This window comes from Symphalangus syndactylus, chromosome 2 (genome assembly GCF_028878055.3).
Source record: "Symphalangus syndactylus isolate Jambi chromosome 2, NHGRI_mSymSyn1-v2.1_pri, whole genome shotgun sequence".
Classification (NCBI taxonomy): domain Eukaryota; kingdom Metazoa; phylum Chordata; class Mammalia; order Primates; family Hylobatidae; genus Symphalangus; species Symphalangus syndactylus.
The window spans coordinates 47,031,490-47,154,758 of record NC_072424.2 but is presented as its reverse complement, the minus strand read 5'-3'; the positions used below and the strand labels follow the sequence as shown (position 1 = coordinate 47,154,758).

General features: G+C 42.6%; 1 protein-coding gene and 1 long non-coding RNA gene across 2 annotated transcripts; both read right to left on the bottom strand.

The window, feature by feature from the left end:
* Positions 1–9,369: 9,369 nt before the first annotated feature.
* LOC129469309 (uncharacterized) lies at positions 9,370–101,082 on the bottom strand. Its single transcript, XR_008653001.2, has 3 exons — positions 100,900–101,082; positions 24,601–24,794; positions 9,370–10,137 (listed from the first exon to the last, which is right to left on the bottom strand). It is a non-coding gene; the product is annotated as an uncharacterized lncRNA (long non-coding RNA).
* Positions 101,083–117,944: 16,862 nt separating this feature from the next.
* Positions 117,945–122,599, bottom strand: PPP1R3C (protein phosphatase 1 regulatory subunit 3C). The gene is made up of 2 exons (XM_055255746.2): positions 122,457–122,599; positions 117,945–120,363 (listed from the first exon to the last, which is right to left on the bottom strand). Exons 1-2 carry the CDS (start codon positions 122,468–122,470, stop codon positions 119,424–119,426), a joined length of 954 nt encoding a protein of 317 aa, XP_055111721.1. The 5' UTR covers positions 122,471–122,599; the 3' UTR covers positions 117,945–119,423.
* Positions 122,600–123,269: the final 670 nt, after the last annotated feature.

The following is a 123,269-nucleotide window of genomic DNA, read 5'->3' as shown; positions in this document are numbered from 1 at the left end:
GTTTATCCAATATTTGAAAGATCACACAGCTATTCCACCAAAGGAATGTATAATACCATTTGGAGTACACCCAGAAGTGAACCAAGTGTAACATTTCATTGGCCGTAGATAGATAACTTCAGCTCTTAAGTAAGTATTCCTCTCCAAAACCATTCATTTGGCCCTTTTCCCCTTGTCCACATATCTCATGCTTAAGGAAGGAAGAGTGGAGATTATAAGAATGTAAGAGAGAATGTTATGGGTGATTAATGCAAGAAAATATGTAGCTGGATGGAAAAAAGACCAGGATGGGTTTTCGCAGGAGGGGACACAAGATCAATTCACCCAGCTGGCCGCAAATCCTTTAGTCTAGGGCCTAGGTTTTGGAGCCAGACTGCCTGGGTTCACCATTTACTAGCTGGGCAAGTTAACTTCCTCATTCCTCAAATGTACAATGGAAATAATTTGTAAAATGGAAATAACCTACCTACCTCATAGAGTTGTAGGGAAGATTAAATGAATTAATGTGTAAAGCACTTATACAGTGCTTGGCACATGATAAGCAATAAAAAGTGATGCAAGACAAATTATGGTACGATGTAGAAACATCTTACAACCACTGCTTCTGACGCCTTCCGGAGGCTTTTGACTCAAATGCTGGGTTCAACCACAGATTAAAGAATACAAAGTGCTTTTGAAGCCTTGAAATTGTGTTGGGAGAATCTTTCTTATTCTAGAAACAGTACTTTAGGATTATAGATGTCTCATGATGCAAGGGTTTTAAATACTATTTTATAGCTGTATAACAAGATACAATTTTATTTTTAATGAAATAGTTCAAGTAAACAGAAAAATTTCAGGATTAACGTAATGAAATACCATGATCCCACACTCAGACCTAAAAAATGATAATGTGTTAATATTACGTTTTTAAAAAATAATTTTGCAAATGGGATTGAAGGCCCTTTTGTGCCCATCTCCAATCCCCCTCTACTCCCTCTCTGTTCTCTGTTAACCTGTAGTTCGTGTGAATCTTTCCCATGCTGTCTTTACAAATTTGTATGACATATGTACCTATGTGTAAACACTATGTAATATTGTTACAGTTGCATACATCTCATGCTATACATATCTTTCCAACCTTTTTTCACTCAATAATGTCTTTTTTAGATTTATTTACATTTCGATATAATGCATTTTTAACTGCAGAATAGAATCATGAAATGAATGTACCACTTTGTGGATCCATCCTCCCACACACTAACATTGAGTTGTTTTCCAGTGTGAACCAGGCTCTCTAGACTATAGCCCAGATGTAGACTTCCTGGATCACAGGGTGTACATCTCTGGCTTTACCAGATATTGTCCACTTGCTCTCCAGAGTAGTGGTTCCGGCATTAATTTCCATCCGCATTATAAAGAGTTGTCATTTGTCCACATTCTCCCCAACACTTGGTTTTAGCAGACCTTTCTTGGCTTATTTAACTAGTGTGATTTAATTTCTATTTCCATAATTGTTAATGGCATTGAACACCTTTGTGTATATTTACAGACTATTCAGATTTCTTCTGTGAATGGCCAGTTCAATATTCTTAGCCTGTTTTTTTCTATTTTTTTTTTCCTCATTGGTGTTCAGGAGTTTTTTCCTTATTCTGGTTGTTGATCCTTTGTTAACAGGAGCTACATTGCTTCAGTTGAATTCCAGATCTGCCAATGACTAAGTGACTTGGAACAAATTACTTCAAATTACTTAATGTTTCTTTGTCTCAGTTTACTCATCTAGAAAATAAAGAAAATAATACTTAGCTCACAGGGTTGTTAAATAAGTTTACATACAAGTATATTTGTATATATGTACATATGTATGTATATGTGTATATTATATATAAGTTTATATGTGTATCAGATATATGCATATGTATAGACTTACATACTTATAAACTTACAGAACATATATATGAAGGGCTTACATTTATGCCTGACCCGTAAGTGTTCTCTAAATGTTTGGTATTATTACTATTGTTATTACCTGTATTCTAACTCTTATTGTGCTTGCATTACAAATATTTTCTAATATGTGGCCTAATTTTTAACTTTATCTACCTCATCTTTTATACTATGAATTTTTAATGTTAATATAATCCATAAAATAAGGTGTCATTATTATCATTTTATGTAGATAATGTTTGGATTTAACCACACATTTACAATTTCTTCAAACACCATTCCCTCTTCTATGGTCCTTCACCTACCTTTGGAATCAAATTTCCTCCTCATAAAGAACAGCTATTGGAAATTATTTTAATGAGGGTTGGTTGGTAGCAAATTATTTTAAATAACTGTCACCTTTATTCATGAAAGATTTATTAAGCATACATTTGTAGGTTGATAATTGTTTTATAGTTTTTAATATATTAATCCATTACCTTTGATTTCGTTGTTGACATAAAGTTAGCTATTAGTATAATTGTATGCGTTGGTAATCTCTTTTCTCTGGCTACTTTTAAGATTTTTTTTTTTTTTTTTCAAAAAGTGGTAGAACATCAAAGACAACATGTGTATGTGTATTTTTTCTCTCACTTGAGATTCATTGTGGTTCTTCAATCTATAGATTTGTATCTTTCATCAATTATGGAAAAATTCTTAAGCTGTTTCCTCTTTGGCTATTGCTTTTTCCTGTTCTAATTTTTCCTGTAGAACATATGTTGGACCATCTCATTCAACCATTCCATCTCTTTCTCTGTACCTAATGTGTTGTTTAGCCAACCTAGATTAAAAACTCAGGTTTAATCAGTGGCTTCATTTTTTAATTTCTAGAAACTTCTTTGGCTTCTTTTCAAATTCACATGCTCTTTTTCCATACCATTTCTTCATATGGTTTTCTTTAATAATTTTGGCATACTTGTTTAATGTTCTCTTTTAAATTGTTCTACTCTCTTTAGTCCTTAAAGCGCTCATTTTTCTATTTGTTCATCCATTGTCTCACAGTGGTTTATTTCCTTATGTGATCTGTAATTTTTGATTTTGCATTTCTACTTAAAGGATGATCTTTTCCACTGGACACCCTGTGTGTCCTGAATACTGTAAGTAGCCTAGCAAAGCAGTTTTATGTTGTTCTTAACCAAGAACTTAGGGGTTTCCTACAGATTTTTATGTTAACTTCTTCGATTGGAGTTCCTTCTCCACCTGTGTAAATTTGGACTCCACACTTACAGTGGCACAGTTGGGATTTATGAGTGGGGTTCTTCTATCTTCTTTTCATAGAGCAACTCTTTTAAGGTCTAGGATTTATGCAAGAGAATTCGTTTTGGCTCCTCACCTTGAAGAGGCCTACAGCATGTCTGTTGAGCTCATGTGGACATTAACATCCATTAGAGAGCTCATCCTCATGAGTCACCCTAATATCAGCACCTGCTTCCTACTTCCGGCTTTTCATTTCTTCCTTATTTCCTATATCTAATTATTTCCCTTCCTTTCAAGCTTGGATATATATTTTTTATAGATATATGTTGTCCAAAATTTATAAAAGTTTATAGTACAAGATGACCTCTTCCATTTCAGCTTGGTCTATAGAAGCATACCCATTGCACTAATGTTTGTGAATTTGTTCAACACTTGTTTATTGAGTCCCCATTATATTTCAGCAGGAGGCTAATCCTCAGCTTCATACTCACTTATTCTTTATAAACATAAGCAGCAAATGTAATTCTGAATATCTTATGAAACCTTAAATGTGTATCATAGCAAGAAAATTTCTTAAGGGTTTTCATGACAATTATGCAACTCAATGTTTTCATGCCCTTTAGAGATTATGACTGAACACGTGGGCATACATACAGAAGCATTAGTCGCCACTGAGTTAAGCTCGTAGGTTTTTGTGATTTGTTTTTTTGTTTTTTTTTTTCTTTAGACAGAGTCTCGCTGTGTTGCCCAGGCTGGAATGTAGTGGCGTGATCTTGGCTCACTGCAAGCTCCACCTCTCAGGTTCACACCATCCTCTTGCCTCAGCCTCCCGAGTAACTGGGACTACAGGTGCCCGCCACCACGCCCGGCTAATTTTTTTGTATTTTTAGTAGAGACAGGGTTTCACCATGTTAGCCAGGATGGTCTCAATCTCCTGACCTTGTGATCTGCCTGCCTCGGCCTCCCAAAGTGCTGGGATTACACACATGAGCCACCGTGTCCGGCCACTGGTAGGTTTTTCCGTAACCAGACTAGTTTTTCTATGTGTACTTGCACACACACAAATTCCAATGAAAAAATACAGAATTATTTCAGGAGTTTCTCAAGCACAGTCTTGTACTGTGTTTCCAATCATATAGGCCACCTCCACTTACAAGACTTTCAATATGGCTGCCTTGTCTATTTCTGTCACTGGCAATCTTATTCTTCTGATTTCCTTGGCTTGTAAACGTTAGTCTCATTGTGACTTTACTTTCTCTTTAACGTCCATGTCAGCAAGCTTTATCTTTACATTGTCCTTCTGCTCAATTTCTACAGCCTCCTCCATGGTTTAGATAGACATCAACCCTTCATAACTAACTTACTTCCTTGTCTGTAGACTTACTCTTTTCCCTGTTTTCCTAAGGCCCCTACAGCTAATCTTTATAAAATTCTGTTTTTATTCTGTGCCTCCTTATTACAAATCAAAGATGTATCTGGTGCTTATTTGGCCACCTTCTAACTGCAAAGCATAGCATAAGTTCCACTTTTATTTTGCATAATTTATTTTTGTTCCCTAATACCAACTTCCAAAAGGATAGGTCCTTTACTGTCTCCTTAACACACCCTGCTCAGTCCTATCTCTGCCTGCTCAGCCTAGTGCCTTCTGTGGTCTTTCCGTTCCTTTCTTCTCCCTGTCTATCCCAACTTAGCTGAGTCTCCTGCCCTCCACAACCTCCCAAAACAAGAATTTTCTCTCCCCTGCCAAACCTTATCCTGAACCATCACCAACCCCTGAAACAAAAAAAATCCAGCTGAAAAGCAAATCTTTTTTTTTATACCCCTCACACAAATCTTCATTTCTCAGATGTCAGTATTTTCACACTGGTCTGTGGTTAAATGTGTGCATATCAGCAGCTCAAGAGCAGAGGTATTTCTTATGTCCCTGCCTAGCACCTGGCACAGTGCTGGGACAGTAAACTCAGGTAAAATCCTGCCTGACTTCTTAACTTGACTGGGCAGGTGAAACACCTACCAAATCAGTGTAGTGAACCAGAGACCTGCATGGGTAAGTAGTTTCATCTTGAATTCATAGCCTGTTTCCCTGACTCACACAAACCTGCTCACACCCCGACTGTCAACCTCCAGGAAACGCCTCCGAACCCCCACCCCAGGTCCTGTGTTCCCATCAGTCTTGGGCTGCCTTTCCACTCCAAACTACACAGAGCCTCAGCCTGCCCATCTCCCATTACCAAGTTGCTCATTCACCGAAGGAAGCAGCAGTGAGTGGCAGTGGCCACTGTACATTAACTGAGAAGGGAAAAAACAAAAAACAGGTTACAGGGTAGCTTTATGGTACAATCCAAATTTTGAGTGTGTGTGCGTGAGAGCGTGCATGTATGAATGTGTGTATACATGTGTATGTTCTAAAAGATATTGCACTTTGTTAACCATTGTTATCACTGAGATTATGCATGCTTTTACTTTAATTTTTATCCAGTACCTTGGGCATCTATAGGATATTAATTAAAGGAACAGAGATAAATATTTACGGATCACTTATGATGTATGTGGCATTCTATGCACACAATTTTACATTTCATTTAATCTTTACAACAGCAGCATAAAATTCATGTTATTTTCTCCATATTACAGACAAGGAAGTTGAAACTCAGGCCTAGAGCCTGTCCAAGGTCACACAGCTGTCAAGGAGCCAAGGCAGAAGTTGAAGTCACATCTGTCTGACTTAAAACATGATTTTCCATTTCACATGCCCCCACCAGCTAGTGAGGCTTTCCAGAAACTCCCAAGCTTGAACCATTCCGAAGTGGAGAAAACATTTTCTTGCTGATTAGACTAGAAGTCATTCAAGCTGGATTCTAGTCCTAAATATGACACTTAAAGATTGTGTAACCTTGCATAATATACTTCCCTTTGCTTCCCTTTCTGCCTTCCAAAAACAAATTATGTATATTCATGGAATTTTAAAATATACAAAATAATTTCTTCTGGGTCAAGAGAGAAATTATGTCTATAATAATGACTACTTATAAAACCATGACAGTGAGTGCCTATATATCCGACTACCTGGGATATAGGCAAAGCAGTTTTTGTGGGGACATTTATAGCTCGAAATGTTTTTATTACCAAAAGATAAAATTAATGGATCAACAAAAAAATTAAAAATTCAAGGGAAGGGGTAGCAAAGAAAAATAAAGAGAAAAAGAGATAAAAGCATCAATAAATAATTAAATGAGGAAACATAAAAACAGTATAATTGAGACATAAGCCCAAGAGCAGTTTTCTGAAAAGACTGAAAAATCAATACATTTCCAGCAAACATCACGAAAAAGAGAGAACACACAAAAGTGGAATCAAATGCAGTTGCAAACAGCAGAGGGAAGCCATGGAGCCCAGGATTCTCCTGCTCTTCAGGGGCTGCAATTTTGTCACTTCCTAGAAGAAAACAAGTTTGGTAGGGCAGAATTTCAGAGGCTGATTTCACAATGCCTTCTAGAAAATGACTAAGGATTTCCCTTTAGAAAGAATCTATACTGGACATATTCAACACACTTAGGGACTATTTCCAATTCTACTCTGTCCCTCACCCTAACCTCTTCTCTGAACTCCAGTTCCAGATTTCAGCAGCCTCTGGGCAGCTCCACCAGCTCCCCCAAAATGCAGCCACTCAGATCTCACATTCTCCCATTCTATTCTCCTCCCCCTCCCCATGCTGTTCCCCTTTTCTCTTCCTCATCTACTCTTTCTCTGGCTCTACAAATGACACCACCTACCTGCTCACCCCAGGTTAACCCAAGGCATTGTTGTTTAACAACTCCGTCTCTTTTGTCTGTGTCCCTTTTTTACCCAAGCAGTTGCTAAGTCCCATCAATTCTGTATCCACAGTGTACCTGTACATAAAGTGCCACATACACCTGTTTACAGGCCTTGACCACCTAATCACTGCAGTAGTTCTAATCTGGTCTCTCTGTGACAGGTCTCTTCCGCCTCAAATTCATCTACATACAACCCACCACCACATTGCTCAGAAACTCTCAATGATCTGACAAAGGTCTCATATCCAGAGTCTACAAGGAACTCCAACAAATTTACAAGAAAAAAACAACCCCATTAAAAAGTGGGCAAAGGACATGAACAGACACTTCTCAAAAGAAAACATTCATGCAGCCAACAAATATATGAAAAAAACTCAACATCACTGATCATTAGAGAAATGCAAATCAAAACCACAATGAGCCCAGGTGCAGTGGCTCACACCTGTAATCCCAGCACTTTGGGAGGCCGAGGCAAGTGGATCACCAGAGGTCAGGAGTTCACGACCAGCCTGCCCAACATGGTGAAACCCCATCTCTACTAAAAATACAAAAAAAAATAGCCAGGCATGGTGGCAGACACCTGTAACCCCAGGTACTTAGGAGGGTGAGGCAGGAGAATTGCTTGAACCTGGGAGGTGGAGGCTGTAGTAAGCCAAGATCATGCCACTGCACTCCATCCTGGGAGACAGAGCAAGACTCCGTCTCAAAAAAAAAAAAAAAAAAAAAAAAACCACAAGCGATGCCATCTCACACACACCAGTCAGAATGGCTATTATTAAAAAGTCAAGACACGACAGATGCTGGTGAGGTTTCAGAGAAAAAGGAACGTTTTTACAATGTTGGTGGGAATGTAAATTAGTTCGATCATTGTGGAAAACAGTGTGGCGATTCCTCAAAGATCTAGAAGCAGAAATAACATTTGACCCACCAATCCCATTACTAGGTATGTACCCAAAGGAATATAAATCATTCTTTTATAAAGACACATGCATGTGTATGTTCATTGTAGCACTATTCACAATAGCAAAGACATGAAATCAATCCAAATGCCCATCAATGATAGACTGGACAAAGAAAATATGGTACATATATACCATGGAATACTATCCAGCCATAAAAAGGAATGAGATTATGTCCTTTTCAGGGACAAGGATGGAGCTGGAAGCTGTTATCCTCAACAAACTAACGCAGGAACAGAAAACCAAATGTCACATATTCTCACTTATAAGTGGAAGCCGAACGATGAAAACATATGGACATGTGGAAGGAACAACACACACTTGGTTCTGTCAAGGCGAGGGGCGTAGGGAGGGAGAGCATCAGGAAGAATAGCTAATGGATGCTAGGCTTAATACCTAAGTGATGGGTTAATCTGTGCAGCAAATCACCATGGCATATGTTTACCTACGTAACAAACCTACACATCCTGCACATGTACCCTGGAACTTAAAGTTGATGAAAAAATAATATGAAAAGAAAAGAAACTCTCAATGGCTGTCTATTGCCAACAACAGCAAGTCAAAACACATTGGCCAGGGATTAAAGGCTTTCAATTGTTCAACCCAATTTGTTCAACCTTAGTTCTCATGCATTTCCTTCAGATATTCCATAATTTTCCCAAACTGCACAAAAACTTGTCATAAACCCATGACAAGAGTTCTGAGAAAAGGGGTTACTAAGAAATTGTGCACCAACCTGAGTTGTCCTTCAAACAAAGAAGTAAAAAATATGTTTGAACATGCATGAATTTAGAGAATGCAGCCCTTAAATGCCCACCTAAAACAAACAAACGAACAAACAAAACCTACTAGATGACAAAATTCAAGCTACAAGTTGATGAATTCTTAACATAATAAAATAGAACAAAAGCAAACAAAACATCATGTCAGGCAAATGAAACCCTGTGCATGGAGCAAAGGAAACTCGTTCTTTGCCATCCTCAACAGAAGAAAGGATGTGGAGCTGGGTTTTCATACCCCCCCAACTTTTTTTTTTTTTTTTTTGAGACGGAGTCTGGCTCTGTAGCCCAGGCTGGGGTGCAGTGGTGCAATCTAAGCTCACTGCAACCTCCGCCTCCCAGGTTCAAGCAATTCTCCTGCTTCAGCCTCCCAAGTAGCTGGGATTACAGACGTGTGCCACCACACCTAGCTAATTTTTTTGTATTTTTAGTAGAGATGGGGTTTCAGCATGTTGGCCAGGCTAGTCTCAAACTCCTGACCTCAAATGGTCCACCCGCCTCGGCCTCCCAAAGTGCTGGGATTACAGGAGTGAGCCACCACTCCCAGCCTGAATCCCATGTCTGAGTCAAACTAGACCTAAAGTTGAACCCTCTTCTGTCACATGCTAGTTATATGACCATAAGAACCTACCTCAATAACTCTGAGCCTCGATTTCCTACCTACTTACCTATCTAGCTACCAACCTATCATCTCTCTACATATCAACCTATCATTTATCTGTCTCTATCATCCTTATCTGTCTACCGTCTCTATTACCTAGGTATAATCTATCTATTGATATATACCATCTATCCATCCACATTATGTATCTCTTTATAAATTGTTGAAAGAATTGAATTTTCCCATTGTTGGGGAAATGGCTCCTCTTGCTGCATACCAACCTTGCTACAGAAAACACAGGACTTTTATTTTCCTCTCCCTCAAGGAGAGTTAGAATGAGAACTTATTTTCTCTCCACTCTGACTGCTGCCCCCAAGGGAGAGCAGTTGCTTCTTTATTGAGGAGAGCCTGGTAGCAATTGGCCACATTTTGAAGTATGGATCTCTGCACAGAAAAGGCACCTCAAGCCTTCTTCTTCTCTCTTGTTCTCTGGGAATCTCTGGCCTGCTTGAGCCTAGGTACAGTGGGTACTTGAGCTTCCAGGCAGTTCTGATCAATGCCCCATCCCCACCCCGAAAGACCTGCCATTGCATCTGGAGAGGTAAGTGAGGAGAGGAGAGAAGTTTCAGTAGACCAACTAAAGTAACAGATGCCCAAATTTCAGCAGCTTTGTATAGTAGAAGTTCATTTCTAACTCACTTAACAGTTCTGGAAAGATGTTCAGGTCAGCGAGGCATCTCTCCTTCTCAGGATCACCAGGCTACTTCCATCTGGTGGCTCCACCATCCCCTAGGGCACCACTGGAGTCCATATTCAGCGGGCTGAAGGAGAAAGCAAGATGGATTCACTCCAAGTATTAGGAGGCAATATTTGTGAATGGAAATGGAGAAGAAACAGAATTGGTCAGAAGGAGAAGTCAAGCCGTGACACAGTCCTGACAAACCAACGGCCAACCCAGTGGGGACCTCTACAGTGGATGTTACCCATTGGAGGTGTCCTTTATTGGGCCAAAATAGCTGTGCCTCATGTGGTCCCCAGAGATGGGAGGCTCCTGGAAGGGTGTGACATTGGGCAAAGTGGATGAGGCTCTGTAGCTGAGGCCGGCCCTGACGGAGGTGATGGCAGGAGACTGTCTACTGACTGCACTTGCTGCAGCAAGGCCCGTCTGGAGGCATACCTGCATGTCTACATACACAGCCACACCTCACTGTGAAGGAGTCTGGAAAATTAGTCCAGCTGTGTATCTAAGAGGAGGAGAAAGAGATTTGAGTGACAGCTAGCAGTCAGGCAATATCTTCTCCAAACTGATTTGACAAAAGAGCCCTGTACTTGGGAGTTGAATGCTACAGAAGACAGTTTGTTCTTCAGTTAGCCTTGTGTTGACTCCATCTATTAGAACCCTGCGCAGAGCAGGGGTGATGGATGCCAGGTACCTAACCCTAGCAACACTGCCTGTGAAGTGCCTAGACAGAAGGTGCATGATCAACGTGGCTTCTGTCTCCAGATTTTGTTGCCAAATTGGGCTTCTTTGAGAGTATGAACAGCCCCAACCAGAGCCCACCTAATCAGTGCTCAGTGATTTATTAAGTAAAAGTTACACAACTGCCCTTGTTTATTATGCATTGACCTCTGAGGTGCCGAGAGCCTACGATCACTCTCCTGGTCCAAGGAGATCTAAGAATAAATCCCCCACTTTGTACCAAGTGGCCTACTTTTCTTTCTCAACTGTCACCTCTGAGGTTCCAGTGGTCAAATGAAAAGTTGGGAAGCTCTCTGTGCACATCACAGCTGAGGATGCAGCTGCCAAGCTCTCCCTGCTCTGACCCTTCAAAGGAGGGCATTGGGAAATTCAAACCAAAATCGTGGCCACCCAGGGAGACTGCCTGGGTTATCACTCTGTTATCTAGAACCACAGGGACCAAGATTGGGGTACCAAACCCACACTGGTGATTCTGAGCAGGGAGCTTGGCAGGCTGCCAGCTGAGCTGGATAAGGAGCAAGCAGGTTGCAAAAGAAGTCCCCCCAGGATAGGCAAATCTCGGCCCACCCATCTTCTGCCTGCCACCCCTCAGTGGAAGCGTGGCAGAGAGTGGATGGCTGACAGAAGACGCTGATGGCCCTGTGGCAAGCCCCAGCATGTTCCCGTTAAAGAGCAAAGGAACCATCACAGGACTGGAGAGAGAAGACCATCTTTTGCTCAGGCCCTAGCTCACTCTGTGACCTTGGACAAGTGACCTCACAGAGCCTCCATGATTCATCCATTAAGTAGGGTGAGTATATCTAGTCTACCTCCTTTATGGCACTTTAAATCCTTGAGTCCATGGGCTTCCAGGGTCTGTGTACATCCTCCTGGAAGTCAATAGCTTTTCCTGTCATTTTTCTTTTTGATTTCAATAACCTAAAAAGATTTCCACACACCAACTTTTGTTCCCCCAGAGGACCATGTTATATGGAGAACTGGGTTAGTTAGTTCCTAGTCACCCAGAATCACAAGATGTGTCGTGGTTTCACGGTTTCAGACCCAGCATTTGTAAGCATGCCAAACGAATGAAGGTGGGCTTGTTTCCTACGGCTGCTATACAAATTACCATACAGATTTATTTCAGAGGCTTAAAACCATACAAATTTATTATCCCACAGTTCTGGAGATGAAAAGTGCAAAATAGGTCTTACTGGGCTAAAATCAAGGTGTCAGAAGGGCTGCGTCCCTTTTGGATGCTCTAGGGGAGAAACAGCTTCCTGCCTTTTCCAGCTTCCAGATGCTGCCCACTGGCCTTGGCTGGTGACCCCTTTCCTCATCTTCAAAGCCACAGAGTGTCATCAACTCTCCTGCCTCCCTCTTTCACTCACAAGGGCCTCTGTGATTACCTGGGGCCCACTCAGATAATCCAGAATAATTTACCCATCTCAAAATCCTTCATTCAATCATATCGGCAAAGTCCCACTTGCCACGTAAGGTAACATTCACAGCTTCCTGAGACTGGGGCATGAACATCTTTGGGGGCCAGTATTTTGCCTACCACAGAAAGTTATTATCTGAATAGTTGAATTGAAGACAAAGTGGACATAATAATAAGGAATGGTCAGAATGGCATACTGAGTCTTTCCCATGTATTCACTGATTTTCTACAACAGTACAACTATCATTCCTGTGATTTTTAAAATGTAAATGCTATTTAAAGTATTTGAAAACAATTTCAGATGTTCTGCTCTTCCCAATACAGAAATAATATTTAAAATGAAAGAAAAGCTTTATATGCTTCATGGTTTCTTCCTTTTTCTAGATTTCCCAATGCATTAAGATGTCTTATTAAAAGGAATAAAATAGATCACATGTACAGACATGGACAAATGTCAAAAATACACAGTTAAGTATAAAAAGCAACCTGCAAATCAGCATGTGTACTGTGATCTCATCTTCATAAGATAATAGATTTATATGTTTGTTTCTATGGAGAAAATACCCACAAGAATATAAGCCAAACTGTTAACCACGTTATCCCGGGGGCTGAGGAAGCAGGGGGAAGGCAGCAGTAGGCTTCCTAGTCCATCATGCCTGCAATGTAATATATAGAATAAGCTCATATTATTTTTTATAACTAGGAAAATATTAGGACAGTGCTTCTCTGTGTTTAAAGACTTAGTGGATCTTCCAAAATCCCCTTTACATTGATGGAGAATAGCATCAACCAGAATTTCACAATTCTGCCCAACCAATACAAGCCTTAGGGCCTCACCTCTGAGTGCTTCCTATTAGCTCCTTTCCAGTTCCTCCTTAGAAATGTGCAGATATGACACCTGCCATTGCAATCACAGGGAATGTAGGTCAGGTAATTAGTAACCAGACTTTGTTTTGGAAAACACTCAGTACATGCCGGTAAAATAGGTCAGTTCCTACTCCTCGGGGCAGAACCCCTGAGCTTTCAAGAGGGAGGGACCCTGGAGGTCCCTGAACATAAGCCCCTGTTGTCATACCCTGAGGCCCCGAACTAGGTCACCAGCTAGCAAGCAGCAGAGCTTGGATTCACGGCAGATGCGTGGGACTCCCAAAGTCACATTCTTCCCACTCGGCTATTCTGTGGTCAACTACTGAATAAGATCCTTCCTGGGATTCCAATCTGGACTCCTCAGAGTTTGCTGGGCCCAGATGTGCAGTAATGGCCCGCTCATGCCTCTCTTCACCTTGGGCTGGGACACTGGGGATTGTGAGGAGTGATGGGGAGCATTTAGCGGTTAGCTCAGAGATGCATGTGTAACAAATGGATCAAAAGCTTGAGGGGCTGGGCTGTTCCCATTGCAAAGCCACACCATCTGTGTTAAAGCTGTAGTCTTGACAATTTCTTAGGGAGCCTTGGTTCCCTGAAGTTTTACAGCCAGGCCTTTCTCTTGACAGAACTGAATGTGATATGATTCATGGACCTCAGAATGGTTCTGGCCAATGAGAACATGGGTGCAGACAAATCACTGAGGTTGTTTACTTCACCCACCCAGCACCAGGTGAGCTGGAAGGGTCACATAAAAAGCCCGAGATCCACCCAGAGTCTCAGGATAGGGCATTTGCCTGGGGCTCACAAAGACCTGGAGTCTGTACAGAAAGGCAGTCCAGGTGGTAACCAGCCTGGAGGCACCACCTGGCACTTTCTTATTGTACCCTTTGCTGGTGTTAGTGCAGCCACCATACTCTCCCCCAACCATGAAAGAGCATCCAGCACAGGATGATGGGGACATAGAGCATTAGTGAGCAGCACAGTACTGATTGTGTGTGACACCCCAAGGGGCCAGAAAAAAACAGGCTTTCACTACCTATGAATAAAGTCTGTCCCCAGGAAGTCATCAAGCTTTGTCTCCAATGAACTCGAATCCCAGTGACACCATATGGATCCAGCCACTGCACTGCTTCATTCTCTTGAAAGCTGGAAGCATGTGCTTTCTTCTACAGGGGTGAAATGAATAAGAACCAGAGCACCTATTCAGATTCAGCCTCCTCTCACAACCAAAGCACCTCCTCCAGAGCTGTCTAGAGTTTTGCTCTCATCAGTTCCAACTTTCAAGGACACAACGACGGGGGAAACAATCAGATCATCTCTGTCACAAATGGCTGATCCTTCTATCTCACCCAAGAGCACAGAGAAGGCCTTGGAAAAGGAGGCCTCCCACTCCCTCACTGGCTAAAAAGCCAGTTTTGATAAACGGGGAGACAATCCCCACCCAGGTCTTCTACCTAAAATCCCATTAGCGATGGCAGTGTTGGAGTGTTGGGAGGATACAAGACCAGGTCTGGGACTTCAGGAGGTGTTATTTTCCAATGGAAGGATCATGTTCCTTCTGAGCTTCTATATGCAGATGCAAAGGGGCTATGGTGAAGTCATTTTTGTGCCACTGAAAGTTGATTTGTTGAAGGCCTTCTCTTTCTTGCCTATTACTGTGGCTGGCTTTGAGAAAGGATGGAACCCATAGAACCAGAGACCCTCTAGGCTAAGTTAGAACTCAGGGACCACCCAGGAGGGAACATTCACACCACCGGAAACTTTGTAAACAAGATTGCAAAGGAGATGGATGATCTTAGGGCAAATAAAGCCCATAGAGATCTGGTCACCTTTTCAGGAGAGTAACTGCTTTTGCTGCACCGGATTTTCCATTTAGCCATCCAGGATATGCGAGAAAACACAAAAAGGCAAGTGGTTCCCTGGGTCCCCAGCCACCTGGCCAGCCTTCCCCCTCCCTCTCCAGCCCTGGAGTGGGATGAAGCATCGCAGCATTCCCTTCCCTTCCCTTCCCAAGGTTTGAAGATGACCTGGTCTAGGGGAGTGGACTACGGGGTGAACTAGTCCAGGGCCCTGAGTAGGTGCAGAGAAGGGTGTGTAGAAGAGAAGTGGAAGCCTGGGGAACACTGCTTGACTGACTCACCTGAGGCATCCCAATGCACTGGCAGACAGGCCCCATGCTGATGGAACTGCCCTCAAATGAGGCCTCTAGACAAAGAGCTTTTCATTCCTTTCTGTAGTCTGAATTTTCTTTTCTTTTTTTTTTTTTTGAGATGGAGTTTTGCTCTTGTTGCCCAGGCTGGAATGCAATGGTATAATCTTGGTTCACTGCAACCTCTGCCTCCCAGATTCAAGTGATTCTTCTGTATCAGCCTCCCGAGTAGCTGGGATTATAAGCACGGGCCACCATGCCCAGCTGATTTTTATATTTTTAATGGAGATGGGGTTTCACCATGTTGGCCAGGCTGGTCTCAAACTCCTGACCTCAAGTGATCTGCCCACCGCAGCCTCCCAAAGTGCTGGGATTACAGGCGTGAGCCACTGTACCTGGCTGAACTTTCTAAAACATCACTGTGAGCCTACAGTAGAGAACTGAGTGAATTTTCCTTGTGATTTTGTGTGCACATGCACTATCCACAGAGGGAGAAGAGAGAGGAAGATTGCTCAGTCCTCATGTCAGTTTTATGGATGGCATAGGCAGGAAGAAAGAGTCTTTCTGGAACCGTGATCAGCTAAGCACAGAAAGCAGGTGGGAGAGGAGCTGCTTCATTGAAATGAGGGTGAGGGTTTCAGGGCTCCTACCACCCAGCTTCTCTCTCTCATGGCCTCTTTGCAGAACTTCAGAGCTTCTAGAACCCTAATAAGTAGAAAAAGTCCCCCATCTAATCCAGCTCCTCAGTGTGAGGCTGCAGGAGGAGCCTAAGGGGAGGAGAGCATGACCTGTCCCATCACGCACCTGGCAAGGGCCGCACTAGGCTCCACCCTGTTTCCCCAGGAAGCTTGACCTTTACAAAGCTGCTCTTCCTCGAATGGAACCAAGTTGGAAAACACTCTGCAGGATATTATCCAGGAGAACTTCCCCAACCTAGCAAGGCAGGCCAACATTCAAATTCAGGAAATACAGAGAACACCACAAAGATAGTCCTCGAGAAGAGCAACTCCAAGACATATAATTGTCAGATTCACCAAAGTGGAAATGAAGGAAAAAATGTTAAGGGCAGCCAGAGAGAAAGGTCGGGTTACCCACAAAGGGAAGCCCATCAGACTAACAGCTGATCTCTCGGCAGAAATTCTACAAGCCAGAAGAGAGTGGGGGCCAATATTCAACTTTCTTAAAGAAAAGAATTTTCAACCCAGAATTTCATATCCAGCCAAACTAAGCTTCATAAGTGAAGGAGAAATAAAATACTTTACAGACAAGCAAATGCTGAGAGATTTTGTCACCACCAGGACTGCCCTACAAGAGCTCCTGAAGGAAGCACTAAACATGAAAAGGAACAATCGGTACCAGCCACCGCAAAAACATGCCAAATTGTAAAGACCATCAATGCTAGGAAGAAACTGCATCAACTAACGAGCAAAATAACCAGCTAACATCATAATGACAGGATCAAATTCACACATAACAATATTAACTTTAAATGTAAATGGGCTAAGTGCTCCAAATAAAAGACACAGACTGGCAAATTGGATAAAGAGTCAACACCCATCAGTGTGCTGTATTCAGGAAACACATCTCACATGCAGAGACACACATAGGCTCAAAACAAAGGGATGGAGGAAGATCTACCAAGCAAATGGAAAACAAAAAAAAGGCAGAGGTTGCAATCCTAGTCTCTGATAAAACAGACTTTAAACCAACAAACATCAAAAGAGACAAAGAAGGCCATTACCTAATGGTAAAGGGATCAATTCAACAAGAAGAGCTAACTATCCTAAATATATATGCACCCAATACAGGAGCACCCAGATTCATAAAGCAAGTCCTCAGAGACCTACAAAGAGATTAGACTCCCACACAATAATAATGGGAGACTTTAACACCCCACCGTCAACATTAGACAGATCAACAAGACAGAAAGTTAACAAGGATATCCAGGAATTGAGTTCAGCTCTGCACCAAGCAGACCTAATAAACATCTACAGAACTCTCCACCCCAAATCAACAAAATATACATTCTTCTCAGCACCACACTGCACCTATTCCAAAACTGACCACATAGTTGGAAGTAAAGTACTCCTCAGCAAATGTAAAAGAACAGAAATTATAACAAACTGTCTCTCAGACCACAGTGCAACCAAACTAGAACTCAGGATCAAGAAACTCACTCAAAACCACTGAAATACATGGAAACTGAACAACCTGCTCCTGAATGACTACTGGGTACATAATGAAATGAAGGCAGAAATAAAGATGTTCTTTGAAGCCAATGAAAACAAAGACACAACATACCAGAATCTCTGGGACACATTTAAAGCAATGTGTAGAGGGAAATTTATAGCACTAAATGCCCACAAGAGAAAGCAGGAAAGATCTAAAATTGACACCCTAACATCACAATTAAAAGAACTAGAGAAGCAAGAGCAAACACATTCAAAAGCTAGCAGAAGGCAAGAAATAACTAAGATCAGAGCAGAACTGAAGGAGATAGAGACACAAAAAACCTTTCAAAATATCAATGAATCCAGGAGCTGGTTTTTTGAAAAGATCAACAAAACTGATAGACCACTAGCAACACTAATAAAGAATAAAAGAGAGAAGAATCAAATAGACACAATAAAAAATGATAAAGGGGATATCACCACCGATCCCACAGAAATACAAACTACCATCAGAGAATACTATAAACACCTCTACACAAATAAACTAGAAAATCTAGAAGAAATGGATAAATTCCTCGACACATACACCCTCCCAAGACTAAGCCAGGAAGAAGTTGAATCTCTGAATAGACCAATAACAGGCTCTGAAATTGAAGCAATAATTAATAGCTTACCAACCAAAAAAAGTCCAGGACCAGACGGATTCACAGCCGAATTCTACCACAGGTACAAGGAGGAGCTGGTACCATTCCTTCTGAAACTATTCCAATCAATAGGAAAAGAGGGAATCTTCCCTAACTCATTTTATGAGGCCAGCATCATCCTGATACCAAAGCCTGGCAGAGACACAACAAAAAAAGAGAATTTTAGACCAATATCCCTGATGAACATCGATGCAAAAATCCTCAATAAAATACTGGCAAACCGAATCCAGCAGCACATCAAAAAGCTTATCCACCATGATCAAGTGGGCTTTATCCCTGGGATGCAAGGCTGCTTCAACATACGAAAATCAATAAATGTAATCCAGCATATAAACAGAACCAAAGACAAAAACCACATGATTATCTCAATAGATGCAGAAAAGGCCTTTGACAAAATTCAACAACCCTTCATGCTAAAAACTCTCAATAAATTAGGTATTGATGGGATGTATCTCAAAATAATAAGAGCTATCTATGACAAATCCACAGCCAATATCATACTGAATGGGCAAAAACTGGAAGCATTCCCTTTGAAAACTAGCACAAGACGGGGATGCACTCTCTCACCACTCCTATTCAACATAGTGTTGGAAGTTCTGGCCAGGGCAATCAGGCAGGAGAAAGAAATAAAGAGTATTCAATTAGGAAAAGAGGAAGTCAAATTGTCCCTGTTTGCAGATGACATGATTGTGTATTTAGAAAACCCCATCGTCTCAGCCCAAAATCTCATTAAGCTGATAAGCAATTTCAGCAAAGTCTCAGGATACAAAATCAATGTGCAAAAATCACAAGCATTCTTATACACAAATAACAGACAAACAGAGAGCCAAATCATGAGGGAACTCCCATTCACAATGGCTTCAAAGAGAAAAAAATACCTAGGAATCCAACTTACAAGGGATGTGAAGGACCTCTTCAAGGAGAACTAAAAACCACTGCTCAATGAAATAAAAGAGGACACAAAGAAATGCAAGAACATTCCATGCTCATGGATAGGAAGAGTCAATATCATGAAAATGGCCATACTGCCCAAGGCAATTTATAGATTCAATGCCATCCCATCAAGCTACCAATGACTTTCTTCACAGAATTGGAAAAAACCACTTTAAAGTTCATATGGAACCAAAAAAGAGCCCACATTGCCAAGTCAATCCTAAGCCAAAAGAACAAAGCTGGAGGCATCATGCTACCTGACTTCAAACTATACTACAAGGCTACAGTAACCAAAGCAGCATGGTACTGGTACCAGAACAGAGATATAGACCAATGGAACAGAACAGAGCCCTCAGAAATAATACCACACATCTACAACCATCTGATCTTTGACAAACCTGACAAAAAAAAAGAAATGGGGAAAGGATTCCCTATTTAACAAATGTTGCTGGGAAAAGTGGCTAGCCATATGTAGAAAGCTGAAACTGGATCCCTTCCTTACACCTTATACTAAAATTAATTCAAGGTGGATTAGAGACTTAAATGTTAGACTTAAAACCATAAAAACCCTAGAAGAAAACCTAGGCAATACCATTCAGGACATAGGCATGGGCAAGGACTTCATGGTAAAAACACCAAAAGCAATGGCAACAAAAAGCCAAAATTGACAAATGGGATCTAATTAAACTAAAGAGCTTCTGCACAGCAAAAGAAACTACCATCAGAGTGAACAGGCAACCTACACAATGGGAGAACATTTTTACAACCTACTCATCTGACAAAGGGCTCATTTCCAGAATCTACAATGAACTCAAACACATTTACAAGAAAAAAACAAGCAACCCCATCAATAAGTGGGTGAAGGACATGAACAGACACTTCTCAAAAGAAGACATTTATGCAGCCAACAGACACATGAAAAAATGCTCATCATCACTGGCCATCAGAGACATGCAAATCAAAACCACAATGAGATATCATCTCACACCAGTTAGAATGGTGATCATTAAAAAGTCAGGAAACAACAGGTGCTGGAGAGGATGTGGAGAAATAGGAACACTTTTACACTGTTGGTGGGACTGTAAACTAGTTCAACCATTGTGGAAGACAGTGTGGCGATCCCTCAGGTCTAGAACTAGAAATACCATTTGACTCAGCCATCCCATTACTGGGTATATACCCAAAGGAATATAAATTATGCTGCTATAAAGACACATGCACACATATGTTTATTGTGGCACTATTCACAATAGCAAAGACTTGGAACCAACCCAAATGTCCAACAATGATAGACTGGATTAAGAAAATGTGGCACATATACACCATGGAATACTATGCAGCCACAAAAAAGGATGAGTTCATGTCCTTTGTAGGGACATGGATGAAGCTGGAAACCATCATTCTCGGCAAACTATCACAAGGACAAAAAACCAAACACCACATGTTCTCACTCATAGGTGGGAACTGAACAATGAGAACACATGGACACAGGAAGGGGAACATCACACACTGGGGCCTGTTGTGCGGTGGGGGGAGGGGGCAGGGATAGCATTAGGAGATATACCTAATGTAAATGACGAGTTAATGGGTGCAGCACACCAACATGGCACATGTATACATATGTAACAAACCTGCACGTTGTGCACATGTACCCTAGAACTTAAAGTATAATAAAAAACATATATATAAATAAAAAAAGATGTTAAGGACATGAGCAAATCCTTAACCAATGTAAGTATGCTTTATGCTCCTCTAGTAATGTATAAGGTGTATTTAACCTCACGATTCTTAAAGTTTTATTTTTAAGTGATAAATGATAATTGTATATATTAATGGGGTATAATATTACATTTTGATACATGTATACATTGTGAATTGATCATATCAGGGTAATTAGCATATCCATCATCTCAAATATTTGTCATTTCTTTGTAGTGAGAACATTTAAAATCCTCTCTTTTTTAGCTGTTTTGAAATATATATAATAATAGCCAATCGGAGAGTTGTGATGTGATGTCTCATTGTGGTTTTGATTTGCATTTCTATGATGATTAAATTTGTTGAGTATTTAAAAAATAAAAATGAATAAAAAAAACAAAGCTGCTTTTCCTCTTTTCAAGATCTCTTGGAGCCATGTCAACTTGCAACAGCTTGGCCTGCAGTTGTATCATTACTGGCCCTAGACAGTTTGCCAGATGGCTTTGCAGCCCTGGCTCCTCACTGTGGGGCGGCCAGCGCTGCATCACGTGATTAGGATGGCCTCTGCCTTTTCTTTCTCCGTGATCCACCTTCTGCCTCTGCTCAGTATGCCTGAAGCCTCCAGCCAAGCCCCTGCACAGCACTGAGGGAAAACCATGTGGACAGAGGAGTGACAGTGGGGTGAAGCCACGGTTTTCCTGTTGTCTCTGAAAGGGCAGTCCAAAGAGAAAAGAATGTGAGAGTGATGGGTCTCTATGAAGCACCTCACACTATGACTATTGGTTGGCATCAACTGTTCGAGCCTCTTCCATGTCTTTTCCCTGCACCCCCATCCCTACTACTTTTACCTATTTCTTCCAAAGTACTTGTCCAGGCAGTTAATCCCCAAAGCACTAGAATTCCTACTACCCTCCCTCCAACAGAGATCTTTGTCCCAATTCACTACCCTCTGCCAATAAGATCTCAGGATCCTTCTTGGTAGTCTCAACCCCCAAAATTCTTCCCAATAACTCTACGATCAGGTTCTCTACAGTCCAGCTCTGAATCTCATGCAACTTAGCCTGTTTTCTCTGCTCCCTTGGCCTGGGGACAAAGAAAACACAAAGATGAAATAACCCTAGCCTTACCCTTTCAAAGCTCTCCACCTAGTAGGAAGATAGGATTTATATGCACTGGTTCACATACAGTTCATGGCTGTATGCCCTGTAGGAGAGACTAAAAGAGCCACAGAGCCCAAGAAGGGAGGAATCATTTCTGAGTGAATGCTCAGAGAGGATCAGGAGGGCAGAGGGATGAAGAGCAAGGACTCTTGGGCTAGGCCAAGCAGATTTAAAATGTTCACTTCCTGTGACTTTTTTTTTTTTTTTTTGAGACGGAGTCTCGCTCTGTCACCCAGGCTGGAGTGCAGTGGCGCAATCTCGGCTCACTGCAAGCTCCGCCTCCTGGGTTCATGCCATTCTCCTGCCTCAGCCTCTCCGAGTAGCTGGGACTACAGGCGCCCGCCACCACGCCTGGCTAATTTTTTTTTTGTATTTTTAGTAGAGACAGGGTTTCACAGTGGTCTCGATCTCCTGACCTGGTGATCCGCCCGCCTCGGCCTCCCAAAGTGCTGGGATTACAAGCGTGAGCCACAGCGCCCGGCCTGTGACTTTGTACTTGTTAACATCTCTGGACTCGTTTCACCTATAAAGCAAGGATAACAATACCCACCTGAACCTCACAGGGCCTGAAGATCTAGGATTGTGCATTTGGTGCTTGCCTCCTTGTGGTTGCTCAGTAGGCATTATTTCCACGGTGGAGGCAACAGTGTAAACTCTCTGAGGCCAAGGGCTACAGGAGGATCTAGGACATGAGCTGTGGAGTTAGAAGATGTGGATTCAAATCTTAGCAAAGTATGTGTCCTTTCTGAACTTCAGTTTCTTCACCTATACAATGGGAATGATAATAGGACCCAACTCAGAGGGCCATTAGCAGGGCTAAATGGAACAAGCTTGTAAGACATTAGCATAGGCCCTGACATTTAGTAAGCACTTAATAAACATTGGCAACTGTCACTGCATGGGAGCTCTCACAGCCTGGGCTGACTGGCAGGTGTCACTCACTGGCCAAATCCCAAATGTTCTATGTGGGGGTCACAAGATAAGGGTCTCATAGGGACCACAGACAGGATAGCCACAACCATCTGCTCCCTTTCATCGGGAGAACATTTTGCCCAATGTTGCAAAGGCTTTGTGGAAATTTCTGTTTGCTGAACTGATTTCAACGCCCATCTCCATCCCATGAATTCCAGCCTGTTTGTCTAAAACTTTCTTCCCAAAAGACTGTTTACAAGTTCAAGTAATCAATGGTATCATCAATAGTACACCCACTCCTCAACTCAATCATGCTAAAGACAAGTTAGACTATGACCTTGCCTTAGAGCTGCTATGGTAACACAATAACAAATCATCTCTGTCCAGTTTACACAGCATCTTTGCTGTAGACTGTCACACTGGTTCCTCACAACAACCTCGTGTGACTGATGGGCAAGAGTAAATGGACCTTCAGTGACCACTCTAGGTCTTCTAAATTGGTGTTGCTTAGGGTCAGTGATCTGGAAGGGGAATTGTCTTGATGCGTGGTATGCATGACAAGCACGCTGCTGTGGGTTGATTTGGGGTTGTTTTAGGGAACTGATAGCTGCCCTGGAGACCACCAGATCTTTGATGTCATCTAACTCAACTCTCTCACTTTACAAATGTTAGAAAATGAGGCCCAAAGAAGGGAAGCAACTTGCCCAAGGTCATGAGATGGTCAGTGCAGAGCTGAGAACAGGACTCTGGTCTCTAATTTTCACTTCTGAGATTTTCTCACTAAATCTATATCACCCAGAACATTTTTGTTTGGTAAATTTTTAATAAAGTTTAAGTAATCTGCACCCATATCAAGAAACAGAACATCACCCTAGAAGCACCACTATACCTCCTTGCAGATGCTAGACCCCGAAGATAACGACCGTCCTTATTTCTCACGTCTCAAATTGAGGTATTTTTCTGTGTTTAGATCTTTATAAAAATGGAATCATGTAGTATTAATATTTGTACCTTTTTTTCTCAATACCGTGTCTGTGAGATTCTTCCAGTGATCTTGCATATAATTGTAGCTCATAGCTTTTTCATTGTTACATAGCATTTCACTGTCTGAATATAGTACAACATATTTATCCATTCACAGTAAATGGACATTCAGGTAATTTCCAGTCTGGTGTTATTACAAAAGTGCTGCTCTGCACATTCTTGTAGGTGTCTTTTGGAATTTCTGAGTCATAGGGTGTGCAGATGCTTAGCTTTACGACGTAATACCACACTATTTTCAAAAGTTAAACTAATCCATCATCTGTGTGTCAAAGTCCTGCCCCAGCACTATTTTAAGCTGAGGAAAACTGAGGCCCAGTGAGGGCAGGTGACTTGCCCTGGGTCAACACCCAGGAAGGGGCAAAGTTGGACAAGTATCCAGGTATCCTGGGCCGGATTTGTGTTCTTTCTCCTGCCCGGTTACTCCAGCCCCATGTATCAGCTTGAGCCTTAAAGCTCAGCTCCAGGTGTGCCCTGCAGACCCTCCTCTCACTCCGCCATATTGTTTGTATGTGTGGCAGTCTCCCTGGTTGCCTGTTTCCCTGGAAAACCAAGGCCCCTTGATGGGGATGAACCCAGCTGTGACAGAGCATAGCGAGGCTGCAGCTCCTGCTCGGAGGAGGCAGGGAAAGTGCTCTGGGGCCTGAGGAGTAGGGTTGGGAGGATGTGAAGCAGATGGAATTAAGCACCTTCCACTCCACAATTTCCTTTCCTTAGGTGTCTTGTCTTCACAAAATGGTCCCACTTACTTGGTGAGACTTTGCGAAGGTAGGCTATTCGAAGAAGAGTGGCATTTGTGGATCTTTCCTCAGTCTAGGCATGTGGTGCTATAGAAGATGCAGGCTAGGTTTCTCATACCTGGGTCAGTGGGGTACATGAGGCAAGTGAGAGTGGAGAAAGAATACAGAGGAGGAAACTGCAGCTTTCTGTTCATTGTGAAGGCCTGGGGAAGAATGAAGGGGTGATTTCCTAAAAAAAACAAGCCAGAACAGCCTAATAATGCTAATAAGAGCTACCATTTATTGGGCATCTTTTACAAGTGACGTTATTCTAAAGAGACATTCAAATCACAACTTACAGATGAAGAAATCAAGGCCCAGAAAGCCCCAATTCATCAGCGATCATGCCAGGGGTGTAAATAAATATTTTGTTGACCACCCAGTAGGTGGCCAAATTAAATAAAATTGAAAGATTTCTTTACTGCCAGAATTCTTAGAGTCTTTATGATAATAATGTGCATTAATTTCTAAGGGGAAAGTATCATTTATAAAACTTTTCCAAACTTTTTACCCTTTGTCCCCAAGGTGCATGTATTAGTCTGTTTTCACACTGCTGATAAAGACATACCCAAGACTGGGCAATTTACAAAAGAAAGAGATTTAATGGACTTATAGTTTCAAGTGGCTGGGGAGGGCTCACAATCATGGTGGAAGTCAAGGAGTAGCAAGTCACGTCTTACATGGATAGTGGCAGGCAAAGACAGAGCTTGTGCAGGGAAACTCCCATTTTTAAAACCACCAGATCTTGTGAGACTCATTCACCATCACAAGAACAGCGCAAGAAAGACCCGCGCCCATAAGGCAATCACCTCCCACTGGGTTCCTCCCACAACACATGGGAATTGTGGAGTTACAATTCAAGATGAGATTTGGGTGGGGACACAGCCAAACCATATCAATACATTTATTAAAGTCTTAGTAAATAACACAGGTGGGAAATATTGGTTTCATCTTGCCTACGTATTTGCATTAAAAACATCATTTTCTAAGCCAAAATCAATCATGATTAAGAAGAAAAAGACAGGGACTCTTTCTTGAAAAGAAAAACATAACCCTCCCCACACCCCACAGAGATTCAGAATGAGCCTGGCATTACCCTGACTGCAGGTGATTTAGGTGATTTGAATGTCTCATCCCCCAGTGTCCGACACATAGAAGTTGGTTACCCACCTATCAGCAGGTGAAGCTTGAGAGAGTGGGCCAGATTGTATTTTCCAAAGATGGCTACAAAAATATCATCCATCCCACATTCTCTTCTACAATGTGACCTTGCCAGGACCCCATCAGGAGGCAGTGTCAATTTCCCTTCCCTTTGAATCTCAGTGGCCCTGGAACTGCTTTGACTAATAGAGTATGGCAGGAAATGACCAGTGTGACATCTGGGGCTGAGTCATAAAAAGTGAAGCAGCTTCTACCTTGCTACTGGAACAGTTCCAACCATGTAAGAAGTCCAGCTACCCTGAGGCTGCCATGCTATGAGGAAGCCCAAGCCACACAGAGAGGTCACACATAGGTACTCCCGTCAGCAGTCCTGGTCTTCAAGTCATAGCAGCCTAGAAGCCTCAGGATGATTCCAGCCCCACCTGTCGAGTCACCTAAGCCTTTGAGTCTTCCCAGCTGAGGTCCCGGATATCATGCAGCAGAGGCATGCCACACCCTTTGTGCTCTGTCTAAATCCCTGACCCATAGAATCTATGACCATAATAAAAAAAAAGGTTGTTGTTTTAAGCCACTAAGTTTTGGGGTGGTTTGTTATGCAGCAACATTAGCTGGAACAGGGTATGTGTGTAATATGGGCATGGGTGAGTGTATTTAAGTGAAGGGTTTAGGTTGATACTAGTGTTCTTTTTTACATCAATGGGTGATTCTTTTTCACACGTTTTGATTAGTATACAACCTTTTGATCAGGAACTCATTAATTCAAGAATATATATTAAGATCCAGCTATTTTCCCCCAAAGAGACAAAGCCCCATGTGGCACCACCTCCATGGAGCTTATATTCTATGTGGACACTTAATCAAATGCTAGTATCACACAACTGAAAATAATCAACAGGAAGGAGCAGCCGGGGGAGGAAAAAGGCATAGAAACCCCTGGCAACGAGGAGACAAATGAAATTCTGGGTGCTTGAAGCCATGGAGACAGTAACTCAAATGGTTTGAAGCCGGAAATGATTTCCTAACCAGCTGTAAATTTGAAAATCCCATATGTGGTACAACATTAAGCTGCTATTTTGGAAATTCTTTCATCTTTTTCGGAGGCATCTCAGGAGCCCTTCCTTCCTCTTGGAAGGCAGCCAGTTCTCTGCAGAAATCACTTCATCAGCAGGAGCTGAGGCATTTCGCATGCAACTATAGAATTCTGCAAACGTGGCTTAAAAAATATTTTCTCCTGGGTAGAAAAAGAAACATCTCAGAGCAGTGTTTCTGTAAGCACCAGCTGGGCAGCTTTGAATGCACTTTTTTTTCTTTTTCCCCTTTGAAATGGCAGGATCCTGGCACCTGCATTTGAATGTAATGCAGCATTTATTTATTTATAAGATGGAGTTTCACTCTGTCACCCAGGCTGGAGTGCAGTGGTGCGGCTCACCGCAACCTCCACCTCGCAAGTTCAAGCCATTCTCCTGCGTCAGCCTTCCAAATAGCTGAGATTACAGGTGCCCACAACCACACCCAGCTAATTTTTGTATTTTTAATAGAGATGGGGTTTCACTGTATTGGCCAGGCTGGTCTCGAACTCCCGACCTCAGGTGATCCACCCTCCTTGGCCTCCCAAAGTGCTGGGATTACAGGGGTGAGCCACCACGCCCAGCCTAATGCAGCATTATTGATTTCATTAAAAGAGTGACGAGTCCATTTCTGAGTTACTGGGATTTTCTCATTACCATCAGTGTCCATGGCACCAGTGGGCAGTCACAGCATTCTTTTAGATGTTCAATTCCATTTATAATTACTTATTGAGTATTTGTGCCAGATGCTGTATCAGGAGTTGGAGAGTCATAAACAAGACAGTAACAGTCTTGTTGAACAGTCCCTCCCTCACAGAGCTCACACACTAGCAGAGGAAGCAGACATTAGACAAAAACTGGAAGTGTTGTAAGTGCTGCACCGGGAGAGGAAAGTACAGGGAACACGGAGAGTGGACGTTCTCCTGAAGCAGACACTTGAAGGGGTAGTGGGAGGTGGCCGGAGGAAAGAAGGGCTGGTGGGAGACAGCACAACCACCAGCCCCTGGTCTGGTCTGGCCACTAGAGAGAACCCGGGACACTGGAGCAAAAGGAAAATCAGTATGGATGGCAAGAGCAAGAGAGAGCCCTGATGAGATGAAGATGCGGAGCAGGCAGGGCTGGACTCAGGCAGAGGCTTCCTTGAGAGCACATTGAGGGTTTGGGCTCTCATCTAAAGGACACTTGGGTACCACTGATTTTATTTTATTTTATTTATTTATTTATTTTTTGCGACAGAGTCACATTCTGTCACCCAGGCTGGAGTGCAGTGGCATGATCTCGGCTCACTACAACCTCCACTTCCCAGGTTCAAACAATTCTTCTGCCTGAGCCTCCTGAGTACCTGAGATTACAGGCGCCTGCCATCATGTCCAGCTAACTTTTGTATTTTTAGTAGAGATGGGGTTTCACCATGTTGGCCAGGCTGGTCTCAAACTCCTAACCTCAAGTGATCCTCCCTCCTCAACCTCCCAAAGTGCTGGGATTACAGGCGTGAGCCACTGCACCCAGCCCCACTGATGCATTTTTAGCAGGGAAGTGGTGTGATGACATGATCGTCTTGGAAAGAACGCTCTGGCTGGAGAGTATGGGCTGAAGAAAGCCAAGCATGGCATCCGGGAGGCAGGTATAAGGCCACTGCAATGGGCCAGGTGAACAATTGTGCTGGCCTGGAACAGGACGGTAGCAGAGCAATAGAGGATATAGAAATGGGAGTTTGGGGAAGTGAGGAACTCTGACTTAAACAAAACACTCTGATGAGTCCTTTCACAGCAGTAAGAAGTCGTAGAGCTTGGTGCTGAGGCAAAGTAGTCAGACTTAAGGAACTAGGTTCCTTGTCTAATGATGTAAGACGTTGAAGTTTCCATGGGCAATCCCGGAGGAAGGCAACAAGGAGCACAGGAATGGGGAGACATTGCTGCAAGGGGAAGATGGGGGACCCGACAAGATGGCAAGAGGCCAGGATTCCTAGGCATAGCAAAGAGCAGTGAAAAGTCTCAAGTGACAGAGTGTTAGAGGGACATTTAAGAAGCAGGATGTGGCTGGGTGATGGTGGCTCATACCTTAATTCCAGCACTTTGGGAGGCCAAATGGGAGAACTGCTTGAGGCCAGGTGTTTGACACTAGCCTGGGCAACCTAGCAAGACCCCAACTCACAACATAGTGAGACTCCAACTCTACAAAATTTCTTTAAAAATTAGCTGGGCATGGTGACGTGAACCGTAGTCCCAGCTACCCTGGAGGCTGAGGCAGGAGGATCGCTTGAGGCCAGGAGATCAAGGCTGCAATGAGTTATGATCGTGCCACTGCACTCCAGCCTGGGTGACAGAGCAAGACCCTGTCCCAAATAATAATAATAAAGAACCACAATGTGTTTGTGTGCTGCATGTTGCTACAGTTCAATGAGTTCTCTGCCCATACCACCCCTGCTTCCAATTTCCCCTAAATGCCCTGAGAGCCCCGTACAAGTAGTGGTTTGAGAAATGAAGGGATATAGGACAGGAAGGAAGGAAGGAAGGAAGGAAGGAAGGAAGGAAGGAAGGAAGGAAGGGAGGGAGGGAGGGAGGGAGGGAGGGAGGGAGGGAGGGAATAAAAACTTTGATTCCTTCGTACCAACCAAATTATTTTTCAGTTAAAAAGCTAATAGTCAAGTGATTTTGAACATGTAAAAACAGGAAATATTGTTCTCATGAGCCCTCTTGAGGAACATAGTGGAGGACTAACTTATGTGAATCACACAGTGAGCACAAAAATTGTATAAAAGGACTGGCAGTGAATGTAGTAGATTTCACTTAACCACAGGTCTATGAAGAAAACCCACGTGGGGATTAAGCTGACAGCAAAGAAGGCAAACACTATATGTTCCAACAATGTAGAAAAGATATAACTAACCAAAGGAGAGAAAAGGGAAAGCAATGTGGTAGGTAATAGAGAAATACACGGATGCCCTTTTCTTTACAATACAATGAGTTAAAGGATGTCATTAAAAGCTGACAAGCCAAGTAAGAGAGAGAGGTAAAGCACATTTCACAACACAAAGATTAAAAACTAAGAATAATAATATTATTGACTAAAATTAGGTGGTAAAAGAGGATGAGAAGTTTATAAAGGAAAAGGAATACATTGAAATACACTGATGTTATTATTGCTCATATTTGGAAATGAATAGGGACTATAATGGAGGATTAAGAATTAAGAATAGAAAACTGTAAGTGGAAGATTAAGACATTAAACTAAGTTATAAAAGTAAACTGGGACAGGCACAGTGGCTCACGCCTGTAATTCCAGCATTTCGGGAGACCAAGGAGGGCAGATCAGGAGTTTGAGGCCAGCCTGGCCAACACGGCAAAACCCCATCTCTACTAAAAACATACAAAAATTAACTGGGCCCAGTGGTGCATGCCTGTAATCCCAGATATTCGGGAGGCTGAGGCAGGAGAATCACTTGAACCAAGGAGGCAGAGGTTGCAGTGAGTTGAGATCACACCACTGCACTCCAGCCTGGGCGACAGAATGAGACTCCATCTAAAAAAAAGGAAAAAAAAAATCATAAATGTGGAAAACACACATAAACATTTCATTAATGAAAGAAGAAAATCACCATGATGTAACTTCTAATTAAATGATCTAGAGAACAATCTTCAGCAACTGAATGTTTTTTATGAACTTTAAACAAAGAGATCAGGTTGGCAATATCTGAACCCACTAATCAAGCACCAAAAATAAAACAACCAGATATTATGTGCCTGCTGATATAACTCAGCACTACCTTTGAAGTATTTTCACACAAAAAATTAATCAAGAATATGAATCTAATGGATCAATTTGCAGAAGATGGAGAAGATAGAGGATAAATTACACAATGCCGTGGGAAAGCAATCAGCCCATTCCAGAAGGGAGGAATTTTATAGGACAAATGATTCATGGAAAAAGATCAGAGAAAAGGAGATAATCATCGATTGAAAGCGAATTGGGGAAAAATATAAAATAGATACAATGTGTGGACTTGGTTTTGATTCTGATTTGAAAATTAACTATAAAAAGTAATTGAGCTTTCAAGCTATGATGATGTCTCCATGAGAACAAGGCTCTTGAAAAAGATCGCCTTCATCCCTCTCAGGTAGAGAAGAAGGAACCGAAGAAGCAACCAGGGTTAAGCCCCAATTCCTACTGCATAGATGTGAAATGCCCAGGATGCAACACAGTCACCTTGGTCTTCAGCCACGCACACACTGTGGTTTTGGGTGTTGAGTGCTCTGCTGCTCTTAGCCAGTTTGCAGAAGGAAAAGCAAGGCTCACAGAAGGCTGCTCCTCTGACAGAGCAGCACTGACGGCACCCTGAATCAACAAGAGTGGGAAACCATCCCAATAAACATGTTTTGGATACAAAAAATTGAGACAGACAGGGAAATTTGAATAAGGACTTGATATTAGTGGTATTTAGGAATTATTAATTATATATGTAATAATGGCATTCTTTATTGGTGGGTTTTGCTTTTTTTCTTTTCTATTACAGGCATATATTGAAATGTTTGCCATATACAGGCATATATTGCATATATTATGAGTGAAAGAAGATGCTGTCTGGGATCTGACTTTAAATGTCCAGGAAAAACCTACCCACCCATTCTCTCACACACACATACAAAGGCCCTACACCCAGATGGCTTCCCAGGAGTATTCTACCAACCCTTGAATTTAATGTAATGGGTAATCACAATGCTATTGAATGTGTTCCAGAATACTTGGAATGCATTCACTCAATCCTCATGCCAACCCTCTGAGGCAGGGATCATCCTCACTTTACATATAAGGCCACTGGGTAACAGGCTCAGTGAAGAATCTAGCCTACGGTCACACAGTTGGAGGTGGTGGAGACTAATTGTAAACCAGGAAATGCAATCTCAGAGCAAGTGCCCCTCACTTAGCGCTGCTCTGTACCATCCTTGTGAACCACACCCCTGGCGTTGTGCAGAACACACAGAACAACCTTGAAGAATGTACATGTGGGTCTACCTTAAAAACTATGTAATTCAGTCTTTCACAAATAAATTAATGGATTAATATATAATAAATGAATGAATTTTCTTCATTTAGCCTTACGAGTTTCACCCTCAGCAAACGGACTCCCTAAATCTTGCCTTGTTCTCAAAAAGGCTGAATGCAGAGGTAGCCATGCCAAGACCACACTGACTGAGTTCCAGCAACCTCATTGCTAACTCTGCTTTACTGGTTGGGAACAAATCAGTTGTCAAAATTGCTTGATAGGAAATGAAGTGACATTGGCCTAGTTCCTTTTGGCTACTCTGGCTTTCTCCAGCCGAGAGGGACAGCGGTCGGCCTCCCTGTCAGAAACTCTGGCCTGAGATAAAGAAAAAAGCCACCAACACAGCAAGATGTAAAAGAAGCCAGAGGCCCACCTGCCCCAAATCATTCATCTCCCTGGACTGCTTCTGTGTGTGAAACTCCTGCCATTGGCTTCTCTTCCCTGGATTAAAGACCAGTTAAAATATGGATCTGTAAACTCAAGGTAAGAGCACAAAGGGAACTCTTGATAACACTTTTCACATGAACACAAGATTCCTTTATCAGTGAGCTAAAAGAAAGTAGGACCAAGAGGAATTTGGGTCCAGATGGGAATGTTGAGGGCAGAAAGGAATCATAAAAAGGCTCAAATGTGGAGCTATTTGTTGAGAAAAATCTGTCTTTGTCTGGTGCCATTTTGAAGGAAGGGATGGCTTGGGAAGATGGAGCCAGGTGGCATGTGGGCATTGGGTGACCAGCAGAGGAGGATCTGGGAGACCAGGAGCTGTAAGAGAAAAGACTGAGAGAGGCTGTGATTCTTTGGGGAGTTCCTCTCCGTTTCATATGTTACCTGGTGAGGCTGTCAGTCACAGGGTTAGACCACATGTTCCAGGCTAACCAATTAGACTCTTTCCTGAGATTGATACATGGATGGTAAGAGACAGAGGTCTGCCGTCAACACCTTTTTAAAATAAATTTAAATTTAAAATAATTCAACCATGAAGGCCGGGCACAGTGGCTCATGCCTGTAATCCCAGCACTTTGGGAGGCTCAGGCAGGCAGATCACTTGAGGTCAGGAGTTTGAGACCAGCCTGGCCAACATGGTGAAACCCTGCCTCTACTAAAAAAAAAAAAATACAAAAATTAGTTGGGCATGGTGGCGGTGCCTGTAATCCCAGCTATTCGGGAGGCTGAGGCAGGATAATCACTTAAACTGAGGAGGCAGAGGTTGCAGTGAGTTGAGATCATGCCACTGCACTCCAGTCTGGGTGACAGAGTGAGACTCCATCTCAAAAAATAAATTTATTTATTTATTTTTATTTTTTTATATTTATTTATATTTTTATATTTATTTATTTATATTATTTATATTTAAATATATTTATTTATATTCAACCATGAAAAAGTAGCAATAATCATATAATGATTTTAGTATGCCCTTCACCTAGATTAACACTTGGCTATATTTGCTTTATCAATCACTTTCTCTCTCTCACCTTCTCTGTTCATATTACTTTATTACATTATGTAATACAGGATTTTTGTTGTCATGACTGAGCTATTTGAGAGCACATTGTAGACATTATGATCCTTTATCCTTAAATACTTTGCATTTACCTCTTAGGAAAAAGAATATTCTTTTACGTAATCACAATACAATGACAAAATTCAGGAAATTTGACATTGAAACAATCTTCTTATCTAATACACAGTGCATTTTAAAGTTCTACTAATTGTCTTAATAATGTCTGTTATAATGAATTTTTCCCATCTATCTCATCTAGGATCCAGGATGGCATATTGCATTTAGTTTTCATATCTCTTTAGTCTTATTTAATTTGAAGAGCACTTTAGCCTTTCTATGTCTTTTACGACATTGACTTTTTTAAAAAAAGATAGGCCAGTTGTTTTGTAAAATGTTTCTTGGTGTAGGTTTGTTGGTTCTTCCTCATGGTTAGGTTCCATTTACACACTTTTGGCAGGAGTACCAGCAGCTTTCTTGACAGTCATGGAGGGAGAGCCAGTCAAAGGAGTGAAGCCATATAGAGAAAAGACGAACAGAGAGGCAGAGGAAGAAAACCAACCCGGATGATCCCCTTGATCCAGTGAAACTCGACTTGCTAGTTACATAAGCCAATAAATTCCTCTTTTTCGTTTCAATTAATCTGAGTTGGTTTTGTGGCTACTCTGCCTCACTCACACTTTAGCCAACATGTGGGACCAGACAGTGTCCTTCCAAAAGCCCCAAATTAGTAGGACCAACTCAGGTCTGACCAGAAGGACATATCCAAGGCAGCCCACACGAAATTGGCCATCTTCCCTAGTAATGAGTCAGAAGCCACACAGCAGTAACTGCTTTCACTTGATTCTCACCTTAGAACCGTGCCTCCACAGAAAGCCCATAACCTGCTGTGGCTTATCCAAGCCCCAGTGACACAAAGAGAAATCTGATTTATCAACATTTCCAGGAATACAGACTTTTTCTTCTCTCTGCCTTTGTCCCTTCACTAGGGCCTCCCCCTTCTCTCTTTTGTGCATTAACTATGGTCACCAGATATCCTATCTCCATTTACCATTTACCTCAAGCTTGTCCAGTCCACAGCCTGCGGGCTGCATGCAGCCCGGGATGGCTTTGAATGTAAACTTTCTGAAAACATTAAGAGATATTTTTGACAATACATTTTTTTTTAGCTCATCAGCTATCGTTAGTGTATTTCATGTGTGTCCCAAGACAATTCTTTTTCCAATGTGGCTCAGGGAAACCGAAAGACTGGACACCCCTGAACCTGCTGCCTCTTTACTATCTCATTATAATTAGTACAGTTGTGTAGAAGCTTTAGCCTCTGGAAGATGAGAGATTGAGTGGGTGCAGCTGGCTCTCCTCTGGGGGCATTTGGCCAGTCCATTCTCTTGGCTCCCCTACCTGGATCCTTTTCTTGCCCGGGTGTTGTATGTGACCACCAGATCTGACCATTTCATGTATGTTTCCACTTTTGTCAGTTATAATTTGCTATGTTTGCTCTTTCCATATCTACACATGGAGAGCACATTAGGTTGCTAGAACTGACAAAATAAAATGCCACAAACTGGGTGTCTTAAACAACAGAAGCTGATTTTCTTACAGTTCTGGAGGTGAGAAGTCTAAGACGAAGGTGCTGGCAGGTTTGGTTTTTAATGAGTCTCTTGCCTTGGCTTGTAGATGGCCTCCTTCTTGCTGTGCCCTCACAGGATCTTTGCTCTGAGCATGCACATGTGTGGCTCCCAATTTTCTTTCCTTATATGGACGCTAGTCAGATTGGAGTAGAGCTCTACCCCGACAGCCTCATTTTAACTCCTGATCTCCAAATACAGTCACATTCAGAGATATTGGAAGTTAGGGCTTCAACATACCAATTTCAGGGGCAGGGGCCACAAGGCAGCCCATAACAGAGAGGAACACATTATGTCAGGAGTGCATCTGACCTGCATTCAACTTAACCCCACTCAAAATTACTCAAGCAATAAATACATTTAATTATCTCACATAACAACAACAACAAAAAGTGTGACAATATTTTATCCCTGGAATGGTGCATTGACTTAAAGATATTACCAAAGACTCCATTTCTTTTCACCTTTCCATATGCTGCCTTTGATATATTGGGGTTTTGTCCTTGTACTTGTCATAAGATGACTGCCAGGATTCCAGATACTATCACAACCCTTTCCCCTTGGAATTTATTGGCTATGGTTGAGTCATGTGGCCACTCATAGCTGCAAGGGAGGCTGAGTAAGCAAGTGCCAGACATAAAATTGATTGTATGCAGGCTGGGCGCTGGGATTACACCTGTAATCCCAGGACTTTGGGAGGTCAAGGTGGGTGAATCACTTGAGGTCAGGAGTTCAAGACCAGCCTAGCCAACATGGCGAAACCCATCTCTACAAAAAAAACACAAAAATTGGACAAGCATGGTGGCACATGCCTGTAATCCCAGCTACTTAGGAGGCTGAGGCACAAGAATCGGTTGAACCTGGGAGGCGGAGGTGGCAGTGAGCCAAGATCATGCCACTGAACTCCAGGCTGGGCAACAGAGCAAGACTCTGTATCAAAAAAAAAAAAAAAAAAAAAGCATTGACTGTATGCAGAAAAGAGTTAACATAATAGGCCTGAGACAGCTATTCTTAGGAAGGCCTGATTACAAGGTTGGCCCTTGGTTGGCATCTGGGAACTTGGATTTTGGGAGGGGTCCCACCATTGTCAAAACTGATAACCATGGTTCACTGTGCTGAAACTGTGCATGCAAACAATATGGTACATGCTGACCTGCTTGTTTTTTCTGGAGGTCTGGAATGTTGGTATATACTAGGCAAAGGGTGCCTGTGTGACCAGTCCCCATTAGAAACCCTGGGCAATGAGTCTCTAATGAGCTTCACTGAGAGACAACATTTCACATGTACTGTCACAACTCCCTGGAGAAATGAAGCATGGCCTGCATGACTCCAATAGGAGAGAACTCTTAGAAGCTTGTGTCTGATTTCCTGTAGACCTTGCTCCATGCACATTTCCCCTTTGCTGATTTTGCTTTGAGTGTATCATTTTATTGTAATAAATCTTAGCCATGAGTGTGACTATACGCTGAGTCCTGTGAGTCTTCCTAGCAAATCACTGGCCTGGGGGTGATCTTGGGGACCCTAACAAAGATAGTCACCATGGTCTTAGACCAAGCATGATTCATCTTCTGGGGACTGGTCATCTTGGGGTTCTGTCAGTGGAGAGGAAGAGTGGTATGGCTGTGGGAAGTGACACACTGTCTGCCACACAAACTGGTATTTCACTGAAAGATGTACTTACCAGAACAATGAGGACACCTAAAGACATCTGTAGGGGTTTTGTCACTTGCAACCAGATTCTCTGACTCATTGTGATAAAGATGCTTATTACAATTTGAACAGAAATCTAAATGGTAAAACATTTTACTGATAATCTCATTCAAATCTACCCTCCTTGACCTCTTATCTTGTGGGAATAAGAGACTGTAATGCCATGGAGAGAAAGTATGGGGAGGACAATTCCAAATGCCCGTGGCAGGATGGCCAGCATGATGCCCCCGGCCGGCAAGCTTGCCCCCGAAGAAGGGTGAATGCTCCTGTGTTTGTAAATACTGGAGGCTCAGTGGATTGTCTTGAGAGGAGGGAGTCCTGATCAATTTAGTGACTGGTTCTTTTTGTTTGTTTCATTTTGAGACAAAGTCTCACTCTGTTGTCACCCAGGCTGGAGCACAGTGGTGCAATCTCAGTGCACTCCAACCTCCGCCTACCAGGTTCAAGTGATTCTCCCATCCTCCCACCACAGTCTCTTGAGTAGCTGGGACTACAGACACACACCACCACGCCCAGTTAATTTTTGTATTTTTAGTAGAGACGGGGTTTCACCATGTTGCCCAGGCTGGTCTCAAACTCCTGACCTTAGTGATCCATCCACCTTTGCCTCCCAAAGTGCTGGGATTACAGGCATGAGCCATAGTGCCCAGCCTCAAGTGATTTATTCTTACATTAGAAAATGAGCAGGAGAGCTGAGCCCCAAATCCATTTCCATGCTGATGTTTTCCCATCCTGAATAATCTGCCTGCATGTGGAAAGGGAAAATGCAAACGGCTCCATGCAACTGAACACCCAAGGGTTTGCCATAGTATTGGCAAAACACAGCGTGGCCAAACGTGGAAAATAGCCCCAGAGAATGCCATTTTGCTCAAGAAGACCTTGGAGGAATATCTGGCCTATTCAAGCACTTTCCCTACCCTGAATCTCTTTGGCTATAATTTGCCCATTTTTAATCAATCAATCATCACATTTCTGGGTTCTGGGGCTGAGGCAGAGATTGAAGAAAGTGAAAGGCATGGTTCATGCCCTTATAGAGCCTACATATAGCTAGACCAAAAACAATGAGAAGCAAAACTGTGGGTGCTCTGAACTGTACATGCAGTGGGAATTAAGGAATGATGTAGTCAGGCTGAAGTGACCAGGGACGTTTCCTAGGGACAGGACTTGAAGATGAGTTGGCTTTAGACTAATGCTGGGGAGTGGGAACTGACCTGGGCAGCAAAGCAAGGCACAGAGGCAGAGATGAACTCTGAATGTTCAGGGCTCACCAGGGAGACTGGCTGGGGGCTTCCATGGGGAAAGAGAGCGAAGCCTGGTCGGAGAATAAGACAAGATCAGGGAGAGAAGATCTTGAGAACAGATGAAGGGCAGAGCAAGGAGTTTGAATTTGATGAGGACTGCCATCTACTGGCAGCTGGCGCAGGCTCTTGGGCAGTAGTGTGGCCTTGGTCCCGCTGAGGTGGGCAGGGGGAGCTAGAGACAAGGAGAATCTCTAGGGACCCCCAACCCTGAAACAGAAGCCTGAGTTTCAAAGTGGCTGGAGGCAGGAGAGGAGAGTCAGCGAGAACAAAGATGGACAGATTGGGGAAACATAAACGAAGGTAGGAACAGCGGAGCTCGAAGAGAAATGCAGAGAGTGGACACGGAGGCCAAGAGGCTTGGCTCCAGGGCCTTCTTCCTAGGAGACCAGAATTTCCCCTTGTGCAGACTGAGGACACATACAGATGCTCCTTGTTCCCATTAAGCCTCACACTGACACCCCAAGATGGTTAGGAAGTGGCTTGGCAAGGTCCCTCCCAGGCCTTTTGGAAATCTCCATGAAGGAGTGTGTTTCTCCTCCCCATTCTTCCTTCTCCTTCCCCACCCCCTGACCCACCCCTTTCTCTTTCCCTCTCTCCTTCTACCCCTCCTCCTCCTATTGGAACTTTCTGGCATCTGCAGGAAAAGCAGCCACAGTTTCTTACTGCCCGCCCCTGCACCCCTGCACCCCCGCCCCAATGCTTGGAGGACAAACCCACCCCATTGCTGGGTTCAGGAAGATTCTAAAACACTTCGGCCTGCTGCTCCCACCAGCCTGGCTCCAGCTGCATCCCCAGAAACCTGTCCAAAAAGAAGGGTTCAGAGCACATAGGGAGCTCCTCTTGCTCTTCAACCCCCCAAACTGCTGCTAACCAGCTTGTGGAGAGAGGGGATGAAGCAGCATTTAGGGCAGGAAGAACACGAGCCTGCTAGCATAATTGACTTCTATTGCAAAGCGAGCGGGTATGCTCAGGCCTGCGGCCAGGTACAGGGCGCACAACCCTCTGTCAGCTGTGTCTCCTCAAGGGGGCAGGGCTGTCTTCTTACGTGTGTGCATGTGTGCATGTGTGTGTGTGTGTGTGTGTGTGTGCGCACACATCCACACATGCAGGAGCGCACCTGATATTAGGGAAAAGTCATTCAAACCCCCCAGTTGGTCTCAATGGACTCTTGCAGCTATAGATGGGAATTTGAAAGCCCAGATCAGCACAGAAACCAGCCTTAAGCAGTTGGCTGAGCCACGGTCAAGTAAATTAATAAATCCTGGTGCCTGGAAAATCTAGATCTCAGGAATAATGGGGTGGGGGGAGGAACCTGGTTCTGCCTGTAGAATGTAACTGACCAGCACAGGCTGAGATTTCTTTGTTTGTTTGTTTTTGAGATGGAGTCTCAAACTATCACCTGGGCTGGAGTGCAATGGCACGATCTCGGCTCACTGCAACCTCTGCCTCCAGGGTTCAAGCGATTCTCCTGCCTCAGCCTCCCAAGTAGCTAGGACTACAGGAGCGTGCCACCATGCCTGGCTAAGTTTTTGTATTTTTAGTAGAAAGAGCGTTTCACTATATTGGCCAGACTGACCTCAAACTCCTGACTTCATGATCTACCTGCCTCAGCCTCCCAAAGTGCTGGGATTACAGGCATGAGCCACTGCGCCTGGCCCAGGCTGAGATTTCTAAGCCCCATCCTTTGAGCAGCTGGCCTCCCAGAAGAACCATTTCCTACCGCACACAGCGCTCTGCATACTGGAGGCACTCCACAAACACCGTGCAAGGGGCTGTGGATTTTCCTGGAGAAGGCTCTAAACCACCAGTGGTCTTGGCTGCAAGAAGCAGCCTCTCCCACTTGTAATTTATCCAAGGCCATTTGGTTAAGCCAGGAGCCCCAGAACAGCCCACACCTGCAAGGCAAGTGGTGTTTATGTCAAAACTTTCAAGTAGGTGTACACCCTTGAGGTTTCTTTCCAAAGCACAAAGGTTGGAGGATGTGACCAGTATCTGGAATTTGCACCAAAAGTTCTGCTCTCCTTTGAGACTCCCTCCCCCATACGTACACATATACAACACACATAAACACAAAGTCACGTATGGACGTATGTGCACACATCAACATAGTCATGTGTACACATAATTACATACTTTCTTTTTTATTCAAATTTTTTATTAATTGTAAAGGTGGCAGACTCTGTAATAGGCCAGATATTACAGAGATGATTTTTTTTTTTAAAGTAATCTTCTCAATCCCTTAACACAGCAGTCCCAACCTTTTTGGCATCAGAGACCAGGTGTGTGGAAGACAATTTTTCCATGGATGGGGGGGTTGGTGGAGGATAGTTTCAGGATAAAACTGTTCCCCCTCAGATCATCAAGCATTAGGTTCTTATGTGGAGCATGCAACCCAGATCCCTCACATGCGCAGTTCACAATAGGGTTCACGCTCCTATGAGAATCTAATGCTGCTGCTGATCTGACAGGAGGCGGAGCTCAGGCAGTAATGCTCACTGGCCCGCTGCTCACCTCCTGCTGTGTGGTCCAGTTCCTAACAGGCCAGGACCAGTACTGGTCCATGGTCCAGGGGTTGGGGACCTTGTCTTAACATAATCAGTGTTAGCAGTTTGCAGCGTATCCTTCTGTATCTTTCTCTGTACTGATGCAAACATATATAAACATTCATCAAAAAATGTTACATCTAAAAATAGGGTTATTACTAAACTTGTTTTTCAGCAATTTGCATCTTTAACACTATATCTGGGGCATTCTTCAACTCGGTACATACAGGTCTAACTCTTCCTAATAGCTGAAGCACATAAGCACATCTACTTATGCTAACACAGACACATTGTATACATGTGCACACACCCCGCCTCATCCCACACCACATCATCCTCACGGCTATTGATACTGGCACTGCCCCCGCTCCTAGCCCTAACCTGCAAAACATGAGGTTACTGCTGTGTGGTTACCCCTCACACCCTCCCTTCCAGACCACACTGGCTTGACTCCCATAGAAGGGTTAAGATGGTGCACTTGGCCCAGGCTGTGCTTCTGAGTGGGCTGCTCTTGTCATATCCCCACCCCCCACTCAGACCCTCAGGGGTAAAAACTATCACCTGGGAACACGGACCAAGCTTGGGGCCAGGCAGACATGCTTGGAGGCTGTTGTGGTAAGGAAGGGAAGGCAGGAAATTGGTCAGCCCAATAAGAAGCAAGGGGTGTCCTAGAACAGCAGCAGACCACCAAGCTGAAGCATCAGCAATCTGTGTGCCAGCCCCACTCTGACATTAACTCACCGTGTGACCTCAGGCAAGCCTTTCCCTCTCTGAACCTCCTTTCCTCTTCCATAAGATGAGCGTGTTGGCAGTGAGGTTCCTAAGGCCCTTCCAGCACAAACACAGGGTTTGGTCAGTGAGTCCTGCTTCTCCCTCAGTGCTGGGAGCTCCCTCTCACACCAATGCTCCCGTGGGACCCTGCCCCCTGCACCCTCAGGGTGAGGGGAACTGGAGGGGAGCTGGTGAGGCAGAGCTGAAGCTGAGCCTGACCAGAGAGGCAGGCAGGAGGCTGCCCTGAGGCCAGATCCAGATGAGGATTTCATAGGCCTGGCAAAGTCTCCCCTCCTTCTAAGGCAGAAAGTGCTTTTGCTGTCCTTTGGAAACATGCTGCTCAGTAACTACACCTGGGAACACCAAGCACTTTTTCTTCTTAATTAAAAAAAAAAAAAAGTAATATTTCAGCAGGCCCTGGGCACTTCCTGTCTTGCTAAGTGAGTACTTGTCTGATCTTTCCGGTTGAACTGGGTCCCTTAGTGCAGCATCTACTGTTTACTTACTGCTGTATCCCCAGGATCTAGGTAATACCTGAGATATACTAAACGTCCAGTAAATATTTCAGTGCCTCTCTCACTGATTCTGATTACAAATGTGATACCCTCATGTTGTTTTAAAAAATCCCCAAAATTGATATAAATGATTAAACTTAATAAGTGGAAAGGTTTCCAAAATGCTATTCTACAGGCCTCCCCATAAGTAATCATCATTAAGAGTTTGGTGACATGCTCCTGTCCCAGTCTTGTACTGTTGACGTTTTGAACCAGATAATTTTCTGTTGTAGGATGATTGGCAGTATATCTGGCCTCTGCCCACCAAATGCCAGTAGCGCTCCCCCAGTTGTGACAGCCAAAAATACTTTTAGACATTGATAAATGTCCCCCAGCGGACAAAATTATATCCTGTCACTCCCTCCTACTCCCCTATGTCCCACTCCTGTTGAGGAGCACTCTATATACATCCACAGAGTGAAAGTGAAGTTGAAAACAAGAAAACAAGGGCAAGAAAGAGGAGATAGTGATACGTAGATGTAGGTATCAACAACTGTTTATAATTGGTTAAATGTAAATTAATATTCCTGTTCTCTGATTTCCAGTCTTGTGTGAGCCTTGTTCAATTAGTCAATCTTTATTTCATTCCCCAAATATTTATTAAATACCTATGATGTGCTAGGAACTATGCTCATAGATACATTTTCAATAAACTTGTTATAACTAAATATCTACTTCAGCCCCCGAAAATGAAGTAGATATTTAGTAGGGAGTGACAACAAATCCCCAGGTTCTAACTGGTTAAACCTCAATCTCTTACGAGTCCATCACTCTTAACCCTGACCAGCTCCCACACACCTCCAGCTGCCATATTGGTCTGCCATGGTAGGCCAGGGAGAGAGAAAAAGGAAGAAAAGAGAATAGAAAAGAAAAATGTGTTGCCTACTGCCCCTGCCTTTATTGGGATGGACAGCTGGAGTAAACATCATCCAGAAAGACTGGGACTCTGGGTCCTCTCAAACCCAGCACACCCACACCACGAATACCAGCCCCCAGCAAGAAACCTCTAAGCACTTCTTGAGTATTCATCGCCTAAACATATTTAATTTCCAGTCTTGCCCAACTGATCTCAGCCTTAACTGTTTAACCGGGCTGGTCTCTGAGCAGACTCTGTAGCTGCCCTGAAATCAGGTTACTGGCACAGCCTGTAGATATTGACTGATTCAAAGATTACAGTTGAGCAAACAGGAACATGTTAATTTTTAATTTCACTTTGTTGATAAATCGGGCTTCCTCTTTGTCCTATAACCGATAATTACCTGGTCAGAAGAAACATGCGATACTTGACCTGCAATGAAAGTCCACTTGTCTGGCCTTCCTGGCCCCAGCTGGGTTTTTCAAAGGAGCTCCCATACTGGTTTGGCCTCAGTCAGCTGTTAAAGAATTGAGGGACTTCTGAGTTGCGCAACCCTGGGTCAATGTGAGACTCAAGCTGAACAGCATGGGACTCTTAAGAATTAAAGTGGAGACCTAAGTAAGATCTTTGAGGTTTGGGCTTTGGGGTAGGAATGGGGTTTTTTTTCTAACAAAAGAGAGACTGTGACAGAGAAAGTGTTTCTTTCATGGCTTCCAGTTTACAATAAGTCACCCTCATACTGGAGCCAAGGTTGTTCTCAAAGGTGACTTTACCACAGTACAACATGAGGACAGAAAACAGCAGCCGTGTATCCGCCTCATCACACAAGAGCCCTACTGTTTGCTAAGCCTCTTAGTTCACACAACCGTGGTGCCATGCTGGGAAATAATTACCAGTACTCGCATTGTATGGAGAAGGAAAAAGGATAATTGACCTGCCCAGATTTGCAGTTTATATCTCTAAAGGGTCCAATTACTTAATATAGAGACCCGTCACATTGTTTTTCTCTTCCTTTTTTTTTTTTTCCTGTTGCTTTTAGGGGCCAAAGTGGTTTCAGTTTGAAACCATGATGAATTTAACATAAATCAAGAAAAGCAACAGAAGCAATTTTTCCCATCTGGAATGGAGTATAGCCTTCTATTTTATGCTATTTGTCTACCCTGTCACTAACTGCAGAGAAAACGTTCTAAAAACTGCCCTTTGTAGCCTCAAGCCATTTCCCTAGGGCTGTTTGACTTAAAAAAAAAAAAAAGAGCCAGAGAAATAAAAAATGTGGTCAGAGCCTGAGTGGTTTTAAGTCAAAGACCTACTGAGCAGGGATTCATTTAGTGGGTTATTTTAAATAATTCAATCCAGAAAAAAACTACTTGAATATATATATATATATACCTCACCAATTTCATTCGCAGATGTTGGCAAGTGACTGAAAAAAGGAAGGGAAACTTTGTTCAATGCTCGGAGATGAATGTACCAAATTATGCAAGCCCTGCAGAATTTGAGAACTGGAAGGGGACTAAGAAATCAGTTAGTCTAGTAAGTCAGGGCTGGCAATCTTTTTCTGGGGAGGTACTTCTGAGTTCCCTTACACTTTATGATCATCAGAGACACGATTCTTCGTACAGCTACAGAGGGGAAGGTGGGATTTTATTGACCATGTAATGTTATCATCCGCCTACTTTGAAGATTCCCAAGTCTTCCCATTGCCTATGGGAGTATTTCTGTGGGACATCAGTACCGTGGATTCTTCTCTACAAAGGTTTCCAGGGTCACACCTGTTTAGGAAATGCTGTGTGTTATATCCAACTTTGGATATTTGCAAAGTACACCTGCATCATAAATGCTGTTGCACTGAGTGAGAAGCCCTGGAATTTTAAAAGCCTCATTATTTTTGCTTAAGCCAAGCCTCCCATCTTATTTTATGATCATATCATGTAGGATATAGCTACAAGTGACAGAAAACCTGACTCAAAACTGGAATAAACAATAAGGACTGTTTGTGACGCTTTACAAACCAGATGTCCAGAGAGGTAGGACAAGCTTGGGAGATTTGTGTCCACATTTTTCTACTCTAGCACCCTCAATGTCAGCTTCATCTTCACGCCAGCAGTGGGATGACAATTACAGGCATCACACTCAGGCCTGACAGAGGAAAAAGAAGGATCATTTCTTCACGTGGCCTCTCTTAGGAGAGAAGTTTCCCGCAAGCTCCCTGGTATACAATCAAGTCTCATTGGCCAGAATCTGGTCACATATCCACTCATGAACCAATCACTGACAAAAAAAAAAAAAAAAAAGGCATTTTTTCCTCTGACGAATCCCTCTCAAGCTGGTGAGCCAGCTTCCCTAAGCATGAAGCTGCATGGAGGAAGAATAGATTCCTGAACAAAACTAAAGCTCCGTTAGGAAGGCAAAGAGAATGGGTAAGCAGCCAGCATTGTTCACTGTAACTGTAGACATCTTTTCACACCTAACACCCTGTGGTGGTTAATTTTATGTGCCAACCTGACTGGGCCACAGGGTGCCCAGACATTTGGTCAAACGTTATTCTGGGTATGTCTGTGAGAGTATTTCAGGATGAGGTTTATATTTGAAGTGGTGATGTTTGAAGTGGTGGGCTGAGTGAAGCAGACTGCCCTCCCTAATGTGGGTGGGCCTCATCCAATCAATTGAAGGCCTGGATAGAACAGAAAGGTTGAGTAAAAGGGATTCCTCCCACTTGACTGCTGGAGCTGAGGTATTAGTCTTTTCTAACCTTCAGTCTTATACCAAAACATCAGCTCATCTTCGGTTTCAAGCCTGCTGGCTTTTGGACTGGAACTTACACCATCAGCTCTCATGGTTCTCAGGCCTTTGGACTCAGACTGCAACTGGACATTGGCTCTCCTGGGTCTTCAACTTGCAGACTGCAGATCTGGACTTTTTCAATGTGTAATTCTTTAAGATGAGTAAACAAGTAAGTACATAAAAACATAACTTATTGATTCTGTTTCTGTTCTGTGAAGAACAGAGCCAGTAGTCTGTTTCTCTGACTAATACACAACTATATTAAGGTTCCTCAGAACTTAAGTTCCTCCAAACACTTTGGAAAATGCTGAAAGCTTTCTTAGGTAGAGGCCAAATTTTCTAATATAGCATTCAAAGCCCATTATGCTTTGATTCCCCACTCTTTTCTAGTCTCATGTACTGTTCTAGCAAACAAAATGTTATTTCAGACTCTTGCGCTTTTACATGTACTAGTCTCTCTGCTAGTTGCCCCTTTCCCATCTATCAAATGTGGAAACATGAGAAAGTTACTTAAGCTCTGTGCCTCAGTTTCCTTTCCAGAAAATAGAGATCATAGAAATAACTACCTCATTGGTTATTACGATGATTAAATACCTGCATGAACTTTGAACACTTCCTGACACATGGTAAGTGCTGAATACACGTTAGGGATCATTCTGCAATCCCACTGCACTTTGTGCATCCCTCAGTGAAAACACACTCCATGCAGTAATAAATGATTTTCTTGTACATATATCTCTCCAACTAAATCACAAAGTCTTCAAAGACAGGAATATCATATTGTTCCTCTTTGATTCTCCCAAATGTAGCACAATATGTGGTTCTTGGCTATGATCAACAAGTGCTTGGTGAATGAATGGCTGAATGATCTTCACACCTAAAGAAACTGAAATTCCAATAAGGTGAAATAAGTTGCATATCACATAGACAGACAAGAAATGCCAGAACTTGGAATCTGGGTATCCCAGTTTCTGAAACCAGGAGCTCCATTTAGCACCCAGAGACTGCTTCCCACTAGGTGACAGCATTCTTGTAATTCAATTCAACAAGTCTTTCTTGAGCACTTACTATGCATCAGACACTCCACTTGGGGACTGGGGATGATGAAAACTCAATCCATGCCCTCGAGGCATCAGGCAGCCATCCCCTGGACCCAATCCTCCAGCTGGCCTCCCTGCCTCCAGACCCCTACCCCTGCCACTCATTCTTCAAGGCACCATCAGAATTATTGCTTGGGCTTACATGCTCCAAAAGCCATAGCCTCTGGGAATAATGCCCACATTTCTGGTCTGCCACCACAACAACCCATCCATAATCTAACTTCATTGTATTAGTCCATTCTCACACTGGTATAAGGACATACCTGAGACTGGGTAATTTATAAAGGAAAGGGGTTTAATTGACTCGCAGTTCTGCAGGGCTCGGTGGGGGCAGGCCTCAGGAAACTTACAATCATGGTGGAAAAGGAAGCAGACACGTCCTTCTCCACATGACGGCAACAAAGAGAAGTGCAGAGTGAAGTGGGGGAAAACCCCTTATAAAACCATCAGATCTCATGAGAACTTACTCACTATCATGAGAACAGCATGGAGGTAACCGCCCCCATGATTCAACTACCTCCCACCGGGTCCCTCCCACGACATATGGGGATTATGGGAACTACAGTTCAAGATGAGATTTGAATGGGATCATAGCCAAACCATATAATTCCTCCCCGACCTCTCCCACATCTCATGTCCTCACATTTCAAAACACCATCATGCCTTCCCAACAGTCCCCCAAATTCTTAAGTCATTCCAGCATTAACTCAAAAGTCTAAGTCCAAAGTCTCATCTGAAACAAGGCAAGTCCCTTCTGCCTATGAGTCTGCAAAATCAAAAGCAAGTTAGTTACTTCCTAGATACAATGAGGGTACAGTCATTGGGCAAATACACCCATTCCAAATGGGAGAAATTGGCCAAAATTAAGGGGCTACAAGCCCCATGCAAGTCCAAAATCCAATGGGGCAGTCAAATCTTAAAGCTCCAAAATGATCTCCTTTGACTCCATGTCTCATATCCAGGTCACGTGAGATGCAAGAGGTGGCCTCCCATGGCCTTGGGCAGCTCCACCCCTTGGGCTTTGCAGAGTACAGCCCCCACTCCCGGCTGCTTTCATGGCTGGCATTGAGTGTCTGCAGCTTTTCCAGGCACATGATGCAAGCTGTTAGTGGATCTACCATTCTGGGGTCTGGAGGACAGTGGTCCTCTTATCACAGCTCCAATAGGCAGTGCCTTCTGTATGGGGGCTCTGATCCCACATATCCCTTCTGCACTGCCCTAGCAGAGGTTCTCCATTAGGGCTCCACCCCTGGAGCACACCTCTGCCTGGACATCCAGGTGTTTCCATACATCCTCTGAAATCTAGGCAGAGGTTCCCAAACCTCAATTCTTGACTTCTGTGCATCCACAGGCCCAACATCATGTGGAAGCTGCCAAGGCTTGGGGTCTGCACCCTCTGGAGCAATGGCCTCAGCTGTATGTTGGCCCCTTTTAGCCACACTGGGACAGGGCACCAAGTCCCAAGACTGCACAAAGCAGCAAGGCCCTGGGCCTGGCCCAAGAAACTATTTTTTCCTCCAGGCCTGTGATGGGAGGGGCTGCTGTGGAGAATCTCTGACATGCTCTAGAGACATTTTCTCCATTGTCTTGGTGATTAACATTTGGCTCCTCATTACTTATGCAAATTTCTATAGCCAGGTTGAATTTCTCTCCAGAAAATGGGTTTTTTCTTTTCTACTGCATCATTGGGCTGCAAATTTTCCACTTTTATCCTCTATAACTTCTTGAATGCTTTGCTGCTTAGAAATTTCTTCTGCCAGAAACCCTAAGTCATCTCTCTCAAGTTCAAAGTTCCAAAGATCTTTAGGACAGGGGCAAAATTCCACCAGTCTCTTTGCATAGCAAAAGTGACCTTTACTCCAGTTCCCAACAAGTTTCTCATCTCCATCTGAGAAAATCTCAGCCTGGAGTTTAGTGTCCATACCACTATTAGCATTTTGGTCAAAGCCATTCAACAAATCTCTAAGAAGTTCCAAACTTTACCACATCTTCTTGTCTTCTGAGCCCCTTCAAATCTCTAGGAAGTTCCAAACTTTCCCATATGTTCCTGTCTTCTTCTGAGCCCTCCAAACTCTTCCAGCTTCTGCCTGTTACGCAGTTCCAAAGTCACTTTCACATTTTCAGGTATCTTTACAGCAGCACCCCACTACCTGATACCAATTTACTGTATTAGTCTGTTCTCACACTTCTATAAAGACATACCCAAGACTGGGTAATTTTTAAAGAAAAGAGGTTTAATTTTCTCTCCCGGGCTGTGGAGGGGGTGGGCCTCAGGAAACTTACAAACATGGCAGAAAAGGAAACAAACATACTTCTTCACATGGCAGCAGCAAGGAGAAGTGCAGAGCAAAAAGGGGGAAACCCCTTATAAAGCCATCAGATCTCATGAAAACTCACCCACTATCACAAGAACAGCATGGAGGTAACTGCCCCCATAATTCAATTACCTCCCACTGGGTCTCTCCTATAACACATGGGGATTATGGGAACTACAGTTCAAGATGAGATTTGGGTAGGGACACAGCCAAACCATATCATTCATTTACCCACACAAGCTCATATCTGACCACTGCCAACTTGACCCTTCTCACTGTGGGTTCCCCACAAACCTCACAGCAGGCTCATTTCCATCTCCACCCTCTGCTCATTTGGTGCCTCCTGTGTGACAAAGTTCCTTTGTTTCTCAACCTGTAATTGGTACGACCTACTTCACTAGCTTGGGATAAAAACATAGTCACACTTTGTTTTTCAGTTCACCTTTTGGAGGTCCTATATGTTCCTATTAGAACAATGTTTCCCTCTTTCTGTTCTCTCAAAATTGTATAAGAATTTGAGGGACTTCTTTTTGTCAAATGAAATGACAACTTAAAAATCTAATCTGGTCACTACTGCCATTGCTTCCTGCTGCCTCATGCTGTTGAAGTCCTGCCTTTGCTAGCTTAGGACATTTGTCTGCCCTGTGGTTATGCCCTTGGCCCAGGTCCTGACCCAGTTTACAGGTTTCAGCTCCTCTAATCACACCTATATGCTGTGCCATGTGCCCAGAGCTTGATGCTGGTGGCTCCCACAACCATCATTAGGGTTTGTGTTAAGCCCAAGTCACAAAGCCAGACACCTTTTCCCCCACAGTAACTCCCACTCTGAAGACATTAGAGTAATTTTCTGCCAATCATTCCAAGGTCTTGGCTACCCCAGGATACACTTGTGACGTTCCTCCAAACTCCATAAAAGGAGCCTGTGCTCCTGTACTTTCCTACCCAGAAAAATCCTGAGCCTCTTATGCAAGTCAACCCAGCTTCTGCACGCTGCAAACCAAAGGGAGAAGCAGTTGCTGTTAAGCCACAAAAGAAAATAAGTCCCCATTACATCTTTTTCCCAGACCAATAGGTGTCTGCTTATATTTGCTTAACTAAGAGACACCATTTGAGCAACTTTTCATAAACCAAAGTGACCCAATGTGTCCATCTTCTCAAAGGAATGCTGGCAGCTTCTACTCTAAGTTGTGGTTTTTGTAGGTTGTTTCCTACCCAGTAATTTATTGCACAGCGATCTCAGGTTCAAGGTCTAGAGAAAGTCCACAATAATATCTCTTCTAAAATTCCTATAGCGTTTATATATATAGTGCATATCTCAATTTGTTCATTTATTTAACAAATACTTATTGAGCACCAATTATGTACCAGGTCCAGGCAATGGGTATGCAAAGCTTAAAAGGCCACAGCCTCTGTCTCCAGAGCCTGCCAAGCTAGAGGATTCTATATTGGTCTATGTTGGTCAGTGTGACAGTTGCCAGTGTGCTGGGCCTGCAGCTAGAACACTTGAAGGCCGGGCAGCACAGGGCTCTGCAGTACCCCACTTGCCCTCTTACAGTTAATCTGGTGGATGATAAATAAGGCTGCAGCTTTAATCAAATTGCAGCGCAAGCTCTGCCTTCATTACTGTTACCTCTTTCTGCTCCCTAGCCAGTTACCACCTCTTCCATTTGAAAAGACTACAAAAAAGGGTCTCCTGCCTTCCTACAGAAGTACTTGCAAGTTGGCCAGGCATTGTGGCTCACGCCTGTAATCCCAACACCTTGGAAGCCCGAGGCAGGAGGATAACATGAGTCCAAGAGTTCAAGACAAGCCTGGGCAACACAGTGAGACACTGTCTCTACTAAAAAAAAAAAAAAAAAAAAAAAAAAAAAAAAAGAAAAGGCAGGCATGGTGGCACATGCCTGTAGTCTCAGCTACTCAAGAGGCTCAGGCAGCAGGATTGCTTGAGCCCAGGTATTGGAGGCTGCAGTGAGCTATAATTATGCCACTGAGCTCCAGGCTGGGGAACAGAAAAAGACCTTATCTCAAAAAAAAGACAGAAGTACTTGCAAGTGATAAAGCTGAAAGCATCTTAGCTGAGACATACACACTAAGGATTGGGTTGGAATTCTGAAAAGTATGTAACCTGATATATTCATCAAAAAATTAATTCAATTCCATAAATACAGCAACTGCTGTATTTATACAGCAACTGCTATATGACCTGGTAAGTAGTCAGGTTCAATTAACACTGTGGATCTTTCCTGTTTTTGCTGAGACTAAAAATAACCTTAATATAGAATTGTTTTATAAACATAAATTCCTCTTTGAGTGAAGAAGTAAAAGAAAGAAGTATGTCTGGGAGTAAGTGGGTACCTGCTTGTAGAAAAGATAACTATTTTAAGTTGGGTGCGAAGGGGAGATACTGAACATCAGTAAAATATTCCCCTGGCTTAAGGTGGCCTTGGTGGAGGAAATATTACAGATTTCCAAGTGAGTGAGTATAGAATCCAGCAGAAGGAACCGATAGCACTTAGTGACTGTGGAAGACCTGGACTTGAGCTCAAGCCAGAGAAGACTCAGTTTCACCAAAAGCTGGGGCTGAGCAACCTCACTGGCCAGACTGGGAAGTGAGTAGAATGCATACAGCTGGGCCAAGCTAGACTTTGGAGCACGCCTGCAAATTGCCTTTCTGCACATCACATATACCCTGAAATTCCTCACAGGGTTGTAAAATTGTAAAATAGCTCTGGGTCATATGCTTTAGATGATTCACTGCAAAACAAGTTTAAGGGGGATGGAGGAACAAGGAGCCATGTCTTAGCTCTTAGGTCACAGACTAAAGAAGGAAAAGGCCTACATTCCTTTAGTGACTGGAAGTGGGACTGACCAATGGTGAAAGAGGTAGCCTCCCATTTGAGGGTGTCCTGGGTAATGTTATCAACAAAGAACTGACCCAGAGCTAACATCAGAATCCTATGTCTAGCAGAGGGAACACAACGTCTCTTATAAGGAGCCAGTTGGGAGGGGAAGGTAAATTATACTGCCCACCTTGGTGAGCTCCCAGCCAGCAGGGGAGGGCTGCAGTCTGGCTCTCATCTTAGTGAGAGGACCCCCAACTCCTTCCTGGGGCTGAGTTGGCTGGCATCTGTGGGCTGAGAGTGAGACCTTTGAAGCAATGCACAGTTCTGAAATCTTAGCTTGCTATCAAGGTGGTCCCTGCAAAGGACACCTGGAGCAAGGACTGGCTAAGGGTGTGTTGACACCAAGCTTCCACGGAAACCAGACAATGAAGGGAGAGGACACTTTTGTCCATAGACACCATCCGGGGAGTCAGGATGGTCCAGTTTTTCAAGCCATTCATGGAATTAAAAGAGAAATGTCTTGGGAGTGATTGGTGGGTGGTTCTAAGGATAAGAGATCACAGCATTAGGAGAAGGAGAAGGGTTAAGAAGTAATCATTATTGATTGTCTACAATGCGGTGGCTATTTTATATACACATTATCTCTCTCAATTCTGACAAAATTCTATAAAGGGAAATGTGACCTTTCTGCATTTGACAAATAAGGAAGCAGATTCAGTGAGAGAAAGTGAGCTGCCCACGCATGCTAGCCAGTGACAGGTCTCTTGCTTTCAGCACGGCCCATGTTTTTCCCAGCAACAACAAAAAGATATTAAATACCTGCTGTGACCACAGCATAGAGTTGGGCCCTGTGGGCACACATAAATAGGTTCCTGCCTCACAGGCTAAAGGGAGAAGCAAGACCTATAACTATAGTGGCTGTAAACTACTAGCAGTTAAAATAATCAATATTAACAACTCTTCAACCTCTCACACCCTTCTCTCCTTGGTCACTAGTCTGACTAGACTGGCCTTCTTTTTGTTTGTTTGTTTGCTTTGTTTTGAGACAAGGTCTTGCTGTGTTGCCCAAGCTGGTCTCAAACTCCTGGGCTCAAGTGATCCTCCCGCCTCAGCCTCTTGAGTAGCTGAGATTACAGGCGTGAACCACGGCACCCAGCTAGACTGACCTTCCTGCAGCTCCACACAAGTCTAGCTCATTCCTGCCTCGGATTCTCTGCATCGGCCCCTGCCTCTGCTGACTATGGCCTTCCCAGCCTCATGTCACCATCTCAGAGTCCTTCCCTAGCCTCCCTTACCCGCTATGGGTACACCCCTCAGCCTTTCCTCTTTCCTGGCTTTATTGTGTTCCGAACACTGAAGAGCAAGCTTTGATGTCTAATTATCTGTCGGGATCCAAGGCCTGGCTTCAACATTTTCTAGCTGTGATCTGGGACAAATTACTAACTCCCTGAGCTTCCACTTCATATTTGTAAGCAGGTAACAATTTTATGTAGCTCAAGGGATTTTTGTGAGGACAAAAATAGAACAATTAATGAAAATATTTACAGCAGTGACTGGCACATAGAAAATGTTTAATACTTGTTAGCTATTATTGTTAAGATTTGTTTGTTTGTTGTGTTTCCTCTTCACTAAAATGTAAGCCCCATGAAGGCAGAGATTTTGTTCATCATGAGATCCTCAGGACCTGGCACATAGTAGGCCCACAATAAAAATTTATTGAATGAATAGCTAACTTTCTGTGTCCCAGGAATGGCTTATTTCATTTAGGCCTCACAATAACCCCACGAGGCAAAAACCATTGTCATCATTTTACAGATGAGATTCAGAGAGGCGACATACATGTCCTAAGACCAAAAAGCCAAAAAATGGAGATCCAGGCTGCAAACCAAGTAACTCCAAAGACAGCGCCATTACCTGCTATGCTACACTACACAACTCACAGTGTCATACTTTGGAAGCGTCCACTGAGCACAGGAGAGAACCAAATACTATGACCCTGGATCTGAGAGCGCCGCCCTGCTGTGGTCACTCAGAGCTCTCTGTACAGCTCAACCATTTCTTGGTATTGGTACCCAGCCTGTGTAACACCCTTCAGTGATGGACAACCTGGAATGGTGCCATTCCCACACACCAACACCTCCTGCAGCCAAGCTTTTCTTGAATTATCCCCATCCCATCTTCAGAGAAGAGAGTTTCTGTAGAGTCCCACTGTACCAAGTGCCACAGATGCCATTCCAAGGGTTACTATGGAGAGCCAGACTCTGCCCATGGGATAATCAGAGATGAAGGTGACAGACATCAGTTTAGACCCTAGTCACAAGGTACAGATGCAGGATTCACTGTAGCTTGTTCACCATCAGATCCACCAAACCTGGCACAGTGCTAGGAACTTGTAGAGGCTCAGCAGATGCTTGGTGAATGAGTAAAAGAATCGCTGAGCCAGGACATTAAGGTTTGTTTCTGTCTCTATCACTAGTTAATACGTGACTGAGGCAAGTCATTTCTCCTCTTTGAACTTCAATTGCCCAATTATAAAATTGGAAAGTTGTACCATATAAGTTGTTCTATGATACTAGAGATTCCTCAATAAATATTTTTCACTAAAAAATGAAAATTCTAACTTCCTGCAAATCCATTCGTCTTTGTTATTTGGGTATAAATTTGAGTTCTGCATAAATTTAATTTGAGAAAAGTGGGGGAGATCTCTTTAAAATGTTTGTGAACTCCTGAACCGAATGATCTATAGTATTCCGTCAAGCTCTGATTTTTTTCCAACTTAATTTCCTGGGTTATTCATAGCCTGTTCCAAAGGGATAATGAAGTCGAACTGAAAAAAAGTGAATTTAATTTCCACTTGGCTCCACCTCCAGGAAAAATTGTGAATGAAATTAAGATAGGTTCCCATATCCTCTGTACATCTCTCATTCTGACACCACCCAGCCTAGACACGCCATTGTGTTGCTGGGCCAGTAAACAGCAAGAGCATAATCCTGATATACACCTTCACATCAAATCTGTTTTTTCATCATATCCCCCCTATTCAAGGTTCTTAGATAAGTGGAACCAGTAAAATATATAGAGATGTATTTAATATTTTAGAGATTTGTTTTAGGTATTGGCTTACATGATTATGGAGGCCATGAAGTCCCACCATCTGCCATCGGCAAGCTGAAGAACTAGGAAAGTCAATATTGTAATTCAGTTTGAATCCAAAGACCTGAGAACTGAGGGGATGGAGTCAGGGAGAGTGTAAGTCTTAGTATCAGTCTGAAAGCAGAGACCCAGGAGCTCTAATGTCCAAGGGCAGGAGAAATGTACATCTCAGTAGAAGAAGGGAAAGCAAATTTGCCCTTCTTCCACCTTTTTGTTCTATTCAAGCCCTCAGTGGATTGGATGATGCCCACTTGTCACCGATAGAGGATTGTGACTGCAAGTTGTTTAGGTTCTTGGTGTTTTGAACAAAGAATTGGACAAAATGCTCAGCAAGGCAAAAAATGAATGAAGCAATAAAAGAATGAAAGCAGGGATTTATTGAAAACAAAAGTACACTCCAGTGTGGGAGCAGACCCGAGCAGCAGCTCAAGGGCCCGGATACAGAATCTTCGTGGGTTCAAATACCCCCTAGAAGTTTCCCATTGGCCACTTGATGCTCACCTCATGTAATGAAGTGGTAGCCCTCCATGGGTCTGATTGGTTGTGGACAGCAACCATTCAGAGGCTGGAGTGAAGTTGCAAAGTTGCAAACAAAGACTTGACCCCCACTTAGTATGATTTGTTGCAGGTAGCCAATCTCCCATCTGCCACAAGAAAACGTCAAAGGAAGTAGCCTCTGTCCCTTTTGTTATTTAGGCGTGGAAAGTTAGGGTTTTCCTCTTAATTTACTTCTAGGAATTCAGTGTGAAACAGCCTTAGGTTCCCTGCATCCAGACCCTATTCTCCTGCCCCACATCCACATTGGTGAGAGCCATTTACTTTGCTCAATTTACCAGTTCAAATGCTATTCTTTTTTGGAGGAGAATGGCATTTGACACACCTAGAAATAATATCTTACTCTCTATCTAGGCATCCCTTAGCCCAGTGAAACTGACACATAAAATTGAACCAACATACCCCATCAGAACCTATTAATGTCAACTAATCTGTTTGATTAGAAAGACATTATAGGGCTGGTAGGAATCAGTCATCTGCTAAGTCCCCTGTTAACCAAGGCCCAGAGCAGGAGGTGATTTATCTGTGGCCACTCCACAATTTGGCAACAGAGCCAGAATCTAAATCCAGGTTTCCCTGTTCCTAGGCTCCTTCCACTAGACCAGTGGTTCTCACCTCTTGCTGTACATGAAGATTGCCTGGGGGGCTTTGTAAAGTATTGTATGTGGGCTTCACATCCCCACAGAGGATTCAATTTGTCTAGAGTGGCATCCAGACATCACTAATTTTTTAAAAGACTTTTATCAAAGTATGCTATGGTCTGAATGCGTCCCCATAAAATTAATATGTTGAAACATAATCACTAATGTGATAGTATTAAGAGGTGGGGCCTTTAGAAGGTGATTAAAAAGATCAACAAAATTGATAGACCGCTAGCAAGACTAATAAAGAAGAAAAGAGAGAAGAATCAAATAGACGCAATAAAAAATGATAAAGGGGATATCACCACCGATCCCACAGAAATACAAACTACCATCAGAGAATACTACAAACACCTCTACACAAATAAACTAGAAAATCTAGAAGAAATGGATAAATTCCTCGACACATACACCCTCCCAAGACTAAACCAGGAAGAAGTTGAATCTCTGAATAGACCAATAACAGGCTCTGAAATTGTGGCAATAATCAATAGCCTACCAACCAAAAAAAGGCCAGGACTAGATGGATTCACAGCCGAATTCTACCACAGGTACAAGGAGGAGCTGGTACCATTCCTTCTGAAACTATTCCAATCAATAGAAAAAGAGGGAATCCTCCCTAACTCATTTTATGAGGCCAGCATCATCCTGATACCAAAGCCTGGCAGAGACACAACAAAAAAAGAGAATTTTAGACCAATATCCTTGATGAACATTAATGCAAAAATCCTCAATAAAATACTGGGAAACCGAATCCAGCAGCACATCAAAAAGCTTATCCACCATGATCAAGTGGGCTTCATCCCTGGGATGCAAGGCTGGTTCAACATATGAACATCAATAAATGTAATCCAGCATATAAACAGAACCAAAGACAAAAACCACATGATTATCTCAATAGATGCAGAAAAGGCCTTTGACGAAATTCAACAGCCCTTCATGCTAAAACCTCTCCATAAATTACGTATTGATGGGACGCATCTCAAAATAATAAGAGCTATCTATGACAAACCCACAGCCAATATCATACTGAATGGGCAAAAACTGGAAGCATTCCCTTTGAAAACTGGCACAAGACAGGGATGCCCTCTCCCACTACTCCCATTCAACATAGTGTTGGAAGTTCTGGCCAGGGCAATTACGCAGGAGAAGGAAATAAAGGGTATTCAATTAGGAAAAGGGAAGTCAAATTGTCCCTGTTTGCAGATGATATGGTTGTATATTTAGAAAACTCCATTGTCTCAGCCCAAAATCTCCTTAAGCTGATAAGCAACTTCAGCAAAATGTCAGGATAAAAAATCAATGTACAAAAATCACAAGCATTCTTATACACCAATCACAGATAAACAGAGAGCCAAATCATGAGTGAACTCCCATTCACAATTGCTTCAAAGAGAAAAAAGTACCTAGGAATCCAACTTACAAGGGATGTGAAGGACCTCTTCAAGGAGAACTACAAACCACTGCTCAATGAAATAAAAGAGGATACAAACAAATGGAAGAACATTCCATGCTCATGGGTAGGAAGAATCAATATCGTGAAAACGGCCACACTGCCCAAGGTAATTTGTAGATTCAATGCCATCCCCATCAAGCTACCAATGACTTTCTTCACAGGTCTGGAAAAAACTACTTTAAAGTTCATATGGAACCAAAAAAGAGCCTGCATCGCCATGTCAATCCTAAGCCAAAAGAACCAAGCCAGAGACATCACACTACCTGACTTCGAACTATACTACAAGGCTACAGTAACCAAAACAGCATAGTACTGGTACCAAAACAGCATAGTACTGGTACCAAAACAGAGATATAGATCAATGGAACAGGACAGAGCCCTCAGAAATAATACCACACATCTACAACCATCTGATCTTTGACAAACCTGGCAAAAACAAGCAATGGGGAAAGGATTCCCTATTTAATAAATGGTGCTGGGAAAACTGGTTAGCCATAGGTAGAAAGCTGAAACTGGATCCCTTCCTTACACCTTATACAAAAATTAATTCAAGATGGATTAAAGACTTACATGTTAGACCTAAAACCATAAAAACCCTAGAAGAAAACCTAGGCAATACCATTCAGGACATAGGCATGGGCAAGGACTTCATGTCTAAAACACCAAAAGCAATGGCAACAAAAGCCAAAATTGACAAATAGGATCTAATTAAACTAAAGAGCTTCTGCACAGCCAAAGAAACTACCATCAGAGTGAACAGGCAACCTACAGAATGGGAGAACATTTTTGCAACCTGCTCATCTGACAAAGGGCTAATATCCAGAATCTACAATGAACTCAAACAAATTTACAAGAAAAAAACAAACAACCCCATCAAAAAGTGGGCGAAGGATATGAACAGACACTTCTCAGAAGAAGACATTTATGCAGCCAAAAAACACATGAAAAAATGCTCATCATCACTGGCCATCAGAGAAATGCAAATCAAAACCACAATGAGATACCATCTCACACCAGTTAGAATGGTAATCATTAAAAAGTCAGGAAACAACAGGTGCTGGAGAGGATGTGGAGAAATAGGAACACTTTTACACTGTCGGTGGGACTGTAAACTAGTTCACCCACTGTGGAAGTCAGTGTGGCGATTCCTCAGGGATCTAGAACTAGAAATACCATTTGACCCAGCCATCCCATTACTGGGTATATACCCAAAGGATTATAAATCATGCTGCTATAAAGACACATGCACACGTATGTTTATTGCGGCACTATTCACAATAGCAAAGATTTGGAACCAACCCAAATGTCCAACAATGATAGACTGGATTAAGAAAATGTGGCACATATACACCATGGAATACTATGCAGCCATAAAAAATGATGAGTTCATGTCCTTTGTAGGGACATGGATGAAACTGGAAACCATCATTCTCAGCAAACTATCACAAGGACAAAAATCCAAACACCGCATGTTCTCACTCATAGGTGGGAATTGAACAATGAGAACACATGGACACAGGAAGGGGAACATCACACTCTGGGGACTGTTGTGGGGTGTGGGGAGGGGGGAGGGATAGCATTAGGAGATATACCTAATGCTAAATGACGAGTTAATGGGTGCAGCACACCAACATGGCACATGTATACATATGTAACAAACCTGCACATTGTGCACATGTACCCTAAAACTTAAAGTATAATAATAATAAAATTAAAAAAAAAAAAGAAAGAATGGTGGTAACCAGAGGCTGGGTGGTTAGTGGGGGTGTTAGGGTAATGTTGGCTAAAGCATATGTAACTATAATTAGATAGAAATAAGTTCAAGAGATCTATTGTACAGCATGCTGAGTATAGTTAATGATGATAATATTGTATTATTGAAAAATGCTAAGAGTAGATGTTAAGTGGGCCTAACATAGTGATAACTATATGAGGTAATGCATTTGTTAATTACCTAGATTTAACCATTCCACAATGTATATATACTTTAAAACATCATGTTGTACATAATAAATACACACAATTTGATCTTTCAACTAACAAAAATTTTAAAGAAGCTAAAAAAACAAGATATACTGATGATGAAGAGAGGGACAGATTGTTGGATAGCTATATGATAAAGCCAGTATAGATTCTGCCAGGTGGTGCATATACACATATTCACTCAAAAATTCTTTTACTTTTCTGTATGCTTGAATATTTTTATAATAAAGTGATGATGGAAAAATAAAAAAATTTTAAAAAAGGAGGTGGTTAAATCATGAGGGCTCATGAATAGGATTAATGACTGCTATAGTTTGGATGTTTGTCCCCCAAAACCAAATGTTGAAACTTGATCCCCAGTGTTGGAGGTGGGGCCTAATGGGAGGTGTTTAGGTCGTGGGGTTGGATCCCTCATGAATGGCTTAGTGCCGTCCTTATGGTAAAGAGTGAGTTCTCACTCTATTAGGTCCCACAAGAGCTGATGGTTAAAAAGAGCCTGGCCCCTCCCCCTCTCTCTTGCTTCCTCTCTTACCAGGTGATCTCTGCACACACCTGCTCCCCTTCGCCTTCCCCCATGAGTGGAAGCAACTTAAGGCCTTTCCAGATGCAGATGCTGGTGCCATGCTTCTTGTACAGCCTGTAGAACTGTGAGCCAAATAAACTTCTTTACAAATTACCCAGCCTTAGGCAACAGTACACGGACTAAGACAGTAACCCTATAAAAGAGGCCTGAGTGAGCTGTTTGCCCCTTTCTCCCTGTGAAGACACAGAAAAGGCATTCTTGAGGAACAGGCCCTCACCAATACTGAATCTGCCGGCACCCTAATCTTAGACTTCTCAGCCCCTAGAACTGTGAGAAATAAATTTCTATTGTTTAAAATCTATCCTGTCTAAAGTAGTTTGTTAGAGCAGCCCAGACTAAGATAAAACATAACATATATACAGAAAAGTGAATTATAAATGTACACATTAATGAATTTCCATACTCATGAACCCAGATCAAGAAACAAAAGATCTCCAGAACCTAAAACTCACACCAAAGATAATCATTACCCTGATTTCCAATATATAGATTACTTATGTCTATTTTTGTACTTATATAAATAGAATATACAAAATGTCCTATTTTACATCTGATTTCTTTTGCCAAAAATTATGTCTGTGAGATTCATCCACATTGTTTGGTGTGGTCATAGTTTTTTCACTCTTATTGCAGTATAATATTCCATTGTGTGACTACACCACAATTTGTGTATCTACTCTACTGTTGATGGACATTTGGGTAGTTTCCAGCTTGGGGCTATTACAAATGATATATATTCCAATAGATATATTTTGATGAACATCTTATATGCATTTCTTTTGAATAAACACTTGGGAATGGAATTTGAGGTGACTGCATATGCCTACATTCTTTTTTAACAGATATTGTGAAAGTTACCTAAAGTGATTATACCAATTATACCCCCTGTACTAGAATTGTGTGAGAGTTCCAGTTATTCCACATCTTCACCAACATTTGCTATCAGCAATTTTATTGTTAAGCCATTCTGGTGAGTGTGTGAAGATATTATCTTGTTTTCAGTTCCCCTGATGATTCTAATGAATAACAAAGGATCAGAACCTCAGCTTTATCCCTACACTCATGATCACTTGGGGCTTATGAAGATAATGCTCTTCCTTTTTTATCTAACTCAGTACTTCACGATATTCTACAGGCCAACCCAAAGTGTTAAGCCACGAAAATCCTTTTTAAAAATCTTTTTTTATGCAAAAAATTAGTTGGTGGATAACATTTTAAAGTTGTCCAGTGAATTTTTCTTACATTTTTGGCATGCATGGCTGTTTTCCACTAGTGAATACTAAAGGTCAATAGAATACCAAGTAACAAATGAAACAATAGCATCTTCCAATCCACACATGGAATTCAAGAATATGTCTTTTGCTTCTGTAAATTTTTTTTTGGAAACCACAAACATTTCCTGCTAAGTATACAAGTTCCTCTGTGCCTAAGAGTCCTAATGTCCTTCATCCTGCTCTTTATGTGCCATGTGATCCTTCCCCGACTATAATCAATTATAGTTGTAAACACCTGACCCAAGCTGGGCCAATCTGATTCTCTTTCTATCTCTCTCAGAAATTTAGAATTAAGACTTAGAGGCTGATTCAATTATTTAGAGCCATGCAAATGTGTGAAAATGGAACTAGAATTGGCAATGAGTTAGCTGAAAGCCAGATAAAAAGCAAGTGTGACATTAGCATGAACAGAGCTAGGGTTGTATAGCTACAAGACAGTATGAGAGAAAAATTAAATATGGGTTGCACAAAATAATTTCAATCTCAAAAATCCAAATTATTTTAGTTCTCAGGTACCAGCGAGGACTAATCGAGATGGATGCCTGCCACCTCTTGTCATTGAATGAGAAAGACATGGAGTCTGAAATAGATGACCAGACTCAGAAGAAAGAAGCCTCTTAGCATGTGAAGGAGAATGATCCCCAAAAGGTCCTTTTGGATAAAGATGATAAATAGAAATTAATGGTTCAGACTCCACTGATACTAATTTATCATGCATCAAATATTGATTTTGTCATGATATGTTGCACCATCTTTGTGGTCTATTTAATGCATGTAGATCAGTTCATCTACAAACATTGTCCATTTAATATATATATTTTTTCCTACACAGTTTTAAATTCTCTAATCACATAGCTCTTTGGTACAAGACTTCCAAACTTAGAGATGAATCATATAGCACTTTGGGAAGCAAGGTAGGCAGATCACTTGAGGTCAGGAGTTCGAGACCAGCCAACATGGTGAAGCCCTGTCTATACTAAAAATACAAAAATTAGCTGGCTGTGGTGGTGCAGTCCTGTAGTCCCAGCTACTTGGGAGGCTGAGGCAGGAGAATTGCTTTAACCCAGGAGGCAGAGGTTGTAGTGACCTGAGATCATGCCACTGCACTCCAGCCTATGTGACAGAGCAAGACTCTGTCTGAAAGAAAGAAAAGAAAGAAAAGAAAGAAAGAAAGAAAGAAAGAAAGGAAGGAAGGAAGGAAGGAAGGAAGGAAGGAAGGAAGGAAGGAAGGATGGAAGAAAGAAAGAAAGAAAGAAAGAAAGAAAGAAAGAAAGAAAGAAAGAAAGAAAGAAAGAAAGGAGGGAGGGAGGGAGGGAGGGAGGGAGGAAGAAAGAGAAAGAAAGAAAAAGAAAGAGAAAAGAAATGAGTTATGACAAAATCCGTAATGTCCCATTTAACAGCTCATTGGTTTATTTTTGATAAATGTCTGTATCAGTTAGGATAGGCTGGGTTTTGCTGTGGTAACAAAACTCCAAAATATTACTTAAACAAACAGAAATGTATTTCTTGTCCACACTGTATGTTCGATGTGGGTTGGCAGAAGGGTTGTACACCTCATAGCAACCCTGGGACTCCAGTGAACAGAGACTCCACCTCATCATGGACTTTCACGAACACTGCACCATAGGCAAGGAGATGAAGATGATCATACACTGACTTTGAAAGCTTCCGCTTAGGTTTCTTTGGCTAAAACATGTTATGTGACCATGCCTTATCAAAGGATACAGAGAACCAAAATATGTGCAACTGGTCTTAGCAACTAACAGAGTATGTGTAATTTACAATGTTCTACTGTGTGCTTATCATACAATTAGCTTTCATACTTGGTAAGTTGCTTATCATTTGTGTGATGGAATTAAGCACTCAAGAATTCTTTCCTCAGCTGCACTGGCACCTGAGTTCATTTGAAAACTGCTGGCCTAACCCATAGTGGGAATTCCAGTTAGATGAGAATTTACTGGGGGCTGGCCGAGGCCCACACATATCACACCACACAGGCAACTCCGGCTACCAGACCTGAGGCCAGTCCTCTTTCTAGACCATGGTGTCACTGGAATATTGGAAATCTGGGCACTAGCTTGAGTTTTGGAGGGGTTGAAACTGCAAAAATGAAGCAAAACAAGTAGTCTGCTCTAAGAGGAAAAAATCTAACATGCTGTTTAGGGTCTTGTTTAACCTAGAGTACCTTGGTATCACCACACCCTGTCGGGGAGAACGCACGGTGTTATGTCACGAACGAGCTGTAAGTCTTTAAAAAGCCATCTTTCTCTTCTGAGCTATAAAATAAACAGGTCAGAAAAGAACTGCAATTTTTTTTTTTTGAGACAGTTTCACTCCATCACCCAGGCTAGTGTGCAGAGGCATGATCCTAGCTCACTGTAACCTCGCTTCCCAGGCGCAAGCGATTCTCCCACTCAGCCTCCTGAGTAGCTGGGACTACTGGCACGCACCACCATGCTTGGCTAATTTTTTTTTAATTTTTGGTAGACGTGGTCTCACTATATTGCCCAGGCTGGTCTCAAACTGCCAGGACCAAGTGATCCTTCTGCTTCAGCCTCCGAAAGTGCTGGGATTACAGGCATGAGCCACTGTACTGGGCCACAACAGCAATTTTTAAGTGCAAGACCCTTTACAGAAATAAATCACATTCAGAGTCCCCATGTGGTAAGACAGATACAAAGGGATTCCAGAATGGAAGAGCAGCCCCACGTCCTCATAGACCTCACAGTAAACAGCAGTCCCTAAAACACCTTTGCATCGACTCTGTAGAGCTCCAGGGAACTTGGTTTTAAAATGTCAGGATTCTGTAACCTCAAAGATCTTTTCCTGTGATTCTGTTGTTCTAGCTTTAATGCCAGCATTTCCTGGTTCCAAATCCGAAGAAACAGTGAGTATGTACAATGCTCCTTCCCTGGCCCAAGGCTGAGCCCTGCCTGGGCCCGGTCCCATCACTCCTCCGTGGCACCAAACATCCCTCCCTGGCCTACTCCCCAAGTGTTGAAAATCTTTACCATTTGCAGTCCCAAAGATTCATGCCCGGGACTGTCAATAGCACCGAAATCCTTTGCCTCTGCTTGAGAAAGAGCAAGCCATGTCTGTGCGTTGGAAATCTCACAGGTCAATGCCCTTCTGCTTCTGTGTGCTGGCTCCATTCCTCTTCTCTCCTCATCGAGTGCTGTTTTTCGTCATCCAAGTGTCATAAGGGTTGGTGAGCTGCAGTGGAAGGAGGCTCTCATCCTGTCCAAGAACCCCTTGGTAATTCTCCAGGTAATTAATGAGGACTCTGGGGCACACTGGGAACGCCTTTGGAATGTTAAACAAAGTGGCTTTTATTCTGGCTGCCTTGCTGCGACTTCTTCCACATAATGAAGGGGCCGATTGTGCTGTTGGTGGGTGTATCCGAACCGCCCTCTGCCACCATGGCCCTAGGCTTTCCTTTGGCCTGTTGAGTTGGTCTCATGTCAGGGTGTTTCTGGCAGAAGAGGGACGAGACCTTTATTTTAAGACTCATAACAACCAAGAACACCCTTTCCATCATCAGCATTTAAAATGCTGTATTATTTGCCAATAAGCCATGTCTTTAACCTGAGCCATTCTCTAGCTTCTTGCTACTCTAAGAGTGGTTTGGACCATAGGAATCAGCTGGGAACTTGCTAGAAAGGCAGAACCTCGGGCCCCACTCCAGACAGACTGGATCAGAATCTACATTTTAATAAGATCCCCAGGTCATTGCTCTAGTCTAGACAACTACAGAAGTTTGAGTGACTTGGTCACTGGCCAGAGCCCAGGTATCGTGGAGAGGCACATTGTTTGTCAGAGAGCACTGGTCTGGGAGTCAGGAGACCCGGCTTTCCATTCTGAGTCGGCCACTAACTCTCTGAGTGGCCTTGGCTAAATCACTTATCCACTCTGGAATCTTGGATGAGCTGGACTCCTGGCTCCCCAAGTGCTTGCTCTCAAGACAGAAAACAGAAAGGTATGCTTTCTCCTGCATGCTGATGACATGATTTGATTGCCAAACACTTAACAGACAATTGTCCCTGAGATCTAATTTCTCTCAGGAGCTTCAGAGCAGCTACCATAGCTTTTTGTTTTGTTAACTGTCCCCCAGCATTTAATTGTTTTAGCACATTCAATGTCTCTCTATGGCAACTCACTTTGTTAAGTTCCCTGGGGGTATCTGTTTGCACTTGAGTTTTTTCAGTTTCCAAAAGATGAGTCATCATATCTGCCTTGCTTATCACACAGGGCTGTGCTGAGAAGCCACTGAGACAGCACCTTAAAAAGTATGAGGTGCTGTCACATATACTGCAAACTGGCAGAGTCTTTCTGGGAAGGCCATTTAGTGACATGAGCTTTTTTAACCATTAAAATATGTACAACCTTTCCAGAGAATCATCTGATAAGCCCTGGGGAAAAAAATCATGGATGAGTGCAAAGGCTGTTAATCGCCACAGCATTATTAGTAATGGTGGAAAAAGTTTAAACAACCCAAATGTCCAACAACAGGAAACTGGGTAAATAAACTAGTAAATGATGATGTCCCATAACATAGAATTCTATGAGCTATTAAAAATGCTGCTGAAGACGAGTATTGAAAGATGTGGAAAGCCATTGGTGATTTCTCATCAATTAATGAAAATATGCTGAAGACTGTATTATGGATTGTGATCACATTCCAGTTTGAGAATAAAGTATATAAATATTTATAGGAAAGGGGCTGAAAGCATCCATATTGTTTGTTAATACTGATGACACACTGTTGATTATAGGTATATTTTCCTCATTTTGTTTATCTATATTTTTAATTATGAGAGTGCAATACAATTTTCAAAAGGAAAACAGGTTTTTGAAAAAGGAAGATATAGCAACATTCCTTAAAAATTAGAAGCACTCCAGCCTGGCCAACATGGTGAAACCCCATCTCTACTAAAAATACAAAAATTAGCCAGGTGTGGTGGCAGGTACCTGCAGTCCCAGCTACTTGGGTGCCTGAGGCAGGAGAATTTTTTTTTTTTTTTTTTTTTTGAGACAGAGTCTCATTCTGTTTCCAGGTTGGAGTGCAGTCATGATTTCGGCTCACTGCAACCTCCAAATCCCTGGTTCAGACGATTCTCCTACCTCAGCCTCCCGAGTAGCTGGGATTACAGTCATGTGCCACCACGCCCAGCTAATTTTTGTGGTTTTAGTAAAGACGGGGTTTCACCATGTTGGCCAGAATGGTCTTGATCTCCTGACCTCGTGATCTGCCCACCTCAGCCTCCCAAAGTGTTGGGATTACAGGCTTGAGCCACCAGGAGAATCTTTTGAACCCAGGAGGCAGAGGTTGCAGTGAGCCAAGATCACACCACTGCACTCCAGCCTGGGCAACAGAGCGAGACTGTCTCAAAAAAAAAAAAAAAAAAAAAAACCAATTGGAAGCACTGTTTTTATCATCACTTTACTCGTCAGTGAAGAAAGCCCTCTCTGGCTGGAGAAGAGGGGAGCCAAAACACAGGATTTCACGTTGGTCATGCTGCTGTCCTCGCATCCACCATGTGAGCAGACTTTAAATGGTACCCCACAGCATCTGCAGGTGGTAAAGGAAGCAATGTCTTCATTCAGGAACTCAGAGGAGAGGGGGAACTAGGGAGGAAATCATAAATTTTTCCTAGAAGACAAACTGAAATTCATAGTCCTGCAAAGAGAGCAGTGCATAGGTATGTTGCATGCCTCCTGCAAGGACCTCAAATCCCAAACACAGTTACAGAACCAGGCAGCGGGGATGCAGACAACATTTCTCCTGTCTGGCCTAAAGCAGTAAGACCAATGTACCTGCCAGATATTCCTTCCAAAACCCAAAGGAAGGTGATTTGTTTTCAAGAGGGAAAAGGAATTTGAGTCTATGGTTTTATTTCCTCCTAGTTCATTGAAAAGAAGGTTTGTCTTCCTTATTTAAAATACCACAGAAGAGTGCTAACAGTGATGGGAAGCCTGCTTTGTCTCTTGCATTACAAATCATAGTAGTAGTGGTAGTAGTAGTATCAGTAGCAGTAGTGGTGGTGAACAGCGGAAGTAGTAATAGGGGTAGTAGTGGTGGTGGTGGTAGTGGTGGTGTTTGTAGTGGTAGCAGAGGTAGTGGTAGTAGAAGCAACATTATATGCCTGACATTTTGCCTGTATGATTTTATTTAAATCTTCATAACAACCCTGTCAGGTAGGTAGTATTACAAAGAGGGACACTAAAGCTCAGAGAAAGTAATTGGCTCAGAGTGACACAGTTAGTAAGAACTGGAAGTTGGATTCCAACTAGGAATTCCAAAATACCTTCTTTCTAGTATAACACACCAGAAAATTAAGATGCTACCAGCTTTACTTATATTTATCAAAAGCCTGATGATTATGAGTTAATTCAGCCCTTGTTTTGCTTCCATACATGGCATGAACTTTGTTCTAGAATTGTCTACAAGAGTCCAGTTACATTCAACAAACTCATGATGCTTTTTACATTTTTTTAAGTCAATCTCTTCTTACATCAATAGCGAGACTCTTAAAATATTTTCTCTTCACTTCACTAAAGATCCACTTCACTTTCCGGGAGATATTATTCTTCCGCCTGGATAATGTACCAGCCAACATTCCCTGCACTGGCTATCATCAAGTGAGAGGCTTTCCCTGGTCTTCCTCTGCTAGAACACTGTTTGCTTTTGAGCAGAATTTGATATAAGACCAGTTCACTGTAACCCCATCCAAGCATGTTTAGTTAGAAAAGGATGAAGAGAAATTGTTTTCTTAGCTTTTATTGAGTAATTTGTTGGTTTATGTTTCCCAGTGATGAAACTGTGACTGAGTTAAAGGATATTATATAGCAGAGACATTTCTGCCATGGCCTAGGTATTGTAAACCTGTCTGCAGGTTCAGGGAAGCACCATCTCTGCTGAATCGAAAAAGAAAATTGTCTGGGGATCAGGAGAAAGGATTCTCCAAAAGGCCAATGTTCTTATAGAGAAGCTCCTAGTACCTAAGAAGATACTCATTAGTTCAGTTTATTCATTCATCAGGCATCGTCTGTGTTCAGGCATACTTCTTGGCACTGGGTATCCAATGGGATGCATATTAGACAGAGTATCTGCACTTGTAGAGCTTAGAAAGAAGCAGGAAATGTATCAGGAATGCTCTCAGCTACAAGTGACAGAAAAACCAGCAAGCAGTGCCTTTTTAAAAAGTAGAGTTATTTTTCTCCATAACAAAAAGTCCGTGAGGATAGAGTCCATAGCTATTGCAGCAGCTGAAAGTTCTTATGTGTTTCCTTCTTTCCACCCCAAATCTTCAGCATGGTGGCTTTTCAGTTTTTTTTAATTGCATGTCTCAAGATGGTGACCACAGCTCTAGATAGTATATCTACATTTAAGGCAAAATGAGAAGGTAGAGGAGTGCCAGTCATATCTGATTATTTTATGCAGAAAGCAAAGGCTTTCCAAGAAGTCCTTTGGCAGACTTCTGCTGAGACTGCCTTGGCCAAAACATTTACATGAACCACCCCAAGCTATGAGGGAGGCTGGAAATGTAAATATCTGGTGAGTGGAATTACAGTCATTGACTTTGACTAATCACAATTCAACCTCAGAGGCCAGGCCATTGCCATCCTAAACAAAATCAGGGTAATTAGAAGAGGCTGGGGTATGTGGTGAGAAGCGAGGGATGAAAGGTAGCTAACTAAAACTGTCTCAATGAGAAAGATTCAAACCAGCATTAGGAGACCTCACTGAAGCTTGATGTCTAATGTTGTGAACTTTTGGCCATCCCAGCTGCACATCAGGCTGAAGACATTCCTTGGGTTCCCAGGCATGCCTCACTCAGGCGGAGCATAAAACCAGGGCCAGAGTCAACAACAGCTTCTCTGGAATCGGTGATGACAGTATTGTATATTAATGCTTTCCTGTGAATGGTTTTGTGTCTGTATGTGTCCTGGCCTTCTGACCTACCTTGTCCCCTGAAATCCAAAGGTCTCTTTGCTCCCTAATACCACTGCCAACTTTTTGGAATTAGAGACCCGGAAGCTTTTCTTTGGATTGTGAGCCTCTAAGAAGTGACCCTTTTCTTAGAGGATCACTTAGGCCCTTACTTAGGCCCTTGCTTTCTGCAAAGAAAGAAAAGTAAAACCCAAATACTCATCAAACAGAAAATGGTTGAAGAAACTATGGTATATCTTCACAATGAAATATACCATATGGCAGTCAGACAGAATGATGCAGCTCTATATGCACAAAAAGCAAACTGCAAGGCAGCACATAGAACACAATAGAATGTATGTCTGAGATCACCTTTGTGGTGGTTGTAAAATATGTCCATAAATTCTTTCATACAATTCTTCAATCCATCTCTCCTTGAAAACTAGTGATTCATGACCCAGTGCGGTGGCTCACGCCTGTAATCCCAGGACTTTGGGAGGCCGAGATGGGCAGATCACGAGGTCAGGAGATTGAGACTATCTTGGCTAACACGGTGAAACCCCATTTCTACTAAAAATACAAAAAATTAGCCGGGCGTGTTGGCGGGCGCCTGTAGTCCCAGCTACTCGGGAGGCTGAGGCAGGAGAATGGCGTGAACCCAGGAGGCGGAGCTTGCAGTGAGCCGAGATTGCGCCACTGCACTCCAACCTGGGGGACACAGCGAGACTCCATCTCAAAAAAAAAGAAAACTAGTGATTCATTTGTAATGAATAGAATGAAGTAGTAGCAGCAGTATGCAACTTCAGAGACAAAGTCATAAAAGACATTGTGGCTTCCTCCTCATTCACTTTCTCTTAGATTTCTTACTCTGGGGGAAGTTGGTTGCCATGTTACAAGGACATTACAGTGGCCAACAGAGATATCGATGCAACAAGAAGCTGAAGCTTCCTGCTAACAGATATGAGTAAGCCATCTTGGAAGAAGATTCCACACACCCCTAGTCGAGCCTTCAGATAATTGCAGCCCCTGCCAACATCCAACCCTATGAGAGACCCTGAGTTAGAACCACCCAGCTAAGCTGCTCCTAAATTCCTGATCCACAGAAACTGCAAGATAATAAAATTTTGCTGTTAAGCCATTATGTTTTGGTGTAATTTGTTTGCAACAATAGATAACCAAAATGGCCTTATTTGCATATGTAATAAGACTCAAGCCCCTCCTCTGTGTTAGTCACTGTGTTTAAAGTCTCAACATCAAATCCTCATAATAACCCTGTAAGGTAGAGTCTAACATTATCCTTATTTTACAGAGGAGGAATCCAAGGCACAAGGAAGCAAAGTAATTTGACCAAAGATATATAGCCCTTTGAACCCAGGCAATCTTTGAATGATTACCTGTAAACTTTTATACTATACTACACTACACTATTCTATACTGTACTTTCATTTGTGTGTGTGTCTGTGTGTGTGTGTTGCAATGTATTCTATGATGTGTGCAGAGAAAGTATGTATGACCGGCCAGTTGCAGTGGCTCATGCCTGTAATCCCTGCACTTTGGGAGGCCAAGGCAGGCAGATCACTTGAGGTTAGGAGTTTGAGACCAGCCTGGCCAACATGATGAAATAAAATAAAATAAAATAAAATAAAATAAAATAAAATAAAATAAAAGTATGTATGATCACAGTTACTTCTTAGAATTGGAGAGAGAATAAGAGAAAGGGAGGTTTTTAATTTTCCTCTACTTACTTCTGTACTGTTTGAAGGTTTTGTTTTTTAGGGGTTTTTTTTGTTTTGTTTTGTTTTTTCTGAGACACAGTTTCATTCTTGTTGCCCAAGCTGGAGTGCAATGGTGTGATCTCAGCTTATTGCAACCTCTGCCTCCCAGGTTCAAGTGATTCTCCTGCCTCAGCTTCCCGAGTAGCAGGGATTACAGGCATGTGCTACCATGCTGGGCTAACTTTTTGTATTTTTAGTAGAAATGGGGTTTCACCATGTTAGCCAGGCTAGTCTCGAACTCCTGACCTCAGGTGATCTGCCCACCTCAGCCTCCCAGAGTACTGTTTGAAGGTTTTTACAATAAAAATGCATTAATGTAATAATTGTGTAGTTAAAATTTTAGCTAAGCTGGCAAATAGCTGTATGCTATTCAAGAAATGAAGTGTTAGGGAAGGAAGGGGCACATATGACCAAATCTAAGTCATCAATCATGGATTCACTTTGGAGTGAATCAGATTGACTGCTTCTGTGGATTTGCAGGGGGAGACGGGGTACTCTCAGAGCCCTTTCCCCTCCAATACCACCAACCCAAGGCTCCTTCCTTTTCCTACAGTCCATGAGGCAGGTAGAAGATGTGCCCTCCTGACCCAAAGACTTCTCCCAAGACATGCCCAAGAGTCCTGCCATCTCCTCCACAGCTGCCTACATGCTTGTCAGGGTGTGACACATTGTATCCCATCTGGAGACCACAGGTAGGACAGTTGGCCAGGACACAGGGAATCTATTCTTGTTCTGGGCTTGAGCCTGATTCAGGAATAGACTCTGAGAGCAAAGTCCTCAGGATCTCTCCACTCGTGACCGGGAAGGATCATGCGGCTGGTGTGCTCCCTGGCACCGTCCTTGTAACTGTGGGGAAGATATATTTAGCATCTGGCCTGTGAGAGAGCTGTCATTACAATCTCACTATGAGGCTGCCTCAGTAACTCCAGGGCACTGGTCACAGCCTAATCCCGTCTATTTTTACATGTTCAGGTTTGTAGAGTGGTGATAAGAGTTATCTGTCTGATGCAAGACAGGATCAGATAGGCCTGCCCTGGTGATAGATGGCCTTGAGCTTCTGATATGTGATAAGTCACACCACTGCCCACTCCCTGATGGCTGCAGTGTGGCTGGAGGTTCACCTAGCTTGTAGAAACAGGGCTATTCTATGTGAATGCCAGATACCTTGTAGGGTAAGCCCATGAAAGGGGCTTTTTCACAGTCCCTGAAGGAAAGAAGCCAGGGCTCAGATGAACTCTTGCCCCAAGAGGCACCATTTCTTGAACAACCACAGCAAACCTCATTAATCAATCTCAGTACTCTTTTTCACTGAGCCCTCAGAATTATCCATGAGAGAGACCATCCCTGGAAGCCTCTACCAATCAATACTAATTGCTCCTTATGATGAAAACGATGAGCTAACTTTGGGCTGGAGGGACTGAGAAAGTCATTAGTGAAGAGTTGATTGGGGCAAAGGGTGAGATGGTGCCAAGTTTAGAAGGTGGTGGGAAGGTAAGAGGGCCTGGGTGCCTCACAATGGCAGGAAGGAATCAATGAGGGCTAAATGCTGTGATTTAGACATTAACAAGAGTTGGTGAGATATCGAGCACAAGACAGAGTTAGAAGGACAGCTTCTCTTATCATGTGACCATGGATAAACCCCTTCACTACTCTGTTCCTCAAATGTCCTACCTGTAAAATGAGCAACCACTTCTAGCATTGACACCTTACAATTCACATTATTTACTACAGCATGGAATTCAGTGACTGTTGACTGCAGCATCCCATAGTTTTCTTTTCAGGGTCATGTGAAAGAGACTACTAGTTGCTTTCCAATATCCTTTCCTCCTTCATTGGTAAAAGAACTCCAGCTTTTAGCTGAACAACTGTAACTCAATAAAAGACTAAATGTCCCAGGTTTCCAGCAATATAACTGTTCTATCCAACGAGGTATAAGAGGAAGCCTCAAGCCGGGTGCGGTGGCTCATGCCTGTAATCCCAGCACTCTGGGAGACCGAGGCGGGCAGACCACCTGAGGTCAGGAGTTCAAGACCAGCCTGGCCACATGGTGAAATCTGTCTCTACTAAAAATACAAAAATTAGCTAGGTGTGATGGTGGGCGCCTGTAATCCCAGCTACTCGGGATGCTGAGACAGGAGAATCGCTTGAACCCAGGAGATGGAGGTTGCAGTGAGGCGAGATCACGCCATTGCACTCCAGCCCGGGCAACAGAGCAAGACTCCATCTCAAAAAAAAAAAAAAAAGAGGAAGCCTAATATCGAACTTTGGGGAACTCTCCTTAAAAAGGAAGAGGTTGGTGTGATGGATAATATGATCTCTGTCTTTGCGTGCTTAGCCTCTAGTTTGAGAGAGAGAAATAAAACAACACTAGAACAACTAACAAATATATAACAAAAGACATGAGTGCCTTTGTCTTTCATCAGTTGCTCCACATGTTTCATTTAATCTTCTGGGAGAAAAAAAGCAACTGGAAAGCTTTAATATATTCATTCAATAAACATTGAGTATTCATTATATTCCAGATTCTGCTGAACTAATCAAATATAACATTTGACCTCAAGATTTACTCCCAACCCAAAAAACATGCAGTGTTGGTCTAATATTTAAAAATTATATTTAGGCTGGGTGCAGTGGCTCACACCTGTAATCCCAGCACTTTGGGCGGCTGAGGCAAGAGGATCACTTGAGTCCAGAAGTTTGAGACTAGCCTGGACAATATAGTGAGACCTCATCTCTACAAAAAATTTAGGAATTAGCCAAGTGTGGTGGCACGAACCTGTAGTCCCAGCTACTTGGGAGGCTGAAGGAGGAGGATTGCTTGTACTCAGGAGGCAGAGGTTGCAGTGAGCCAAGATCGTGCCACTGCATTCCATTCTGGGTGACAGAGCCAGACCCTCTCTCAAAAATAAATAAGTAAAAATCATATTTAACATTAAAATATAGATTTTCAGCTTCTGTTGAATAATGGAAGAGTTGATAACATGGAACTTGTATTCCTTCTTGACAACAATTGGCAGCAGCTGAATAACAATACCTCCTTTCAGGAGGGTTACTACCACTCCTCATTTTTCTCTCTTTTTTTTTCTTTTTTGAGATGGAGTCTCGCTCTTGTTGCCAAGGCTGGAGTGCAGTGGTGCGATCTCTGCTCACTGCAGCCTCCCCTTCCCAGATTCAATAATTTCTCCTGCCTCAGCCTCCCAAGTAGCTGGGACTACAGGCGCATGCCACCACGACCAGCTAATTTTTGTATTCTTAGTAGAGATAGGCTTTCACCATGTTGGCCAGGCTGGTCTCAAACTCCTCAGGTGATCCACTCACCTCATCCTCCCAGAGTTCTGGGATTACAGAAGGGCCTAGCCCACTCCTCATTTTTCTTATACCAAACTGTTATATCAATTCTATCATTTCCTGCCTGGCTCTGCAAGGCACTGGGGAGTGTCAGCCCTGCCCCAGAACTTGGAATGCAAAGGGAGTCATTTGTTCCCTCATCAGCAGAAACAAACATTTATTGCGCATTTACATATCAAAAGACTAACCTGAAATGTAGGAGGCTCTACTTTGAGCCCCTGTGTTGGCATTTAGGGATGAGGGAGAAAGAAAAGAGGGGAGAAGAAATGAGGAGGAGCAGTTCAGAAAACAATATAATCTTATTGCAGCCTTTAAACAAAGGAGGGGTAACATTCTTCCCACCTTTCCTATTTGGCTGTCTGGGACATAGATATGATGGCGGATCTCTAGCAGCCATCTTGGACATGAGGGTGAGGGCTACACCCTGGAAATAATGGACCAGAGATGTGTGAGGAGTCTGAGTCCTTAATGTCTTCATGGAACTGCCACAACTAGTGTTATGTGACAAAATAAAGCCTTGAGGGTAAAAATCATTTTTTTGTGTTTCCTGCCTCATAGGCTATCTCAAAAAAAAAGTAAATAAATAAGTAAAAATCATATTTAACATTAAAATATAGAAGCCAACCCTAATTCTACTGATTACAAAGTTTATGTCCAAATCCAAGGCTAGTCTATGGGATCTTCCTAGGAGCCTCTAATATTCTACAGGAGCAATCGAGACACAACCCAGGGGATAATCCCAAACACTTCTTTACTTCTGCTATTGCTTCCCGGTGGTCTCAGAGATCACTCCAGCCACTCCAAAGGGCCATCTAAACACTGATATGGGAATCTGATCCTACCTGGTGATATGTATCAATAAGGATGCATTGGGTGACTGGTCATAGAAAGCTCAAGTCAACTATTTTAAACAATAAAGGCATTTTGCTGTCTCATTTGATAAGAAGTCCAGAGGGAGAACAGTTCCAGAGCTAGTTAATTCAGTGGCTCAGTGACACCACCATGGATTCAGGTTCTTTTCATCATGCAAATTGGCCAACCACAGTGTGCCGGCATTTGTCCTTGGTGTGACTCTTTTGGTTGCAAGTACATCAAGCACCCTGTCCTCATCCAGCAAACTCTAAAACCATAGAGACTAAGATTGTGTAGCCCTTACTGTCATTGTTCTTTAAGATGGAGGAAAACTTTCCCCAAAGTCCCCCACTTCATGTTTCGTTGGTTAGAATTCAATCACATGCTCATCCCAAACCAGTCACTGGCAAAGAGGATAAAATGATTATGATTGGCTCAAACTAACCAAGATTTATTCTATAGGGACAGAGAGGGACAGAGGGTTCTGCTGGGAAGGAATAAGGAGCAAGAAATGGCTATTGAATATGCAATGAACAGTTCCACCAAGCCATGTGGCCTTGGGTCATTCATTTTCCCTCTCTGTGACTCAATTTCCTAATCTATAAAATGGGAAGAATAGACTAGAAAATCTCTAGGGTGCTCTAAATTACCTCCCCAATTGATTATGAGTGCCCAGTTCTAGTGGCACAAGATGCTCCCTCACTGACTGACATTTAGTGATCACAGCAGCATCAATAATAGCTTAAAACCTAGAAGTGGAGGTGGTAAGGTTATGGTGTCCTTGGTGGCTGTAGCCTCCTCCTCCAGGGAGCCCTGCAGAATATAAAGCCCCACCTTGGCTTCTCTCAGGCCATTGGCCTTTCCAAGGGGATGCTGATGCCCATCACTGACCAGACTTCATCCACCCACTCAGTTATTCATTCATTTATTTGCCACCGACAACCTCATATATTCCAAGCTCTGTACTGAGCCTCCACTCTGCTCTACCATTACCAAGGGATAAAGTGTGAACAGATTTGGGGTAAGGAGCAGGGAATGCATGGAAGAAGAGCTGTAAGATCCAGGTCCCAGTTTTGCCTCTGCCAGCCAGTTAAATTCTAGTTCAGAACTCACTTCTCCCAGGAAGCTTCCCAGGTTCCCCCAGCCCCATGCTCAACCTAGAATGCGCATGTCTCTGGTGGTCTGCCAGGAGAATGGGAAGCCACAGGACAAACATGGTGCATCTTTCTGAAGCATCAAGATAATACAAAGTTTGGGGGAGAGCATGATTTAAGTAATGAAACTTGTCAATGGCTTCAAATATTAATTTAGATTGAATTAACCATAGATATATTAGAAAGCAAGATGGCACAATTTTTTTTAAGAAATAAGCATTAGGAGATATACCTAATGCTAAATGAAGAGTTAATGGGTGCAGCACACCAACATGGCACATGTATACATATGTAACAAACCTGCACGTTGTGCACATGTACCCTAGAACTTAAAGTGTAATAATAATAAAATTTAAAAAAAAGAAATAAGAGTCTAAGAAACAGCAAGCTTCAAGCTACGGCCCACAGATAACCTAGAGAATGACAAACACTCGTCTCCTCTGGCCACTATGGGAACCATCAAAGGAGATTCTGATAACCCATTCACTTAAACCCCTGGCTCTGCCACTTACCAGCTTGACAGCTCGGTATCCTAAGTATTTAACCTCCGTATGCCTGTTTTTCCTTCCGTTAAAGGAAATCATATTGCTAAATGGGGTTATTAACCACAACTTCATTGAATGAGTATAAGGGGCAGAAGTGATACTGTCTTGAAATGTTTAGCATGGAACATTGATAAATAGTCATTTTTATTAAGTACTAAGTGCTACTAGTAAAAAAAAAAAAAAAAAACAACTAATATGTATTAAGCACCTACTATGTGCCAAGCACTGTGTTAGACATTAGGGAAATAAAGGTACAGATGAGAGTATCTTACAATTAAGTGCCTACTTTTTGCCAGGGACTGAGCCAGTATATTTTGTATTTTTTTTATTTAATCGAATACAAATAATGCAATCCCTGCTTTTCAGGTGCAAGGTGGTGTGAGCACAGAACGCTTATTGCTTGGAAATTCACTTCAGTGGAACGTCATGGCTATGACAATCATTTATGCTGCCCCAGGTATCTACTTGTAAAATCCATTCTCTTTAGTCTGTGACAATATTCTTACTAGACATTTGTTGTCTATATCTGGTTAACAAAACAAAGGGGCTAGAGACAACATGAGACTGACAGTCACCAGAACTCCACCACCTCTAATTTATTTAGCCCTCACGTCCAGCCTCCTGAGAGGCAGTACAGGAAGTGTTTTCACACCTGAGCTCTGGAGTCAGATCACGTGCCTCAGCTGGAATTCTGGCTGTGCCCCTTACCGGCTAAGTAACCTTGGGCAAGCCACTTGACCACTCCAAATTTCATTTTTTCATTTGTAAAACAGGAGTAAAAATAGTTCCTTTCTCATAGGATTGAATGGTTGTTTGTTATCTGTCAAGCAGGACAAAAATAGTTCCAACCTCAAAGAAATGACTGAGGTAACACACCTAAGCCTTTAGCCCATTGGCTGGGACATAAAAAGTGTAAATTAAGTGAAGCAGTAGCTGTTATAATTATTATTATTATTAGCTCCTTACTGCCCCACACAACGTTTTACCGGAGCTAGCATGCTGGCTCTTTTTGCTACTTGGTATGAGTCATCTCCTGTCATCTCCCATGAGACAAATATGAGAAAACCAGTGGGAGTCGGTGAAACAGAGAAGCAAGTAAGTCTTCAGCCAGAATCATCCATCTTTAGGGATGAAAACAGAACTACCCGTTACTGGGCAGGTACCGTGCTGAACCCTTTATGCATCCCTTCATAGCTAATCCTCAAATTACTCTATGATGAAGCCTCCCAGCCCACTGCTCCCTATGACTCATCATGGCCCCCTTATTCTTCCCCCAGAATCTAGAGGGGAAACATCTCCCCCGACACCAATAGTCATGACCCAGTTATGAGTTTCCCTGGCTAGCTGACATCCAACAGGATGACATCACATTATACAATCAATCCTTACCCACAAGTGGGTCCATGTTAATTTCTTTTCAGTGTGTTTTATGTACATCTGTATGTTTTCCATGTTCAGCCCCAATGAGCAAACTGTCCATTGGCTTATTAGGGTGCCTGTCAGATACATTTTTAGCACTGTAACTCTTCAGAGACACAAAGTCGTCCTCTTTCACGAATAGAAAAACAGACCATTACATGTTGGTTCCAGAGGCCCTTCAGAATTAAGGAAGAATATCCTGGAGAAAGAGCTCATGGCAGAGGGCTCTGCCCAAGAGAATTAACACTAGGTTTCTTAAGCTTTCTGGGTCTGAGCTCCCTTGTCTGCAGAATGAAGACTCTGAACTCCATGGTCTTCAGGTTGCTTCACTTATCCATAAATTAATAACTATTGTGTTCTAGCTACATGCATGCCAGGCACTGGGACACCAGTGACCACGACAAGCAATGTCCTGCTCTCATGGTGTTTGCTTTGTAGTCACAAAGACAATAAGCAAAGAAATAACTTCAGACAGTAAGAAGTAGAATGAAAAGAAAATGATGAGATAGTGCCTTGGATGGGGCAGGAGGAGTCACTTTCAATGGGATGGTTAGACAGGCCCTTAAGGAAGCAACAATGAGCCTGAGAATTCTAAGGGAAGAGGGCAGAGGAAACAGTTATAAAAGTTGTTGAGTTTTCATTAGGGAAACAATCTGGGTTTATGACAAAGGAGCCACTGAACTGACCAAGATGAGAAAATGCTGTTTTTCATAGCTGTGATAACATAGACCCTCCAGGCCCTGGCAAGGGGCAGGACCTGACTCCTCCTCTTCAAACATTCATGAGTGCTGACTGCATGCAAGGCTCAGCCTCCAAGTCTAATCACAGCCCAGAGCCAAGCGTCTGGAGGCAATGAGAGGAATGCGCTCTGACCTTTCAGAGTGGCAATGACAATGATAAATGAAGGGGCATTTGGATGCTCACCCTTGACTATAAGAGGAAACAGGCAGACTGTGAACTGGGGCTCATGTTCTGAAGCTTAAGTTTCACCCGTTATGCAGTTTCTAGGGTCACTTGTTGCCACAGAGTAGGGCAGGAATTTGGACTTAAGGACTGCCCTGGTGGACTTACAGACCCCTCAGCTGTCAGCATAGATCTCTGAGCTGAAAGCACGTGGGCAACCTCAAAGCTTGCAACACCTTCTGCTGGGGGAGTGTGGGGTAGAGGGAAGGAGGGGGAAGTGAGGAGGGGAGAGGGAAGGAGGGGGAAGTGAGGAGGGGAGAGGGAAGGAGGGGGAAGTGAGGAGGGGAGAGGGAAGGAGGGGGAAGTGAGGAGGGGGAAGTGAGGAGGGGAGAGGGAAGGAGGGGGAAGTGAGGAGGGGAGAGGGAAGGAGGGGGAAGTGAGGAGGGGAGAGGGAAGGAGGGGGAAGTGAGGAGGGGAGAGGGAAGGAGGGGGAAGTGAGGAGGGGAGAGGGAAGGAGGGGGAAGTGAGGAGGGGAGAGGGAAGGAGGGGGAAGTGAGGAGGGGAGAGGGAAGGAGGGGGAAGTGAGGAGGGGAGAGGGAAGGAGGGGGAAGTGAGGAGGGGAGAGGGAAGGAGGGGGAAGTGAGGAGGGGAGAGGGAAGGAGGGGGAAGTGAGGAGGGGAGAGGGAAGGAGGGGGAAGTGAGGAGGGGAGAGGGACGGGGGACAGAGCAAGGAGTGACCTGGTGGGCACGGGGGTGACTGAGGCAATATAAAATGCTGTGCTGAAAGTCAAAACACTTGGGTCACAGTCCCAGCAGTACCCAGACGCGTCAGGTAACCTCTCCAGCCATTATAATAGTACCAGGGCAGCACCGGCTCGGGCCAGGCTTGGCGTGGGCTCCTCGCTCACAGTATCTCATTTAACCCTCAACACAACCCTGGGGAAAGTACTGTTATTATCCCTAATAGACAGAGGGGGCTTCAAGAGATTTCACGCCTTGCCCAAGGTCACATAATGGCAGAGATGGAATTCTAACTTGGGTCAGGCCAATTTCAGTTGTTAACTCGTTGGTTAAATGGGAAGGGTAATCACATGTGCTCTACCTGTCTCGTGCATTTGTTGGGAGATCAAATGAGATGAGAAGGTGCTTTGTTAACATTAATGAGCTGTTCCAGGGTCTGCTGGTGCCAGCATGGTTCCTAGCAGCGCTGCTGTCTGCACAGGTTCCTGTCCCCCCACCAACTACACACCTATTTCCCACTCTCCCACTATCTCCTGAAATTCTGGCCCGTGCTGCTCCCCTGGGGTGGTGGCACATCCCCCCATGGCCGCCCTTGCCCAGAGCAGCAGCAGCCCTATCCCTAGCCAAGTCTTGGTACTGGGCCAGCAGGATGGGGAGGGCATGTGGAAAATCTGAGGAGATGTTTTTCTTCCTTGGGAAGGACTCCAAACTGCAGTTTGCTGGCGTTCTGTAAATTATGCACCCAGAGAAGATTTAGTTTAGGAAGAAAAGGGGGAAAGAATCCCTTACTATTTGCTTAGTGAGCTGGGTTGGCCAAACCAGAGCCAAACCCCACATATTTGGGCTAACTTGCTATGTTTACAAAACAGGCCCATGTTCCAGGGGATGACTGGGGAGGCAGCAAAACAGTCAGGAAGGAGGGCTCTGCAGGCCTCTCTCCGGCCTACTTTCCAACCCCCCCTCTCCAGCCCACATCTGTGGCTTGCTTTCTTGGGCCTGGAAGGCTGGGGGTGGGTCAAGGGAAAGGTGGGCCACCATGACTTCTTTTGCATGGTGGCTTTCTCACTCCCTACCCCTTCAACTCCATGAAGCCCACTGTCAGAACTGACCAGAGGACACCACCTCCAGGGAGGCTTCCTAAGCCCTGAGGCTGGGTCAGGGCTCTTTCCCAAGGGCTTCCTCAGGCTCCTTGAGGGCAGAGACCCCTCCAGTTTTGCTCACTGCAGTGTCCCCAGGATGGTACTTCAATGAACAAATAAATGACTAACAGCTCTGGCCTCCTATATCCCACCCTGGGGCTTTTCCCCAGTTCAGATCCAGAATTCCTTGGATCTGAACAGTGACATCCTGGGTGTTGTGTTGTGTTTGTTTTGCGTTGCATTGTTCTCACTTGCTTTCTCAGCCTTTCATTAAATGCTGCGTCAACAATGAACTGCTTGCAGTTTCTCACCTGTTTCTGCCTCATGCCTTTGCTCAACCTGACCCCTCTGCGCCCACCCCTCCCTGCCACTCCTAGTCAGCCTTGAAGAATCAGTCCCAACCTTTTTTCATCCGGAAGTCTCCCCTAACCCTCCCCACCCTACCCTCTCTGTCTCCCCCTTTGGTTAGAGGTCCCTTATCTCAGAATCCCATAAAAACCTTGCCACACTTATCACTGTTTACACAGCTGTCCCTGCTCCCAGACTCCAGGCTACTTGGGAGCAGGGAACGTGTCCTAATTGCATCTATCCCGTGCCCTTAGCACAGTGCCTGATATGCAGCAGCTGTTCAATACATGCTTGCTGAATTAATTCATTAACTAACATATGCAGAAGCTAATAATAGCATGCAATGTCATGGGGCCGAGTGTGCATGAGATCCCAGCAAATGCTATGAGCAAAGAGGAAGAAGCCATTGCCGTGGGCCCGAGTGATTTGGGTTGGGGAGGAGATGATGTGGAAAGAGAAACCGACAGGAGATACAGCGCAGAAGGCAGAATGGAGGCAGGATGGAGAACGGTCATCCGGTAGCAGGGTAAAGTGAGAAAAAGGCCAGGCTTTTAAAAACATAAATCAATCACGGCCTACTCCTGCTTAAAACTCCAGTGGCTTCTCTCTGTATTTTGGGAAAAATCCAAACATCTTGTCAAAGCCTGCGAGGCCCCTAGATCTAGCCCAGACCTCAAACTTTGGAAAAGGGGAAACTATGTCCCAGAATAACAGTTACAGGGATGCTATGATCATGGTGTTTTTATTTAAAACACTGGTTTTTGTCTAAAAAAATTTTAGCAAATCATGTGTAATATTTTTTCACCACAGATGTATTTGCCTTCGGTTTGAAATCCCAAGTACAATTTTCCAGAGCTTTTTTCTTATGTGAACCAAGTCCTGTGAGCCTGCTTTTACATAACACAGTTGAGAGTTTTGTTTTTTCCATCATGACCCATTTGAAAGTTGCCCTATTTAATGCTGTAGGAGCCTATTTTGGGTTTGTTTATGTTTTAAATTGCTACGGGACCTTAATGTTACAGCCTTCAAACAGGGTCTTCTGAGAACTAGGGAGAGACAAGTTATGTGTTTGATCCGTTGCTAGCTGCTGAGGCCTCTCTTCGTGCCAGTCACTGAGCCAGGAGTGACACCGACATGTTCCTTCCCACAAAGAACTTATGATCTGAGAGGAGAGGGCACACCCAGTATCAGGCAGTGATTTTCAAGGCAGGCACTGAACGGACCACTTTACATACCTTATCTCCTACTCTTCCAATAATCAGGGATTGGATAATATTACCCCCATTTTATAAATGAGAAAACTGCAGCTGACAGAGACCAGAGACTTACCCAAGGGTGGCATCAACTGAGTGGCAGGATGGGAACCTGAGCCCAAGTGTTCCTCCACCGCTGCACTTTGCCTTGGTCTAAAACAAAACCAGACTAGCCGTACAAAGGAAGAGAAGCAATGGCTACAAACATTCTGAGTAGAAGCAGCTGTCCCGCATTTCACCTAACCCACCCCTGCCCCCACGGAATGAGGTAATAGTTAACAGCTAACAGGTGTTGAAGATCTGTGCTTGCCCGGCCCTTTCGTCTAACTCTATTCCTTGTAATAACCTCCAAGGTAGGTAATGCAATTCCATTTTACAGTGGAGTCTCTGGAGATGCTCAGAGAGGCTAAAGAATTTGTGCTGGGTGACACAAGTAGAGGCAGGGTCAATATTCAAATGCTGTCTTAAGGCAAAGCCTTTTTCCCCTACTGCTCCCAGCCTAGAGAAAGCAATGAGCATCGGACAACTTGGTTTATTATAACTCCAGGAAGATTACTGAGAAAGGATGTCCAAAATTGTGCTCAGCAGAGAAACACTTGTCCTGAGGCAGGAACTTATGGAAATGCAGAGAAAAGACTTAGTTTCTAAAAAGGCCAGTAAGAACAGGCCCAGGACAATGGGAAGGAAGATCTCCTACAGCATCACAGCAGAGCAGGGGAGTCTGTGGCTATCATCACCAATTCTAAAATAGCATGGCTCTAAACAGAGCCTGGGCCAAAGCCAGATTACCCCAAGGCCTAACTGATCAATAAGCACATTCTACAGTGAAAGGTATATAGTCAAGTTTAGGAATCAAAAAAACAGCAAGAGCCACCAAGGACAATCAAAGATGAGAGCCCACAGAAAGTGCTGACAGAAAGGTCAGAGAGGACAGGAAGTGATACTGACAGAGCAGGACTTGTTCGACCCCCCCCAGGGCTTGGCACAGAGCAGGCAGGTGTTTACAGCACAGTGGAGTTGCTTCCTATTCCAAGCAAACTGTATGCACTTGGGGAGTGGAGACGGAGACAGAGAGAAAAGAGAGGGAAGAAGAGAGACACTAAAACGATGCTTGGACTCCACCAGACATTATACTCCATGAACACATGCCCCTGAGTAAACATGAGAAGGGAGACAGGCCGGGTCCCTGGGATCTCTTAGTGAGAGCTTCACATGACATTAAAGGTGACTGTTGTGTTCAAAGGTATTTTTCATTCATCGCGACTTCTAAATGCAAGCCAACCAATTCATCTTGTGCTCATCCAAAGAGAGTGAAATGTTTGAATGCTGAAAAATAAGATCTCTGCGATGGCCTGAGTGAAATACTGCAAAGGGTCACTTCCCAATGCAGAGTCATGGGGAATTTTTACTGCATAAGCTTTTAATCTTTTGTGCTGACTTTGGAACCATCCCCAGGTCCATAAGACTCCACTGTCTGGATGCCTGATACTCTGAAGGCCCAGGGCCCAGAGCCTGAAGTCCGACATGAACTGACATGTGTTTCATGAAAATTGGTATTGTTTTTAAAATAAAGACAGTTAAGTTTCTCACCACTAGCAAGTACAGTGTGGCTGGATAACCCCGCTGGGGAATGTATTTGGGGAGGATTTTCAGGAAAGAAAGAAAGGCATTTTCTTTTCCCCTATTGCTTCCTCCTATATTCCTTTACTCCAGGAAATCTGAGGTTCTCTTCCACCAGTGGAGAGTTTAGGGGCATTTGTTTTCCAAAGCTAGCCCTACTGGGATATAGACAGGGCTGATACAAGATGGAATGGAAGTAGCTAAGGAAAGTAAAGGAGAGTTCCTGGAGGGAGAGAATGGTGGACAGAGGAGCAAGGGTAGCTGAGAGGTAGGGTCCTATACCCTGTTCCCATGCAGTGTCCCATAGAGCCTGGATTTTGGGTAGGAGGTGACTGCCAGATGGCCGAGACTAAGCACAATGGCCTTGAGCCATGGAAATGGTCCCTGTGGCTGAGCCTGTAGTCAATAGGTTTAAAATCTGCAAGGGAGAGCAAGACAAGTACAATACTCTTTCAATAAGTTGTGTTGGGCAGATGGTGGAAGATCACAGCACCAGACACCATCAGGGAAGCAAAAGGAGCAAGGCAACAATGGAGTTACCATGAGCCATAGCTTGGGTGCCTCCCACATTTTCCCAGAACCAGGAATCCAGTACACTCCAATGCAAGAGAGGGTAGAAGCCCCACTAATGGCTGATATTGGATTTCTCCTTTACCTGAAGAATAGGGTCAGGGTGTTTGAGCTGTGTTACTTTCATTTAGAAAAAGCCATCAATGCATTGCTTCTTAAGCCTGAGTTCTGCTCCCAGTTTCTCCCTGGATATAATTATTGTGTCTAACAGTGGCAGAGTCCTCCTCCCTTTATACTTCCATGTGCAAAAGCTTCTGAGCTCTGAATATCATTAGGAATGGATTATGGAAAGGTCTCATGGCCTTTGGCTTTATCCTCAAAGGCTGAGACCTCTTCCACAGCCCCCTTTGGATGTTCATTGATGTTTGCCATTATCCATTTCAACCTTGTGGAGAACTGAGTTTCTTTAAAAAAACAACATTGGTACACCCTCTAAATGCCATAGATGACCTCAAGTGTGTGGGCTGTGTAGTGACCAGCATGACTGACACCTTTTAGGTGCTCAATAAATGTTTCTTGAAAATAAAAAATGAATAAGTGAATAAATGAATTGATTAAGCTGGGTTTCTTACTTAATAGACTATTTCTCAGATAAGTTTTGGATCTACAGAAAAAGTGAAGAGAAAGTACAGAACATTCTCATATACCACCTCCTGCCCCCCACTACCCACCCCACCTCAGCTACATACAGTTTCCCCTATTTTTGTTTCTTTGTTTGTTTGAGACGGAGTCTCACTCTGTTGCCCAGGCTGGAGTGCGGTGGCACAATCTCAGCTCACTGCAACCTCTGCTTCCCAGATTCAAGCAATTCTCCCACCTTAGCCTCCAGAGTAGCTGGGATTACAGGCATCCACCACCACGCCCAGATAATTTTTGTATTTTTAGCGAGACAGGGTTTCACCACGGTGGTCAGGCTGGTCTCAAACTCCTGACTTCAAGTGATTCGCCCACCTCGGCCTCCCAAAGTGCTGGGATTATAGGCATGTGCCACAGCATCTGGCCAGTTTCCTCTATTATTAACATCTTGCATTGGTGTGGTACATTTCTTACAACTGATCAACCAATATTGGTACATTACTATTTGTTAAAGCCTGCAGTTTACCATCAAGTTTACTCTTTGTGTTGTATAGTTCTCTGGGTTTTGCCAAATCCATGGTGTCATGTATTCACCATCACCATAGCATAAAGAATAGTTTCACTGCCCTGAACACCTTCTGTGTGCTGCCTATTCATCCCCACCTCCCTGCTAACCCTTGGCAACCATGCATCTTACTTTCTTTACAGTTTTGCCTTTCCCAGAATGTCATATAGTCGGAATCATACAGCACATAGCCTCTTTAGACTGGTTTCTTTCCTTAGCAATATGTAGTTAAGCTTCTCCCATGTCATTTTGTGGCTCGATGGTTCTTTCTGTGCAATATTTCTTTGTCTGAACTTACAAGTTTATTTACCCATTCACCTATCAAAGGACATCTTAGTTGCTTCCAGTTTTTGGCAATAATGCATTAAGCTGCTATAAACATTTGTGTGCAGATTTTATGTAGGAAAAGTGTTTTCAACTCATTTGGGCACATATCAGTGAGCACAGTTGATGGATTTTACGAGAAAGACTGTGTTTAGCTTTGTAAAGCCCGATTTTTTAAAAAACCAATTTCTAACTAGCATTATCTAATAAAATAGGGGGAGAGTGGTAAGTTATGAGTTTACTTCCCACAGTGTAGAACTATAAAGCAGGCCCTACTTTTATTGGTACTAAACAAACTGTTCAAACTTCAAAGTGTAATCCTAAATTGCAGTATACTTGGATTTGGTGACTAATATGCTACATAATTGCCCTTTGATTTCATTTTTGCCTTTTCAATTTGACTGCCAAGTCAGACTATCTGAGAAGGCCCCTACCCACAGGAATAATATATTCTAGTGGGAGAGACAGTGAATAAGTATACAATGAAAACCTATAATCAGGGGAAAGTTGCTGGATAGAAAAATACCACAAATAAGCAGGCAAGAAAACAAAAGAGTTTTCCCATTAACTTATAGTGCTGAGTCTGCTTGGAGAGCTAAACTAGAATTTGGGGAGGAGGATGGAAGAGGGAGGGTAACTCAGAGACAATTTGGCTTCAAGAAGATACAGTTAGAAGTTGCCAACGATTCAAGTTGCCCTCCAACAGGGGAAGGCAAGTATATTAAGGGAAATGATTCATGTGTTGGGTGAAGAACTTTAAAACATGAAGACAGAAAACAGGATGTCTTTACATCTTCTGTCTCCAAAGTCAGCAGCCTTTTGCTTCAGCTTACGTCATACCCACTTCACCTCCTCCAACTAGAAGAAGCTTGCCTTTTTCTTACCACCCCACACATGGCTGTTTTGCACAGTCAGTGCTCAAGAAGAGTTTACTGCATTCAGAGGGGAAGCTTTTACCAAAACACATATGCAAAAAAGGACTTCACTTTTGCCTTCAAAGTTTAACTACACAAAAATCAAACAAAACCAGAAATACTGTCCTCTCAGTAATTAAGGATTTTTTTTTCTTTTAGTGGTATTGAAATGAAACCAGCATATACATTTTCAGAGCTTTATAATCATTAACTATTCTCCACCATCCTGGGAATTGTGAACTTGGATGAAGCCCAAGAATCTTAGCAACAAGACAGCAGCTCCCAAACACAACCCCAGTCCTCTGATGGGGCCAGAATCTCTGAGACAAAGCACTATTTATCGACATGAACTGTCTTGCTTGCAGAGCTGGAATCCCAAGGACCGAGCTAATGAGAAGACTCAGAGCCAGGGTGTCATATGGAGTTAGGAAGGCCAACCCATTAACAGTCTGTATCTCTGTGCTCTGCCCAGATTGGAGGAGATGCAGAACAAACATGTATGGTGGCTTCTGAAAGGCTCCAACACTTGACACTTGAATGCCAAGACAATCACTTTGTTTAACTGGGAGTGTGGGAAAGGACGCAGACCAGGCAATGTTTTCTGATTAGATGGGCAGGGCCCCGCCCGCATGGAGCAGCAGAGGCAGCCAGCTGTAGGTCCAGGGGGCAGGAATGTTCACAAACTCCTGAGCATGATGGTCAGGGCTTTCTGCTTGATGAATCTGAGGGTGAGACCCAACCCCTCTCCTCTCTTTCTAAACCTACCTCTTCCAAAGGCATCCCCTAGGGCCCAACTACTGGTGCCAATGAGAGATGCAACCTCAGCATAGCAGTAGGTGTCCCGTGATTTTCAGGAGGATAATTTACTTCCCTGAAAACCCCTGAAAAAAGGAGGTAACATTTTTCTGCCCTCCATCTAGAATTTCCTTTGAATGTTAGCAAGATTTAGCAAGTCAAGCATAGAAGAGGGCTTCAATTTATGTTAATGACAGCCAGTGATCACCAACATTTAGCTTCACACAAAGCAATGTGCTAAGCACTTTATATTCATCATCTTACTTTATCCTCACAACTCTATAAATTAGCAACCTCACAAATCCCACTTTACAAATGGAAAAACAGAGGCTTAGAGAAACTAAGGTTGGCAGCTCTCAAAGTGTTAGTCCTAGGACCAGCAGCATCAACATCAGGAAACTTGTTAGAAATGAAATTTCTCAGGCCCCACCCCAGCCACACTGAATCACAATCTCTGGGAGTGGGGCCATCTAGCCTTTAACAAGCCTTGAAGAGAATTCTGATGCACACTCAAGTGTGAGGACCTGTGGACCAGGCAACTCGGCAAAACTGCACAGCCAGTAGGATCTAAACACCAGCAGTTTGGCTCCAGAGCCCTGTTTTTAACCCCTGTGCTACAAATTTACCTGGATGCTAGACATAAGAGCTCCCGTCCTACCTACAATCACAAACTCCAAATGTAGAGCATCAGCAGACATTAGTAAATGGTTGGCCTTTGAAAATGTCTGTCAGATTTATGTGGAGGGATAAAAGGGATAAGCAACCTGACTTTTCTACATTAAGGCTGTGGCATCTCACTGGCGTCATAAGGCACTGTCACATTCCTCACGGGAATGAAGATTTCCTGCTTGTGAATCACCACTCCCTGCCCCTGCCAGAGGGCACACCCACAGGCTACACCCAGGCCTTATGGAAGCTTCATTTCATACCCAAGAAGTAAGGCAGATCAACTCAGTGGAACAAGGGAATGACGTGCAGAGAGCTGATATTCAAAATTAAAAAATTAATTTCAAGGGCAGAGGGAATGGTAGAGGAAGAGATTTGTTAAAGAATACAATATTACAGCTAGATAGGAGGAATAAGTTCTAGTGTGCTACACAGCATTGTAGGATGATTATAGTTAACAATAACATAGAGTTTCAAATAGCTAGAATGATATCAAATGTTCCCAATACGGACAAATTACAAATGTTTGAGATGATGGATATGCTATTACCCTGATCTGATCACTATACATTATTTGTATCAAAACATTATTATGTACCCCATGAATATCTACAATTATTATTTGTCAGCTTAAAAAAAATATATTGTAAAAAAACTAAAAAATTACTAGCATCTGTATTAGAGTCTTGGGCTGCCATCATAAATTAATATAAAGCAGAGCCGAGCGCAATGGAAATTTATTATTACACAATTCTGGAGGCTAGAAGTCTCAAAGTACTGGCAGGCCTGTGCTCACCTGAAACCTATAAGAGAAGGATCCTTTCTTGCCTCTTCCAGTTTCTGGTGGTCCCAGATGTTCCTTGGCTTGTGGCCGCATAATTCACATGGCACTTTCCCTGTGTCTCTTCATATCATCTTCCCTCTATATGTGTCTGTCTCTGGGTCCAAATTTTTCCCTTTTTATAAGGACATGAGTCGTGTTGGATTAGGCGCCCATTCTACTCTAGTAATTATACATCCTAACTAATTATATCTGCAATGAGCCTATTTCCAAATAAGATCAAGTCTTGAGGTACTGGGGGTTAGGACTTCAGCATTTGAATTTGAGAGGGACACAGTTCAATCTACAACAGCATCTATTTTGAGGGTAAGAATTAGACTACAGAAATTTTCATGCATGGTGTTTGCTACAGGACCGTTTCAAAGAATCCAAGACTGACATTAATGAGCCACCTACGTGAGGGCAGTTTCCATCATGGCTGATTATCAGAATCACCTGGTACTTGTTAAAACTAGAGTTTCCCAGGCCTCATCCTGTATATCGTGAATCAGAAAGGGATTCATGAGTCTGTATGTTAACAAATGCCCCTGTGGCTCTGATGTAGTCAGCTCTTCAGTGCCCTCAAATTTGGGAAGCACAGTTCTGGCCTAGTGGGATGTTCAACATTCCGGCCCACAGGACAGCCAAGTCTAAGGTGGTACCCAGGCTCCCTGCAACACTCTAGCTCCATGATGTCCATGGTGAGCCCTAAGCTCAGACCAGCTACTCTGGAATACTCAAGGGGGAGTGCCCAAGACTTCCCCAGGTTTTTCTTTATTATGCTTACACCCTAGTCTACCTGGTTTTGTCCAAAATATCAGGGAAACCTGACTTCTAAGCCGGATGACTTCACTGGATGGGAGCCAAGTTGAACCAGATCCCCTGGGATCCATTTCCACTAATCCAATAACTTCTCCCCTTCAGAGAAACATGGTCAGGGCCACTGCGAACCAGTGCCCAATTCAAGGAGGAAGACACCAGAGGCACCTTCATAGCTCTGAGTGGAGCCTGGATGAGCAGCTGCATGGAACATGGGGAAGGCAGGAGTCAGTGAGGGAAAATATCAGGCAGGGTCAGCACCACATCTTCCCTCCTAGGCCACACCTCCTTCCCCAACCTACCTCCACAGACTCCCTATTAGCAGCCCAAGACCAGAGAGAAGGGCCATTGTAACAACTGCACTTGCCAGACATGGCAGCCAAGAGCAGAAGCCTTGGCCTGGGCGTCTAGGCCCATCAAGTAATCGTGCCTCGCAGAACTCCCATTTCTTCATCTTTCTGCCCCTCATCATGGATCTTCTCACAATGAGGAATAGATACACACTCAAGCCAGATGGCAAAAGGCAGCTGACTCATTATAATACAGGTCCCATGGAATCCAAGGGCAGGAAAGATTCCACCTGGCTTCATGGGAACCAGGAAGCTGTTAAGAACGATGGCTCTATCTTCCAAGGTCTGCGTGACCCATCTCTCCTCATTATGCCTCTTCTCACATCTCCCATTCTTTCCATCTAAGGGCTTCCCTGCCGCTACCTCAGTGTGCACAGTCGTCATCACGGTTGCCTCAGTTCCCAAGACCTTACAACCTTTCAGCTCAGTTCCCAACAGCTCAACGGCTCAGGCCCTCAGTGTCCCCATTCTAAATTCCCAGGAGAGGAATCCAAGTCCATCCTAGTTAAGCAGGCTTCCTTCACCCAGCTAGCTGCAATTAAGGGTAGGGCACTCAGTACAAACCCAGGAGCCTCAGCAGGGCCAGAGAGGGCTGCTGGGGGGATGGTGGGCAGCACCCCACAGCGTGTCTACTGCAGTCATGATAAAAATACTCAAGGGGGATTCTCAGGACCTCCCCAGGTTTTTCCCCCGATACATTTTTCCCTGGGAAAAAAGTTACCCCCATTTGTCAAGCATCTATTGGATGACAGACACCGAGCCATGTAATGTAATCCTCACTTCAAACATTCAAGGTCATTACTACAGATACAGAAATTGAGGCTCACAGGGTTGTGGTAACTTGTCCAGGACCACTCAGATAGTAACGGGTGAAGCAGGAATTCCAGCTCAAGTTGGCCAGGTTCCACAGCCATGCACTTTCCTATCTGCCATCCACCTCAAGGCGATTGCACCAGGAGATGGTACCATTTCCTCGAATCTGGAAAAAAAGCAGAAGTTAACCATCTGCACTGCCTGTCCCGCCAGGCTATACTGAAAACAACATGAAATCACGGACTGGAAAGTGCCTTGGGAAACCTGAATAAAGACAAATGCGAAGTCTCAGATGTGCCTGTTACTGCCCTCCCATGGCATGGCGTTTGCTCACTGGACATTCCCCTGAGGACCGCAGAGCATTTTTTCGCCCCTTTTCTCTGTAGTCAGAATTAGTCAAGACCACAGCAGGGGACTTAGAAGCTCTCCAAGACCCCTTGGAAAGAACTGCCTGCTGCTTACAATCCAGTGGTGTGGCCCCCAGTAAACAGGATCTGAATTTTCAGCCCTGTGCTTGGCACTCCAAGGTAGGTAGCTGTTTGAATTGGAGTGACCTTCTTGTTTTTCACTAAAAAGCCAAAGGAGTTCATTAATTAGGCCCAAGTTGGGCATAACAGAGCACAAACCACCTCAAATGCAACTCTCAAATGCTAATGCCACCCTTCAAATCCCAAGGTGGGGGCCAAGCCCATAGAATCTGTGCCCCAGAAGGGAGGTGGCTTTCCAGGGGTTCGTCCACACTCTGACACGGAGGGGATGAAAGGTATGATCTGAGGCCATGGAACAGGCCATGTTCTTTGGCCCTCGTGTTGGTTAATTTTATGTGTCATCTTGGCAAGGCTATGCTGTCCCGGTGTTTGATCCAATACTAGTCTAGATGTTGTTGTGATGGTATTTTTCAGATGTGATTAACATTTACAATTACATTGGCTTTAAGGAAAGCAGAAGGTACTCTATAATGTAGCCAGGCCTCATTCCATCAGTTGAAGGCCTTAAAAGCTAAACTAATGGCTTTCTGGGAAAGAAGGAATTCTGCCTCGAGAAATTCTGCCTGAGTTTCCAGCTTGCCAGCCTGCCCTACAAATCTCAGACTAGGGATTTCAATATCAACTCTTCTCTGAATTTACAGCATGCCAGTCTGCCCTACAGTCCCTTAAAATAAATCTCCCTCACTTTCTCTCTCACTGTTGCTCTCTAGTCATCTCTGAAGAATCTTGACTAAAGTCCTCAAACACTAGACCACTAATGGCGGCTGATGACATTCACCTCACACTGACTGAACAGCTTCTGCAGGTGAAAAGCAGACCATGCCGTGCAGTGCCTGGGCGCAGGTGTTATAGACTGAGTCCCCTCCTCCTCCCATGGGCTCCTGTCTTTCCTCCAGAGACAGGTTCTCACTGTGAAGCTTAGTGATTATACTATGCAGAAATGACCCCGGGGATTATTCCAATTTTTGGACACTCGGTGTGTGCCCCACAGACCAGCTGCATGAGCATCGCCCGGGAGCTTATTGGAAATACAGGTCAGGCCCCATCTCAGACCAGCTGAATCAGAAACCGCATCTTAACGAGATTCCTAGGTTATTCAGGCACACATAAAGTTTGAGAGGCACTGTGATTGAAAGCAGCCCCATATTCCAGGATGTACACTAGACAAGATGTTCATAGATATGGGTGGAGTTCCTCATTAAACTCTTGCCAGATCTGAGCGCTTGGCAAAACTAATAAGGAAACAGACATTTCTCAGAACTAAATAAAAATAGATTACATTAATGAGGTTTCACTAAGTGCCAAGCACTGAACTAAGGACTTTGTATGTATTAACTCTCCCAGCAAACCCGAGGAAAGTACCATTAACATGCTCATTTTACAAAGGGCAAAACTGAAATACAAAAGATGTTAAGCAACTTGCCCAAAGTCACACGGCAAATAAATAGCTGAGTCAGTATTTGAACTCAGGGAGCCCAGCTCCATAGGCTTATTCTGCCTCTCAGATTTAAAACACAGGGTCCTGTCAATGTTGTATCAGGTATATAAGAGAAGATCTAGCATGAAAATAATTGCATCTGACTGTGGGGTTTGAGGAATGCTTCATAAAGGAGTCAACTTTTGAAATGGTCTTTGGATGACAGGTAGAAGTTTGGTAGGTGTTATAAGCTGTGGTGTCTTCCATGGGTAAGAAGGCTGTTCCCATGAAACAAGATGGAGTTTTCTACACAGCCAAGTACTCCTAGGTGGATGCTGTTCCCTCTACCCGGAAAATCCCCAGCATCACCCCTTCCTGCTTCATCTGGTTACCTGGTTTCTCCCAGTGGGTGTCATCCTTCAGATATCAGCCTTCAGAGACTCCCACACTAGGTCAGGTTTCCCTTCTGGGCCCTCCTAACGCCAATGGCTTTTCCTTCATGACACCTACACCAGCTTATAATTCAAGTTATTAGGAGAGTATCTGATTAATGTCTGACTCTCCTATTAGACTGTGAGCTTCTTGAGGGCAGGAACTATGTCTTTCTCTACTCACTTGTGAATGTCTGGGGGCTAGCCAGTGCCTGGCACACAGTCAGCACTCAGCACTCAGTAACTTTTAAGTGGATGCACAGCAAGGATTATCTGCATTTCTCAATCATCACCACCCATCCCCTGCACGCGCACAGAAGTTGGAGAATGGGCTGCAACCCACAGCAGGAAGCCAGCCTCCCCTTGATTAATAAATGACAAACAAGTATGCTGCCAAACCTGCATACCTTGGGTTTATCCGTTTCAACTCATTCCTAATGTGAACTCACAATGAGCACAGACAAATAGCTGTTTGTAATCCTAACAGCTGTTACTTGTGAAAGGTTGTACTGTTACCCCCAAAGCATAAATCAGAAGATGGAAACTAAATCATGCATTTAAATTAAAAACATGGAACACATTCCAACAATGCTGTGGCTTCTCCAAATCTCGAGATCAAAAAGGAACGAAGTTAAGTTGAATCCTTCTGACTTTAAGGCACTGCAAGGTTAGTTCAAACACCAGTACCATTGACCTAAGGGGCAAATTCTCCAGGACTGTATAATAGATTTGACAAATTTTTGCCAGTAAATTCTCTGTTCAGTATGAAAACCTTCTTTCAGAGGCAAGCACTATTTTGATAAGGAATTAACTTAGTGGTAAATGAAAGAATCCATTGCAATTCAGAGCCCTGCCTCATGTGGTCAGCTTGGGAACCTATTGCAAACCCTTCATTTCAGGCCACTTGGCCACTAGACTGTTTAATAAAGGCATCTCTTTTCCAAATCAGGTTGCCGTTTATCAAAGCTGCAATTCTTCTCCTGAGGGTCCAGTTCCATGTTCATTTGCTTGTTTACCAGGTCTCATTTGGTCTTTTTTAGCTCCAAATATAAATCTGTCTCCAACTTTGACTTAGGATCAAGGATTTCTAAAAGCAAGTCAGACTTCAGAATGTTGTTCTTTCCTGTAGCAAAGTCTTATCAGATCCCATCACACACATACTGATCTTGTGAAAATAAACTTAGTGGAAAACCAATAAGAAGCCCAGCTTTGGGACTGGTGACAGTGAAAACAAATCATAAATGTAGCCCATAGCTACGGAAGGCTCTACTGGCAGAGGCTTCTTTTATTCTCCAAATATGGCAAAGGATTTGCTAAGAGACATTCAATTCTCCTGCAGTTCTGGATTGCCCAAAGCAAATATAATTTGAAGCATCAATATCTAGTAGCCCAGTGCAGTCAGAGTTGACATGAAGTCAGAAATAACTGATTTCAGAAGGAAGGATTTCTCTAGACAAAGGAATGATTGCGTTTCCAGTTGCCCTTTGAGACGTTTGAGTCTCAAAAGGGCTAGTTTCTTCTCAAGAAGACAAAAGTTTTAGGATACTGTATGAAGAATTTCTTCAATGTGGTTTGTTAATCTCCTTGCTAAGTCTGAGACTCCTAAAGAGAAATGACTCATTTATGACTCAGTTCATCCTTCTGCTTCGTGACCTAGTACATTAAAGACAACAGAAAGGTCAATGTTTTCTCTGCTAGACAAGGTCCTGTCAAATATTTATGATTGAGGGCCAGGCTATTTACATCTAGGAAGCAAATTCTTCCTCATTCAGGACTTTCCAAAACCCTTCCAGCATTGAAACTTAAATTTAAGCACTTATACCAAGAATCTCACAGGGGTATCCTGATGGCCGAACTCAGCTGGTATATGTGTTTCAGTTGGCACTATTTTTTAAATTGAATTTCCGAGTCTTTGGACATGCCACCCCATCTATTATACACCTGATTTGCTTCACTAATGTACTTTACCTGCTGGCCCTTGAAAGTATTTGAGTTTCTGAACCCTCATAAAGATGGAATCTTCCTAAAACGTGTTGTGTCCTTCCCACTATTCTTAAACAGAATATCTAGAATATTGAAACCAACCCAATACTCCCATAGACTGTTCTTTTTGATAAACATAGAAATCGGCCCTTGTGCTGTTAAAGCTTGAAACTTGTATTTGTTTTATCTGAGTTCCTTCCTCCTTCAGAGCCTCTCAAAAAAAGTATCAAAGAATTGAAATGCACCAGAGCATGGCACCAGATGCCTCCTTGCTCTCCCTAGTTCTTGTTTTCTTACCCATTGTTACATTTCTTCCCTGCTACATAAACCCTTAGTTTTAGTCAGTCAGGGAGATGGATTTGAGACTGAGCTCCCATCTCCCTGATGGAGCACCCAATTAAAGCCTTCTTCCTTGGCAATACTTGTTGTCTCAGTGACTGGCTTTCTGTGTGGTGAGGAGCAGGACCTGGACCAAACCTCTGGTGTTTCAGTAACAAAATAACTTAACATTCTCTTTATAATTTAAAGTTATCACTGTGAAACTCAGTGATTATACCACGCAGAAATGCCCTTGTGGATTATTCAGATTTGGGGAAATCAATAGTCCCAGGATGCTATGCTTCTTGAGCTTTTTAAAGTTGCTTCATCTTGCCCCATCTACGTGATCATTAGCTATTCCATTTCACTGTTGCCTCTATGCCTGCCATCACCATAACCAAACACACATACACACACACACACACAGAGACTCTTGACACATATAAACCCTTTCTAACCCTCCACTGTTCTGTGGTCTAGAAAACAAGAAGTTAATTTGATTAGAATTGTGTGCAGAATAGTAGTAAATAGGATCTGAGTTAGGAAGTCCTTAAGGAAGTTGTCTCTCTTTTTAAAATTTTTTTCACTTTTAATTTTTGTGGGTACATAGTAGATGTATACATTTATGGGGTACATGAGATGTCTTGATACAGGCATGCAATATGAGATAAGCACATCGAGATGGCAATAATAAACTTAAATACAAATTCTTCATCACCATTTTGACTGCTCAGAAATCATCACTGTTTCACAGGCTCTTTAAAAAAAGGTCAGTAAATACATGACTCCTGTCTAATGAAAAAAAAGTTAGCAATTGAAATTCTGAGAATACAATCTCCCATAAAAAATCAAAACCCACTCACTGAGCCAAACAAAAAGCATGCTCACTGACCTCCAATTCTTGGCCATCACTGCCAACTACAAAAAAAATAATTAGAAACAAACAGCCACAGATGCTATACTCTTGAGTTGATGAGGAAACATCAAGAGTGCATTGCATCCAGTACTGTCATACGAGTCATTCACATAAGCAGAAAGCCACTTTCCAGTCCCTAGATAACTATGGCCAAGGTAGCCCAGCCAAGAACCTCTTCTCACTCTGTACTTGAAGGCCACAAAAGCAGCTCACTCAGAGGGGCTGGGCTGCCTTGCTCCTCTTAATCCAGTCAGGCTCATTGGACATCCTCAGCCCAGGATTTTATCTCTTCTCACTTGAGCTACTACAATGACTCCCCCAACTGACCTCTCTCTCTCCCTGAGCCATCCGGCCACTTTTTAATCCTCTGCTCACACTGCATTGCATCCAGAGAAAGACAAATTTCAGTCTGTCTCCCTTTTACCTAAATTTAAAAAAGACTACTTTCCTCAACCTCCATCATTTGGCTACATTCAGCCTCATCACAGCCCCAGACTGTGGCCAACCACATTTCTCTCTGCTTTCCCACCACACCATAGTCATCGCCACCTCCTGCCTTTTTTCATGCTCTGTGGCTTCCAGAAACAGCATCTTTTCCTCTGTGTCTGTCCAAACTCCACCCATCCTTCATATCGCCACTCAAGAAGCTGTTCCCAGACACCCTATCCCTTAAGGGTGCTCCTTTCATTCAACTCCTTACAGCTCCCAATATTTTAAGCACTCCTTTTATTTTCCACTGTCCTGGGTGTAGGCCCTGGCCCTGGAGTAGAGCAGGAATCTGACCCAAAACTTCTTTGGCGTCTCCTACTCAATATCTATCCCTCTAAATCCTAGTATGTTCTATGAACACAATTGCCCTTGTACATGATGACCCTAAGAACAGCAAAGTTTATATTTGGAGAAACTGCAGACCTCTCCCAGAATGACACATTGCCCTTCAAATCTCATGGAGAAAGAGTGTGTGGGCCAAGTGCCCAGATATCTAGCAAAGAAAGGCAAGTCAGCCTCCTCCCTTCCCCCAACCCACCGCTCTCGCCAGACAGCATTTAAAATGCCCTTCAGCGCGTTCCTCTTTTATTTGGAAAGGAAACAAGTCTTGACATTCTGTTTCTCCCATTTCATTAAGGACAGAGGTCATCCCAGGAAGGGGAAGGGTAGTTTCCAAAGAGAACTTGTGAGGGAGTGGAGGTGGGGCAGGGGACGCTCTCGTCCCTTCTCGTTAGCCCACTTTACCCTTTGAAGAGAACAAGCCCAGCTTTCACAGTGAATTATTTGCAGGGTGGCCTCTGCCAGGACTGGGCTCTTCCTGGCTGAGGCAATACCCGGAAGGATTACATGATAGCTCAAGGACAGACAAGGTGTCCAGAAAGAACTGGCCGGAGGAGGTGACACTGAGACAGCCTGGAGATAAGGGAGTAGAAAAGGGAGAAGGGAGAAGGTCGGGGGTGTGTGTTAAATAGAAACCCAGAAAAAGCTAAACCTGTACATTTCTCTCTCTCTCTCTCTGTCTGTCTCTCTGCTCTCACACACACACACATACACACACACACACGCACGCACAGAAACACATTCTTTGCTTTCCCTCCCCATCTCTAACTCCCCAAGGCATTTCTATAAATAAACGATAGGCCCCTGAGCCTGCAATAGGACGATTATTAACTCTTGCAGTGTTCTGGCTATACGTGTGTGAACACTTTTCCTCACTTCATGGTTTGCAAAGCCTTTTCCCATATGTAATCTCCACCTGACTCCTACATCACACACTTGAAAAGTCCTTTAGCTTCTCCTCATCATTCCCATATATAGAATCGGGCACCCCACACCCACACTCTCAAAGTTCTTAGCCTTAAAGCTGTAGATTTCAGGTTGGCTACTCCAAAAATCTCTTATGGTTTCAGCCATATTATCTATTTTCAAAATTATCAAATATTGTACATATTTATGGGGCACAATGTGATATTTCGATATATGTATACACTGTAGAATGATCAAATCAAGCTAATTTAACATGCTCATCAACTCACATACTTAGGATTTCTTTGTGATGAGAACATTTAAAATATATCTTTTAGCAATTTTGAAATATGCAATACATTATTATTAACTATAGCCACCATGCTGTGCAACAGATCCCCAGAACTGATTCCTCCCGTCTAAAAATGAAACTTTGTACACCTTGACCAACATTTCCCCATTCCCTATCTGCCCCCACCTATCAGCCTCCTATAACTACCATTCTACTCTCTACTTCCATGAGTTTGAAGTTTTTAGATTTCACATTCTAAGTGAGATCACACAGGATCTGTCTCTCTGTGCCTGGCTTATTTCACTTAGCATGATGTCCTCCAGGTTAATTCATGTTGTCATCACAAATAACAGAACTTTCTTCTATCTTTAGGGCGAATAGTATTTTGTTGTGTATATATACTATAATTTTTATCCATTCATCTATTGATGGGCACTTAGGTTATTTCCATATCTTGGGTATTGTGAATAATGCCACAGTTCACATGGGAGTGCAGATATCTCTTCAACATACTGATTTCAACTCATTTGGATGTACACCCAGAAGTGGGATTGCTGGATCATATGGTAGTTCTATTTTCCATTTTTTCAGGAACTGTCATACCGCTTTCCAAAATGGCTGTACTAATTTACATTCTCACCAACAGTGTACAACAGTTCCCTTTAATCCAGAGGTCTTTACGTGCATAATGTCACTTAAATTCCACAAGAATCCTGAAGGGTGATTATGATCAAGGCATGTCAGAGGAGGAAAGTGAAGCTCTAATGTTACGTGACAGAAGTGTAGAGTCTGGGGTGCAGTGTCTTGAACCCAGGTCCGTATAACTATAGTGCACGTGTTCTTCACCCCTGCCTGAGGCCCTCTTCCTAAAAGTTCTTTATCATCTAAGATTCCAGAGCATCTACCGGGGGGTTTAGTCAGACATCTGGAATGCCAGGATTCATAACCAATTAAGCTTCCCCATGCCTATAGTGGTGTCTTTTACTTTTCACTACAACATTTATTTTGCCAGACTCCATACTAGGTAAAGTGGGTAAAGCAGTAAATAAGACACACATGTCCTGCTCTCATAGAACTTAAAGTCTGATTAAAAGAGACGGTTCATAAATGCACACACAATTAAATAAATGGACCAATTTGCCAAGAAGCTTCAAATCCACAGAGAATAAACATAATGTAGTTTTCATTTTTTCCACCGTCCTTGACTTACTATGTCAAATCATCTCCTCCTCTTCCCTCCCCTTTAAAATATCTCACAGTTTCCATTACTTCCTGTCACTTTCAGCTATTCAGTTTAGTCCAGACCAGTTTAAACCTCCATCTCAGATCTGATCCCAAGCCCTCTGCCCTCCCAGAGTAGCCAAGATTTGCTGCCATGGGGCTTGGCGTAGATCCGGGTGGGTCTGCTCTGTCTCTGTTCTCACCTCTCTATCCACCTCATCAGGATGTTGTTCCCTCCATGGCAGGGGTGGGAAGGGGAAGGGGTGTTTGAGCTCTTCCTCCCCAGGCCCCAGCCCTTGCCACTTGTAGCCCACCTCACAAACTCTTATTGCTGGAGACCCTCATCCAGAGGGTGGCTATCTTCGGGGGTCAGAGGGGGGCACAGCAAGTCAGCCCAGGCCCAGTACCTTCCTCAGCATTCTTTTGACCCATGGGAAATCCAACCATCCTGCTGTGCCAAGCTGTGGGAAGGAGCCTGCGCCACGGCCACACTGTATTTCAGCCCTGCCTTCTCTCTCCAGTGTTTCTCTTCTCCCGGGACAGGGCTGACAGCAGGACTGCTGCCCAGGCAGATGTCTAGCCAGTAAACATGACACTAGTGATCCCTTTAGCACCCCCAACTCTCCTTTGGTTTGGAAGAGGGAAAACCCCTGTTCCTGGTCCTGCTCCTGAGAATATGCTCACAAGGAACTCTGTACCTCCTCCAGGCTGAAAACTCTGAGCCCCTTATTCCAGCCCAGACTTCTCCTTACAGACCCAGGACAGGGGCAGGGTTAGTGGTATTAAGGCCAGTTCTGCCACTGCATTGTTAAAGGCTGGTTAAGAGCTCTCTTTAGAAAACCAGAGTGCTTAGCACTTTCTGGGTCACCTTTGGGCAATGGCAGCCATTCCAAGACAACAGAAAAAAATCTCACTCACACCCTATTACATACAATTCTAATTGTGAGATGTGTGAGGAAGGAAAAGAACAGAGTGCTATGACAGGAAATGCCCACGGTCAGGATCACACTTCTGGATCTCAAATCCCAGCTCTGCCCCTTATTAACTGTGTGACCTTGGGCAGGTTACTTCGCCTCTCTGTGCCTCAGCTTCCTTATTTGTAAAATGGTGATGATAACAGTACATACCTCATAGGACGAAATGAGAAAATGTAAATAAAACTCTTAACATAGTGCCTGTCACATTAATAAATGCTCAGTAAATGTAAGTTCCCTGAGGGATTCAGGCACCTCACAGGCACCCAACAACACTTGATGAAATAATGAATGAGGTAGTGAGACCCCCACCTCTACAAAAAATTAAAAATTAGCCAGATATGGTGGCACATGCCTATAGTTCCAACTACCTGGGAGGCTGAGGTAGGAGGATCATTTGAGCCCAAGAGGTTGAGGCTGCAGTGAGCTGTGATCATGCTACTGTACTCCAGCCTGGGCAACAGAGCAAGACTCTGCCAAAAAAAAAAAAAAAAAAAAAAAAAAAAAAAAAAAAAAAAAACAAACCAGAATTACACTTACACATAGATTTTCTTTTTCTTTTTTTTTTTTTTTTTTTTTTGAGATGGAGTCTCACTCTGTCGCCCAGGCTAGAATGCAGTGGCGCGATCTCGGCTCACTGCAAGCTCCGCCTCCCGGGTTCACGCCATTCTCCTGCCTCAGCGTCCGGAGTAGCTGGGACTACAGGCACCCGCCACAGCGCCCAGCTAATTTTTTTTGTATTTTTTTTTAGTAGAGACGGGGTTTCACCGTGTTAGCCAGGATGGTCTCAATCTCCTGACCTCGTGATCCCCCTGCCTCGGCCTCCCAAAGTGCTGGGATTACAGGCGTGAGCCACCGCGCCCGGCCTACACATAGATTTTCAATCCATATTAGAAAGGCTAACAAGAGCCATATTATGTGTAGTTTGAGAAAAGAGAGGGCAGGAATATATCTTACTTCTGTAGATTCAATGCCTACCACATAGTAGAAGCTCAGCCAATTTTTTTTTTTTTTTTTTGCGTTGAACTGAAAATATTTATGTTATGCTGAAATCCCTCCCATGGAATCCGGGGGATATCGGTGAAATTAAACCACGTGAAACTTGAGTAGTGTTAATGTTTTGTTCATAACTTTCATGAATTTTGCATATATTTCATGGCATTTATATTAAATTCATAAATAAAATTTTAAAAAATAATAATGAATGAGGGAGAATGGCTGGGAATACCTATTTTAGATGGGGTAGTCAGAGAAGACCACTCTGAGAAGGTGACACTTCAGCTTTGACATAGACAATAAGAGAGAAGTCAGCTGAAGAGCAAAGGGATCATATTGCCCTGGAATCAGATTACAGAATAGACCTAGAAAATTCGCCTTTGACATTTTAATATCATGTATAAATATGGGGTTATAAGATATTAATTCCCTCCAGACCAAAGATTTTCATAACTCCCAGGAGCCAAAGTCCTCCAGATACCTCTGTCTCCATCACAGCAGCTCTAACTGTGCAGTTATTTGCCACCAAGGCAGTTCCTTTGGGGGTTTGTTTCCATTTTTTAAAGTTGTTAGTCAGGACTTTGGTAGCAACGAGCTCAAGATCCTGGCTAGATGGTAAGTCAGATTTCACATGATCTAAATAGAGCCAGAGAGTGTCAGCTACCACAAGGAAGACAGTATATCATAAATCCAGAGTAGACATATGAACAAGCATTTTATAGACTGGGCTTACCCAAAGATTAATTTTGAAGGTCATATCATCCAACAGAGTACATAACTGGACACTTGAGTCTGTGCATGTCTCTGGTTACAGCTGGTTTTAGTTACTTTGAATCTGGTCAGCATTATAAATGGCTGGGATAAAGTATCTGCCGGAGGAGTTGGCGTAAGCATTTGACTCACCAGCCCCTCTGACTCATGGGACACACAGTTGTCCTGAGCTATTAATCCATTGACAGAGCATGAGTGAGACAGAGGGGCTGTGAGAAGCTGTACTGACAAATAGCCGGGAGCACCCACTGCCCATCATTATGACTGTATCCTTTTGTGATATGGAGCATCGATATCTTTTGTTGCTGTAATAGCAAGTTTTTGGCATAGGTGTGGCCTGATCATTATTTTCAAGCACACTAAACCTAGATGGTGATATAATGGAACTGTTGACACTGTTCCCAAGACAGGAAGCAGGATGTCTCCACCCTGGTTTGATGGTGTTCGTGTAGATAAATAAGGGCTGGGATGCTGTGCTAGGAGTCAGAAAGGCAGTGTGGTCTAGGTGCCTATTGTTGTAGGTGGTGGTATCAGCAAGGGGCTTTCATTACATGGTGCCAATTAGAATGTCAAAGGAGGTTGGTTTCCATGTTAAATAGGATTGACCTTTCTGTCACCCAGAACCCCAAGTGTAAGCACTAAGAATCTAGAGAATAGCTGATCCTTCACAGAAACACCTAAGGATTTAGCTTTTATTTCCGTGTCTGCAGCAGCAGTGAGAGCCCAATGGAATGTTAGACTCAACTTGATGCAATCTGGCATCTCAAAATCGTAAAGAAGGTTTGAAACAACACATAAAAATGATCTACTGTCATGAATTCAAACCACATCCTAAAGGCTGCCAGAACAATGCTTTCAAATCCCAGATGTTCCAAAACAATTTATTATTCTTAAGGGTTATACAGGGAAGCAATCACCCCCACCCCACCCCCCAAAAAACCGGAAAAGAAAATAAAAGTCCCATATAGGATGCAAATGAAAACATTTCTACTGTGCTTGTAGATACTAATAAAACCTGTTTATAATTTTCTTTTATAAAATATTATTCACGGCCGAGCTCATGCTTGTAATCCCAGCACTCTGGGAGGCCCAGGCAGGCGGATCAGGAGGTCAGGAGATAGATTCCATCCTGGCCAACATGGTGAAACCCTGTCTCTACTAAAAATACAAAAATTAGCTGCACGTGGTGGTGCGCACCTGTAGTCCCAGCTACTCAGGAGGCTGAGGCAGGAGAATCGCTTGAACCTGGGAGGCGGAGGTTGCAGTGAGCCAAGATCGCGCCACTGCACTCCAGCCTGGGTGGCAGAGCCAGACTCCATCTCAAATATATATATAATATATATTATATATATAATATATAAATATTAATAAAATATATATTTATATAAATATATAATAAAATATATATAATATAATATATATTGTATATAACAGAAATGTTTGCTTAAGAAGGAAATTATTAGCAATAATTTGGATCCTCCTTTGTAAGCCTCTCCAATTTCCTCCATCCCTCTACCCAGAAGTAATCACTAGGCCAAGTTCCACTTTTTATTTCCTTGCTTTACTTTATTATTTTCATATATATGAAATATATATTCATTAAATATATATGTATATTCAGTTTTGTGTGGTTTTGAACTCTATGTAAATGAATCATATTGTATATATTTTCTGTAACCTGCCTTTCTTGCTCAGTTTTATGTTCGTGAGATTCATTCATGTTGGTAGGAGTAGCTGCCATTCATCTTCACTTATGTTTTGTATTCCATTGAAATGATAGAATAGAATTTATTTCTCCAGTCTACTCAGTGGATATTTGTGTTGATTTCCATTTTTGCTTTTACAAACAACACTGGTATAAACATACGTGTATATCTCTTGATATAGATGTGCAAGAGTTTCTTTGTAGGATATATACATAGAAGTAGAATTGCTCTGTATCTTCAACTTTACAGCGTCAGAGTGTTCCCAAATGGTGGTGGTGGCACCAGTTTATACTCTCACCAGCAGAGTATGAGACCCATTGTTCACAAACTCACCAACACTTGCTTTTTACAGATGTTTAAATTTTTGCCATTCAGGTAGATGTGAAATAATATCTCCTTGTAGTTTTAATTAGCATTTCCCTGGTTATAAATGAGGTTGAGTATCTTTTCATATGTTTATTGGCCATTCATGTTTTCTGTGAAAAGAGTGTTCAAGTCTTTTTGCTTGTTTTTCTATAGGTTTTTTTTCTTATTAAGTATTGGACTTCTTTATATATTCTGGATACTACTCCTTTGTCAATTACAGCTGCTCTTAGTTTGTTGCTAATCTTTTCACTTTCTTTATGTTGTCTTTTGATTTTTTAAAAAAACAAAATTTTAAATTTTAATGTGGTTAAACTAATCAGTTGTTTCCCTTTGGCTTGTGTTTTTTCTTTTATTTTAGAAAGCCTTTCCAATTCCAAGGTCCTAAAAGACTCCTCATCTCCAAAAGGTTTTTAATAGCTTTCCCTTTCATCTTTAATTATTTAATCCCTTGGAATTGATTCCTGGGCAAGACATGTGGTGGGAGCCTGGTTTCATGTTTTTCCATGTGGATAACCATTTGCTCCAGAGCCAAGTACTGTGAAGTTCATTGTCTTTCCACTCAGCATCATCTCCAGCTCTGTCATAAGCCAGGTCTTCAGGTATGGGTAGGCTTCTTTCCAGGCTCTATATTTTGTTTCACTGGAAATTTGTCCATCCCTGAGCTAACTGATACACCCCACTGAATTAGTTACATAATTTCATAAGAAATCTTGGTATTTGTTACACTAAGTCCCCCATTATGTTCTTTTCCTTTAGAAGGCTTTTGACTCTTCTTGACTCTTTCTGCTTCTACATGAATTTTAGAAACAATTTGTCAAGTTCTTAAAAACACACACACAACCAACCCATTGGTATCTTGGTTTTAATTGGCAATGCATAAAGTAGTAGATAAATATCTTCATAATATTACCTTCCTAACCATAAATATGGAATAGTTTTTCATTTGTAGAGCTCTTTTAAAACCTTTCAATACATTTTTATGATTTTTTTCCATAAAGATCTTGTGAAACTTTTGTTATATTTATTCTAAAGAAATTATATTATTATAATTATTGATGCTTTTGTAAAATAGCCTATATATAATGTATATATAAAAGGACTATTTTGCAATAGCAGCAATAATATAAATATATATAAACAGAATACATAATATATTATATACATAGAATGTACATATACACAGAAATATACCATATATATTGTTTATTGCCTATATAGAGATATTCAGTTCACTTCTGGGTGTTGATCTTTGTATTAGTCATCTACTGCTAAGCCATAAATCACCCCAATTTCGTAGCTGAAAACCACAAATATTTATCATTTCACAGTTTGTTTAAGTCAGAAATTCAAGAGCAGCTTAGCTGGGAGTTTTTGGCTCAGGGTCTCATATAAAGTTGTAATCAAGATGTCAGGCAGGGTGCAGTCATCTGAAAGCTTGACTTGGGCTGGAGGACCCGTTGCCCAGCTCACCCACACAGTGGTTGTCAAGAGGCCTCAGTTCCTCATTATGTGGGGCTCCCCGATAAAGCTGCTCATTACAATGCAGCTGCTTCCCCCAGCACAAGTGAATCTAAGTGAGAGAGAGAGACGGGACAACTAAGATGAAACACATAGTGTCTTTCATAACCTGACATGGAAGTGATACACCATTTCTGATGTGTTCTATTGGTCACACAGAAAAGTGCTGGTGCAATATGGGAGGAGATCACACAAGGAACATGTGAATTTCAGAAGGTGGGAAGCACTGGGGGCCGTATTGTGGCTAAAACTACCATAATCTTATATCCAACGACCTTGCCAAATTCTCAGATTTATTCTAATAATTTAGTAATAGATTCTTTGGGGTTTTCTACAACGGGCAAACATATTATCTGTAAATAATGCCAATATTATTACTCTTCCTCCAATCTCACTTTTATTTCTTTCTTGCTTTACTTCACTGGCTCAGATTTTTGACATAATATTTTAAAGAGGTAGTAATAGAAGACTTACCTTAAAAAGAGTTTCAACATTTACCATAGTGTGATGTTCGTAGCAGGTTTTAATTGTTTTTCCTTTTGGTAGATATCCTTTTTTCAAACCATGAAAGTGTCTCCTTATTTGTTGCTTGAGTTTTTTTCATTAATATTGGGAAATTTTATAAACTTTCTTGGTATTTATTGAGTTGACTGTATATTTTTATTCCTTTAATCTATTTATGTGGCAAATCAACATAATTGAAGTTCTAATGTTAAACCAATCTTACATTCTTGGAATAAGCCCAACTTGATCATAATACATTTTTAAATACATTATTGGATTTATTTTAATAATCTATTGGGTAAAAATTTTTTGCATCTACCTATTTGCAAGATTGGCTTATAATTTTCCTTTCCTTTACTGTTCTGGTAAGATTTCAGTATCGAGGTTATGCTAACTCACAAATAAGTTGGGCAATGTTCCCCCCTTTTTTATATACTCTGAAATATTTTGTGTAAGATCAAAGATATTTGGCCTTTGAATGTTTGATACAAAACATTTATAAAAACATCTGGGCCAGGTATTTTATTTGTGAGTAGATTTTAAACTACAAGTCTTAAACTACTAATCTTATATGTTTATAGGACTAGTCAAGTTTTCCATTTCTTACTGAGATTATTTTGATACAATATACTTTTTAAGGAATGTTTCCATTTTATCTAAGTTTTCAGATATATTAAAGTTATTCACAATTCCTTATTAATTTTTTCATTTCTGCATTACCTATAGTTATGACATTTAACAAAAGCTTCCCATTCTAGTATTCTCACTTTTATCTTCATTTATTTTCTCAAAGATTTGTCTTTTTATTGCTTTGTGTGAGCTTGTATTTCATGAAAATTCCTTGAGGCTTAGGCTGAAGGCACTCTTACAGAAAGCATGTGTGCTTGCTTTTACCGAGCACCTGGGTACTGCAACCAAGGACCATATTTATTTATTTATTTACTTATTCATTTATCAGAGTCTCACTCTATGTCCCACACTGGAGTGCAGTGGCGCTATCTCAGCTCATGGCAACCTCTGCCTCCCAGGTTCAAGCTATTCTCCTGTCTCCCGAGTAGCTGGGATTACAGATGTGCACCACCACGCCTGGCTAATTTTTGTATTTTTTAGTAGAGATGGCATTTCACCATACTGATCAAGTGATCAACATGCCTCAGCCTCCCAAAGTGCTGGAATTACAGGTGTAAGCCATGGCACCCAGCCACCAAGAAAAATTTTTTAATAAATTCTGGGCTTGAGGTTTTTCAGAGCACAAAGAATATGAATTCAGGTTGGAAAACCATAAGAAGGCCAGATTGTGGTTATGAATTTTAGGAAGAGTTGATTGGGGCTTTTTTCCATCTATTAGGTTGGTGCAAAAGTAATTGCAGTTCCAGTCATTATAACTAGGCTCAAACATATCTTTATTAGTCAAAATAGGACCCATTACAATCAACATATTTTGCCAATGAGAAATAAGTTTGTTTATTCCTGTAGCATAAAAAATCCATACTTCGGTATTCAACAAACTTTTGGAAAGCATTTTCTGCATCCTGCTTGTTGTGGGAGCGTTTTCCCTGCAAAAAGTTGTTGAGGTGCTTGAAGAAGTGAAAATAGCCAGTTGGTGAAAGTTCAGGTGAATATGGCCTAGGAGGCAAAACATCATAGCCCAATTCATTCAACTTTTGAAGCGTTGGCTGTGCGATTGTGTGGTAGGGCGTTGTCATGGAAAAGAACTGGGCCCTTTCTGTTGACCAACGCTGGCTGCAATCATTGTGATGTTCAATGCATCTTATTGATTTGCCAAGCATACTTCTCAGATATAATGGTTTTGCCAGGATTCAGAAAGCTGTAGTGATGGGACTGGCAGTAGACCACCATACAGTGACCATGACTTTTTCTGGTGAAAGTTTGGCTTTGGGAAGTGCTTTGGAGCTTCTCGGTCCAACCATTGAGCTGGTCATCACCAGTTGTTTTATAAAATCCACTTTTTGAGATACATCATAACCCAATCAAGAAATGGTTCATTGTCGTTGCATACAATAAGAGAAGACAACACTTCAAAATGACTATTTTTTAAATTTTCGCTCAGCTCATGAGGCACCCACTTTTCAAGCTTTTTCACTTTTCCAATTTGCTTCAAATGCCAAATGACTGTAGAATGGTAGACAGTGAGTTCTTAGATAACTTCTCATGTAGTTGTAAGAGGATCAGCCTTGATGACCGCTCTCAATTGGTCATTGTCAACTTGCGATGGCCAGCCACTATGCTCCTCATCTTCAAGGCTTTTATCTCCTTTGCACAAGTTCTTGAACCACCACTACCCTGTACATTTGTTAGCAGTTCCTGGGCCAAATGTGTTGCTGAAGTCACAAGTTGTCTCCGCTGCTTTACAACCCATTTTGAACTCGAGTAAGAAAATCACTCAAATTTGCTTTGTCTAACATCATTTCCATAGTCTAAAATAAACATACGCAGCAAGTAACAAGTCATTAGCAAAAAAAAAAAAAAACATAAAGCGAGAAATGCCCATTAAAATGATGTATAACATAACCACATTTATCTAAGAATGTATTCCAATATCAAATGGTAAATACCAACAATGCAAAAACCACAATTACTTTGCACTTACCTAATATCTAAAGCTAATGTTGAGACAGGCACCTTTCCTAGTTGAATTTCTCTGTAAAAGTTATGTTATTTTTCTTACTGACAGTGTATCCTTTCTAGGTCTTAGCTATACTAGATATTAACTGTGACACTCCCAACCCACCCACACACCTTAATGGGCCCTAATCCTTTGTCTTCTGTCCCCTTAGTCATAGCTGTCCCCTTAGTCATAGCTGTTAAAAACAAATGTTGGTAACCTGGGGATTAGCAAACAACTTCAGGACAGGTGCCAGCTTCAATACACATTTATCTCTCTAAAGACCTGCTTTTTCTTTTCATTTAGGAGGGCAGAGAAGGCCTTTAAGGCCATCCTTACTCTTCCCAGCTCAGTCAATAATTCTAAAGATATAATTAGAAAGCATTTTATCTAGCATTTTTAGATGTTTTGTACTGGGAGGATTTGGGAGAAGGCAATCTAGACTTTAATTTTAAATTTTAAAGGCCAAAGTCATCTTGGTCATGTTGTACAGGGTATAAATTTGAGGATGCTATCAAACACTGCTTTAGGTACTAGAATAATCCCTAGAGTACTTTTAGAGAGCAGAGGTGAAATAGTTTTCCAGCCAGGCTACCAGCCTAGTTATACTCTTCAATTTTTATAATAGTAAAGTATATTTATTCCCTTCTTCTTAGAATAGGATGAGGCACTGGATTAAGTGCTTTATACAAGTTATTTCATTTAAGATACAACAGGTAAGGTTATGACAAAGTAACTTGCAATAAACTAATGTTCCTGATGAGAATAATTAGAAGCCATTAAAAAAATACCCCAAAACTTTTTTGAAGACATTAGAGAGTTTCTGAGACAACCGGGGCTTGAAATAAGCAGAAACTATACAGAGAGAATCAAAGATCTGATGGACTTCCACTTCTTAACGTGAGAGGGGCTTTGAGGAAGATCAATAATAACATATAGGTCAACTAAAAATGCAGGAAAAAAATACCAAAAAAATCATTTAAAGGCATTAAAGAGCTACTTAAATAAGTAGGGCTTTATAGTTAGGTTGAGCTGATGTACTGCAGCTATTTTTTTTTTCTTAGCTGGATGTATTTGCTGATTCTGGGAAGGCAAAAAGCTGAGAAGCTGAGTGTTGCCTGGGAAGAGGGCCAATAGCATTGATTGAGCTATTGATGGCCTCATAGAGCTGGGAAGAAGAAAACTTAAGAATTCAGAAGTCAATATCCTGGTGAGGAGGGTGTATATGGAAAACTGAATCTAACACTCAGCTCATTTTCCACTCAAGATATTTGCCAAACTCTGAAGGGAAGGAGAAAGAGGGAAGGAGGCTAAGAGGCTCACCAGAAAGCCTGAAAAGCAGAGTGGAGTTCTGGCAGACTCAGTGTGCTGAGGAAACAAAGATTAGAGTTCAAAACCTTCCAGGAGGAGGAACCCTGGCGCAAACATCAAACTCTCAGCTTTAGAAAGTCATAGATTAGAAGCAGAGGTGAACCAAAGATAAATTTAGCTTTATCAAGACTGCAACTTTGCCTTGACTCAGTTCAATCCCTGATTGGACTGAGGCAAGCAGCCCTGAATCTGTCTGGCAGAAGAAAGAGTGAATACACTCTGAAGGAAGATTACACATCTGGTGAAATTCTCTATCTTTTCATCTATTTTCTTGAAAAAAAAATTTTTTTTAAACACACTCTCACTATGTCACCCAGGCTGGAGTGCAGTGGCATGATCACAGCTCACCGCAGCCTCAATCTCTCGGGCTCAAGGGATCCTCCCACCTCAGTCTCCCAGGTAGCTGGGACTGCAGGCCTACACCATGACACCCAGCTAATTTTTGTGGGTTTTTTTTTTTAGAGAGACAGGGTTTTGCTAAGTTGTCCAGGGTGGTCTTGAATTCCTGAGCTCAAGCAATCCACCCACTTCAGCCTCCCAAAGCATTTGGTTTACAAGCATGTGCCACCATGCCCAGCCCTGAAATTTTTAATATCTATTTTTGTTATACATAATACTTGTCATTTAATCAAATATTACTAGAATACCAAAAGGCAAGACCACATGAAAAAAAAAAACAAGAAAAAAGTATATAACAGAATCAGACTCGCAGGAGATTCAGATTTTGGAATTAGTAGACAAGTACTTTCAGATTAACTATCATTGCTATTTCCAAGAAAAAAATAGAGGAAAGGGGGGAAATGGATGAAAAATGAAGATGTTCCCAGAAAATTGGAAACTATAAAAAATAACTAAATAAAAATTTTAACTCAAAAATATAGCTGAAATAAAAAATGCAGGAATGTACTTAAAAGCAGAATTAGACATAGCCGAAGAAAGGCTATGTGAACTGGAAAACAAGTCAATAGCAAATATATGAACTGAAGCCCAGACAGAAAAAAGAGTGGGAAATAGAGAAAAGAGGATAAGACAGTGGGGCAAAGTGAAAACATATAACATACGTCTAACCAGAGTCCCAGAAAGAGAAGAGAAAGAACATGAAACAAGAAATATTTGAAGAGATAATAGCAGAGAATTTTCTAACCTCCACCTAAATCCCTACCTAGAAATATATATTTACTGAAACTATCTTTCAAAAATGAAAGCTAAAGATGTTTTCAATTAAACAAAAACTGAGAGACTTCTTCACCAACAAACATACATTCAAAGAAACAGTAAAGGGATTTTTTTCAGGCCAAAGGAAAAATGATCCAAGATGGAAACATAGAAATACAGAAAGAATAACAGAAGGAGTAAAACACAGATAAATAAAAAAATAATGATGACTGAACAAAACAACATGATCCTATCTCATGAGGCTTAAAGTATATTTAGAATTAAAATATATAATTAAAATGCAAATGATAGGAGGATGATAAAGTGCTTAAGGTCCTAGCTTTATCAAAGAAGGTGTCAAAATGATCATTTTCACTAGACTATAAGAATAGAGGATGTGTGTTGTAATCACTAGGGTAATCACTAAAAGAAAAGGAAAAGAATCTGTAACTAACAAGTTAATAAACTGGAAAATATAGAATAACCAAAAAAATCCAAAAGAAGACAAGAAATGAAAAGGAACATAAACAAATGGGTCAAATACAAAACAAATAATAAAATGGTATACATCAACTCAAATATATCAAGAACTGGGTTAAATACAAATATACAAAATACTTAAAAGGTACACTACGAATAAGAGTTTTGAGAAGTATCATGGTGTAAATGTTGTGACCACAAACTAAGTTTGAGCTCAAGTCTTAGCTCCAACACTTACTAACCCTCTGACCTTAGACAAGTCACAAATCTTGCCTGTGCCTCAGTTTCCTCATCTGTAAAATGAGGTTAATAAGAGAAACCAACTTCATAGAACTGTTGTGAGAGTTAAATGAGGCTATTAACTTAGAATGGTGCTGACCACATAATAAGGGTTATATAATTATAAGCCACTTGATATGGTTTGGCTGTGTCCCTACCCAAATCTCATGTTGAATTGTAATAATCCTCATGTGTCAAGGGCAGGGCCAAGTGGAGATAACTGAATCATGGGGGCAGTTTCCCCCATACTGTTTTCATGGTAGTGAATAAGTCTCAAGAGATCTGATGGTTTTATAAATGGGAGCTCCCCTGTCCAAGCTCTCTTGCTTGCCACCATGTAAGACGTCCCTTTGCTTTTCGTTTGCCTTCCGCCATGATTGTGAGGTTTCCCCAGCCATATGGAACTGTGAGTCCATTAAACCACTTTCCTTTATAAACTACCCAGTCTTGAGTATGTCTTTATTAGAAGCATGAGAATAGACTAATATACCACTGTTGTTATTAAGTCTCACAACAAGCTTGTAAATAATCAACCCATTTCATAGAGGATTAAATTGAGACTTGAGTGACAGCGCAACTTACCCAAAATTATCCATCTGGGGTGTTACGATGAAGTGATAGGGTAAAGATGTGAAAATGTCTCATGCTTCATGACAGCAGAAATCATGTTTGTCTTGTCTTGTTCATCACTATATATTCAGTGCCAAACACATAGTTGGTGCTCTACAAATATTTGTTGGATGAATGAGTGACTCTTACTACAGTGCTATTCAGATACTGTACTGTCCCAACCAGTAACACAGAATACTAACATTAGTACTAAGTCCTTATCTGAGAAAAGAATCTCAAACTCTAATATCAATTTCCAGATTGATTTAGCATTTGAGAACCACACTGTGAAAAGAAAAATTTGTGGGGAAACTTTTTATCATTAGTATTAGTGACAATACATATTTATTTATTATATACTATTGGCCAAATATTTTGTTAACACATCATCTCCATGGTCTCACTTTATTCTCATAATCACTCTGTGAGGTAAGAATTGTTATTGTTCCCATTTTAAAGATGGGAACACTGAGACTTGGAGACATTGTCACTTGATGAAGGTTGCACCACAAAACTGGTGGGATAGAGATTTAAATCTAGTTCTGTCTGACTCCAGACCTAATCTCTTAACATGTGAAAAGTATGTGATTCATCTGCTTCTCTGGATAACTCAATTCTATCCTTAATTACAAACTGAAAAGTTGGCTCGTATTACCTTGGCCCTGTGAATAATTGTTTTTGAGTTGCTGCTGAAACAATGGGCCTCAACCATTTATGAATGCCTGCGTCAAGGGGAGCCATGCGATGGAGTCCCAGTATCCTTCCACTAAATGACTTGGTGATTCAGAAGGCTAGATCTTCTCTAACCCCTGATTGGGTGGGCAGTTGCGGGGTGGGAATCCTGACTTACTTGAGCCAATCATGAAGTCCCATTTCCCTGTCCAGAGACTAGTTCACGTACAGAACTGTGACTTAATTCTGGTCAGTGAAACATAGGGGAGAGTCTGCAAGTCTGCAGTGGAGGATAAGAAAAGCTTCTGGACAAGGTTTATTCGTCCTTAAAAAAAAGTGACACAAGGAAGAGATAGGCTCCTTCTCCTGGTTAGGTTATTGTGTCTGCTTCTCATGCCTGGAAACTATGGCAGCCATCTTATCATTAGGAAGTTAGCACAGGGACAATCAAGAGTAATGAGGATAGGCTGGGCACGGTGGCTCACGCCTGTAATCCTGGCACTTTGGGAGGCTGAGGCGGGCAGATCACTTGAGGTCAGAAGTTCGAGACCAGCCTGGGCAACATAGGGAAACCCCATCTCTACTAAAAATACAAAAATTGGCTGGGCGTGGTGGTGCGCGCCTGTAGTCCCAGCTACTTGGGAGGCTGAGGTACAAGAATCACTTGAACCCAGGAGGCAGACGTTGCAGTGAGCTGAGATTGCACCACTGCACTCTACCCTGGGTGATGGAGCAAGACTGTCTCAAAAAATAAAAAAAGAAAGAAAGAAAAAAAGAGTAAAGAGGATGGTAAAATGAAAAAATGGAAATAGGTTAACCTGAGTTTAAGCCACTGACTTAACCAACTTTGAAAACACTCTACCTTGCATCTTGTATTGTAGGATAATCTATTTCCTTTATAGTTGAAGATACATGAGTCAAGGGATCATGTCACTTGTGCCAAAAAGCCTCCTCATTAACCTACTCCTATACACAAAAGATCAGAGAAGAGAAAAAGAGATAATCAATTAGTAAAATCAAGAAGTCCATGTCCAGGTTGTTTAGCAGGAGATGGTATGGGCAAGGCTGGGGGTGTTGGAGAAGGGGCAGTAGGCCAAGCTCTACTATTTCTGTAATCTTCAGCAAGTTTTAATCACTATGGACCTCTATTTCACCATCTGGTTGGTTTTTGGTTTTTTATTTTTTAATTTTTAATTTTTAATTTTTTTATTTTTATTTTGTGTGTGTGTGTGTGTGTGTGTGTGTGTGTGTGTGTAAGTGGGTAGAGGAATCCTCTGAGCCATTACGTGACTCTGTTATCTGAATCGGGACAGTTGAAAACACTCCACACAGCTTAAATCAGAGGTCCTCAAACTTGATGCATATTGGAAACATCTGGAAAGCTTTCAGAACTGTCCAATGCACAGACCACGACTTGGACCAATTAAATCCAAATATTATGAGCTTCAGGGGGAAGCATCAGTATTTTGTAAAGCTTACCAGTTAAATCTGATATGCAGGCAAAGTTAAGGACCACTGGCTTAGAGGGATCATCCAAATCCAGGAATGGGTGGCCACTCATTGTCAAAAAGAGGGAAAAGTCAAGGCCAGGAGTCAGCAACAGTGCACATGGACTGCTCTGAGTTTGGGATCCTTGCCCACTAATGAGAGGGTTTGTTCAGATTACAGCTCCCAGTAGCTGCCAAAAAACTCTATGAGGAACCTAGAGATGAAAGCTGAGGAAGAGATTCTCCCTTTGCAGCTTGAAAGGTCACTCAGACTTGTGCAGAACTTTTGGATTCACATTGATAAAGATGCACAGTTCACTCCCACCCTAGATATTTCCAGCCTATCAGTTTGGGGATGAACTAAAAGGAGAGCCATCAATCTAGAGAGAAAAAAATAGTCCTTCCTTAAATAACTAAATTAAACTTAATATTTTTTGGAACAGAATATCATGCATTCCAAATTCAAGTTATTCTTTCACGTTAAATTTTTAAAAGCAAAGTTGCTTCTACTATTAGGCGAGATATCAGGATGTGAAATGCAGTTAATTCTATTTGATAGTAAAGCTCCAGGAACACCCTGCTCTTTGACCAGCTCCTCCCTCAACTGCCCAGGGTCACCCCAAAATTGGGTCAAGCTGGCACAGGTGACCAGCACAAGCTGGTCATGCCTGCCTGAAAATAGCTCTCCTGTAACAAGGGGGCTGCAGGAGAAGGGGCAACTCCATGGGAGATTTCAAGGAGGCTGTGTGAAGCAGAGGGAGGGACACTAAGTGACAAGTCACTGTTCAGCTGGCTCACCCTGGCCACACTACCTTTAACAAGTCACTTCACCTATCTGGATCTTAGTTTCTTCTTTTACAAAGCTAGGCACTTGAGCCCCATGGTCTTCGAGGTCCCTGTCAGACCCAAGTTTGATTTTTCTCCATCCCTTGGGAACAGGGCAGTCCACCGAACCATCAGCATAAATAGAGAGGAAGCAAAATAGGGGCTATAAATTCTAGCTCTTACAGAGCTCGGCAGATAATGTGAGAGAGTGAAGCCATGAGTGGAGACTGTGGCCAAAACAAGGCAGTATGACCCATCTAGGATGCATGCCCCATCTAAGGGGCACAGCTGCTATTCAATTTCATGTATTTGTTGCCATGTGGGGAGACCTTACAAATTTTTTAGGAAAAAAAGTAAACCCAGATTTTTTAATGTAGTCCGCTGATTGTTATATCATGGCAATAAATTGTTTAACAATCTCGTGTCAAATAAAATACATCTGTGCCCAGATACAGCCTGCAGGCCTGTGGTTTACAGCTTTGACAAAGAGGATTCTATGATATGATAACAGTTTATTCTTCATAATTGGGCCTTTTTAGTAGATTGGTTAACACTGTGCAGCTCTCTTTAGATACACTGTGCAGATGTAGGCAGAACTGGAGCAACAACTTAGGTTCATGGACCTGTTTCCTCTCACCCCAAGGAGCTGTGCTGCTCCCTTCAGTCCAGGACTGGCGCCTACTGCCCCTTCCCTATGCCACTCTGTGCAGCTGAAAGTTCTGCCCGTTCAGGAAGGTGCTGTAGCTCGAGACGTAGAAGCCACTCCAACCTTTCCCACACCAACTCCTTCCCCATTTTAAAGCTGAGACATGGCCTCCAACATAACCCTGACCCAGCAGATTGTGTGTGTGTGCAGAAACCATAGATGAGGACAGTCAGGGTGGGGGAAGAAGCACTAGCAACAGCTCAAGTTATTGCCCCTGCTCTCCAGCCCCAGTGGTCAGGTGGTAGGAAGTGTGCTCACTAATGAGACTGGGGCCTTGTGAATATCCTCAGATGGATCCATGTCTTGGTCCATACTAACTCTGCTCAGTTGTTCCTAAACGAAAAATGAGAATGTCAGCTGAGTTTCTTATTTGACTGTGGCTTTGAGAAAGAAAATATACTCAGGCCTTATATCAAACACATTTATTCTTAAAGCGAGAAGCTCATCAAGGATAGCTAGAGGAGAGTGAAATATTTACAGTAGAAAAGTATGGATGCTAGCCAAACTTCAGATTCTGTCACTGCAGAGTTATTCCGATAGTACTTTTCCACCATGGCACATCACACATGTTAAAATTAACTGCATTCTTGTAACACCTCTCAATGGTTGTGCACAATAATAGAAGCAACATTCTGGGACTCCTTAAGATCCTACAGAATGAATTTATGCACACACAAAAACAAGTATAATACAAAACATTCAAAACAAGTCACATCCATTTTTAAAAAAAAAAGAAAACAGCAAGATGAAAATAGGCAAGGGATGGGTTGTTACTTCTATGTGCAAGGTACTGGATTCTTCACTGAGAATCCTAGTGTCGGGCCTCACGTCAAACATCACATCAAAAAAGTGTGCAGAAAAATGAGTCACCTTCAATATGAAGGATGTGAGTTGTGTACACTGACAACGGTCTCAAAGATATAGCATTATTGCAGGAGGAATGCCTGTGTACAGAGTGGACCATCTTATGAGGCAAAAAACTCATGAGTTATCAGATGACCATTCAGATATTTGGGTTAAACGATGACAGTTTTCTGGTTTAATCAAGGCACTTGCAAAGAGCTATCTTTGACATGATATGAAGTCCCTACGTGTTGTTAGCCATTGATGATGGCATGGTTTTTCTATACCAAGCATTCTATAACAAGAACCCAAGCCTGACAGTTTGATCACAAAGTCACTTATAACATCAGGACTACAAAGGCAGATTTGCTTAAACTTTCCCCAAATTATGATTTTTGATAGATCACATCTGAACAGAAAGGCTTCACTTAAGATCTTGATTCTCCAGAGCTATAATTCATCTTCTTTCTCCAATACCACCCACATTCTTAAAGGTTATTTAGCTTTTCTCCACAAGGATACGTAGAATGGATCTTTTTCCCCTCCAGAAATAATTTCCCCAGGAAAGAATTGTAAAACCAACTTAAAAACACAAAATAACCTTACATTTTTCCACCAACAATGATCAGACCTCCCACTCCTCTGACTTGAGCTTCAGAGCCCTTTGTGTATACTTTTCACACATTTCTCATACCATTAACACAGCTTTCCATCACCATCAGCCATCCTTCCTCAACTTTTCCTTGCCCGACATGAAAGCTAGCGGATTGAGAGGGAAGGAGGAAGGGCACTGAAAAAGTATTACCTTTATAAAAATAGTTTTCAACCGGTTACTTGATCCTGCAAAGCCAAATTGGGTAGCATCATCTGTACAGACCCCAACACTAAATTCTCAAGTGTCTTTCTTTTCCATAGCCAGGTCTCAAAAGCTCAAATCTAAACCTACTGATGGAGTAGCAAAGGCTTCCTAAAATTGAGCAATACAGACCTAGGATTGCATGGGGGAATATGACAAGTCAAGACCCGTTACATTGTTGCTTAATTCATCGATAAGAGGCCAAGTTCTCCATTCTCCCCCAGCTCTGCCACTCTGGGAAGAGCCCACTAGCCAGCCTCGGACTGCCAAAGATTGTTGACTCTAACTCTGTCTTAGGAGACGTCTGGTGGAATGCACAGTCCTGGGGTGCCATCTGTGTCTGCACCCCATCAGGCTTCCATTGAACATGAACAATTCTATAATTCTGACCATCATTGTTGTCCCAAAAGACTTGCCCATTAGCATGGTAAGAAATGCAGAACTCAATTTTCTGCTCAGTTGGAATGACAGGGGGTAAGTCAATGGCAAATGAGAAGGTATCACTATCTGAGCCACCATACACATTTTTCATATAGACACAGTCTACGTCAGTGTAGTTTTTCCAAGAATCGAAAGTGATACGGATCTGAACTTTCTTCTCAAAACTCACATTTTTGACTTTAACAGTCCCTGTCACTGTTCGCTCCTGCAACGAGCAGTTCTCCAGACAGACAAAGTTCTTCTGAAAGTGGCTCCGGAAACTTAAGTAATCGGTTGAAGGCTGTGGGAAATCTAAAATCAAGTTTTTCTCCTCGTGGTGTTTTAAGGCAGAGGAGATATCATTAAGGTCTAAGAGATCAAACTGGAGATCCCACGCTGGTTCTTCTGGGAGGTCGGAGAAGACATGGATCGCGGTGAGAGAGAGGCCCTTGGAGTCAGCAAACACAACGCGCTTCTTGGCTTGGCTGTGTGAGCACTTCCAGTCATTCTGTGATTTGGCTTCATGTTTTATGTTGAGACATGATTTCAGGGGCTTTAATTTATTCACAAAATGTCTTCGTTGAAATTCGTCGTAAGGGCCCAGGAAACTCTTCACAGGTGGTGAATGAGCCAAGCAAAGCCTCATGGCCACATCCACGGGCATGACCGAACTTGTCAAAGGACGTGGATCTAAAACCTGGATCATTCTGGAATGCAAAAGGAAGAGGGATTATCACCTGGATCGGAAATGCTCTTCCCCAGTGCCAAATACATATGTACTATTTTTGTGCTGACTGAATTATAGCCAGTGCAGTAGATATCAGGCAGGTGCTATCATACGTAGTAAAAGAGAACAGTATTAAGTGATCAGATCTTCTATGTCTACCTCTACCCTTGGCCGGCTAAAGGCTATTAATTGCTTAAAACACTTAGAGGGTGATGGGGGTCTCAGTTTCCCCATCCGAGAAATAAAAGGGTTCGATTTGATTATCTCCAAGGCAGCCTTGAGAACCGTGTGCTCTGTTCTGGACCAGTGATCCTCAAACCTGTCTGGTCACTATGCCTAGGGAATTCATTTTCTTTCTTTCTTGTCTTCCCTCCTTTCCTCCTTCCCTCCTTCCTTCCTTTCTTCCTTCCTTTCTCTCTTTCTCTCTCTCTCTCTCTTTCTCTCTCTCTCTCTTTCTCTTTCTTCTTTCTTTCCAATTCCTGGGACTCAGAACTACTGAGGCAGAACTTCTGGGGCTAGGGCCAAGGGATGGATATGTCCTTAAAGCTTCCCAGGTGATTCTAATGACCAGACAGGTTCAGGAGCCACAGTTCCAGACCCTCTGCTCCCTCTGGCTACGTTGGCTTATTTTGCCGCCAAATTGATTGACACTTCTCTGGTAAGGTAATTCACTTGAAAAAAAACAAAAATAACATGCAACAGTTTTCAGAGTGAGAAGGCTAGAGAAGAAGTCAAAGAATTATCTTTGCACTTTGATTATCATGGTCTTCCTTATTTTTCACAAATAACAACTGAAATACAAGCCAACAATTCATATGCACTTAAAAACTATATAATTGATAATTCACCTAAAGAGATGCCCATGACAAGTCCACATTTAAGTGGAAAAACTGATTACCTGAAAGTTGGAGTGTTTTAAAATATACATTTTATATACATAAACTTATAAATATTGAAAAACTCTATAGGAAATACACCTTTCCTAATAATTTAATAATTATTATTTCTGGGTGATAGAATTATAGATTATCTATTTTCATTTTTGTTCTTTTTTGGCATTTTCTAATAGACATTTATAAGTAGAAAGACAACAAAGCCATTTAAAGTTTTAAACATGACTATGCTCAGCAATATTAAACCAAGAAGCATCTATAAAGAAGACTTTTCTCTGACCTTTAGCCCTCATTATATATTTCCAAGCTTATGGTATTAGGATTTTTTTCCTGTCTTAGCCTTACAAGTAAGAGGTGTGTGTACATGACATTTCTCAGTCTGGCTTTAGTAACTCTCCTCACAGCAGCTCTAAACATGTATGCAAATGGTCATTATCACAAAAATGTGTAATGACACTCGCAGAACTGTATTAGCTCTGGGGTTTTTTTGGGAGATCTGCAAACTTAGAACAAATGAAAGCTAAAGCTATATTTGTGGGTCTAAGAATAGTTAATAGGATTTTTAGAGAAGTCTTCTGCTAAGCTATGTCTGGAGAAGCTATTTAAACTAGTTTTATGGGAGGTTGTTTTTTTTTTTTTACTTTTTGCATTTATAAAAAGACAGTTTTAGTTTGGGTGATTTCTTTGGAACTTTAAGTCCTGGACAAGAGTTAAAAGTAATCGTTTGCTCAAACTCATGAGATTTTGCTATGGCAAACTGTGATAAGAAGGACGAATGAATGCAAACGTCGTCCTGTAATTTTTTTCCTCCAAGATAAACCACCTAACCAGCAATGTCAGAGTGCTGTTCTCACCACTTCAGCTGCCCGAGTCTTTGGGACATTTGGGCAGGACCAAAAGAACAGCCGCATCCATGAGAAAATCCGAACTCAAGCTGATTCACGTTAAGATAATATCTGCTTTAAGATGCTGATTACTAAAATAGGCTCTGCTTAAGAAATAGAGCCAAATTTCTACACCTCTAAGGCCTCTCGGTTGCCAGATTCAACTACGTAGTCAGTCCACTTGTCCTCCCCTGGGGTGTCCATTTCCAGAGATGATAGAACTGAAACGCCCCCCAACTTCCCCACAGCTGCGCGTTCCCCTGTGTTCCTAGCGCGCAGAGTTGCAGCGAACCTACCTGGTGCAGCTCATTAGGCAGAGAGGCGGCGGACCGTAAAAGCCAGCACCGGCTGCCTGCACAAATTCGAATCACAGCTCCGGGACTTGCCCCCGCCGCGGTCGCTAGGAGAGATTGAGGGCCCGGCGCCTAGAGGCCGCTTATGTGCTCCGAAGCACGTGACCCGATCCCTGGGACCAATCGCCGGGCCTCGAGCCCCATGGCGCGACCAACCAGAGCCCAGCTGGGGCGCGAGCCCTCGCCCCGGGAACGTGATTGCTCCGGCGCCGGACGTGCAGAGAGCGAGCTGGGCATCCCGGGGAGGTTCTGGGACTCCGTGGCCAGCTGGAACCAGCCGCGTAACGGGAACCCTGGGCTAGGGGCCGGGCAGGCACGTACCGCATGCACCGGGCGCCGGCCAAGAGAGAGCGCAGCCAGCCTCGCCCAGGCGGGGCGCCAGTGCCTCAGGCTTGGGGCGGCTGTTAATTGGGAATAGCTTTGTGGGTCACTGCGGGTGAATCTGCACACAGAAGATGTGGCTCAAACCGAATGTGTATCGCATTTGAAATGTTTATATCGTTCATTACCCGGTGTATCCGCATTTCTCCCTCACCTTAGCCTGCGCGATCCCAAACTGGCTGCATGCTTTTCGATTAGTATGAGTTCACAGATGCACCACACAGTAGACAGCTGCCGGGAATTACCAACTTACCTAACAAATGTTGTTAGGAAAGCATACCAGCCCCATAAAACACCAAGGTGGCATTTAATTAAAAGACACTTTGTATTTCTGTCTATTCTTCAATTTTCTCCCCTGCGGGGAACACTAAAGCT